Source organism: Lissotriton helveticus, chromosome 4_1 (genome assembly GCF_964261635.1).
Source record: "Lissotriton helveticus chromosome 4_1, aLisHel1.1, whole genome shotgun sequence".
Lineage (NCBI taxonomy): Eukaryota > Metazoa > Chordata > Amphibia > Caudata > Salamandridae > Lissotriton > Lissotriton helveticus.
The window spans coordinates 1,043,053,723-1,043,197,901 of NC_136063.1; positions in this window are offsets into that span (position 1 = coordinate 1,043,053,723).

Genomic DNA, 144,179 nt, shown 5'->3' on the forward strand with positions numbered 1-144,179 from the left:
GTACAGGATCGTACTAGTGTGTTTGTACGGCATGTTTACAAATCGTACGGTAGGATTCCCGATGCTTATTCGTACGGGTCATCGACTGTGGTTCGTACGGTTCGCTGATATTCGTACGGCAATCGAAGGAAATAGATCGGAATTCGCAGGTCGGACGGTAGTTTCCCATTCGTACGGATTCGGCTACGAATACGATTCGTATGGCGGAATATTTTCCCGGATCGGAATCGACGCCATAGGGTAGAAAATAGAAAAACTAAATTTATGTAATAAATAATGTTTTTATTGTTTGAAAATTATTGTTCTTTTATTTAATATAATATTTGCAGGTATTCATCATATGTTTTTAACATTATAATATGTTTTTATTTTTAAAATTCTGAATATTAAATATATTTGTATTTTAATTTTTAACATATTCATACATATTTTATTATTTTGTTTTTTAAATATTTATTTGTTGTTAAGATTTTGTTTGATTTTAATTTTAAACTGACTGGAGTGTGAATATTAATTGTTATCCCGCCACTATCCAACACTTTCCCTACTGCTGCATTCACTGGAGTGGGACTAGTAAATGTTATCCCTCCACTGACCAACACTTTCCCTACTGTTGCACTCACTGGAGTGGGAATAGTAATTTTTACCCCTGTGCTATCCAACACTTTGCCGACTGTAGCACTGACTAGAGTGGGACATTTAAGTTTAAAGATTTTTAAATAGTTCAATGTTTTAATTTATAATAGAATTTTTTTATTAGATTTTATGTTACTGGTATATATATATATATATATATATATATATATATATATATATATATATATATATATATATATATATATATATATTACCTACTGGCGGTCGCCAGTAGGTATATATAGTTAGGATTTTTTCTCTATGGGATTTTTGAAAATTCTATGTCTAATAACTTTGGCGTTTGTGGACGGAATTGGCTGAAATTTTCAGGAAAATGGCACATTTTGTTTCTGAGCAGCCCTTGAAAATTTGGGGGGGGGGTTCGTCAAGGGGGGGCCGAGAAAAAAGGGGGGTCCCAAAACGTGTTTTTAACATTGAGTTTTCCATAGGGCGGTTGGCCTCACTTTTAGCCCGAACGGCTGAATGGATTTGCACGAAACTTGGCAAAATTGTAGGGACTGGTAGCCCGATGTGCCTTTTGTAGGTTTCAATATATGTGCTCCAGTGGATTTTGAGAAATTAACGTTTAAAAAAAGATATATATCTGTAACAGCGGACCGGGCAGCGGCCCAGGACGCGTACTTTTCGCGCAACGGAGCTTTGTGAAGCGAAGCTGATTGGTTCTCTGGCGTCTGTCAACATTCCAAACAGTCCGTAGCGGCCGCCATCTTGTCTCTCGGTAGGATCGAGAGACAAGAGGAGGCCAAAGCGAAGGGGCAAATGACCATAAGGGGGCATAGTAGATCCTCGCTGACCCCCTAGGTTTGATGTGGAGGTTTTAAAAGGGCCCGCGGGGCAAAAAAAAAAAATAATAATAATAATCGAACGGCTGAATGGATTTGCACGAAACTTGGTAAAATATTAGGGACTGGTAGCCCGATGTGCCTTTGCTAGGTCTCAATATATGTGCTCCAGTGGATTTTGAGAAATTAACGTTCAAAAAAAGATATATATCTGTAACAGCGCTCCGCTTCGCGTACTTTTCGCGTTACGGAGCTTTGCGAAGCTGATTGGTTCTCCGGCGTCTGTCAACATTCCAAACAGTCCGTAGCGGCCGCCATCTTGTCTCTCGGTAGGATTGAGAGACAAGAGGAGGTCAAAGCGAAGGGGGAAATGACCATAAGGGGGCATAGTAGATCCTTCCTGACCTCTTAGGTTTGATGTACCATTTTGCCAAGTTTGGTGTAATTCCGTTCAGCCATTCAGGCTGTAGACGTATGTAAATGTCCTATGGAAAATTGCATGGGGAAAACACATTTGAAAGTGTTGAAATTTAGAACCAATTAAAATGTTACTTTGGTTTGTATTTGTGTGTGATGAAAGTTAATTGGTTATGTATATATGTCAAATGAGAGGAAACCACAGCCATTTTGTGATACTACTGTCTGAGGTACATTTGTGAGGAATTTTTGGTGGTGAATTTCTGGTGTTTGATTTACACAGTACTAACACTTTTCCTACTTTTAAAAAGGTGAGTTGTTAATTTGTAAGGGGAACTATGTTGTACACTTGAAGATAATTTGAAAAATGTTTTCTGTTATTTATTTGCAGTCCTTCTGTTATACTAAATACTTGATAACGTTAGTTTTATATTATGTATTACTAAAAACGATAAATGAAAGTGATTATTTTTTTCTGCAATTTACAGCAAGCAATTTCAAAATAAAATGGCTCACAATGAAGAGACCGTGGCAATTTCTTTTGAATTGTCCACTACATTGATTGAAATTGAGAGCACCAATAATGAAATATTGTCACAAGGAGGACATGACTTGTATGATTCCATTAGATTGATTGAAATGGACAGCACCAAGAATGAAATATTGTCACAAGGAGATGACTTGAATGATTCCACTACGTTGATTGAAATTGAGAGCAGCAATAATGAAATATTGTCACAAGGAGGAGATGACTTGTATGATTCCATTAGATTGATTGAAATGGACAGCACCAATAATGAAATATTGTCACAAGGAGGAGATGACTTGAATGATTCCACTACATTGATTGAAATTGAGAGCACCAATAATGAAATATTGTCACGAGGAGATGACTTGAATGATTCCACTACATTGATTGAAATTGACAGCACCAATAATGAAATATTGTCAGAAGGAGGAGATGACTTGAATGATTTTTTTGATCAATCTCTTGATGGCGAATTTATCGAGTGTTTGGAGACCATAGAGTTACAAGAATCATTATTGGAGACTTTTCATGAGGACATTGCTGATGAGGACATGTTACTAGTTCTTTCAAATTTAGAAAATTCTGAAGAATAAATGTATATTTAGAAATCAAAAATTGTTTGAGACATTATTCATTTTTATTTTTAATTTATGAGGTTGTAGCGAAGTGATTGTAGTATAAAATGAGACTTATAGTATAGAGTGCAACATTTTTATGTTACATGGTAAGTTTACTCATATTTACTTCCCTTCTGCCACTATATTATCTCCAATGTGTATTTGACATCTCTTCTTCATCTCCGGCCTCCTTTCTCTCACTGTGTGTCTCCGATGCATCTTATCGCTGCTATTTTGTGTAATTACAGAAGAGAGTAAAATAAAATAGTTCGGAACGTGAAAAGGGGGCAAAGTAGAGTACTCCTCACCCCCTAGGCCTTTTTAGGCGGTCCCAAAAGGATCAGTTTCTGCTTTCCTGAGAGATTATGGTATGAGTTCCATATACCACAATAACTTGCATTACAACATGCAAGATATCTATCTCCTATTACCAACTTTTGGAGATATTCGCGCTAAGCGCGAATATCTCCAAAAAGTAACACCTGCCCTGAGCAGTTCTTAGCCATGTTATCCAATGGGACGTGGATAACATGGCTAAGAGCATTAGCTCGGTAATGTATGAATATCGCTGAGTTTTTAGCGATATTCATGCATTGCGGCCGTTTATTATCGCATTTGTGATAAACCTTGATAATAGCAAGGTTTATCTTCGATAATTTCTGATGATGCTTAGCGGTAAAAAATTCGTTGGTAAGCATCGTTAGCGATAAATATCGCTTAACTTTGGTAATATGCCCCAACGTCTGTTAACGTTCGATTCGAAGGAAATGAGGAAGTGTTGAAAAACATTGTCTGCGCCATCTTGCCTTTTTTGAAATGCCACACTTTTGTCGTGCACGGCAGCCATTTTAGATGTCTTGACCAGACCCACTCTCTGCACGCTGTCGATTCGTAGCATGGCTCCTCACCCTCGCAAGCATCTTCCCCAGGCACTGGTCACCCCCGCTCTCTGTCTTATGCATGGGCAATAAACCTCCCCCCATCTGCGCTGCTCTTCCCTGAGAATCACACTGTGCCCGCCCGACACCTCCCTTTCGCCCTATTCACTACCGCACCCTCTGACACTCCTCTTCCTCTGTGTCCGATTGTCCAGGCTATCAGCTAGCCCTGCAGATGTAGTTTATGGCCCCAGCTGTAAAGAATCACCCCTCTTCAAAGGAGTTATAGTAGATCAAGGCCCACACCCGATGAGATCCGTCACACCACACGTGTTCCTACTATCTGAAAACTATCCTGTATTGTGATTGGGGAGGGGGCAGAGCCTGAAGCGGAAGATTCCAGGAATGACTCTTTGTACATCAAAGTTTTTACAATTATGTGTCACATTAAAAATATATAGCACTCCAACAAAGTAGTAGGAATATAAAACTTTAATAACATATAAATATATACAACAAAACAAAAACAGTAAAAACATTTAAACAACGAAGAGACCGTGGCAATTTCTTTTGAATTATCCAATAGATTTATTGAAATTGACAGCACCAATAATGAAATATTGTTGTCAGTAGCGGTCTGTTGTGCGAATAGTTCCAAGGCAGCAGAACGCGCTGAAATCTAGATGGCACGAAAGTGATGTCTAGCAAGTTGCCGCCCAGCAAATAACGGCGTGGGGCGCCGCGGGGGTGAGTGAGTCCAGTAGGCACCACAGCTATTCTTAGCGGCATTGCAGAATTACTGCTGGGGACAATGCCTGTGCTGTAGCAGGGTCACAGCAGAAACAAAAAGGATTCTGTTGAAGATGTTGTTGGTTTTCAATTTGAAAACAGTTCTGGTGTCAACTGCTATGCTATTGTAGTGGTTAATGTTTTGTTTTCTCTAGAAAATGTAAAAGAGGGGGAGGCAGTCCAAAGTTCCGTTAAAAGGGCAAAGGAAAGGATCGGTGGTTTGAACTATCAGTCAAAAAGGGGAGGGGGTGCAACAATTTTTCCTACCGGGTCACACTGTGCTTTCACCGGAAGTGAGGTCTGCAGGATTCTAGTAATTCAAAGTGAGGCTGGCGCCGACGTCCCGCGGATACAGTTTCGTCACTCCACGGGTGATCATGGCAGTCATTCCCCATCGGGGGTCGGAGACTCCCGCGGCTCCTCTAGAATCTTCAAGGTCGTGGAGGACTACGGTGGTGGAGTCAACCAGTGACCGGGCCATTTCTTTATGCTGGGCCCGCTCTTGCCAGGTCGACCGCCATTTTGAGAGTTCGGTAGCTACTGGCGATCGCGGGGTCAAATGAGCGGAGGGCTCCACCCTGCCGGGCGAGACGTTGCAGCATAGCCACAGTGGAAGAACCCTTTTCCGGGCGCCTGGAGCGCTGAGGGTGCAGCTGGGAAGCCTCCACCTGGGGAGGCGGGAGAGGCCTGTTCGCACCGTCTCTCCCTCCCAGTGCACCCCACGGCGTCTCGCTTGAGATTTGTTATGGCCGGACCAGGCGATGAGGACGAGGGGGGGGGGTCGGAGGCATGTGCAAGACATCCCCCCCCCAGTGTTGTCGCAGCCATTTTTCAAGAAAGAAGAAGTGTCCCGTCCGTCTTCGGGCCGGGCTTCCGGTAGATGTCGGCCGGACGCCCCTGGCTCTGGCCCCATTAACGGGTTTCTTGGTTTATTGGCTGCAGCCGGATCCCGTCGGCCTCGGCCCCCCGACCGTTGGTGGCCGGACCGGAAGAGCATGTGGCGGGACTACCTGCAACTCTCAAGGGCCACCGCGGCCGGACTGGGAGAGAGAGGGGAGGGTCGAGGAGACATTCCCCCCCCCCTGCAACTGTTCAGCGTTGTAAAGGCAATCCCCTGGCCGGGTCCCGCTGGTCTCGGCCTCTCCTCCGGCTACACCCTACGTTAGGATCTCCTGGCCGAGGCGTGGCAGCAGGACCTGCTTTATATGGGCTGCTCCCGGCTGGGCGTAGCCGGAACCCTGCCCCACCTTGGAAGTTTCCAGAGTGGGGGCGGATGTTCTACTGACTTGCATTTTCCCTAGTCTATCGATTTTTTGGGCGTGGCAGGCGGTGGGACAGCGAGGGGTGATTTGGTTTCTCTTACTGTTTTTCTGGTCTCTCACCACTGGCATATTTCTAACGTTTTCTTGTTTCTAGGACATTAATAGGTTTTATCATTACGTTATGTTATCGTTTCTTTGTTCGTTGTTTAATAAAAGTTCATGTTCATCAGTGGCCTACTGATTTTCGATTTCCTATTCTTTTCTTTCCAGGTTGTTTCATGCTAAAGTTTCTGTTAACAGGATACAGTGATCACTTCGTTATTATTGCATATGTCTTTTTCACTAGGGGTGCTCTCTGGTCGGGCCAGATGACGTATGTCTAGTAAATGGTCCGGGTGAAACAGGTGCATCAATCAGTGGGGAGTAGATAGGCATGACAGATTACAACGGGGGAGAAAGGTCCGCATTACGTACCCTTTCACTACTTGCAAAGATTTTCCTACGTTTATTTGCAAACAGGGAATACCTCCAAAAAGAACTAATTCCCAAACAGTCAATGTTCGGACAATCAATCAATCAATGAGGAATGAAATAGGTACGACGTGTTAAAGGCTTGCGTTACCTACCCTTCACTATCTGCAAAGGGAGAGAGAATATTCCTATTCTTCCTCGTTTGCAGGCAGAGAAGATCCTTAAGAGAACCAACTTCGAACAATTCAATGCTCGATTCAAACAATCAACAAGGGGTACTGTGAACACAAATGAACGCCGCTTATGTACATACGCATTGCTATTTTCAACAGGTTGTTCCTAATGTTTCTATTTTAGCGAGGTCAAAAAGAGATCCCATTAGTGGCCTACTGATTTTGCTCGATTCCTTTTGTTTTTTTACACGGTTTTTCGCTATCTGCAAAGACTAAACAGAGTATTTTGACTCTGTGCTTGTTTGTAAATAGAGAATGAACCAAAGAGAACAATCAATCAAATGGAGAGAGAAGCAGGCACGACGGATTACAAAGGGGGCAAAGGGCTGCGTTAACTACCCTTCACTATCTGCAAAGAGAGAGTACTCCTAATAGAAATGAGGGGTGGGGGGTAGCATTCAAAGCAGATCAGTGTGCATAAACACGAAAATGTTTTTACTTACCACGTACTTGACATTCGACAGCTTATGATATTTGCTATTAAAAAACCATTGAAATTCACTGAAAAAACCATAGGTTATAGACCATATATAGTTAGGAATTAGCATTTACAAAACCTTGAAAATTCACTGAAAAAACCATAGGTTATAGACCATATATAGTTAGGAATTAGCATTTAAAAAACCTTATTTTACTCACACAAAACCATTGAAATTCCATATATAGTTAGTTGCACTAACTATATATCGCGCACCCGCAATCCACTGCTGATGATGTCACATATTACATCATTCATGACATGGTCAGTGACATCACTGATGACATCACTGATGACATCTCAAATGACATCACTGATGATATCTCATTTGACATCAATGGTCACATCAATGATGATATCATTAATGTGACAATACAATGCATCTCCTCACACTTTAATATAACCTCTGTTACACCCAGTGTTAAATACAGAGTATAATTTTTGAAACCATTGACACACCAATACTAGTTACTACATACGCACTCACTGATTCCTACGTCTACACACACATTCACTCATTCACCCATACAATCATTCATACATACAATCACTCATCTTTACAACACTATCATATGCACTCATACACCTATACAGACACTCACACTCTGCCACTCATCCATGGAGTTACTCACACACCTAGTCAGTCCTGTAAAGAATCAATCACAGTTCCATTTTCTAATCTACACAGTTAAACATAGAGTACCTTACATTTTAAAACATATACTAACACATACTTACTCTCTTATAGAATCACTGATACAAGTACATATTGATCTGCACAGAGTCACACACCTCCCAGCCAGCCATACACACACTCAGTCTCCCATACAAATACTTGTGCAACCAATCAATAACCCATATAGCTACTTATATAGCTACTGATCAACACATGCAGCAGCTTGCACAACAACAGACATGCTGATGCACACTTTCAGACAGTTTAGTCACTAACCCGTGCATTTAGTAAGACGCATTTAATCACTCACTCATACAGTCAATCACGCACCTACTAAAACCTTCATTCAGACACTTATACATCCACTCATTCTTCAATATGTAAAACATATTTAAACTTTACAGAAACACATAATCACTGGATGTTGTCATCAGTGATGTCATTTGAGATGTCATCAGTGATGTCATCAGTGATGTCATTTGAGATGTCATCAGTGATGTCATCAGTGATGTCACTGACCATGTCATGAATGATGTAATATGTGACATCATCAGCAGTGGATTGCGGGTGCGCGATATATAGTTAGTGCAACTAACTATATATGGAATTTCAATGGTTTTGTGTGAGTAAAATAAGGTTTTTTAAATGCTAATTCCTAACTATATATGGTCTATAACCTATGGTTTTTTCAGTGAATATATATATATATATATATATTCACTGAAAAAACATAGGTTTCACACCAGTTATAGTTAGGAATTAGCATTTAAAAAACCTATTACATTCACTGAAAAAACCATAGGTTTCACACCAGTTATAGTTAGCTGGAAATTTTACTCGCATAAAACCATTGAAATTCCCACGTTATAGTTAGTTGGACTCACTATAACTTGCGCGTGCAATGCACTACTGATGACGTCACATATTACATCACTCATGACATGGTCAGTGACATAACTGGTGTGAAACCTATGGATTTTTCAGTGAATTTAATAGTTTTTTTAAATGCTAATTCCTAACTATAACTGGTGTGAAACCTATGGTTTTTTCAGTGAATTTCAATGGTTTTTTAATAGCAAATCTCTGTAGGTATGAAAAGTAATATTTTTTATAACAAATTTTATATTGTATAATTATGTCATAGTATTTATTTATTTTATTTTTTTGCCCCGGAGTGCTCCCGGGGCGCGTACCGATGCGCTCACCGGTAAGCGCAGTGCTTAGGCGCGCCCCGGGGCGCGTACCGGTGAGCGTCCCGTTAGCGCTATTCCCGCGAACGAAAACAACATTGTGACGTATCGCGTAGCCGCGTGATGCGTCATATGACGCACTACGTAAGCGCACCCGGAAGCACCCGAGCGCATACGATCGCGCAACGTAAGTGCCGCCGGGCGCGCCCCGGGGCACGCACCGGGGCGCGTAGCGTAAGCGCGTCGGGTCATGTGACCTGAAAATAACACTTTTGATTGGTTCAGAACACTTTTGGTTTCCAAATGATGAGAAAGCCCAGGTCATGAGACCTGAAAATAACACTTTTGATTGGTTCACAACAGTTTTGTTTTCCAAATGATGAAAGACCCCACCTTTTTTCCTCATTTTCACTTTGTTGTTTGAGTGAAGAAGACCTGCATTCATTCTGTGAGAAATGGCTTCACTAGTAGCAGCTGCAGGTGCATCTGCACCACCACCACTTCCACCACCACCACAAGGACCACCACAAGACCACATTGGTGGTCACGAAGAAGAGGAGGACGAAGAGGAGGAGGAGGAGAGGGACTTTCTGCCTGAGGACAATCCCCATACAGACCCAAGGAACATTTTATTTGGAACTTTTACAAGATGCCAAGGGGTGCAAAAAAAGTGAATGCAGCTAAGGTGACTTGCCTCATCTGTGGCGAACAACTGTCAAGAGGGAACCCAAAGAAGAAGTATTCTTTTGGGAACCACACTATGATTCGACATATGCAGAGGAAGCACCCGAACAATTATTCGGCAGCAGAGGTCAGGGAACTGACCAAGAACCCTCCCCATCCTTTTTCTTCAAGCGCCTCCAATCAACCCACTCCATCGGGTGCAGAGGCTAGGGAGATGGTCCCTAATGTACAAACCAGGTTTGCAAATTTTAAATTTGTTTGCAAATATTGCAACAAAACAATTTCATATGGTGAGCAAAGCATCACTTTACTCAATCGAGCTGCAGACAACCATCACTGCAGCAAGCAACTTAAATTTTTTTCAATTTTTTTTGCTCCAGTTGAGCTGTTTGCAATTCCCTGTGTTTTGTTTGACCCCCGAAAAACTACAAAGAAATATAAAATTGTTCAAAAAAGCCAAAAAAAGTAAAAAAAATTCAAAAAAACAATAAAAAAATATAAAACAACAAAAAGAATAAAAAAACAGTTCTTTTCAGAACTACCTCCAATTTATATAAAAATGCTACATTTTTAAAAAACTCTGTCTTTCTTTTTTTCTCCAGGGTACGCGTACCGGTACGTGTACCGGGGCGCGCACCCCCAAAAAAAAAAAAATAAATAATGAGTGTGTGTGTGTGGTGTGTGTGTGGGGGGGTGGGTGTGGGGTGTGTGTGTGTGGGGGGTATGTGTGTGGGGTGTGTGTGTAGGATGTGTGGGTGTGTGTGTGGGGTGTGTGTGTGTGTATGGGTGTGTGCGTGTAAGGAGTGTGTGTGTGGGTGTGTGTGTGTGTGAGGTGTGTGTGTGGTGTGTGTGTGTGTGTGGGGGGTGTGTGTCAGAGGTATGTGTGTGTGGGGGGGGTGAGGTGTGTGTGGGGGATGTGTGGGGTATGTCTGTGAGGTGTGTGTGTGTGTGGGGGGGGGAGTGAGGTGTGTGTGTGGGTGGGGGTGTGTGGGGTGTGTGGGTGTAGGTGGGGGTGTGGGTGTGTAAGGTGTGGGTGTGGGTGTGGGTGTGTGGGGTGTTTGGGTGTGGGTGGAGGTGTGGGTGTGTGAGGTATGTGTGGGGGTGTGTGGGTGTGATGGATGGGTATGTGTGTGTGTGTGGGATGTGTGGGTATGTGTGTGTGAGGAGTGTGTGTGTGGGTGTGTGTGGGTGTGATGTGTGTGTGGGGTGTGTGTCAGAGGTGTGTGTGTGGTGGGAGGGGGTGAGGTGTGTGTGTAGGAGTGAAGTAAATGATTAAGGGAAAGAGAATGAGTGAGGGAGCAAAGGAAGGGAACAGAGGGTAAGGGAAGTAAAGAATGGGGACTGAAAGAAGTTGAATGTGGGAGGGGAGTTAGGGAAAGGGGAGTAAACATGGAGGATAAGAATAAGTGAGGGAAGCAGAGTAAAGAAACAGGAGTGAGGTAGGTGGAGAATATAGTAGTGAGGTTAAAGCAAAGGGTGATGACAAACTACATTTTTTTAGTCACACTTACCATATAATTAATGTAGCTTTAATTACATTTTTTTACTACACTTTGTATCTGTGAAAGAGAGAAGAAAAAATAAGTTATAATTAGTAAAATATGTATTTTAAAATAAAAGATACAAATGAAGAGGTTAAAAATCATAACAGTGTATTTAGAAATAAAGTAAGAGTGAAGGACACAGAAAGGGAAATAAAGTAAGGTAGAAGGACAAAAAGAGGGAAAAAGAAATAGAAGGAGAGCAAATTACTAAGAGTAAGGCATATAGATTCACTGACAGAGAGGAAGAGAAGAAGAGAGAAATGAACTGAAGGTAAGAAAGATACTAAAAGAGGCATGAGGGGCATGAGGACAAGAAACTCTTGCAGCGGGGGAAACATGGCGGCCGTACGTTAATGCGGCTCGCACGCCGAGAAGCAGTCTCCTTAGACCTTCATCGCTACCCTGGCGGATGACGGCTGTTGCTGAGCGCGGTTTCTACTTTACACTGGTCGGAGATTGGATGTCGGATTCTCCGTAGTAATCATCGAGGAAACGCCGAAGAACGGTAAAGCTCCCGTGAATGTGCCCGCTGTATACGGTACCGCTCTCTGCCTCTCTCCCGCTTTGGGGGCGGGCAGCCGTGGAGATCAAGCGCGGCCGAGCGGCCGCTGCTCGTAATACGCATACAGCAGCAGCACTTGGTGGGAGGAAAGGAGAGGAATCTTCGAAAGCAGCGCTATCGACTGGCTTCATCATCGAGGAAAAGAATGGCACAACAATAACTGCAGCAGAGAAGGGGAGCGATGAGCTGAGTGACCGGAATTTTTCTCACGATTCAAGTAAGGTCTTTAATTTTTTCAAGAAGGGGGCAGAGGCGGACAGTGAGTTGAGTAAAACCCCACAAACCCCACAAACAAGAATAACCAGGAGTAAGACTAAAAACAAGGGGAAAGAGTTAGGGTCAGAGGGGGACAAACTACTGGTCCCAGAAGGCACTTGGGGAGAGTTTCAAAAGAAGGCCCGGGTAAAAAAGAAGCTAGATACAGTGAAAGAAAAACACACCACCCAAAAACAGCCCCAAAGCAAAAATAAGAATAGAAAAGTAAAAGCCCCAGGGGATATAACTCCGTCTCTGCGAACATACTTTAAAGCTTTGCCACAAGTACTACAGATCACGCAGGACATGGCTGCTGCTCTGGAAAACACTAAACTAATGCAGAGCGAGCAGGAGCATTCGAATAATCAAGTAGCTTTATCTGTCCCGGGTTCAAGCTCACCTTTGGCTACCTCATTAGAAGAGGCATCATTGGAAGCTGCTGAAACCTCCACTATGTCCGATTTGCCTCTAACAGGAATACACACAGCAAGTCCCAGCAACAATTCAGCCCCTGTTCAATTAAAGGAGACCTTAGCAAATGAGGTTTTGAGAACTGAAGTGGGGAAGGAGAAAGTCGTAACTGCTCAAAACTCAGATTTAGCTTTCGGCAACGCGCTTGAGGCAATAGTTTCCTCTATTGCAGCAATGAGGGAGGAGATAAGACAAGATGTTGTGGTTTCCAAAACTAACCAGGCTGAGATAAGGGCAACCTGCGAGGAGCTGGGTCAAAAAGTCGATAGTCTCGGCGGAAGAACGGAAGCACTGGAAAGCTCAGTAAGCGTCCTGACCGCAAATTTGGAGTCAGTTAGCTCTAAAGTACGCACTCTCCAAAGTGAGGGTGAAAATATGAGAGAAAGGATTGAAGTCTTGGAAAATTATTCTAGACGTAACAACATCCGACTCCTAAAAATCCCAGAAGGGAAAGAAGGAAGGGACCTTAAATGCTTTATAGTACAACTATTAAAAAGTTCTCTCACCTTGGAAGAGTCTGCTGAAGAACTCGACAAAGACATTCAGCGAATTCATAGAGATCCATTTCGTCTGAATCCAGCAAGGACCAAACCAAGGAAAGTCCTAGTTAATTTTTTGACCTATACCCTCAAAGAAATTTTTTTAAACCTTGCTTTGAAAGCAGGCACAATGAAGGGCCCTGATTTCTCTTTTGAAATACGTTCAGATCTATCAAAAACCACGCTGGATAGGCAGTGGGAGCTTGGGCAGCGCATGGACTCATTCAGATCATTTGGGGCGACAGTACAGATGAGATTCCCCGCATTTCTCAGAGTCATGTATAATAATAAGATGCACAATGTTCGGTCTATACATGACGCTGACGATCTATTAAGCTCCATTAGAGACCACGCTCAAGCTCAGGCTCAGGCTCACAAATAAACTAATATAGGCACTGTCAAAAGCGAACTGATCTTATCAAAAAAAAAAAAGGAAAGGAGAAAAGAGAAGGTAAAAATAAAAAATAAAAAGAACTTAAGAAAAATAATCAAAGCATTAAATGAATTAAAATATGGATGCACTTTATCCAATTGCACAATAGGGTTATTAAAGGGTTATTAAAGGGTGATATGCATATATTTAAAAAAAAAAAGAGGAATAATCTTTTAGAGGAAGTCTATAAAAATAGGAAAATAGAAAAATAGAAAAAGGGGGGTATCGAAGTAACCTCTAGACTAATTTTCGGTCCAAACCTTACCCTTATTGTTAGAATTACAGCTGTTCAGTTCTTCGCTTTACTTAAGGGAAAGGTAGCGATGGAGGGTTAAAGAAGGCTGCGGAACGGCGTACACCTGGCTTAACACCAAGCCAGAATAAATAAGGTAGGGTTTCCAAGGGGGTGGGTGGGGGGGGTTGGGTGGTAAAAAAAAAGAAAAATCTTCATTTGGAAGTTCACTTTGGTGTTCCAACCTTCAGCTATATTTACAATCAAACATTTGACAGGTTAAAATCAAAAAATAATAATAAAGTCAATAAAGTCAAAGAAATTAGTGGAAGAATAAAGTTACAAGGGGACGAAATTAAAACATGACAACAGTTAATTATATGTCCTGGAATGTAAATGGCCTGCGCGTGAGAGGGAGAAGAGAGCGTATTTTACAATATTTGAAAGACTCACAGGCGCAGATCATTGCATTGCAGGAAACACACCTTCTTAAGTCAGAGGCGATCAATATATTGAAGAAACAAAGGTGGATAGACAAATTCTGTTCCACAGATCACAATGCGAATATAAGAGGGGTAATGTTCATCTTTAAAAAATCGGCAAGAGCGCAAATACAGGAATGTAAGGAAGACAATACAGGGAGGTGGTTAATAGTTAGAGTCTCTCTCGATGGTCAAATGAGGACACTGATAGGATACTATGGCCCCAACTCAGATGATCCATCACACCTGGACGCTGTAAGAGATCAATTAATATCAGTCCAGGATCCAATAATTTGGAAGGGAGATTTTAATATTGTTTTAGATCCTAAATTAGATAAATCAACCAAATCTAGAATTTGCAGTTCCGTTAAATCCAGAGACACCCTTAAAAATATCATGACACATTTGGGCCTGGCAGACTTATGGAGAGAACGAGTCGGCAATAAACCAGGCGTCTCCTTCAGGAACAGTCGATTCAAACATAAATCTAGAATTTACTATGTTTTCTTTAGTTACTGTCTAAAGGACACACTGGTGTCAATCGATTATATACCATCACATCTCTCAGATCACTCTGCAATAAAATTCACTTTAGAATCTAACAACCTGGTTAACCACCCGTCCTGGTCCTTCGACCGGACATTGCTGCTTGAGGAGGAAGAGGTCAATTTTTTGTCAATTGAATCTCTAGCTTTTTTTGATATAAATAGAGATTCTGCAGGTTCAACAGTCGTCTGGGAAGCCTTCAAAGCCTTTCTAAGGGGGCAGATTACTAGCAGAGCCTCTTATAGGCGGAAATTATATACTCAAAAAATAAAAAATCTTGAACAAGATATGAAACTTTTGGAATCTAATATTGACCCGTCTTTAGTAACATCTAGTTATAATGAGAAATTGGCCGAATTAAAATCCCAATTGGAAAATACCTTACAAGAGAGCATAAACAAAAGATGAGAAGTGAGTAAATCCTCTCAATTTGAATTTGTAGAAGCTGCAGGGAAGTTACTTGCGTGGAAAATAAGAGCGGATAAAACCCTCAACTATATCAGGGAAATTAAGATACCTGGAGAGCTAGAAACAAGATCTACTAACTCAGAGATAGGGAGAGCTTTCTTCGACTTTTTTGAGGAAATTTATAAAGAGGACCTCCCCAATGACCAGCAAGCAAGGGACAGTTGGCTGGATGCCATAACCCTTCCAACCTTATCAACAAGTCAGAGCAATCTCTTGGAGGTCGAGATTACTGAAGACGAGGTCAAGAAAGCAATCCGCCAATCAAAAAAAGGAAAGGCGGCTGGTCCGGACGGTCTGCCTGGAGAAATCTATAGATCTCTTGAGGGGATTATTGCCCCCGTGCTTACGATACTCTTTAATGGCATTCTAATACACGGGAACCAGCCCCCAAAAACTTGGGGAGAAGCTACAATCGTGCTTATCCCGAAACCGGGGAAATCTCCATTAGAGTGCGGGTCATACAGACCAATATCATTACTCAACAATGACTGTAAACTTTTTACAACAATTATCTCTACAAGACTGGCTAGTGTCATCGGAAAAATCGTTCACCCCGACCAAAAAGGTTTCTTCAAGGGCAGACAACTAGCGGAGCTAACATATGAAGCTGTAGGGGCTATAGACATCGCTACTGCCTTTTCTTTACCTCTGGCCACTTTGACTCTGGACACAACCAAAGCGTTTGACAGAGTAACTGGCTATACCTTAATGATGTTTTGAAAAATTTTTACTGTGGGGAGAATTTCTGCAGGATTATCACACAGCTATATAGTACTCCCTCAGCTAGGTTATTGGTTAACGGGTCTCTGACTGAAGCGTTTAATATAACCAGAGGCACAAGACAGGGCTGTCCGCTTTCCCCTCTCCTATTTAATTTATACATCGAACCGTTCGCTCAGCTTTTAAGGGACGAGGCTAATATTCCATCTTTTAGCTTTGGAGAGTGGGGAAGGCGGGTAGCAATGTATGCAGATGACATTTTGATCTTTACATCTGACCCAGTAAGAGCGTACCCAGTAATTATCCAACGGGCGGAGGAATTCGGTCGAATATCGGGGTACGATATCAATTCCAGTAAAAGTGAGATAATGGCTTGGAATTTACCAAACATTCAGCTGGGGGCAAAAATATCCTCATCGATGCGCTACTTAGGAATAAGAATAACACAAGAAGTGGCCAGCATTGGGCAAACTAACTTGGATAGGGTACACACTGAGAGCAAAAAACCTTTAAAATCTTGGTCACATCTACCACTTTCAACTATAGGTAGAGTGAATTTAGTCAAAATGTGTATCCTTCCAAAATTCACCTTTGTCTTCAATACTATTCCTACTGCCTTTAACCCGAAAATGATGGAAAAATCTCAAAGAGAAATTAACTCTTTCATATGGAACTATAAAACCACAAGAATTGCGTGGAAAAAGTTAAGAAGAAGAAGAGAGAAAGGGGGCCTTGCATTGCCAGACTTATTGTACTATTCATGGGCCTTCCAGTTGTCACATTCAAGAATGCTCCTAAAGATGCCATCTAATCTTGCAACTGACTCTATGTATAAGGCTATGTTAATGGGGGCTAATCTAGCATTGGATGGCTTCACGTTTAAATTTGGATGTCAGAAATTCTTTAAAAATATTAAACTCAAAATAGCACAATCATGGGCTAAAAATTGGTATAACATCAGAAAAAAACTGGGTCTGTCATATTACTCCAACTAGTCTCCAATCTGGGATTCACCCGGGTTACCACCATGTCTGCGTGACAGTCTCTCCACTATAATAGAACAAGCAGGCATTACAAGATGGGGTCAACTATTCAAAGATGGTAATCTTATAGCATGGGATGAGTTACATGAATTAGTTGGCGCAGGGCTGTCAAGATTTAAATATATTCAACTAAACAGCTGGGTGAGATCTCAGATCCGTACTGACGCCAACTTAGGAAAACAAGCATAACGGAACAAAAGTTGGTGGAAAGAGCTAAGGGAGGGAAGGAGGTAGCTACTTGGTACTGGCAGCTGTTGGAGGAAATTGATGGGGAATTCCAACTCCCAGATGAATTATGGGGAACGGCGACTGGCACCCCATGTGAGGAGAGATGGCAAAAATCTTTCGGTGTATTATATAAAACCGTAAAGCCTTCATGGCTAAGACGAAACCACCTCTTCTCCGCACATCGTGCATATATAACCTCTTTGAAATTATCTAAATTTCTACCAAATAAAAAATGTAACAAATGCAATTTGGTAGGTGCTTGCGACATACATATGTTTTTTGAATGTCCTGACATCCAAAAATTCTGGGTAGATGTGAAGGAAACTCTAAACTCTATTCTAAACACATCCTTAGAAATAACCCTCTCACTTGTCATCTTTGGGTGGGAAGATAACATCAAAGGCAAGGCGAAATCCCTTCTCTTCTACGCAATTTTATTAGCGAGAAGACAAATTTGCATACATTGGGTAGAGAAAACACCCCCATTACATTCTCGGTGGCTTTCCTCCTTATATGAAACGTCTAAAATGGACCTCAAAAGAACAGATAGTAAGCGGAACTTGGCTTTCTGGGACCTCCTAATTAACTGGAGATGAACCCGTTTTTTTTTTCCCCGGATTCAATGATTATGCCTTAATTACTCTTGGACCAGGGTCAGTCAAGTTTCGATAAAGGTCCTACAGGTTGAAATATACCTTGATGGAGCTAAAAGCAACTGTATTTCTTCTTATGGGACATCTCTACTACCAATTTGTCAAATCACGTCTATAAGTCGTGCTAGGTGGTTGGTATGGTCCTTATTGAAGAAAAGGCAAATGAGGACAAAAAAAAAAAAGAAAGATACTAAAAGAATGTGAGTTAGCAAAACTAAATCAGGAAACAGGAGTAAGTAAAAAGATAATGACTGAGAGGGAAAGGAGTCTAATTAAGGATGCATTTAGAAGAATGAGGAATGGAAGATAACTGAGAGTAAGTGAAGGAGAGTCATAGAGTGAAGGAATGAAGGGAGAGAGGATAATATAGAAGGATTGAGGGAAAAGGAGTGAGGAAGTTAGTAGACAGAGAGACTAAGAGAAGGAGTGAGTGAAGTGGAGTACAATGAGTGAGGAAAAGAAATGAGTAAGGGAGCAAAAAAAGGAAAGAGAGGAGAAGAGGACTAAAACAGTGGTACTGAGAGAAAGTGATTCAGTGATGAAAGTAAAGAGAAGGACACTGAAAGATAGGAAATGAGGGGTAGTAATGGAACCAGAGTGAAAGAAATGGGATGAAGAACGATGAGAGAGGAGCAGTGAAGTTGTTGTAAGAGAAATGATAGAAGGTAGATAAACACAAGTGAACATAACACAAGGAGAGTGAGGGACTGAGGACATAGAGGTAGTGAACGGAAAATAGAGAGAAGAGGTCAAAAGAAAGGAGCAAACAAAGATAAGCGAGGGAGAGCGGGTGAGTTATAGTGATAGAGTGCGACAATACTGCTGAGTGAGTAAAGTGGAATTACTAAAAGAGCAAAGGAGGAAAAGACGGAAAAGGGAAGAAAAGCAGAGAGACTGAAAGCTGAAAAGTGGTGCAAGGGAGAGAGGGGATGCAGACAGTTGAAATGAAAATGAGGGGTTGTGAAAGAAGTGCAGTAAACGAATGGGTGTGAAACAGAGTGAGAGAAAGACATTATAAGTGAGTAAAAAGAGCTGAAAGAGGATGCAAAAAGCAAAGTGAGTGTGAGACAATGGGAATACAATTTAAATTACACAATACAAACTATAAAATATCTTGTACAACATGTTACATAGTTTATTTTTGCTGTTCTCAGAATATATTGAATTTCACTTAAAACAGTGAGTTCAAACTACTCATCATATGACAGCGGGAAAAAAAACACAATCAAAAAGATTGTGTTTTTAAAAAAAACATCTAAACTTAAAAATCACAAATGTACACTAATCTTTCATTCACTTACTTTTCCTTTAGGCCAAATAGTACATCATGAAGGTCCTTATCGTTGGAAAGTACTCTGCTGTTCTCTAAAAATTCCATTTCATCGACTTTCTAGAAGAAAAGCTCGAAGAACATCTGAAATATTTTCATTATTTTCATATACTCCTTTTTTTCAGTCATGACTCTTTGCTCATTCCTTCACTTTTCCTTAAGGCCAAATAGTGTCAGCTGTATCAGTATATTTTCAAATTACTTAAAACAAATTCTAAAATTACAGTTTTTCCGACGTTCTGAAAGAAAGGCTCAAACAACATTTTCACAATATTTAAATAATTATAATTCCAGCTCTGGCTCTCTCATGTTGAACATTTCCTATAATACTGATATCACTTAATATGCGATCCACCTACCGTACCTTTATGAGAACTATAATTTTTATATTATCTTCATCACTTTTACTCACAATATCATTTTAAACAGCAAACGGCTACCGTCTTCATAGGGCAATTACCTTTACTTAAATTTTGGTTCTAAAAACACTAGGTATGAATTTTTTAAGTCAAAAGGCAAACGTTGTTTGAAAGTCAAATGAGTGTCATTACAGTGGGTCCAACCTTTACGACATTTTAAATAGCATGTGTAACGCCCTGATGTTGTTGAAGGACCGTCATGATAAATAATAGCTACAGTTGCAAAAGTTCTTCCTGAAATTGATAACTGAGAAGCCACAACATTTTTAATAGAAGTTGACAATTTACTTCCATCAGGTCTACATCGTTGGAACATTAAAATGACATATTTACCATAAGTTTGTAAAAATAATGTGGACAGCATTGCAGACTTACATTGGGTACACACCATATTGTGATCAGCTGCTTTAACTAGATTATTAAAAGACACTGATTTGCAGTCTGGTAAACTCAAATATATAAATCTTTCAGTGTCTATTCTAGTACTACTTGATAAATTACAGTTGTCGCAGTCATGCTGCCATTGATAAGAAAGGCTAAAAAGATTTTTTATATCTACACCTTCATCTTCCAATACATCCAACATATACATTAAAAATTCCTGACAATCCTGCTGAATATTCTGTGAAAATTGATTTTGACCAGAACATATGTCTAGAAGATTTCGAATTTCTGAAACACTTTCTTTTTTTCCTCTATCACTGCTATATTTCTCAAACACGGAATTCAATAAACAGCAGAATGTTTCATCCCGATTTTCAACAATCTGTTCTTGTAAAGTTTGAAGAAAAAAAACAACATTAAGCACTACATTAGCATAGCAGTTGACACCAGAACTGTTTTCAAACTGAAATCTAACAACATCTTCAACAGAATCCTTTTTCTTTCTGCTTACAATTACAGTTGCATCTACTTTTTGTCTTTTTGCTACTACCTCACTGCAATTATTCTCATTTCTTCTTTTCGGCCTACCACACGTTTTTCAAACAGAGGATATTGAGGCAAATGTGGAGCATACTCTCTTCTTAACCTATTGTATTCTTTAACACAATCTAGATCAGCACAAATCTTTGTTTCATCACACTCAATCAAGTACAATCCTGATAAAGTTCTGACTCGTGATAATGCCACATATGCCATACCCTCTTTAAACACAGAACTTCCAATGTTCACCAAAGCACTATCTACACTTAAACCTTGAGATTTATGAATTGTCACCGCATATGCCAAACAAACAGGAAACTGTTTTCGGCGAACATATAAGTCTTTCACAAGCAAAAATCTAGCTGAACAACGACAAATTTGTTCTATTTCGTCAATGCCATCAAATTTAATTTTTAATATTTCAATTCCATCTCTATTTTTGTAATTCACAAAATCAACAACATGACCCATTGCTCCATTTACCAGACCTCTTTCAACATTTAAATTCCTTTTCAAAATGATACGACAATTTAAACACACATTCAGAGTCTTTTCAAAACCAGCAGTTTTAGATATACTCTTCTCTAATGAATCCAATTTTGATTTCAAATTTTCAGACAAAATAATTGTTGCTCCCATATGCTCTATTTTATCTATAGCTTCCAGTTTCACAATCTCTTCATTTTCTAACGTTAACATTTTGTGGTTGAAGATGGAGCATTCTTGCAGAGTTGGCATCAAGCATATCCCAGATTTGTTCTCGTTAATTTTCTTAAAAATATTCTCTGGAAGAATGTTTTCATTTGGATACAAATTTGAAATTAATCGTGCATGTAAAGCTTCTTTCCCATGCTCACTTACTTTTCCGATTCTTACATCTTGTAGAATATTTTTATAATCTTCATCCTTTGCCTGTCGCATATTTTTAAGTAGTTCTGCATATTAGAAATTTAACCATATATTAACGTTTCCAATGCTTCCTAGGCACTTCCTGGTATCTTCATGCGTGACCATTTTAAACACTGGTTGTCCTTTCACTGGAGTCAACTGCAGTAGATCTCTAAAAACAATAATGTGTTTTCCTCCGAATAAGACATCATAGTCTGTTCTAAGAATTTCTTGCATTCTCAAATGCACAAAAGCAAGCATTAGATTTGAGACCATGCTTACCTCATCAATGATAAGAAGTTTCATTTTCTTCAGGACTCTTGAAACTTCAGAAGAAGCATCTCCAGATAGCTTGTGGTATTGTAATTTGTTATCATGCTCAACTGGTAGCATCAGTAAACGAGGTAAAGTAATCCCTTTAATGTTATGTGCGGCAAGCCCAGTTGGAGCAGTAACAACACAAGACAACGCTGATTCAGTCCTTTTCTGCAAATAAGTTGCAATTGCTGTAATCAGAAAACTTTTTCCAGTTCCCGCTTCTCCACTCACATACAGTCGGACAGGCTTAAATGATGTACATGAACACTCTTTTTTCTCATGACTGAATCCATGTTCAACCTGTTCTGTGACTTCGTCATATATCTGTTTCTGCTCAATGTTTAGTTGTTTCACCAAATCTTCTAAGTTAATTACATCCTCTTCAGCTTGTTCCATAGCTCTTTCCACCTCATCCATGGCAGTGGCAGCCTCATTTTGAATAATTGGTCCTCCTAGTGGATCCAGACTCAATGAAGTAGAACTCTGACTGTCTTGAGAACTGTCTCTCGCAATCTCTGCAGCAATTGTTGCTTCTTGCTCTATTTCTTTGTTCAACATTTGCAGATAATTTGGAAAAACAGGACATTCTATGGTATCCTTGGTTGCATTAAAAGAGTCTTCGTACCAGAGAAAATCTCCAAGTAGTTCCTCTTCTGTACGCCATGGTTTAAAGAGTTGCAAAAGAGCCAAATAGTAAAATTCCCTATTGTCTGGATTTTCGCAACTCAATTTTCGATGATTAATCAAATGACCTTTTCTCTGTTTCACTAGACATCCTTCACATCCAATGACAGCATATATTCCATTATTGATATCTTCTCTGATGTTCCTCTTATAAATATATCTTTGCAGAACTTCATAGAGACAAGCGTTCTCAAGGTAAGGACTTCTATTTGGATAGTATGTATCCAACATGTTTGTCTTCAAAATATCTGTACTTTCTGGTTCTTTCTCCGCCAAATACTCTATTTCTTGTACAGATTTCAAAACTTGGTTTCGTGTTGCTGCAAGACCTAGACTCACCCAAATGATGGTTCTAGATTTTGCAGATAGACTTGCTGATGACAATCGATCAGAGCATTCATATGCTCCAATTTCTCGATGTGACAACATCTTCAGACTGTAACTGTATAATTTCTTGCTTAGACTCTTTTCATGTGAAATATCCTCCCACATTTCCTTCAGTTCTGTCTTTTCTTTTTTTGTGATGTAAGACATCACATATCGAGCCACAGCAATAGAGTTATCAGCAACGAACTGAATATCCATGTTAGCATTCCACATGGACAAAATCACTGGGTTGTAGTCGTTGATGTACTTGGACTCTTCGTTTCTTTTTAAATTGTATGTATTTTTGGGTGATTTTCTCGTCACAGTATGTCGCAGAAAAGACATCAAATTATTTACTCTTCCTTTAGAAATCACTGGTCGTGGAAACCCGAAACGACATTTTGTGTAGAACTTGTCCTTGTTTCTGAATTTTCGACGACAATACTTTCCACAACGATGGGATTGAAAGCGTAAAACTTGTTGCCTTAAACTGTTTTCTTCGGTAGTTTTCGGAACAGCACATGTTGAATACTCTTCAATGAAGCTCATCACTGTCTCATTCGAATCTGTTCCAAATTTGGGTGCATCTTTAATCCACAACAACATATGTATGTGAGGTGCACCTCTCGCTTGATACTCCTTTCTCCAAAAGAAATCCAAAATCTCTCCAAGGGGAGGATTTTTTTTGTTGGTAATAAAAGACATCATAGCTTCAAATCTATGATTTAAATATCTGCATACATTCACTGGATCCAAAGAACACAGTTCTCCAGGTGTTTTGAATTCTATATTTTGTATATTTGCATTTGCCTCTCGTAGAAATTGAAGTAAGTCGTCCCATGCATACTCAGCACAGCTAAGACTGAGGAACCATGTAGGAGTTCCTAAGTTTCTTAGCATACATTTCAATACCCCATGACGACGGTGCCAATACTCATTTGTAGCATGCTGATATGCCATGAGATTGATTAGATGAGATTCTAAAATATTATCTTGCAGATTGACTTTCTCCATAAAGTCCCTCGCTGAAACATTTTGCAGATGTGCTCCACTTTTCAGTACATGGTTTACTGCATAAGAAAGCCCAGACAAGTCACTTTCATACAGTAGATGAAACAAATATGGAATGCATTGACGAAACCTTGGATCTTCAGCATACAATCTTAAAGTTCGATATTCAAATGCAGGAATTTGAAGTGGTCGATCGTCATATTGACCACCTCGACCTGTTGGAAATAAATGTGGAAAACAACGAGCTTCCAAACTTTCTTCCCATACACTAATGGGACTTCCTTTTGCTGCTTTCATTTGAAACAAGTCAATTGCATTCCCCATCACTTCTTTGGAATGTTAAGGATGAACAGTATAATGTTCATATATTTCTTCACTTCTAGACACATCAACTTTTTCAATTTGGCCAGCTGAACAATCACTGTCTTCATCTGCGGCTGTTTCCTCTGCTCCAACACATACATGTTTGTAGTACTCATTGTTTTTGACCAAATACAATGTTGCCTTTTTGACTTTCCTAACATTCACTAAATCTTGCCAGATTTTCTTACTCTTTGTCGGAACCCCATTAACTAGAATAACCAGAGGTTCCTCTTTCACTTTCTCTACACCAATTGTATCAATATTTTTCTTGAAATCTAGAGGCAAATAAACAACTCTTCCCTTTAATCCTCTCTGTAAATCTGAAGGAGGCAATTTCCCTATCTTAGGCTCCATGCGAACAATTGCCTGAAAAGGATGGACACATTGAATCAAAATAGACTCATATGTATTTAAATCCATCAATTCAGGAGGAATGTCTACCAACTCCAGATTATTATTAACAGATCTAGCAGGCATTCTGTTTTGATTTAATTTATCATAACAATATTTACAAATACGCTGATCAGAACTCAAATCAAAAGAATTCTCCACCCACAAATAAGTTGCAAAATCCTTCCACTCATAATTATTTATCTTTTCACTTTTTACATATAAATCAACTAATCTAGTTTGATGCTTATAATGAGTTCGTCGACAACACACACAAGTAAAATTCGGCCTTTCACTTGATTTCACCTTAAACCTGGTAATTTCCTGGTCAAACTTTTCTGTACTTGAAATCTGTACATTGTCTTCCACATTACCTTGAATTTCTGTGTCAATTTCTACACTGTCCTCTTTTTCACCAAAATAACAAATCTCAATTTCTTCACAAATCTTCTTCACATCTAATTCAGTTCCATGCAAAAGAGCACTGTTTAATTGTTTAAGCTTAAGTGCTGGACTTTTTGCATAATACAACCTTCTCACTAATTTCCTCATTTTGTTATGATGCACTGCTAACATCCTAAAATGATGAAAAACACTCTGACAGACTTTTCTAGAAAGACAAGCCAGTGAATGCCCTTGCAAACCTGTGTTTTCTCTCACTCCACAAGGATCTAAGTCTTGCAACATCTTCATTTTCTGTTTTAGACTTTTCTCACTATATGTACGTAAGAAATTACAAAACAAATCGATTGATTCCTGTCGCACACTACAAATACTACTACACTTCCAAGTGTACACTGGACCCTTAGTACGTCTCCCTAAAACTTCATCAGTTAACACCTCTTCTGGTTCTCTAGGCACATGTTTCTCTTTTTCAATCGGACAACCGTCTTTCACCTCATATGCTCGACCACTGGTGTCAACTGCATGCACTAAATCATTCTCCTGAAAGTAACTCTCCTCATTAAAAAATGGCTCACAACTTGAACTGTGCATTCATTCTCCAGAAAAAACTTTACAAAAATGAGTCCGATTAATTACTCTTTTCCATTTACTGTTTGATTTGAAAACATCAATTGTCTTGTTAAGTGTCCTAATTCTATTGATTATTAAAATAAATAATTTTTTCTTAACTTCAAAAGCCTGATCAACAATCTTCTCTACACTTTTCTTTTTCTTATAAAAATCAGATCTCTGTTTACCTTTTTAAATATTTTTTAACAAATTTAAAACCACCCTATTGTGAAACATTCGTTTACGAATGTCCCTAAATTGATTTTGCCTTCTATTCCTATACATACTATTGTCTCCTGCTGCAGTAGTAACATTTTTGGGGGATCTCTCCTTCCTCTTCAAATTTGCTCTCTCCTTCTCTTTTTCTACATTCTGTCCAACATTTTTTTTTTATCTACATATGTTCCGTAAGAAAGACTTAGTTGTCTTACCAGGAGCTTTTTTCCTGTTTTTTGAAGTATTTGTTGTAGAGGAGTACTGTAATTCCATTGCTGTTTTTGATTTTTTCCGCTTGGCATCTTTTCTTCTCCTCTGCCTTGAGGGCATATTTCCTTACTATTGAAATCTTGATTTCAATCTGTGGTAAAGAAAAAAATAACACATTATAGACCACTATTACCAAACAACAAAGCAATGACAATAAGCAAACAGTCTATTCAGGGTTGCAGATGAGGTGAGGGTTGTCCAGGGGTGCAGAGGAGGTGAGGCCTGTGTTGAAGACTGTAGTGGAAGAGACGTCTGTCCAGATGTACAAAGGAGGTGAGGACTGTGTCTAAGAGTGCAGTGGGGGATAGGCTTCATGAAGTCTAGTCCACTGCACTCTTAGACACAGGCCTCACAACCTATGCTCCCCAGGAAAGGCCTCTCTCCCCCTACAGTCTTGAACACAGGCCTCACCTCCTCTGTACCTCTGGACATGCCTCACCTCATCTGCACAATCTATTTCCTAATCTGAGGTAACACAGGTGACATCATTGTGAAAGGTTGAAATATATTTATTTAATTATGCAGACACTATTTATTCCTTCTCAAAAATCTAAAAGTCATTGATTTGCCCCAAAATCGTTTTTAAAATAACATTTTAGACACAGAGCGCAGGTCCTATGTACAAGCATTCAGTGTCCATGAGTACAGTGGAGAGGACTGACCTCCTCTGACCCTTGGATAAGCCTTACCTCATCTGTGTCCTCTGGACAGGCCTCAATGTATTTGGTATAATTGATGGTAACTGGGTGCAGATGAGGTGACGCATGTCCAGGGGTGTAAATAAGCTGAGGCCTGTTTAAGGATGCAGATGAGTTGAGGTCTATTCAGGGTTGCAGATGAGGTGAGGATTGTCCAGGGGTGCAGAGAAGGTGAGGCCTGTATTGAAGAGTTTAGTGGAAGAGAAGTCTGTCCAGGGGTACAAGGGAGGTGAGGCCTGTGTCTAAGAGTGCAGTGAGGGATAGGCTTCATGAAGTCTAGTCCATTGCACTCTTAGACACAGGCCTCACCACCTATGCTCCCCAGGAAAGGCCTCTCTCCCACTACAGTCTTGAACACAGGCCTCACCTCCTCTGTACCTCTGGACATGCCTCACCTCATCTGCACAATCTACTTCCTAATCTGAGGTAACATAGGTGACATCATTGTGAAAGGTTGAAATATATTTATTTAATCATGCAGACACTATTTATTCCTTCTCAAAAATCTAAAAGTCATTAATTTGCCCCAAAATCGTTTTTTAAATAACATTTTAGACACAGAGCGCAGGTCCTATGTACAAGCATTCAGTGTCCATGAGTACAGTGGAGAGGACTGACCTCCTCTGACCCTTGGACAAGCCTTACCTCATCTGTGTCCTCTGGACAGGCCTCAATGTATTGGGTATAATTTGATGGTAACTGGGTGCAGATGAGGTGACGCATGTCCAGGGGTGTAAATAAGCTGAGGCCTGTCTAAGGATGCAGATGAGTTGAGGTCTATTCAGGGTTGCAGATGAGGTGAGGATTGTCCAGGGGTGCAGAGAAGGTGAGGCCTGTATTGAAGAATGTAGTGGAAGAGAGGTCCGTCCAGGGGTACAAAGAACGTGAGGCCTGTGTCTAAGAGTGCAGTGGGGGATAGGCTTCATGAAGTCTAGTCCACTGCCCTCTTAGACACAGGCCTCACCATCTATGCGCCCCAGGAAAGGCCTCTCTCCCACTACAGTCTTGAACACAGGCCTCACCTCCTCTGTACCTCTGGACATGCCTCACCTCATCTGCACAATCTACTTCCTAATCTGAGGTAACACAGGTGACATCATTCTGAAAGGTTCAAATATATTTATTTAATCATGCAGACACTATTTATTCCTTCTCGAAAATCTAAAAGCCATTGATTTTCCTCAAAATCGTTTTTCACATCACATTTAAGAAACACAGCACAGGTCCTATGTACAAGCATTCAATTTCACTACTAAAACCTCACTATTTCACAAAATACACATCCTCTATCTTGCAAATGTTGATACCAAGCATTATCAAAAACCATGACTCAAACCAACAGCAAAGAAGCTCAATGTGCTTCCTAGTATGGGGTAACATAGGTGACATCATTGTAAAAGGTTCACATTTATTTCTTTAATCATGCAGACACTATTTATTCCTTCTCAAAAATCTAAAAGCCATTGATTTTCCTCAAAATCGTTTTTCACATCACATTTAAGAAACACAGCACAGGTCCTATGTACAAGCATTCAATTTCACTACTGAAACCTCACTATTTCACAAAATACAAATTATCTATCTTGCAAATGTTGATACCAAGCATTATCAAAAAACATGACACAAACCAACAGCAAAGAAGCTCAATGTGCTTCCTAGTATGAGGTAACACATGTGACATCATTGTAAAAGGTTCAAATGTATTTCTTTAATCATGCAGACACTATTTATTCCTTCTCAAAAATGTAAAAGCCATTCATTTTCCCCAAAATCGTTTTTCACGTCACATTTAAGAAACACAGCACAGGTTCTATGTACAAGCATTCAATTCAACTACTGAAACCTCACTATTTCACAAAATACAAATCCTCTATCTTGCAAATGTTAATACCAAGCATTATCAAAAAACATGACACAAACCAATAGCAAAGAAGCTCAATGTGCTTCCTAGTATGAGGTAACACAGGTGACATCATTGTAAAAGGTTCAAATGTATTTCTTTAACCATGCAGACATTATTTATTCCTTCTCAAAAATGCAAAAGCCATTCATTTTCCCCAAAATCGTTTTTCACATCACATTTAAGAAACACAGCACAGGTCCTATGTACAAGCATTCAATTTCACTACTGAAATTCAACCAGTATCAAAAAACATGACACAAACCAACAGCAAAGAAACTCAATGTGCTTCCTACTCTGAGTTAACACAGGTAACATCATTGTGAAAGGGTCACATTTATTTCTTTAAGCATGCAGACACTATTTATTCCTTCTCAAAAATGTAAAAGCCATTCATTTTCCCCAAAATCGTTTTTCACGTCACATTTAAGAAACACAGCACAGGTCCTATGTACAAGCATTCCATATCACTACTGAAACCTCACTATTTCACAAAATACAAATCCTCTATGCAGTAAAAACTTTTTACCAAGCATTATCAAAAAACATGACACAAAGCAACATTAAAAAAACACAATTTGCTTCCAAATCTTCTCCATAGAGTATACAAGTCTCTATCTATATTAAATGAATCATTACTCACCTTTACAAATGCTTTAGGAGATTGAGAACAGTGTCAGACACACACACCAATATTTCTTTAGCAGAGCAAAAGGTATGTACTCCAGGCACTGCAACCATGAATGACACAGAGAACCTCTAATTCTACACACATATTCCTCATGGTAACCAATCAAAACTCTTCTCTCTCTATTTTCAAACCAACACCCTTCCCCCCCTCAGCCCTTTCTACCTGTTACCATAGCAACTCCCTCCTCACTGAGCTCTCAGGTTTAAAAGTTTATTCTACTATGTTGCAATTGAACTTAGCAAGGATGTTTGACCTCTTAATACACCAGCTTATCCATTGCAATGTTTCTTTAAATGACTTTTTCTTAACCATTCAAATTGCTTCTTTCACAAAACAGAACCATGCACCCTAACTTTCAGTTTTCAACTATCTGAATCCACCAATCATTGCTTGTGATTCAAGAGCACTGAAACTCCACAGTTATTTTTTTTGCAAACTCCTACTGTTCCAACTGCCATTTCATTCCCACACTTCATCTGACTGCACCAGAACCTCCTCTTACCATGTATTCTGTCTGGATTATTGGACATAGCTACATCCACTGGGCTCAAAGGAATGCAGCTACCAGAAATTTTCAAAACCTTGATTTACCAAATGTGAACATCAAATGGATTGGCCAGAGAGGATTGAGATGTCATCAATTGATACCATTGGTGAAAACCTTTTTGCATCTGCCACACCCTCACCTCTGCACTGTGGTGGAAATGACTTAGGCACTTTGACTGGGGTAGGTCTGGAAATGCTTTTAAAGGACACCTTTGAGCAATTGATGACACTTTTTCCTCAAACTGCCTTGGTATATTCCAATATATGCCAAAGACAGAAATGGAAGTGGTCCAACCAATTTTGTCCACAATTTGAGAAAGCACGGAAACATGTGAATATATCTGTTTCTGCTTACATGAGAGACTATGGAATGGGTTCAATATACAACAATAACTTGCGTTACAACATGCAAGATATCTACAGAGGAGATGGTGTGCACTTCTCAGATGAGGGGAATAGAATATTCCTCCTGAATATAAGACTGTGCATCGGAACCTACTTGTAGGTACCTAAATCAGCCACAGAACCCAAAAGCTCTTTTCAGGGCTACCCTACCTCTGATCACTCAAAATGATTATTTTTCTCTACTTTTTTTCACTGTTTTTCACCAAAGTACGCTCCCCGGTACGCTCCCCGGTACGCGTACCGGGCGCTCCCCCGCGAAAAATATATATATTTTTTTTATTCGCCTATATGGGCCTCCTAAGCCCCCCTCAGAAAACCTAGGGGGTCAGGGGGTGTCTACCGTGCCCCCTTTTACCCATTCCCAACGTTGTTTGTCCTCCATCTTGTGTCTCAAATCTACCGAAACACAAGATGGAGGACTCCCGTTGCGCTGCCGGGACGCGTACCGGGGCGCGCATCGGTAAGCGCTCCCCAAAAATGTTAAAAGTTAATTTACATAAAAACCACTGGAGACACTTTCACCAAATATAGAATAGGCCCTACTACATACCAGTCCCTACCATTTTCCCAAATTTGGTGGAATTCCATTGAGGCATTTGAGCTGTAGCACTGTCTAAATATCCTGAGGTAAATTACATGACAAAAACACATATGAAGTGTTAGAATTTACAACCAATTAAAATGTTACTTTCATTTTCTACTTTTTTTTTCTGACATTTGATTGGTTATGTACATGAATATAAATGAAAAATGAGAGGGAAACACGGCCATTTTGACTACAACTACCTGAGGTACATCTTGAAAGGATTTTCACATTTTTTCTTCTTCACCTCTCTGTAAAGTAAGGTGTTAATTTGTAAGGGGCACTTTAAGTTAATTTGTAAAAACATTTTCTGATAGTTATTTACTGTCCCTCTGCTATAGTTATAGATAGAGATAGGCTCCTCTGTTATATTTATGGATTGACTTAGGCTTCTCTGCTATAATTATGAATTTACTTACGCTTCTTCACAGGCACTTTTTTATATTTCTACTTCCTGCCTGATACCATACACTGCCCAAAGTTAACTTCACTGTTAAAACATCAGAACCACCTGTCTGAACTTAAACCCAACAGTGCCCTAACTCTACTGATATAGTTATTTTTTATGCAATTTACAGCAAGAAAATGGAAGGGGAACAAGAAAACATCAATGTTTCTTTCGAGATTACAAATGAGGAGATTCTTAATGAAGATTTTGTTGAAGAGGATTTTATGGATCAGTCTTTGGATCAACAATTTATTGAATGTTTACAAGATATTGAAACATGCATTTTTGAGGAGATTCCAGATGATCTAATGCTGGAAGTTTTAATAAACTATGAAAATTCTAACCAATACATTTTTATTTAATAATTAAAAATTGTTTGAGACATTATTCATTGTTATATCTAATTCATGAAGTACTACCAAAATGATTATGTTTATATTATAGTATAAAGTGAAACTTACAGTATACTGTGCAATTTTAAAACATCATAAGGGAGCAGTGTAGACTACCCATGATCCCCTAGGTCTTCTCAGGGAGTGCTTAAAGGATCTGTTTCTGCTTTCCTGACAGACTATAGTATGGATTCCATATACCACAATAACTTCTGTAACAACATGCAAGATATCTACAGAAAAAAAGGTGTGCATTGAATTTAGGACTCTGCATTGGTACCTATCAATCAATCAATCATAACACTTGTATAGCGCGCTACTCACCCGGAAGGGTCTCAAGGCGCTTGAGGGAAGGGGGTCGCTACTGCTCGAACAGCCAGGTCTTGAGTTGTCTCCTGAAGGCGAGGTGGTCCTGGGTCAGCCGAAGGTGGATGGGGAGGGAGTTCCATGTCTTGGCCGCCAGGTAGGAGAAGGATCTGCCTCCGGCGGTGGCTCTTCGGATGCGTGGAACGGCGGCGAGGGCGAGGCTGGCGGACCGTAGTTGGCGGGCGGGCGTGTGGAAGGTCAGGCGGTCGTTGAGGTACTTGGGGCCCAGGTTGTGGAGAGACTTGTGTGCGTGGGTGAGGAGCCTGAACGTGATCCTCTTGTTGACGGGGAGCCAGTGCAGGTTCCTCAGGTGGCCGGAGATGTGGCTGCGTCGAGGGATGTCCAGGATGAGTCGGGCGGAGGTGCTCTGGATGCGTTGTAGTCTTTTCTGTATCTTGGATGTGGTTCCGACGTAGAGGGTGTTTCCGTAGTCCAGCGGGCTGGTGACGAGGGCCTGGGTGACCGTCTTCCTGGTTTCGATTGGGATCCATCGGAAGATCTTGCAGAGCATGCGGAGGGTGTGAAAGCATGAAGAGGAGACGGCGTTGACTTGTCTGGTCATCGAGAGGGAGGAATCCAGGATGAAGCCCAGGTTGCGTGCGTGGTCTGTCGGCTTGGGGGCGGTGCCCAGGGCTGGGGGCCACCAGGAGTCATCCCAGGCGGAGGGTGATGGTCCAAGGATGAGGACTTCCGTCTTGTCTGAGTTCAGTTTCAGGCGGCTGTTCTTCATCCACTCGGCGACGTCTTTCATCCCTTCGTGGAGGCTGGTTTTGGCGGTGTTGGGGTCTCTGGTGAGGGAGAGGATCAGCTGGGTGTCGTCGGTGTAGGAGATGATGTTGAGGTTGTGTTGGCGTGCGATGGCTGCGAGAGGTCTCATGTAGACGTTGAAGAGGGTGAGGCTGAGTGATGACCCTTGCGGGACACCGCAGATGACTTCGGTGGCCTCGGAGCGAAACGGGGGGAGGCGGACTCTCTGTGTTCTTCCAGCGAGGAACGAGATGATCCACTTCAATGCCTTCTCTTGGATGCCGGTGTTGCTGAGGCATTGGACTAGGGTGCGGTGGCAGACAGTGTCGAACGCGGTGGAGAGGTCCAGGAGGATGAGTGCCGCTGTTTCACCGTTGTCGAGAAGGGCTCGGATGTCGTCGGTGGCTGCGATGAGGGCGGTCTCGGTGCTGTGGTTGGCTCTAAAGCCGGACTGCGAGGGGTCGAGGGATCCATTCGTCTCGAGGAAGGCGGCAAGCTGTCTGTTGGCGATCTTCTCGATGACTTTGGCAGGAAAAGGGAGGAGCAAGATGGGGCGGAAGTTTTTGAGGTCGGTGGGGTCCGCTGTTGGTTTCTTCAGTAGGGCGCTGAGCTCCGCATGCTTCCAGCTTTCCGGGAAGGTGGCGGTGTCGAAGGAGGTGTTGATGACGTCTCGGAGTTGGGGTGCGATGGTGGAGTCGGCCTTGTTGAAGACGTGGTGGGGGGAGGGGTCAGTCGGAGATCCGGAGTGGATGGTGTTCATCGTGCGGGCTTTGTCTTCGGTGGTCACTGCGGTCCAGGTGCGGAGGGTGGCTGTGGGGTGCGTTGGTTCGACGGTTTGGTGCGAGGATGGTTCGCCGAAGCTGTTGTGGATGTCGGCAATCTTGCGGTGGAAGAACGTGGTGAGGGAGTCGCAGAGATCTTGTGAAGGGGTGATGTCGTTGTTGCCGGTGCTGGGGTTGGAGAACTCCTTGACGATGCTGAAGAGTTCCTTGCTGTCGTGGGTGTTGTTGTCCAATCGATCCTTCAGAGATTTCTTCTTGGTGGTGCGGATGAGCTGGTGGTGCTTGCGGGTCGCGTGTTTGAGGTCGGTCATGTTGTCAGTGGTCTGGTCGAGGCGCCAGGCTTTCTCAAGGGTGCGGTAGGTCTTCTTTGAGTCCTTGAGTTCTTCGGTGAACCAGGGGGCCTTCTTGCTTCTGGGTCTGCTGGGAGGGTTCTTTAGTAGTGCGAGGTTGTCGGCGCAGGAGGTCAGCCATTGCGTGAAGTTGCGGGCTGCTTCGTTGGGGTCCGTTGTGTTGGCGGGTGGGTTCTGGCTGAGGGAGTTGGTGAGCTGATCGGGGGTGATCTTGCTCCAGCTTCTGTGAGGAACCTGTTGCGGGTGGTGGTGGGTAGTGGTTTTTCTGAAGCTGAAGTGGACGCAGCTGTGGTCGGTCCAGTGAAGTCCGGTTGAGTGGCTGAAGGCGATGTGCTTGCTGGATGAGAAGACGGGGTACTTAAATCACCCACACAACACAACAACTCTATTCAAAGCTACCCTACCTCTAAGCACTTTAAATTATTATTTTACTGTTTCACTGGGTTTTCCCTTTGGTACGCTCCCTGGTACGCTCCCCGGTGCGCGTACCGGGCGCTTCCCCCGCGAAAATCGAAAAAAAATTATTTTATTTTTTGCTCCGTGGGGACCTTTTATGGCCCCCACATCAAACCTAGGGGGTCAGGGGGGTCTACCCTGCCCCCTTATGGTCATTTCCCCCTTTGTTTTTGCCACCTCTTGTGTCTCGATCCTACTGAGACACAAGATGGCAGCCGCTCCGGACTGTTTGGAATGTTGACAGACACCCGAGAGCCAATCAGCTTTCCGCTCGCGTACTCGCGTAGCGCGCCCGGTGCGCGTACCGGGGCGGGCTTGTAGATATATATATTTTTTTTAACTTAAATTACTCAAAATCCTCTGGAGCACATATCTTGAGACATAGCAAAGGCACATCGGGCTACCAGTCCCTACAATTTTGCCAAGTTTCGTGTGAATCCATTCAGCCGTTCGGGCTAAAAGTGAGTCCAACCGCTCTATGGAAATTAACATAGGGAAAACACGTTCTGGGACCCCCCTTTTATCTCAGCCCCCGCTTGACGAATCCCCCCCAAACTTTCAGGAAAGGAGCGGAGCGCAGCGAGGCAAATTTGAGGAAAATAACAGGCAAATCCCTCAATCTGCGCCAAAGTTATTCCCAATAGAATGTTGCGGATTTCCTATGAAAAACAATCCTAACTATAACTACCTACTGGCGACCGCCAGTAGGTAATATATATATATATATATATATATCCTACTGGCTGCCGCCAGTAGGTAGTTATAGTTAGGACCTACTTTCCATAGGAAATCCACAACATTCGATTTGGAATAACTTTGGCGTTGGTGGACGAATCTTCGTGAATTTCTCCAAGAAAATGGCCTGTTTGGTTCCCCTCCATCCCTGAAAGTTTGGGGTTGATTCGTCAAGTGGGGGCTGAGAAAAAAGTGGGGTTCCAAAACATGTTTTCCCCATGCAACTTTCCATGGGGACCTTTAGCCAGGGCTACAGCCCGAACGGCTTAACGGAATTACACCAAATTTGGCAGAGAGGTAGAGTTCGGTTTGCAGATTCTGATTTTTGTTAAATGGTGTAAATCCATTCAGTAGTTTCTGAGAAAATTACAAGTAAAATCATAGCGATATCTAGAGACAGAGTTCTACACGCGGACGGAGATCCATTCAATTACGAGCGCGAGCTGCATGCTGATTGGTTGTGAACTGTCTGTCAACACTCGAAACCAGGAAGTGTTGGCGGCCATATTGTGCCTCGGTAGAACCGAGTCACAAGTAAGCATGGGCGGAAAATCCGTTCCGCTCGCGGATTTTGCGGACTTTCGGTAAATTCGCAATCCGCGAACTTTCGCGAATTTACAGAAAATCCGCAAATTCGCACGCAGCGGATTTTTTTGCTTGGTGATACAATATTGCGGCGTGCGGCGTTCACTTACCATCATTCAGCGTTTGCCGAGTTGTTTCTCTCGATATTTTGCGAGTGCTGCGCCATTTTGGATCTTGCTGTGGGACCCCGCGGGAGTTTGGCGACGCATCGCGAGAGTTATCAATTGCGAACATGTAGATGCGGCGGGCAGCAACAATCTCGCACTCGGGAAATTACAAAATTTGCAATTCTGCACAAGAAATCCACCAGCAAGCAGCATAAACCTTCTGAAAATGATGATTTTGATCAGAATAACTCCTCAGGTTGACATTTGCCTGCACTTTTTTGGATTTGAGGCCTTTTTGACTTTCTTTGGATCACTTTTGGATTAGAAATCAACTTTCACAAGTAAGTTTGTTTGGGGCATTACAGTTGCTGTTCTGCAGAAAAACGAGTTTTGCAAAACTGAAAGCACTCAGCAGGTGCAAAAGTTCAAACTCATCATTAGTAACCATTCCCTGTAGTGCTTCCTGAGGGGCCCCTCCAGAGTTCAGTTGCCTACTTGCAACTATTTTATGACCCTGCTCTGACCCTCACAGCAGGCTCATAGAATAGCTACAAGTAGGCCACAAAGGTCCTGGGAAAAAAATTTGCACTGTAACAGAAAGCAAATTACAGATAAGGAAGCAGGTGCCAGACAGGAAGGTTAAATTCAGTGACACATTATTCAACCCCAAATTAATTCATGTCAGTTGAAGCAGGGCAGGTGTGCTTGCTTTTCCCCCCCATAATCTACAGTGATGAACCAGAAATTAATTCATGTCAGTTGAAGCAGGGCAGGTGTGCTTGCTTTCCCCCCCCATAATCTACAGTGATGAATCAGAGGGTGGCAAGAGGGTGGCATGGGTGAATCAGAGGGTGGCAGTGGTGAAACAGAGGGTGCTGTGAACCTGTGATGATGAACCAGACATAGAAACAACAAAGTCGCGACCGTTGCGAGCCAACAAGTAAGTTCGCAATTGCGAACTGGTACAAAACCCTCGCGAACTGGCAGAAACCCTTGCGAACACAAAAAAAATAAAAAATCCACAAATTTGCGAGAGTTCGCGGATTTTTGCGGATTGTGAGTTCGCAAATACGCAAATTCGCGAACGCCAGATTCGCAAAATTCGCCCATGCTTAGTCACAAGAAAACAGTAAAACAAAGTTGAGAAATAAGCGAAGGGGGCAGGCTAGAAACATTCTGATCCTTTACGCTTGCTCAGGGGGTCGTACATTGATGTTTAGGCTGTTTTTTATTTTTTTTTAAGTAAAAGAAAAATCTAGGCGTACGCGTATGGAAATAAGTACAATTACGAGCAGGAGCTGCATGCTGATTGGCTGTCAATACTCCAAACCAGGAAATGTTGGCAGCCATCTTGTTTGTTGCGAGAGCCGAGTGAGAAGATTGTTGCGAGAGCCAAGTAAGAAGAAAACAGTAAAACAAAGTTGAGAAATAAGGAAAGGGGGCAGGGTAGAAACATTCTGACCCTATAGTCTTGCTCAGGGGGTGGTACATGGATCTTTAGGCTCAATTTTTATCTTTTTAAATATAAAAAATAGCGGGGTACTCGTGTAGTACTTGTACGCGGTGGAAAAGGTGAAAAAAACTAGAAGTCCGTTTTATTCATTAGGTCCCGGGGGGGCAAATTATGGGGGCAATTTTTTTGCATAATGGGGGCTTGTAAGGTGCCCCGAGCACTGGGGAACGGCACTCCTCTGGTTTTATTTTGAAGTATGCGGGGGGGTTATGGTCCTACTCCCCGCAGTCTCAGGGAGCGGCACCCCTCGGGTCTTTTAAAAAAAAAAAAATTTTGAGCTCTCCCTCTCTCTCTCCCCATACACGTCGCGGGGAACGCCACCTTTCTAGGGTAGTACTATGTAAAATGACCTTCCAGCTCCAGGTACCTACATTGTCTGGGGTTTTTTATTAATGTTGGGAGGGTGGGCTTGATAATACGTTCTTGTTAATTCCCATAGAAGCCTATGTTCTGGTGTTAACATGGGCTTCTATGGGAAATAACAAGGCCAGATTATCAAGCTCATTATCGCCGTCTTATCGGCAGTTTCTTGCCAATAAAACGGCGATAAGTTTTAACACCGGTCCTTGATAATATGCACCTAAGTTTACTGGTCAACAAAAAGAACAATGGGCCATATTTTCAACAAAAGGCGATACATTATCGCAGCTTTTCTCGGCAGGAAACTGCCTATAAAGCGGCGATAATGGGCTTGATAATAGGCCCTTGTGAATTCCCATAGCAGCCCAGGTTAACACCAGAACCTGGGCTGTAATTTGAACACCGGTCCTTGATAATATGTCCCTGTTTGTATTGTGAATATATTCCGGACATTTCAGTGATTATAAAAACGTTACTGCTATTGGGAAAAAAAATTAAATATGTAAATTAATACATTATATAGGAGTGCGTTCGTCTAAAATATTAAGTCGCATTTTTGTATGTAGTCAGCTACAACCCTTTGACTCCTTCTGATGCATACTCAAGTGTCACTGCTCACCTTTTGTGGAAACGAGTTTCTTCATGATGTAGTCACAATCTCCAACAAAGAAGTCTCATACGTGTTGCCGAGTCTTGATACCTCTATGGCTCATGACATACTCGTGCTCCCATCACCATCATCATCGCAGATTCTTCACCGGCTCAGTGCTTCGGGCACTACTAACTCAGTGACCAAAGAGGCCACTCATGTAGTAGTGGGCCCTTTGGTCAGTGCTTTGGGAACAACTCTAAAATGGCGTACAACACGTGCGCTCCGTCTTTTTTATAGATAGGGTCACGTGTGTGTGTTGATCTGACAACTACACCTGCAACTAAGAAATAACTACAATTGAAGTATGGGCCTTGTACTTTTGCTGTGTTTTCCTGGTAGCGTAAGAGTGGCCTTCTTTTTTCTATGTGACGTTATAGAGTCACCATTTATGTAACCTATTTTGTGATGCATTTTATTGTACAATGCGTTTGAAAAACTAGTTGTGGTAGGGTGTTTTTAATAATTAAACTGTGAACTCTGGTTACGAGTTTGTTGAGTGTAGAAGTAAATATATATTTTTTCTATTTTGTATTCTATCATAATTGTGCTGACTTTTCTGCTTTAGCGTGCAGTATTATATTATTTTATAAAATGTATAACAAACTGTTGAAATCATGTTTGAAATTAGAATGGAAGCATGTAAGCTGCTCTCTGTGAGGAATAGCAACGCCGGCTCCCGCAGGAAGTGGGGAGCCGGCTGGGATCGTGGAGGCCTTGCGGCTGTTCCCACGGTCAGCAGCGTTAGATTTGAGCCCCGGGGGATGGGGTCCTCGGGAATTATAGAAAATTAGTGATAACAGCTATTTTCTTCATGGTAGATTTATCGTACGCGTACCAACCATGTATGGACGACGTACAGCTGGAATATTGGAAGTCGTCCTGTAAGCGTACCTAAGCAAGAAAAATAAAAAATAATTTTAGATATTTATGAAATGTATTTGTTTATGTGTTGTGTGGCTCTAAAAAGAGCTGTTGTGTTTATTGAGAGATTTTAGTACCTACAAGTAAGTACCGATGCAGAGTCTTAAGTTTATGAGGAAGACTCTGTTCCCCTCATCTGTAAAATGTACACTGTCTCTCCTATAGATGTCATTCATATTATAACGCAGATTGTTGTAGTAAATGGACCTCATTCGATAGTCTCGGAGAAAGGCAGAAACAGATTTATTCACATGTTTCCTAGCTTTTTCAATCCGTTGACAATAGTGGTTGGACCAGTTCCATTTCTGCCTTTGGCATATATTAGAATATACAAAGGCAGTTTGGGGGAACAGTGTCATCAATTGTGCAAAGGTGTCCTTCATAAGCATTTCCAGACCTACCCCTGTCAAAGTGCCTAGGTCATTGCCACCACAGTGCACAATTATGAGGTCAGGGTTTTGGAGATGCAAAAAGGATTTCACCAATGGAATCAATTGGTGCAACTTTAACCCTCTCTGTCCAATCCATGTAATGTCTACATTTGGTAAACATAGGTCTTTGTGAATTCCTTTCCGTTCTGCGTACCTTTGACTCCAGAAAATATAGCTGTGTCCCACAATCCACACTGTAAGCATCTTGAAGAGAGGTCTGGATGCACTCTGAAGGTCTCTGTAAATGAAGTGGCAGTTTGAAAAGTGAGATTTCTTCTAAAATGGTGGACAACATGCAGTTTTGAAAAAAGAAAAAGGATTGATTAGTTGTTCGAGAGGATTCTGCACTAAGCTACGATGAATGTTTCTGTGTTTTAAAAGGCTGATTTGTATTGGTTAAGAATAAGTGTTAGCAAAGAACGTTACATAAGATAAGCTGGTATATTCTCAAGTGAAGCATACTTGCTGTTTTAATTTGCAACAATGTATGATGAACTTTTCAACTGTGTGCTGAGTTAGGTGTTCCCTGAAGTGTTTATATGGTAACTGGCAGATTGTGGAATGGAGGAAGGGTTGAAAGTTTTGTCAGTTGGAAAGGGTGCAAAAGTTCAAGCAATATAAATGTGTGTTTCGTTTTGAATTTAATGTGGTAATAAATGTGATTTTTTATTTATTTGTATATGTGTGTAGATTGAGTGTGTAGATTGATCGGAAAAGTTTGCTATTTTTCATAGGACTGCGTGATCCCGTATGACTGCTTATGGGGATTTACAATTATGTCCAAGTTCAAAATCCTTGATGGCCTTTGTTGAGCCTTTGATTGCCCTGGGGAGCACCGTCTCCGAGGGTCGGCTCTTGTAGTGTTATAGGGTGCCTATCGTGGGAGTCTGTTGTTTGCTATGGTTGGGCGAGAGTTCTCTTTGAAGTCCGAAAGCAGATTGTTTTTCATCTGAGAGAGCAGTATGTAAGGTAGTTTCTCTGACCAAAAGCAATTCCGGCTCCCGAATGATGCAGGGAGCCGGCTGGTACCATGGTGGATTTGGGGCTCTATCTACAGTCTTGAACATTATATTTGAGGCTTGGTGGATGGGGTGTCCGGTGATTGTAAAAAATGAGTGATGTATGCTATTATTTTTTTACGGTATATTTATTGTGCGCATACAGTGCAAATTTTGAAAGTTGTTCCATAGGCGTACGTAAGCAAGAAAAATTAATTAAAAATAAATCTTTTACAGATATTTATCAAGTTTATGTGTTTATATCTTTGTGCTTGTAATGAGACCTTTTTTCTTTATTGGTACTTATAAGTAAGTGCTTATGCATAGTCTAAATTTGTTGAGGAGCAGTGTTTTATACAGTGCTGAACTTTTGACCTCTGTTTACAGTTGACTTTTACATGATCTGTTGGGGGTAGGGTGGAAAGTTATGTCAGTTGGAAAGGTTTGGAACATTAAACCAATATAAATGTGTGTTCTGTTTTGAATTAATGTGTACAGGATTTGAATTGGTTATTTATATGTATGTATGTGTAAAATGAGAGAGAGAATGTGCCATTTGACAGTTCTGCTGCAAACACGGAACTAGAGAGATTCTGTATAAGAATATCCACTGTGTGAGTGTTATTCTTCTTAATCTACAAATCAATTTGAAAGGTGAGTTGATAAGTTGTGTGGGAGTGTGTGCCGTGCATCTTTGTACATTAAGGAATTATGGGGTATATCAAGACAGGCGATAATATTATTGCCGCTTTATGGGTAGAAAGCGGCGATAATGTTATCGCCTGTCTTGATAATATGTCCATTATTAGTCCTTTGTTAAATGTTTTATAGTAGTAAATGTGTTTCTCTATAATGCATGTTGTTATGTTTTTTTGTTTAATATCAGTTTGTGTGTCTCTGTACATTAAGGTATTATGGGCCATATTATCAATAAAGGGCGATACATTATCGCCGGTTTTATCGGCAGGAAACTGCCGGTAAAGCGGTGATAATGGTCTTGATAATATATCCTTGTGAATTCCCATAGAAGCTCAGGTTATGGTGTTAACCTGGGCTTCTATGGGAATTCACAAGGATATATTATCAAGACCATTATCGCCGCTTTAGCGGTAGTTTCCTGCCGATAAAAGCGGCGATACTGTATCGCCCTTTACTGATAATATCGCACTGACGGGAATATTATCAAGGACCGATGTTAAAATTATCGACTTTTTATAGGCAGGAAACTGCCGATAAAACGGCGAAAATGGGCTTGATAATACGCCCTTTGTTAATTCTCATCGAAGCCCATGTTCTGGAGTTAACATAGGCTTCTATGGGAATTAACAAGGGCGTATTATCAAGCCCAGATGCGGCCCGTGGAGGGAGTTGCGTTGAGACAGGCGGGGCGGGGGAGGGGCAGGGTGGGGGTGATAAACAACGGAATCCGGATGATTACAGGTAAGTAAACAATTAAATTAATAAAACGAAGGGCCATATTATCAACAAAAGGCGATAGATTATCGCCGCTTTTATCGGCAGGAAACTGCCGATAAACCGGAGATAATGGGCTTGATAATAAGCCCTTGTGAATTCCCATAGCAGCACAGGTTAACACCAGAACCTGTGCTGCTATGGGAATTTACTAGGGCCTATTATGAAGCCCATTAGCGCCGCTTAATTGGTATTTTCCTGCCGATAAAAGCGGCGATAATGTATCGCCTTGTGTTGATAATATGCTCCTTCATTCCGTGCCCTGCATCGCATTTTGCGATGCAGGGAGCTACGAAATTCTGGGCATATTATCAAGGACCGGTGTTAAAATTATCGCCGTTTTATCGGCAGGAAACTGCCGATAAAACGGCGATAGTGGGCTTGATAATACGCCCTTGTTAATTCCCATAGAAGCGCATGTTCTCTCCAGAATAGGGGCTTCTATGGGAATTAACAAGGGCGTATGATGAAGCCCATTATCGCCGTTTTATTGGCAGTTTCCTGCCGATGAAACGGTGATAATTTTAACACCGGTCCTTGATAATATGCCCTTTCGTTTTATTAATTTAATTGTTTACTTACCTGCAATCATACAGATTCTGTTGTTTATCACCCCCCAACCTGCCCCTCCCCCGCCTTGCCTGCCTGCCCCATCGCAACTCCCTCCACGGTCTGCGGCTAATGAAGCCCATTATCGCTGTTTTATCAGCATTTTCCTGTCGATAAAACGGCGATCCATGATAATATGCCCCTATATTTGTCCCTTTTTTTAATAATTTGTAGCCACTGTTTTTTGATACTCCCTGTTCTGTCTTCTTTCTCGTTTCTCCCCCTCTGTATATAGTCTGGGCATATTTAGAAGCTACTTGTGCGTCTTTGTTGTTTTATTGTGTTAGTTGTTTTGATGTAATAGTGGCAGAAATAATGTAGTAAAATGCATATGTATTTGGAAAATGAGTCAGTGTTGTTCACTGATATGTAGTAATTATGTATATGGAATATGTATAGTCCGTTAAACGTTTTTTAGTAGTAAATGGTAAAATATATGGTCTGATTTTTTGTGTGTAATATCACACTGTGCATGTGTGTACATTAAGGATTTATGGGCCATATTATCAAGGACCGGTGTTAAAATTATCGTTGTTTTATCGGCAGGAAACTGCCGAAAAAAAAGCGACAATGGGTTTGATAATACGCCCTTGTTAATTCCCATCAAGCCCATTATCGATGTTTTATCTGTAGTTTCCTTCCGATAAAATGGCGATAATTTTAACACCGGTTCTTGATAATATGCCCCTATGGGGCATATCATCAAGTCTGGGCGTTAAAATTATCGCCAGTTTATCGACAGGACACTAGATGAAGTTGCGATAATGGGCTTTATATTATGCTCTCTGGAATTCCAATGGAAGCTCATGTTAGATGTTCTTTCCTGTCGATAAAGTTGCGATAATTGTATCACCCAGGCTTGATAATATGCTCCTATATTCGCTCCTTATTGCATATTTTGTATGCTCTGGGTCATATTATCAAGGCCTGGTGTTAAAATGATCGCCGTTTTATTGGAAAGAAACTTCCGATAAAACGGCGATAATGGTCTTGATAATACGCCCTTGTTAAATCCCATAGAAGCCCATGTTATGGTGTTAACATGGGCTCCTACGGGAATAAACAAGGGCGTATTATCAAGCCCATTATCGTCGTTTTATCGGCAGTTTCCTGCCAATAAAACGGAGATAATTTTAACATTGGGCCTTGATAATAGGGACCTCTGTTGTCATACTCCCTCCTCTCTTGTCTTACTCCTTCCTCTCTCATTATACTATCTTCTTTTTCTTATATTCTGTTCTCTTTTTATACTTTTTTTCATACCTGCTCCTATTTTTGCATGTTTTTCCTACTGTTTATATCGTCTTTTTTCTTTATATTCACCACTGTCGTCACAGGTGTTACTGTCTTCTCGTAGTACTCCCTCTCTGCTTATACGGTCAGTCTTCCTTTATATTTGTCTTTTCTCTATATTTTTGTCTCTGTGTCTTTTTACATTCCTTCGTCTTTCTTCATATATACTCTTCTGTTGTTATATTCTATATTTCTTCTTATCCTTTCTGTTCTTTGCAGGCATTTCCAATTGTTTTCTCATACTTTTCTTTTTCTTCTAATACTCTTGTGTCTGTTCTCACATTTCTTCTGTCTTTTCTTATACTTTGCAGTCTCTACTAATATTGTTGTCTTTTCTTATTGTGACATTTCTCTCCTTATTTTACCCCCTGTTGTTATACTGCTCCCTGTTTTCATATTCTCCTCTCTCTTCTCTTACTTCTTAATGTGTCCTCTTACTAGTGAGTTTTTCTTATATTGGCTTTTGTCCTATATTCCTTCTGTCTGTGTTCACATTTTCCACTGTTTCTTCAAATTTCTTTTCTATTTTTATTTTCTGTCCTCTCTGTTTATACTACTTAAATCTGTTCATATTGTTTGCTCACATCTGTTACTGCTCCTTAATTCACTGTATACACTCTGCAGCACTTTCCTCATATTCTCTGTCTTTTCATACTGACCTCTCTCTTTATATTTGTTTGTCCTTTCATACTGTTGCCTCTTTCGTTATACATTTTTCAGTCTTTATAATCCTCCATCTGTTTATACTCCTTCTTTTCACTTCAGACTGTATCCTCTGTTCTTCTTTACCCCTTTTTTCCTTTTGCTCCACTTTTCCTGACATTGTTCGTGCTTTCTTCTGGTACTGTTCTCTCTGTCCTTATACATAGTGTCCTTTGCTAGTATTACTTTTTCTGTGCTTATAGTTGCGGTTCTTTTCTTTAGAGTCTTTCTCTTCTTATAGTGTCCCCTCTGTCCTCTTACTCTCTTTTTTTCTTCTTATACTCTTTGTTCTTATATTTCCACCTTTCTCTTCATACTCTCCCTTACCTATTCATACTTTCCAGTTTATCCATACTTCCTTTATTCTGTTATATTGCAGTGTCTATGTATACTCTCTTTTTTATTATATTTTCCCTTGTTTCATACTCTTTCTTCTTTTGTTGTAAGTCCTTTTATTTTTATAGTCCAAGGTTTGTCCTCATAATCCTCCCTCTGTTCTTGTAAGTAATATAATAGAATATTTGATATATTTATTTTTGTAATGTTATATATATATTTTTGTTATAGATTCTGTTTATCGATACTGAAAAACTATACGATGCCTACTAAGGTTGAAAAGCGGAAACAACGAAAGAAACGTGTGTATTTGAAGAGAAGTAATCAACAAGATTTGCATAAACAGGAATATGTTAACAAAGAGAAAGAAAGTCCTGGTAAGACAAGGGACACTTTTTTGAGGAAAATATTAAAGACTAAGAGTACTGTGCACAAACAGAACAATTTTACTAGTATATCAGCAACGAAAAAGAAAAATACAAATAAAGAGAACAACCATGGACAATCAAGTGCAGAGAAAACTGTGTATAGTAAAAGGAGGAAAAATCAATTTATGGAAATTTGGAGAAAAAAAATTCTATAATAGATTTCTCTCAAATGTAATTAAAGAAATTAAGGTATGTAAGAAAAAAGCAGTATTTTATAAGAAGAAGAAAGGAATTGAAAATGTACTTCAGAAAGCTTTGGAATTAAAAAGAAAAATATTTATTTTAGTAATCAATATAATTATATCACTAGATAAGCCAATCCATTTAATGAAGGCCAAAAGTAAGTGGAGAAGAGTAATTAACAGAAGTGATTTTTGTGAGTTTTTTTTGGGTGAATGGAAACATAGTTCAAGTTCTGAACCTTTTTTTAATTAAGAAAGTTATCTTAAGAATAATGATTTGTTGCATGCAGACTAGTGGTCGTGCTTATGAGGTTAGAAATGATTGCCCTATTGAGAAAGAGAAAATAGTTCCTAGAAATGCAGAAAAGGTGTTAGCTGGTGAAGTTTTAGGGAGACGTTCTAAAGCTCCAATGTTCACTTGGAATCGTAGTAGTATTTGCAGTGTGTGGCAATAATCTATTGATTTTTTACGCAATTTCTTACGTACCTATACTAAGAAAAGTGTTAAACAAAAGATTAAGGTGTTGCAAGGACTAGACCCTTGCAGAGTGAGAGAAAATACTGGTTTGCAAGGTCATTAACTGGCTTGTGTTTCTAAAAAAGTATGTTGAAGTGTTTTTCACCATTTCAGGATGTTAGCAGTACATCATTCTGAAATGTGGAACTTAGTGAGAACATTGTATTATGCAAAAAGTCCAGCACTAATGTTAAAAAAGTTGAACAGTGCTCTTTGGCGTGGATCTGTATCAGATGTAACAAATGTTTGTGATGAAATTCAGATTAGTTACTTTGGTCCTCAGGAAGACAGTGCAGAAACTGAGACATTAATAGAAGAAAATGTGGAAGAGAATGTAGAAATTGCAGTGTAGAAAATTTTGAGCACGAAATCATAAAGTTTAAGGTAATTTCAGGTGAAAGGCCAAATTATTCTTGTATCTGTTGTCGACGAATTCATTATAAAAATCAGACCAGGAGTGTTGATTTGTATTTAGAAAGTGAAAAGGAAAATAATAATGAGTGGAAGGATTTTGCAACTTATTTGTTGGTTGAGAATTGTTTTGATTTGGGTTCTGATCAGCGTATTTGTAAATATTGTTATAACAAATTAGATGAGAACAAAATGCCTGCTAGAGCTGTGCATAATAATCTTGATTTGGTAAACATTCCTTCTGAACTGATGGATTTAAATACCTATGAGTCTATTCTTATTCAATGTGTGCATTCATTTTAGGCTATTGTTCGTATGGAACCTAAGACTGGAAAATTGCCTCCTTCAGAATTACAGAGAGGATTAAAGGGAAGAGTTGTATATTTGCCTCTAGATTTAAAGAAAAATATTGAAACTATTGGTGTAGAAAATGTAGAGGATGAACCTCTATTTATTCTTGTTAATGGCGTTCCTTCTAAGAGTAAGAAAATCTGGCAAGAATTAGAGGATGTTAGGAAAGTGAAAAAAGCAACGTTGTATCTGGTAAAAAATAATCAATATTGCAAAAATATGTCTGTGGGAGAAGAAGAAATAACTGTACAAGAAGATAGTGACTTGCCATCTGGACAAATTGAAAAAGTGGATGTGTCCAGATCTGAAGAAATCTACGAACATTACAGTGTTCATCCATTGCATTCCAAAGAAATGATGGGGAAGGCTATAGAGTTATTCCAAATGAAAGAAGCAGAAGGAAGTCCCATTAGTGTATGGGAAAAAAAGCTTGGAAGCTCGTTGTTTCCCTCAGTTGTTTCCTACAGGAAAAGGAGGACAATATGATGAACGACCTGTGCAGATTCCTGCATCTGAATACCGGACATCAAGAATATATGCAGAAGATCCAGGATTTCGACAATGTATTCCGTATTTGTTTCATCTTTTGTTTGAGAGTGATTTGTCTGGACTTTCTTATGCATTAACCATATATTGAAAACAGGTGTACATCTGCAAAATAATCCAGCAAAGGAATTTATCGATAAAGTACAGCAGAAAGATAATGTTTTGGAATCTCAGCTGATTAATCTGATGGCATGTCAGCGTGGTACTAATGAGTAATGGTACCGTCGTCACGGAGAACTCAAATGTATGCTAAGGAACTTAGGAATTCCTACATGGTTCCTTACTCTAAGCTGTGCTGAATATGCTTGGGATGATTTACTTCAATTTCTTCGAGAGGCAAATCCAAATATACTAAATATCGAATACAAGACACCTGGAGAATTGTGCTCTTTGCAGACCCTCCAGCATTTTGCGATTTTGCGATTCACGAAAAAATCGCGAAATCGGCAGATTAGTGCAATGGCCGCGATATTTGCTGATTCGGGCGCTAAAAAGGGTCTCCCTGAAAAAAGGAAAAAATGAAGGCTTTTTATTGGTTGCAAGTGACACACACATCACTAGGTGTCGCCGTGTAGCCATACAATAGCTGCTTCCTATGCATAACTCGGTGTAAAGCTGTGGTCGTAATTTTAGAGCTCTAGGAATGGGGCAGATCTTTACTCACTGTACGGAAACTGAAAATATAAAAGCGCTGGTTTTCACTGCCTCGGAGTACTTGCTGCCTCTGAGAAGTAGCAGTATTATTCTTTTAAAAGTGCTACATTCCGGTCGAGGTTCTAAGTCACGGTGGCTAGGCCTTGGCACTGCCCGGGCGAGGCCTCCCATGGTTTGGAGGCAGCAGCAGTGAATGGAACTGAGCCATGCTGTTCCATGCCTTAGTGAAGGCTGTTCCACGCCATTTTATAGCAACCCGTGCCATGTCACTGTTTATCCTGTATGATGTGAGTGAATATAACTTGACGAAGATTGTGCATGTTGTGCCACGTCACTGTCCTCATGTGTGATATGTTTTTTTATACTTTGACAAAGCTGTGCGCGCCGTTCCATCTCACTGCTTATTGTGTGCGATACGAATATATATATATCTTGCCGAAAATATGCACGCTGTTATAGTGCTATATAGAATATATTATTATTATCACCTCGGGAAAGAAAAAAATAAAGTCTAAAAATTAAGTCCATTGTTCCTCCTGCAAGAATAGATTTCCTTAAAAACCGAGCACACTAAAACATTATCAATATGCTTTTCGACCCCCGAAGAAAAGTATTTCTGATGTTAAAAAATCTAGTGACTGAGCATTTTCATACACTTATAGAGTGCACAGTGCTTCTATCTCTAGGTGTTATTTAGCTATGGTGGAACTGAAGAAAAATATCTAATATAATGAAAGCCAATGAGGTATCAAGTTTATTCCAAGGGAATGAGAATTAGAGGATGTTCTTAGGGGCAGGTTGTTTTCAAATAGAGAGAGTCCTCGGTCCATAGGTACATGCAGGGTACAAGTTGGTTAATTTTCTATTCATGATATTCTGGTCCTACAGCACGTAGAATTGTATGGGTAAGCAGATAACATTGCTATGATCGCTGTATAATGGTGAGTTTGCTTAATGACTGCCTGAATAGTGAGACTTTTTCAAATTCCCTTTGTTCTCCGTATGTTTAATAGTAGAAATGGTAGTGTTTGGGGACACATAGGACTGTGGATTGAATCCACAGAATCCACGGATTGAGCCAGGCATACTACCACAAAAGAGTTTCCTGAAGTTAAAAGTATTTTCATTTGACACAGATTCACCCTTGTGTGACATTGATTGAGTAAAATCAATTTTTAAAACTCCGATTTGCCATCAAAGCCCTTGCTTTGCAGGAACCCAGGAACTAGGACAAGCAGTGTACTTTTAAAATGACTGTGATATCAGAATATGCAAATCAGCCACAACATCTGACCCCTATACTTTTCATGCACAAGATGTAATTTGTTTTAAGCTGTACAGGTTTTTATACTAGGCAGTTTTAACAAATGTTTTATGAAGATTTTAATAACGGATTGATCTTATTGATAAAACCTTTTGCCTTTTCTACTTATGCAACCACAATATAATGGTGTGTAGTGTATGTTTGCATGCTTTATGGAACAATCTTCCGAAAATAAACAAATTGAATTGAATTGAGCAATCTTTTCAAACTGATCAAGTTACCCTTGAAAATTCAGGGGCATATTCTCAAGCCCCCATCGCCACCACAACGTCACTTTCAGTGACGTTGTTGTGACGATAGGGGCTTAGCCCTATTCACAAGGCAGCGTTAAGCCACGTTAAGTGGCCCAACGTGACCTAACTCTGCCTTTAGAATAGGACCCCTTCATGCTGTATTTAGCCGGAAAGGGGCGTGTGGTGGGTGTTGCGGTGGGCGTTCCACCGCAACACCCATTAAGTTTGGCGATACCTCCTTTTCACAAGGGCAGCGTAAATAGGAGGTAGTGCTAATCTTAAGACTAGGAAAAATCTGGTCTTAAGGTAGCGAAATGAGGAGAAAAGCTTTATTTCTCCTCGTTTTTGCTTTTTCCATGTGTGCTGCCTTGTGTGGCACACATGGAAAATGCAAAATGCCATTGTTTGTTTACGTACAGGAAGGTGTCCCTTCCTGTACATAAACAAACCTTTTCAAAAAAAGCCATTTTGTAATTTACATGTGTGCTGCATGCAGCAGCACACTTGTAAGTTACAAACTGGCATTTAAGGTTTGCTTATGTGCAGGAAGAGACACCTTCCTAAACATAAACAAACGCCGGAGAGGAAGGAGGAGGTTCACGCCAGGGCCTTCTCTAGGATCCCAGCGTCGTGGAGGCGTGTTCGTAGTGTGCGGTGGCAGACCGTGTCGAAGGCGGCTGACAGGTCCAGGAGGATGAGGGCCGTTGTCTAGTAGGGTCCTGATGTCATCGGTGGCAGCGATGAGGGCATTTTCGGTGCTGTGGTTGCTGTGGAACCCAGACTGGGAAGGGTACAGGATGCTGTTCTCCTCGAGGTAGCAGGTCAGTTGTTTGTTGACTGTCTTCTTGATGACCTTCACTGGGAACGGGAGCAGGGAGATGGGCCGGAAGTTCTTGAGGTCCTTGGGGTCCGCCTTGGGTTTCTTGAGTAAGGCGTTGATCTCGGCGTGCTTCCAGCTCTCCCGGAAGGTTGCTGTCTCGTAGGAGATGTTGATGACTTTCCGGAGATGGGGTGTGATGGCTGTGCTGGCTTTCTTGAAGATGTGGTGTGGGCATGGGTCTGACGGAGATCCGGAGTGGATGGTGTTCATGATCGTGATGGTGTTGTCGTCGTTGATGTTGGTCCAGGAGAGTATGCGGTTGGTGCTGGTGGTGGTCGTGGGGACAGAGGTCTCAGTGTTTGTTGGGGCGGTCGTGGCATTGAAGCTGCTGTGGATGTCTGCGATCTTTTGCTTTTTGAGGGAAACACGGTGTCTACATTGTAAATACACCAAATATACATAGCTTCATGTTGTTAAATAACTAAAAAAACTAAGATATCTGTGTTTGTTTTAGGAAAAATGGCCAAATAAAATGCCGCAAAATCGCCGCTAAATTTCCATATTTGTGCCGCTAAATTTTCATTTTTGTGCCGCTAAATGTGGTAATCCATGCCGCTATATCCTGGGGGGTCTGATCCTGTTAATGTATGCAGGTATTTCAATCATAGATTCGAAGCTATGATGTCTTTTATCACCAATAAAAAAAAACTCTTGGAGAGGTTCTGGATTTCTTTTGGAGAAAGGAGTATCAAGCGAGAGGTGCTCCTCACGTACATATGCTATTATGGAACAAAGATGCTCCCAAATTTTGAACAGACTCAGATGATACTGTGTTGTCTTTTATTGAAGAATATGCTAAATGTGAAGTACCCAAAAGTACACAAGATAAGGACTTAAGACAACAAGTCTTACGATTCCAAAGCCATCGTTGTGGGAAATACTGTCGTCGAAAGTACAAATCTAAGGACAAATTCTACACCAAATGCTGTTTTGCATTTCCACGACCTGTAATATCGAAAGGAAGAGTGAACAGTTTTATGTCATCTTTGCGACATACTATCACAAGAAAGTCTCCAAAAAATACCTACAACTTCAGAAGAAATGAAGAGTCAAAATACATAAATGACTATAACTCAGTCATTTTGTCCATGTGGAATGCTAATATGGATATTCAATATGTTGCAGACAATTCCATTGCTGTTGCTCGATATGTGACATCGTACATAACAAAGTCAGAAAAGACGGAATTGAAGGAAATGTGGGAATAGATTTCCCATGAGAAGAGTCTAAGTAAGAAATTATACAGTTACAGTTTGAAGATGTTATCTCATCGAGAAATTGGAGCGTATGAATGCTCGAATCACTTATCATCTGCAAGTCTATACTCCAAATCTAGAAGAATCTTTTGGGTGAGTCTAGGTCTTGCTGCAACACGAAACCGAGTACTTAAATCTGTACAAGAAATTGAATATTTAGCTGAAAAAGAACCAGAAAGTACAGATATTGTGAAAACAAATATGTTGGATACATATTATCCAAATAGAAGTCATCATCTTGAGAACATTTGTCTCTATGAAGTGCTGCAAAACTATATTTTTAAACCGAATATTACAGAAAACATCAATATTGGTATATATGCTGTGATTGGTTCTGAAGGATGTCTGGTGAAAGAAAGAAAAGGACATTTGATTAATCACCGTAAACTGAGTTGCGAAACACCTGGCAAAAGGGAATTTTACTATTTAGCTCTTTTGCAACTTTTCAAGCCATGGCGTTCAGAATTGGAATTACTTGTAGATTTCGAGAGCTATGAAGATTCCTTCAATGCAACTAAAGATACTATAGAATGTCATGCTTTTGCTAATTATGTGAAAATGTTGAACAACGAAATTGAGCAAGAAGCTACAATTGCAGCTGAGATTGCTAGAGATAGTTCTCAAGACAGTCAAAGTTCTGCTCCGTTGAGTCAAGACCTACTAGGAGAACCAATTGTTCAAAATGAAGCAGCAACTGCTATGGAAGAGGTGGAAACAGCAATGTATCAAGCTCAAAAAGATGTAACAAACTTAGGAAACTTAGAAGAACAACTAAATCTTGTGCAGAAAGAAATATATGAGTAAGTGAGAGAACAGATTCAGCATGGATTACTTCATGAGAAGGAAGAGTGCTCTTGCTCAGCATTTTAACCTATCCGAATGTACGTGAGTGGACAAGCTGGAACAGGCAGAAGTTTTTTAATTAAAGTAATCACAACTTTTCTACAGAAAACAACTGAGTCGCATTTGTCTTGTGTTGTCACTGCTCCAACTGGATTAGCAGCACACAATATTAAAGGAATTACTTTACATCGTTTATTAATGCTACCAGTAGAGCATGAAAACAAATTAGAATACCACAAGCTATCTGGAGAAGCTTCTTGTGAAGTTTCAAGACTGTTGAGGAAAATGAAACTTCTCATTATTGATGAGGAAAGCATGGTATCTAACTTAATGCTTGCCTTTGTGCATTTAAGAATGCAACACATTCTTAAAACAGAGTATGACGTATTATTCGGAGGAAAACACGTCATAGTTTTTGGAGATCTTCTACAACTTACTCCTGTTAAAGAACAACCAGTGTTTAAAACACTGTTGCATGAAGATACTAGAAAGTCTTTGGGGAGCATTGGAAATGTAAACATTTGGTCATATTTTCAGTATAAGGAACTTATTACAAATATGCGACAGGCAAATGATGCTGATTACGTAACTATTCTTCAAGCTATAAGAATTAGAAAATTGAGCGAACATGGCAAGCAAGCTTTACAGAGACGATTACTTTCCAATTTGTTTCCAAATGAAAATATTGTCCCAGAGAAAATATACATGAGAATTGCAGAAAACAAATCTGTAATCTGCTTAATGCCAACACTGCGTGAATGTGGTATATTCAATGAAGAAATGTTAAATTTGGAAAATGAAGAAAGTATAAAATTGGAAGCAATTGATAAAATAGAAACTTATGGAATCACTATTGTTTTCAGTGAAAAGTTGAAGAGGAAATTGGATTTTTTATAGAAATCGATAAGTAAAAGTGCTGGTTTAGAAAATAATTAATATGCATGTGTAAACTGTAGGGTAATTTTACGATGTAATTTGAATGTGGAAAAAGGTTTAGTAAATGTAGCAATGGGTAAAATTGTTGATTTTGTTAATTATGTAAATAGAGGTGGGATTGAATTTTTGAAAATCAAATTTGATGAAATTGCTGAAGTAGAACAACTTAGTCGTTCTGCAGCTCGATGTCTGCTTGTAAAAGATTTGTATGTCTCCAGAAAACAGTTTCCTGTTTCTTTGACATATGCGGTGACCATTCATAAATCTCAAGGTTTAAGTGTAGATAGTGTTTTAGTGAATATTGGAAGTACCGTGTTTAAAGAGGGAATGGCATATGTTGCTTTGTCTCGAGTCAGAACTTTATCTGGATTGTACTTGATTGATTTTGATGAGACAAAGGTTTGTGCAGATGCAAATTGTGTGAAAGAGTATAATAGGTTAAGAAGAGAATATGCAACCAATTTAGGTCAATATCCAGTATTTGAAAAGCGTGTGGTATGTAGAAGAAGAAGATTTGAGAATATCTGTAGTGAAACTGTAGAGAAAGAAAAAAAACATGATGAAGTTGCGCCTGCAAGCAAAAAGAGAAAGGAAAGAGTTGAAGAGAATTTTGGTTATCGGTTTGAAAATAGTTGTGGTGTCAACTGCTTTCCTAATGTAGTTGTTAATGTTGTTTTTTTTCTTGAAAGTTTGCAACAGCAAATTGTAGAAAATCGGGACAAAAGATTCTATTCATTGTTGAATTCTGTTTATGAGAAATGTAGTAGTGATAAAAGTAAAATACAAAGTGTTTCTGATATTCGAAATGTTTTGGACATATGTTCTGGTTCTACTCAGTTTACGCAGAATATTCAGCAAGATTGTCAGGAATTTTTAATGTTTATGCTTGGTGTACTGGAAGATGAAGGTATAGATGTTGAAAACCTTTTTGGCCTTTCTTATAAATGGCAACATGACTGTCAAAATTGTTTGTTTACATGTAGCACTAACATAGACACTGAACGATTCATATATTTGACTTTACCTGACTGTGAATCAGTGCCTTTTAACAATCTAATTAGAGGAGCAAGTCAAAACATGGAGTGTAGCCAATGTAAATCAGAAATGTCATCAACATTACTTATACAAAGATATGGACAGTATTTTATTTTAATGCTGCAACGTGGTAGAGCTGATGGAAGAAAATTGGATACTTTAAAAATGTTGTAGCTGGTCAATGTTCAATATCAGGAAGAACTTTTGTAGCTGTTGCAATTATTTTTCATGATGGACCTTCTACCACATCTGGACATTACATTGTTTATTTAAAATGTGTGAAAGGTTGGATACATTGTAATGATAGTCAACTAGTTTTTAGGCAACGTTTGCCCAAAGAGTTACGAAATTCTTACCTAATATTTTAAAAGGCAACATTTTAAGATCAAAATTTGCCCGTTAGGATTACTGCTGTTAAGGTAGATTAGTCTGGTGTTGTAGAGTATTTTGTAAGTGAGGGTGAGGAGCTTGAAGGTGATCCTCTTGTTGATATTGAGGCAGTGTAGGTGTATCAGGTGGTGAGTGATGTGGCTGCAGTAGACATTCATAATCACTCAGGTGGAGGTCTTTTGGATTTGTTGTAGTTGTTGTAGGTGTTTGACTGGAATTCCTGTGTAGAGTGTTTTGCCACAGTGTAGTCTGCTGCTGATGAGGGCATGTGTCACTGTTTTTCTTCTTTTGGGTAGGATCTACTTGTAAATGTTGTGGAGCATGTGGAGGGTGTTATAGCAGTACGGGGAGACGTGTAGACTTAGTTACACATGGAGAGGGAGGAGTTGAGGTTGAATCCTAGGTTGTGGATATAGTTGGTAGGTGTTGGTACTGTTCACAGTGTAGTCAGGTAGTAGGAGTTGTCCGAGGCTGTGTGGGTGGGTCTGAGGATGAGTACCTTGATGTTATGTGAGTTTATGTTTACAATGCTGCTCTTTATGTAGTTGGTGACGTCTTTCATTGTGTCGTGGAGGTTGCTTTTGGTGGTATGTGGCTTCTTGGTGAAGAAGAGGATGAGCTTGGTGTTGTTGATGTAGGAGATGATGTTGAGGTTGTGATGGTGAGCTACTTGTGTGAGGGTGGCTATGTAGATGTCGAACAGTGTCGGACTGATGGATGAGTCCTGGAGAACCCGTAGATGATGTCGGTGGTTTTGGATTAGAAGGCTGGGAGGCGGACGTTCAGGATTACTATTGAACAACTTCCAAACAAAGGATTTAATGCATACTATTTGGCCGTGTGGAATAGTGTGTGAAACCATTAAGGACTTTTTGTTGTGTATTTGGTCAGCATATATTTGTAAGTAACATTATTTACAGTGTAAGAAAATTAATCATAATGTTTTGTTATTTTATGATTGTTTGAGATGTGTCATATTTATGTAAGAAATTGCTCTTAGAAAAAAACATTTAAGATATGTTTTATTTCTATTTTTTAAATTGTTATTGAGAATGTTGAATGTTTTTTTTAAGATAATCTTATTGATTGTCTATTTTCTGCCGCTGTTATGTGATGGGTACTATTGAACTCACTGTTTCTAGTGAAATTCAATATATTCTGAGAACAGCAAAAAAAGGCAAATGAAATGGTTTACAAATTATTTTGTGTTGTAAAATATATATTGTAACTGTATATTTTTGTGTCTTCCACAGGTGATAAGTTTATAATATATAATTTTTTTATTATTTATTATGCTTAAGGTAAGTACAAGTAACTGTAAGCTGCGGCCCGTGGAGGGAGTTGCGGTGGGGCAGGCAGGCGGGATGGGGAGGGGCAGGGTGGGGGATGATAAGCAGCGGAATCTGGATGATTGCAGGTAAGTAAACAATTAAATTAATAAAATGAATTTTGTACCGCGTCCTGCATTGCAAAATGCGATGCAGGGCACGGAACGAAGGGGCATATTATCAAGAAAAGGCGATACATTATCGCCGCTTTTATTGGCAGGGAACTGCCGATAACGTGGCAATATTGGGCTTGATAACAGGCCCATGTAAATTCTCATAGCAGCCCAGGTTCTGGTGTTAACCTGGGCTGCTATGGGAATTCACAAGGGCATATTATCAAGCCCATTATTGCCGCTTTATCGGCAGTTTCCTGCCGATAAAAGCGACGATAATCTATCGCCTTTTGTTGATAATATGGCCCGAAATTCGTTTTATTAATTTAGTTGTTTACTTACCTGCAATCATCCAGATTCCGTTGTTTATCACCCCTCACCCTGCCCCTCCCCTGACCCGCCTGCCTGTCCCACCGCAAGTCCCTCCACGGGCCGTGGCTGAAAGACGCAGTAGCGATCAAGTCATTTACCACAGAGTTGTGGGGAATCCTTGGTGAGGCGTGCGCTCACTAGCGAGTGCGCACTTCACCGAAGACGATCTAGAGTTCAGACCCGTTTTCAATTGCTCCTTCGACATTCCTGAAGAGAAAGTGGAAATATTTCTGTGAGAGTTAAAGAACATTGTATGACAAGTTAGTGAGTAAGTAAACTGACCTGCCATTATAGACAATATTGAATGTACTCAGTCGATGTATTTTCTCTAACTTGAAACAAGAAACTATAAAAATCGTGTTAAGCAAGGTTTTAAGGGAAAAGAACACATTGAGTAAAGAATACAACTAGAAAGACTTTTGAATTAAGAAGGAACATTAGTGAAAAACATAAAATATTCAAGGATTGACAGAATAGGTAACAAGCAACTGCATAAAGAAAGGTTAGTAGAGGAACACAAGGAAATTAATAATATAAAAATTAGACAATAAACTGAGAGGCCTAAAGTTACATTTCATATTTTTAATGTAAAATATTAACAAAAGTAAAGTCAAAAACAATGCACTGCTAGTGAAACTACCTGGGTGAATTTGTAAGTGTTTGTTCGGGGCAGATTTACAACACTCTTGTGCCTCTTTTACACCGCCGTTGCATCACTTTTCTGATGAAGCGATGTTGCAAAAGATGCGCCATGGTATGTGGTATTTAGAATGTGATGTCTCTGGTGCGTCACATTGTAAATCCCTGTACCAGAAGAAGACATTCTGGTACAGTGAAAGTGAGAACAAATTTCACTGCTCTGTTTATAAATGCAAACTAAGTTTGCTATGGGAGGGCGGGAGCCGCAAGACTTCCGCCTTCTCATAGCAAACAGCAGTGTCCCGGGGGTAGGCACCCCGGGACACTGCAGGTGCCGGGTCTGGGCGTGGCGGTCTCCAGGGTTCTAGGCCACCAGGCAGAGGGCCATGCAGCCCCCTTCAAATATAGAATCTCCAGGGGGTGGTTGTTCCCAGGGTTTGAGGGGTGCCATTGAGGCCCACACACTTTTAATTTTGTAGGGGAACCTTAAACGCGAAAGTGGCACAAGGGGGTTGTAAATCTGGTACACAGTGTTTTGTTTTACTTTGCTTTCCTTTCTATCTTGTAGAGGATCGAGGGTAAATATAATGGTTTTTGTACAGCCTGTAACTTTCAACCCTACCTCCAAACGGCTTTCTGCCTGTTACCATAGTACTTCAAATTATAAATATTATTTCTATTGGGGACCGCTACCCCCACAAAAAAAAGACGAATATACTTTTTCTTTAATTAACTTTTATTAAAAGAACAATAAATTACTGGAAACGAAATTTAAAGAAAACAATACAATAAAAAACTAGAAACATAACTTTAATAAAACAATATAATAAACAAAATGTTATGTGGACTCCAATAGACGTTAGGTAGGTAATCTGCAAAACCAAAAAGAAAATTAGTGTTGAAAATTAGATCGATGTGACTAAATGAGGTCAAACATTACAAGTCAAGGTAACACTAGGATTTTACGTGTGCAGTGTGCCTGGTACATTTATCTTGTGTTATAGGCCTGCGTTGAAGCGGTGTCTGTATGGAGGTACCTACTGTGTTAGTGATACAAAAGTGGCGCTACGGGAATGTAAATAAGTTCTTTTATTTCTAATGCATTTAATCGGAGGCATTGTATATTTAGGCCGCTCTGCTTACCTTGTGGAAACACTGTGACCAGCAGAATTCACAACTTCAACTTAGCTTTGGTTCTAAACCTCAGAGTAGACAGCAGCGTCCATAACTTTAAAAGAGGAAGAGAAATGATGTGAGAGAGAGTGAGAGAGAGAAAGAGAGAGAAAAAGACATTAAAACTGTGAGAGAAAGTCATAGATGGAGCAGTTAATACTCATAGCTCACCTTTTGCCTCCGTTGTGTGGCCACGGATGTGCTGCTTCAGAGTGCACCCTCCAGTTTAGTGATCTGAAAGATAGTATAAAGAGTTAGTAATAGCATTGTCCATACAACTGCACACGTATATTTTTGCTTTATTTTTTTGTACACTCAGGATACTATATTACAACAAGTTCCACTGTAAGGAGGTGTCTGTTCGCTGTTTTTCTTCCAACGTAGTATACCCCATGCACTCCCACTGCATAGCGGTGAATTCTCAATATTGCGTACCTAGACTGTTGCACCCCATTGACTCGCAGAGTCTGGAGGTGAGTGTTTGTCTTGAGAAGTCAGAGGCAGATTTACAAGCTCCTTGCACCACTTTTTCCATGATAAAAGGGTCACAAAAGTGGCACAAGAAGCTTGTAGATCTGTTCCTCAGATTGTTGTAACCTAGCTATACTCACTGCTCGGAGGTAATTGTATATTTCAACGCAGTCAACCTGATGCACACTACCCACTCTCTCCTTTCACAGATAACTTGTTGTTGTTTCGGAAACAAGTTTCTTTGCTCACCTAGTGCCATTGGCGTGATTCAAAGAGGGTGCTCTACGTGTCGAAGCAGGCTTCACCGTGGCCAACGGAGTTCACTACTTGAACTCAGCTAAGGTTGTACACGGCAGAGTGGACAGCAGCATCCATAACTTTAAAGGAGAAAGAGAAACGATGTGAGAGAGAGTGAGAAAGAGAAAGAGAGACAAAACGACATTAAAACGTGGGAGAGAGAAAGTTATAGATGGAGCAGTTAATCCTGGAGAAAATACTCAAAGCTCAACGTTTGCCTCCGTTGTGTGTCCATGGATGTGCTGCTTCAGAGTGCACCCTCCAGTTTAGTGATCTGAAAGATAGTATAAAGAGTTAGTAATAGCACAGTCCATATAACTGCACAAGAATATTTTTGCTTTATTTTTTTGCACACTCAGGATACTATATTACAACAAGTTTCACTGTAAGGAGGTGTCTGTGCGCTATTTTTCTTCCAACGTAGTATATCCCATGCACTCCCACTGCATAGCGGTGAGTTCTTACTCCCGAAGGGAAGGGGTTAAAAGAGAAAGAGAAACAATGTGAGAGAGATTGAGAAAGAGAAAGAGAGAAAAAACAACATTAAAGCGTGGGAGAGAGAAAGTTATGGATGGAGCCGTTAATAGTGGTGAAAATACACGTAGCTCACCTTTTGCCTACGTTGTGTGTCCAAACACGTGCAATTCATTCCAAAAAACTTTTACACGTTATCATACTAATATAGCTCTATTTTTGAGCAGTAAAGTTAGTTCCTAAAATAACTTTTTTGTGTCTTTTTTGTAGTTTTTGATTTTTTGGGGATTTTTTGAACAGTTTTAAATTGTTTTAGTTTTTTTTCAAAGGAAAAAAAGGAACTGCGCAAACAAAACAGTCTGCAACGGGAACAAATAAACAAAAAAAAGTAACGATGGGAGCATTGGTGCTCCTGTTTGCACCTGCAAATCAAATTAATAGACTGTTCGCCATAACCTAATGCCTGTTTACAACATTTGCAAAGAATGATAAGGTCTCCAAAATCGGTCCGGATGGCCGGATGCGGACTAGATGTGGAAGTGCTGGCTACAGCTGGTGGAGGGTCTTCCCGCAGCCTGTCACATGCAGCTCCCGCATAATTGCCGGGATGAAGATTCTTTACATGTCGTACCATGCTGGCGGTTTCAAATGAATATTTTTTATTTGGATCACCTCTAGAAAGTGTGGTCCCACACACCTTGGAGGTGACCTTAGCTGCATTGACTTTCTTTACTCCATCTGGAATTGTAAAAAATTTCCAAACCAGAGCTTCCTTCCTTTTTGGCTGTGCATCCTCAGCAAGAAATTCTTCTTCTGATGAGTGTTCAGAAGTATCTTCCTACTGGCGTGCAGCCATATTAAAGATGTCTTCCAAAAAAACACAGGAACTTCAGAAAAGAGATGGTTCTTCAGTGAAAGTCAAAGAAGAATGATTAAAATGGGTGGGGTCCTTCAACAGTTAGAATAGGAAGTATTATGAACCAATCAAATCTCTTGTTTTGAAGTCACATGTGGTGCGCGTACAGTGCTCTTACGGTGTGCATTCGTACGACGTATACCGCGATATGCGTAATTACTTTTAAAAGTAATATAAGCTTATTAAAAGTAAATAAATACTATTTTCATGATTATCTCAGATAATGTCTTGCCTTAAGATTTACATTAAATACATAGATATAGCTTTTAAAACATTAAGAAACTTTTGCGGAGTACGCGTACGGTGTGCCGCACAAACGTACTTGACGTCACGTGGACACGCCTATGCAACGCGGAACGTCAAAACGTATTCGTAACGTATGCATGGGTACGCATACAGTACGATTACAGATACAAAGGATGGTGCGAGGAAGGTACGCATACGGTACGTTTACCACAAAAAATGCAAAATAAATATATATAAAAATTAATTTTCATATATTGAAGAATTTTTTATAATAAAAATATATATTTTTGAATTTTGTTTTTTTATTATTTTACATACAAAATATTTAATGTAATTTCAAAAATAAAATAACTACAAATAATTATTATAAAAAATGTAGGAAATTAGTGTAAAAAATATAAATATAACAATTAATACATTAAAAAATTGGCATTTACAAAACCTATGAAATTCACTAAAAAAAACATAGGTTTTAGGCACGTTATAGTTAGGAATTAGCATTTAAAAAACCTTCAAATTCACTGAAAAAAACCATAGGTTTCAGCCACGTTATAGTTTGTAATTAGCATTTAAATAACCTTAGAAATTTACTGAAAAAACCATATGTTTCACACATGTTATAGTTTGCTGGACATTTCACTCATACAAAACCATTGAAATTCTCCTGTTACAGTTAGTTCAGCTAACTATAACTCACGCGCCCACTATGCACTGCTGATGACGTCACATATTACATCACTCATCACATGGTCAATGACATCACTGATTACATCTCATCTTGGTCAGCAAGGCTTGGTGATCCCGGTTTTGACGGGGGGAGGTTTTCTGAATCCTGGATGAGGAGGCCGTGGTAGCTTGGTAGCGGAGAGGTCGGAAAGTAAACGCCGATCGAAGGACCTGCCTTCTGAGTTACAAGCTGCGAGGAGACCCGCGCGAATCAGCGGGAAAAAAAATCCGAAGCGGAGGTCAAGCAGGCTCCGGGTCCGGTAGCAGACACCCTGGTGGGAAGACGTGTTTCTCCTTTAGCTGTCTGCCCCTCCTCTCCACTGTACGGGAGAACAACAATTTCCCTTTCAGCCTGAGGCAACTCAAGCTTCCTGTGTGTGGCCAGTGTCCTTTCTCTGGCTGCCTACTACTGCAAGTACTTGGAGCTGTATGTGGGGATTGCTACGAGGGGAAACTTACCCACCGCAAGTTTGCCGCTATGTTGGTGGGTCATTCCGCTGCTTTTGTCTCCTGCTGGGGCCACCTGCCCGCTGTCACCCCCACCGCTGCTGCCTACAAACATCCCAGGCGCGGCCGCTATGTGGGGAGACCACATTGCCCAGAAGCCCCTGCAGTAACGCCGAGGAACACGCCCCCTTCGCGCCCGGTGGCGCTAAAATCACAGCCCAATCTCCCGCGTCGCGGGACGCGCGCGGGTGGCGCCGGCAGGGCCACCCCCCTGAGATTGTATGCAATTATTTTGAGAACTGGTGACATTATTCCTGGCCCAGAAGTAAAGGTACTGTTGTCCAGCTTGGTACATTAATGACGTTAAAGCTCCAGCCCTCATTCATTGCTGTGGGCTAAGTTTTCTATTGATTAACTGGATTAACTGGTGTCATCTTTCTGTCTTATTACTGTCTGACACTCAGCGACAAGGTCTTTTATAGGATGGGTAAGCGCAAAGTTATGGAGGAGGGCAACGTGGGGGCTGAGTCTGGATCTTCATTGAAGTCACGAAAGGGTATAAAGGCGAAGAGGGTGGCTAGGTTTGCAGCTGTTAATTGTGTCATCGACCGGATTGATAATTTGGTAGAAGCTTGTGAGGTTATTTTAGGCATTGACGGCAGCACACAAGTAACTGGTACTGTCCAGCAATTAGTTAGAGGGGAATGGGGGCTAGCAAAAGGGGACAGTGTTTTGCCTGTCCTCCCTGCTATGTTTCTCACGAAAAGCAAGGGTCCACCTGAGTGTGATTCTGGGACAAAAGGGGCTCTAGTCGTATCTACTGACAAAACTATTGAGGTCGATACCCACAATGTAAACATGATGGCTAATTGTCAGCCCTCTGTAATTACCCAGCCAGTTTTTTGTTCCAATAGGTTTTCTGTGTTTGCTAATATACATGATGATAGTTCAAGGACTGGTTCACCTCTTCTAGCTGTCACTGATCCAGTTATCCCCAACCAAGCTGTATACAAGCCCTACCATGACCGAGTGCAAGAAACTACACCAGTTCAATCTGGTCTGAATGGCAACAATGTACTACAAGACCTTTGTGCTCTGACAAATTTAGTTTCCCTTTTAAGAGATGAAATCGAGTCCGTGAAAGTTCGAATCCTAAATTTGACCGCTATGGTGGGACCCCAGATAAGTGCAAGGGCACGCTCGATATTAATTCCTAGTTCGACTAATGGTAATGCATTTCCTTTGAAAATTAACAATACTAGTCGTCTGCCCCAAGTTGAGGGCAACGCAACTAGGGATGGTAACGCAAGACAAAGCACTGTTGTAGACAAGGCTGGGGCATGTAGGCCAACTAACGACCGGGAATTGCCAAAACAAATTGAAAAAATCACTGGAGTTTAAGCTGTTACACCGATTGAAGAAACCAGTAAGGGACCACACCACACCCACTAATGGAAGGGGTTTAACTGACATGTCATACCTTAGAGGCAAACCTCTAACGAGGCGAGAGGGAACTGTATCCAGTAGACCCCATAGTACAAATAAAATCTATATGACTAATGTACCCAAGTTAGGTCCTGGTGACCCTGCCAATGGAAGATCGGAAATAAATTTGGTTGACATTGTAAGCGGCCCGAGGCTTGGTAATGGCACTGTGGCAAAAACTGGTAACGTCAGCACAGCCGATAAATCTATCAAGGTAGTAAATCTTGAAAGGTCTGGTATCCTCCCTGGTGTTTGTCCAACCATTAGGGCCGAATGTCCACAGCAAGTTGTTATGTGCCGGGATGGGGTTATCACTCCAGCCACCCGGCCTATTACATTACTTGCTGCAGGGCCCGATAGGGGCTCTAGGGACCATTGTGCGAGTGAGGTTAACATTCCGCCACTTGTGAATGGTGGTCCTAAGGGGGGGACATTAGTTTCCTGGAACATAGCAGGTCTGGGTACTAAAATATCATCACCAGAATGGTTAGCGTTCATTGGTGATTATGACGTCTGCCTTCTCCAGGAGACTTGGCTATCCCAGCCGCATTTCTTTTCTGGGTATCTAAAATATTTTGTTCCCGCGACAAAAGGAGCCAAGGGGCGTCCAATGGGGGGTTTAACTGCATGGGTGCCGCAGGATCTTCCTGTAATTGTCAAAGAATTACCGTCTGGGAGTAAGGACATCCAAGCATTAAGACTAGATTTGGGTTCTTTGGGACGCTAGGACATCTACAATGTCTATGTGAGGGGGGTTCGCGGGGGTAGATCACAGGTTATAGCGGCCTTGGACTCTCTCATCGAGCTTCACTCACAAGACACTAATGTGATTGTTGCTGGAGATCTAAACACCACCTTCGAGCCCCTAGTAGTTACTGAGTGGGATTCTACAGACGGTGATGAAGATAGTCAATGGAGGGTACCAAAAGTTGAGCTTGAACCTGTTAAAAAGTGGACAGAGGTAGTGTTACAGATTAATACACTCTGTTCTGAAAGGGGGCTTAGAGCACTTAATGGCAGGACTTCGAAGGATAGGAATGGGGTTGTAACATTTAATAATGGGCGAAGCAAGAGTCAAATTGATTATGTTCTCTGTAGCTTGAATTTCTGGCGCACGATTATAGACATGGAGGTTAAAGACCGTATGGAAAGTGATCATAACCCCCTGTGTGTCACACATGGATGGTGGGATCGGGATTTACCTCATCAAGAAAGGGCTGAGCTCTGCCCCCCAGCCATTGTGTCAACTAATGATATGAGGCGTCTCAACTGGGCAAAAGTGGTCTCTAACATAGAGGTTCTGAATAAAATCGCACAGGAGGTCAACAGCGCTTTATTGAAATTAGAAGATGGTATTGACCATTCTGACTTGGGCTGTGTTACTTCTATCCATGATAGCCTGTTTAAGTCAAATAGTGGCCATTTTTTAGCTTCTGGTAATACCAAGCAAAAAGGTACCCCAAAAACTCTAAGGTGGTACAACGAAGATTGCAGAAAAGCCAGAGTAGATCTGGGTAGGGCCATAAAGGGTGGCAATCTGGATGCAGTCCGTTGTGGCAGACAGACCTATAAAAGAGCCATTCTCAAGACCAAAAGACTTTGGGATGAGCGTCAATGGCAGGAGCTTAAGGAAGCAAGCGAGAAAAATAATTCCAGATTATTCTGGAATCTTATTAAGTGGGGTAGAGGGGGGAGGCTGACCAACCTAGAACTACGTCACTCAAGAAGGCTGAATTGATTATTTTAAACCACAGTATGCGTCCAACTATGTAGGAGCCCAAGTGGAGGATATAAGTTTTGTATTTTTTAAAGACTTTGCTTTTAACAGTAATGATGTTTTAATATAGCCTTATAGCCCGCCGTAGAGGGGTATACCGGCTATTAAAGGCCCTCTCCAGCGTTAAAGGCCCCGAGCCGAAGGGAGAGGGACTTTAATAGCGGTATAGCCCATCTACGAAGGGCTATAAGGCTATTTCAACATTCTGTCACTAGAGGACAGAATGTTCTAACAAAAAAAACAAAGCCTTTTGGGAGCGTGAGGGGATTGGAATCCCCTCAGGTTCCCTGAAGCCTTTGTTCACAGCCAGAGCTGTGAACAAAGAAACATTGGAATGTTGGTGCTCCAGGCTTATACCAGCCATTATAAGCCCATGCCACTCCATTGTTTTCAATTGAGCTCCCAACATTCCAATGTTCTAATTGCTCTTAATGTTGTGTCAAGAGGTAGTGCTCCAGGGTTCGATGGTGTCCCTGCAGATGTCTTTCTGAATGACAAGGCTCGCTAGGGTAAATATATCTTGCTACTGGCAAATGCTATAGCCAAAGGTGCCCCGGTCCCGGTTTCTTGGAAAGGAGCAATAATAATCCCTGTTTATAAAAAGGGCGACAAGACCCAACCCGGAAATTATAGACCTATCAGTCTGATTGATACCATCCAAATAACAATTGGGAGGATGATTTTAAATAAATTATAGACTGGATCAAAGAAAACAATGCATTGTCCCCCTTTCAGCCGGGTTTTAGATCATATACCAGCACAATCGATCAAGTCTTTCGATTTACTCTCCTCCATTGGAAGACTGTGATTCTGGGTAAAGGCAGCCTTTATGCTGCCTTTGTCGACCTGCGTGCAGCTTTCGACCTAGTCCCTCGTCCACAGTTGTGGATGAAACTACAGCAACTAGGTCTCCCTGCAGAGATTTTAACTATGGTGATGCGGCTGCACAAGGCAAACTATGCTAAAGGTTAATGGGGAGGTTACGGCAGGGTCACTACTCAATTTCTGGTTGAGCGTAGAGTGAGGCAAGGTTGCTCTATGGCTCCAACTCTGTTTTCCTTGTATATTAATGGTATAGTGGATTGTTTGGCACCTGTAAACAAAAACGCTCCCTCACTAGCTGGTATTAAGGTTCCGATTTTAATGTTTGCGGATGAGATGCTAATTATATCTAAAACTCCTAGTGGCCTGCAGCGTGCTTTAGACATTTTTGAAAAGTTTTGTTTCATGAAGGGCCTAGAAATTAACGTGGCTAAAACTGAAATGATGATTTTTAATCCGCATCGTACTTTTAGGGGGAATGTTTTTATGAATGGGAAGCCACTTGAATTGGTCAAGGCTTTTACTTATTTGGGTGCCCATTTGGGCAAGGACCTCAAATCAGAGCATCATATAAATTTGGCAGCTATTAAACATCGCCAAATTGCAGGTGCTCTCTCTTTGGAACATAAAAAGTTGTTGTCCAAACCAATCCTGAATGTACTAGAAGTTTATGAATGTAAAGCAGTTAGCTCTGTCCTCTACGGTGCTGACCTTTGGGGCTTTGAGAAGTTAACACCATTGGCCCTTTCCGAAAACAAGTTTTTTCGTAACATCATTAGCCTCCCGCAGAGTTCACCTTTAGTACCACTAAGATATGATCTGGGAAGGAAAGCTATTGTTGATAGTGCCAGGTTACGCCTTATTCTATACTGGCGTAGGCTTTGGACGACACCTGAGCTTTCCACATACGCTGCAGGGTTTTTAGATGTCATGAAATCTGATTCATTCCATAAGATTCGTTGGCTTGCCCACTTAAGAAACAGCTTGGCAGCTCTGGGCATGCAAACTCTTTGGGATAGCCCTACGGAAGCTGCATTCCCTTCGAAAACAATTTTAAAGGAAAGATACTGGGAGCAGATTGCGTATCAGACATGGAGTGGTGCTGATTCTTCCACCATGGCGGGGGTCTTCATAGGGGCAAAAGTATTGCCCAAATTTGAACCTTATTGGGACATTATTACTAAGCCTGGAGACAGGAAGCTCTATTTTCAGCTCAGAGCCGGTTCTTTACCCCTGAAGGTTTTAACCTCTAGATGGTCTGCTGTAAATACCACTAATATTTGCTGGTATGTAAGAACTCCGTAGAAACTCTTGCATATTTTCTTTTTGCCTGCCCATTGTATGCAACCCCGAGGCGTGTTTGGTCACACCAATGTGTAAGCAACTGGGTACCAACAAAAGCTCTGTTGCTGAGAGATTGATATGCACTTGCACCACGCTGTTTATCTCAATAGCTGTATGTAACTTTAACACCGCTTAAGACTTCAGATATGAGCAAGCGAGCGCCGCGTCCAGAGACAGCTAAATCAGCCAAAACAAATTGTCACAAGGTAGAAAATGCAAAGCGCTTTTCCCGAGGAAGGATGGCGCAGAGCTCCACAGATTAACAATCAGCCCAAAAAAAAAATGTATGTCTTTGAAAGCAGTGCTATCAACAGAAGCTAGACATAATATCCAAGCGTACCACATAGAGCATTAAATTCGCTCAATAAACAGTGGTTTAAAGGATATACAAAAAAAAAATTACAAGCTGTCATGAAAGTAGTTCCTTAATTCAGGCAAGGCTGATTCTGTCAAAAGATTGACGATATTTGTTTGAAAGTTTAAAAGTAATAAAAGTAATAAGATGACAGTACCTTTTGTAAATTTTCAAAATAAAGTAAAAGGAGGTATCCTTGTTGAGATCCTTTCTTCATAAATCCCATCCTCGTCGCCAATGTAAAGAAGTTAAAAGGTAAGTTGAAGGTAAAATAAGTATTTATTGTAGAATAGGATCCCATCCACAGGATAGCTGTCACCAGTAGAAAGGTCCAGGTTTAACTGCTTACATACTCTAAACCAAACAATGTCAGAACCTGTACAGAGCATTCTAATGCATGTGGCAACCTGGCAACAAGCAGCAATAGCAGGATGCCACATTGTAGCCAAATACTTGGGATGGGCATGGGTTTTACGGCAGAATTTTATTCGAGGTCAATTGACTCTTTCGAAATAATGTGTGATTTTCTTTGACCATGTATTGACTCTTTTTTAATCGATTTTATTATTCTCTTGCAAGTTCACATCAAATGTTTTTATCTATTCTACTTTATGAAATATGCTGCTTATGTCCTCCTCTAGGGAATAGTGTATGTAAATATCTTTCTATTTGGTGTTCCAATAATGCTGTTTTAAATTTAGTTTTATGTAATCCTGTATGAACCATGGATACATTTTTCTTGGCTAGCTTTTATGAGTTTTATCTCAAATAAAGCAAATTTGACTGACTGACTGACTGTAAGTTAGTTAGAAACTTGCGTGCCCGCAATCCACTGCTGATGACATCACATATTACATCACTCATGACATGGTCAGTGACATCACTTATGCCATCACTGATGACATCTCAAATGACATCACTGATGACATCACTGGTGACATCATCCTTGTGAAAGACTGACAGACCTCCTTTCACCCTAATATAACCTTTGATACACACATTGAAAAATAGAAACTAAAATGTTCAAAACAATTGAGATACCAATACCAGTTAGAACAACCTATTCAGTAATTCCAAAATCTACATACATATCACCTCATTCACCAACACTTCTATATAGTCACTCATATATATGCTCACTCATCATATGTACTCATACACCTATACATCCTGTTACACACCTACACTCATACAAAGAGTTACTCACACACATACTCATACATGCAAATAAACTATCAAACATCCATTTACTTGCATATACAGCTATACACACACCACTACACTTACTTCTACAGAAACGTACACATACTTACTCTCTTAAACAATCACTTATAGAAACACATACTTATTTAAACAGGATCTCTTCAAACCTCTCACTCTCATATATACTCAGTTATATACATCAATACTCACATATACTAGTTTAAAACATATGTACTTACTCATAAAGACACTACTGAGACAGTCATTCACTCACTAACACACCTATACACACACTCATCCACCCATACAGTCTTGCACACATGCTGTCTTCAACACTCACTCACAGTGACTCACTCATTCATGCATCTATGCACTAAGTAATATCCCCCACTGAACCATACAGACACTCATACTGATACTCAAAAAAACAAGTAATAACTCATATAGACACTCATGTAGCTACTCACCAACCCATGCAGTCACATATACACAAAGTGAGAGACTGATACTGATATTTACATATTTAAACATTACTCACTAACCCATGTATTCACTAAGATACACTTAATCAGTCCATTATCCAATCAATTTTACAAACAACATTCTTCCATTTAGACACTCATATTCCCATTTATTCTTCCATCGACCTTGAAATATACATATATAAAACATATTTAATTTTCAGAAAAAAACACATTCACTGGATGATGTCATCAGTGATGTCATCAGTGATTTCATTTGAGATGTCATCAGTCACCGCCGGCCTGGCAGGGGCAATCTGCCCGCCATCCCTGTAGAAAAGACCCCCTGCTTATTATAATGGCTGGGGGGTCCACGGCAGACGGAAAGACCGTCCGCCGCTTTTCCGCCCAGTCGACATGTCGTGTCTTTCAGACACCGCCAGCCATAATAGAATGTGCCTTTGTGAAAGCCTTTTTGAGGCGGCATTGCTGAAATGGAAAGGCATGCGGAGTCTGCTTGGGGGGGCACGTTGCAGGCCCCCATGGACGCAGGGGGGGTGGGGAGTGCACAATGGGGGTACCTATGGTACCCCCCTGCCTTTCAAAGGACAACGTGGCAGGCACCGCGAGGTGCCTGTCACGTTGTGCTTTGAAACTCACAGCATGTATTATTAGCGTTGAGGCGGGCGGTGCTTTCAGCACTGCCCACCGCAATGTTTAAAATACGGGATGCGGCCGCCACTGTGCCAGGCGCATCCTAATTGCCCCCGCCCTTATGGCGGGCGGTCCCTTTTACTGTGAGGATGGGCATCATTAGGATGGCGGGCGGAGATGCCCCTGATATTTTTTTTATATGTGTATATATATATATATATGAGCAGAATCCTCTCTGAAGCAAAGAAGGAGAGAGACCACACAGGGGAGTCTGCGGAGGATGATCTTTATTTGCCAAATTAAACCAAATGTCAGGGCGGATGCATTTCGGCATGGGTTTGCCTTCGTCAGCGCCAAATGGTTTCACAGGAGGCAGACAGTGTGAACGGTTTAAATACCTTTCCTCCTCCTGCTCGATGAAACGGTAGCTCCGCCCCCCCTGCAGCATGTGTTCTTGATTGTTGGTCGGGTCTCGCTGTAGGACGCCCAGTGCGTCAGAACTACAGAGTCCAGAATGCTGTAGGCTGATCTTATATTGCAATGGGGGTAAGTAAAGTCATGCGGGCCCTTTTCAAATATAATGTTCATGGCTGTAACCTCCTCAGCTCCCCGTACTGTGCACATTGCAAAGTCCCAGCAACACATTAGGCAGGGGTAGGACTGAAATTTCAGTTCACCCGACGTGGGGCACAGTGGCTCGCAGCACTGCCAATTTTTCTTGCCGGTTCTTTGTATGGGAACCAGACCATCCCAGTACCCTGGAAAACGAAATTTCTCCACAAACGCGGAAAAGCCAGTTCGGTCCGGTCCACTCGAGGCACAGGGATCTCTCAGAGCGCGTTACTGGAACCCGCGCTTGTAATATGAGCAGAATCCTCTCTGAAGCAAAGAAGGAGAGAGACCACACAGGGGAGTCTGCGGAGGATGATCTTTATTTGCCAAATTAAACCAAATGTCAGGGCGGATGCATTTCGGCATGGGTTTGCCTTCGTCAGCGCCAAATGGTTTCACAGGAGGCAGACAGTGTGAACGGTTTAAATACCTTTCCTCCTCCTGCTCGATGAAAAGGTAGCTCCGCCCCCCCTGCAACATGTGTTCTTGATTGTTGGTCGGGTCTCGCTGTAGGACGCCCAGTGCGTCAGAACTACAGAGTCCAGAATGCTGTAGGCTGATCTTATATTGCAATGGGGGTAAGTAAAGTCATGCGGGCCCTTTTCAAATATAATGTTCATGGCTGTAACCTCCTCAGCTCCCCGTACTGTGCACATTGCAAAGTCCCAGCAACACACTAGGCAGGGGTAGGACTGAAATTTCAGTTCACCCGACGTGGGGCACAGTGGCTCGCAGCACTGCCAATTTTTCTTGCCGGTTCTTTGTATGGGAACCAGACCATCCCAGTACCCTGGAAAACGAAATTTCTCCACAAACGCGGAAAAGCCAGCTCGGTCCGGTCCACTCGAGGCACAGGGATCTCTCAGAGCGCGTTACTGGAACCCGCGCTTGTAATATGAGCAGAATCCTCTCTGAAGCAAAGAAGGAGAGAGACCACACAGGGGAGTCTGCGGAGGATGATCTTTATTTGCCAAATTAAACCAAATGTCAGGGCGGATGCATTTCGGCATGGGTTTGCCTTCGTCAGCGCCAAATGGTTTCACAGGAGGCAGACAGTGTGAACCGTTTAAATACCTTTCCTCCTTCTGCTCGATGAAAAGGTAGCTCCGCCCCCCCTGCAGCATGTGTTCTTGATTGTTGGTCGGGTCTCGCTGTAGGACGCCCAGTGCGTCAGAACTACAGAGTCCAGAATGCTGTAGGCTGATCTTATATTGCAATGGGGGTAAGTAAAGTCATGCGGGCCCTTTTCAAATATAATGTTCATGGCTGTAACCTCCTCAGCTCCCCGTACTGTGCACATTGCAAAGTCCCAGCAACACATTAGGCAGGGGTAGGACTGAAATTTCAGTTCACCCGACGTGGGGCACAGTGGCTCGCAGCACTGCCAATTTTTCTTGCCGGTTCTTTGTATGGGAACCAGACCATCCCAGTACCCTGGAAAACGAAATTTCTCCACAAACGCGGAAAAGCCAGCTCGGTCCGGTCCACTCGAGGCACAGGGATCTCTCAGAGCGCGTTACTGGAACCCGCGCTTGTAATATGAGCAGAATCCTCTCTGAAGCAAAGAAGGAGAGTAAATAGACATCCAATTCGACGAATTGGATGTCTATTTACTTACTCCTTTCAGAATAGATTTACGTTCGGTTGGGATTGAGGAAACGGAACCGATCTTGAAATTTACGTGCTACATGATTTGTTACTTACACTATTGGATAATTACCAGCTTCTTGCAACATTGGATTTAACGTGCCCTGAAGAAGTCTATATGTCACAGACTCACTAGACGAAACACGTGTTGGCTGTTATTGTTTAATTCATTGGATGAAGAAATCGAATGACGATAAGAAGAGATTAAAATATGAACATTGGACTCATTGAATTATTTGAAAGCGGAGTGCTTGGTGGATAATTGTTTATGTTTAGTCACTTGTTGACTTCAATTGTAGTAGTGGTAACCTACTCTTTCCACTTAGAGCACCAACTGGACTTCAACTGGTATATACACTGTCTTACACACGCAATGCGCTCCTGTATAACTGTTACCCCTGTCATTTGAGATGTCATCAGTGATGTCACTGACCATGTCATGAATGATGTAATATGTGACATCATCAGCAGTGGATTGCGGGCGCGCGAGTTATAGTGAGTCCAACAAACTATAACGTGGGAATTTCAATGGTTTTGTATGAGTAAAATGTTCAGCTAACTATAACTGGTGTGAAACCTATGGTTTTTTCAGTGAATTTCAAAGGTTTTTTAAATGCTAATTCCTAACTATAACGATTGTGAAACCTATGTTTTTTTTAGTGAATTTCAAAGGTTTTTTAAATGCTAATTCCTAACTATAACGATTGTGAAACCTATGGTTTTCCAGTGAATTTCAAAGGTTTTTTAAAAACGAATTCCTTTATATATCGAGTTTGTAACCTATGATTTTTAAACTGGTTTTTTTTATGAGCTGTTTTTTATAACTATTAATTATTATTAATATTATTTTTTTTTCAATGTATTTTTCATGTTTTTTTTTAATCATTTTGTCCTGGGGCGCTCAGGGTGCGCACACCGGTAAGCTTACCCGTATCATTTTAGTCTTGGAGCACTCAAGGTGCGCGCACCGGTAAGCTCTCCCGAGAGCGCAGCGAGAGCGCTATTTCTGCGTTCGTAAAAAAAAATATGTATGAAAACTAAATAATAATGCAAGACATTCAGTACCATACTTATAAAAGTAGTATTTTTGATTTTCTGAATGAAAATGATTTTGCATTTCCGTAAAGCTACCAAAACGTCATTCAGGCGCGCCGCGTAAGCGCCCCAGGAAGCGCCTACGTTCGCGCCACGTGAGCGCCCCCGGAAGCGCTCCGGTGTGCGCAGCGTAAGCGCCTCAAGTCATGTGACCTTAAAATAACTCTTTTCATTGGTTGTTAACAGTTTTTATTACAACTAATGAAAACCCCACCCATTTCCTTCACTTCTTCTTTCACTTTGGAGACAGCAAGACCTCTTTTTTTCTGTCCTACCATTTTGTGTAAAGAATGGCTGCCAGAGCACCCAGCAGCAGTGAGGAGTCAGATGGCTTCATTGATGAAGAGCCTCCTCAGATCAAGGTCAAGGAGCATTTTATTTGGAAGTTTTTTTCAATACCTGAAGGATTAAAAAAGGTGAATGCTCCCAAAGTAGAATGCAAAATCTGCAAAACTGTGCTTTCCCGAGGAGACCCAAGAAGGAAGTACAGTTTTGGAAATTCTACAATGATTCGCCACGTCCAACGGAGGCACCCCCAGACCTATGCCCGGGAGAGTGTTTGAGACCTGGCACGTAATCCCCCAAGGGATGGTACCTCTACATCTACAGGAGGAGCCAGAACATCAGGGAGAGGACGTGCAGCGGAATTGGAGATGATTCTGAACATTCAACCTGTTTTTACAGACATTACTATCAAGTTCAAGCAATGCAATGAAATGCTTTGCTATGGTGAGCAGAGCATCAAGCTCATTGCACGCAGGAGGCAAGAACACCGCTGCCCTCCCCAGCCCTAATTTTTCCCCTTTTTTTTGCTCCTGTTGAGCAGTTTTGCATTCCCTGTTTTTGTTTTTGTTCACAAAAAACCAAAAACAGAAGAAAAAAAACAGTTCTTTTTAGAAGTACCTCCAATTCTCAAAAAAGAGCTGTATTCTTAACAAATTCAAAAGGAGTAACTGAAGTTGAGTGCAGTGAGAGAGGAAAGGAAAATGAGTGAGAAAGCAAAGAAAGGGACGAGAGGGGAAGGGAAGTGAAGTAGGGGGACTGAAAGAAGGTGAGTGTGGGAGGTGAGTGAGGAGAAGGGGAGTGAACAAGGGGAATAAGGATAAGTGAAGAAAATGTACTAAAGGAACGGGGGGTGGAAAGGTAAGAAAAGAGCAGTGATGTTGAGGAAAGAGTGGTGATACAGACTGGATAAAGGCAAGTGAGTGTGAGACAAGGGGAGTAAGGGAATGAAGAGACAGAGAAAGTGAAGGGAAAAGTGAGAGTAGAGGACTGAGTGAGGGAGGAAAGAAACATAAGTGAGGGAGTGTGGCTGAGCTATAGGGAGTGAGCGTGATAGAAGAGGAGTGACAGACTAAGGGGTCGGAGAGAATGAGGCTAACAGAGAAAGAATGAGGGAAGGGGAGTGTAGAAGTAAGATGACAGAGGGAGTAAGAGAAGGAGTTAGTGAAGTGGAGTAAGGAGAGTAAGGGAAGAGAAAAGAGTGAAGGAGCAAAAGAAGGAAAGAGATAGGAAGGAAAGTAAAGGAAAAGGTTTGAAAGAAGGTGAGTGTGGGAGTATGGCTGAGTTAAACGGAGTGAGCGTGATAGAAGAGGAGTGAGAGACTAAAGGGACGGAGAGAATGAGGCTAACAGAGAGAGAATGAGGGAAGGGGAGTGTAGAAGTAAGAGGACAGAGGGATTAAGAGAAGGAGTTAATGAAGTGGAGTAAGCAGAGTAAGGGAAGGGAAAAGAGTGAAGGAGCAAAAGAAGGGAAGAGACAGGAAGGAAAATAAAGGAGAAGGTTTGAAAGAAGGTGAGTGTGGGAGTATGGCTATGTTATAGGGAGTGAGCGTGATAGAAGAGGAGTCAGAGATTAAAGGGACAGAGAGAATGAGGCTAACAGAGAGAGAATGAGGGAAGGAAAGTGTAGAACTAACAGGACAGAGGGAGTAAGAGAAGGAGTTAGTGAAGGGGAGTAAAGAGAGTAAGGGATGGGAAAAGTGTGAAGGAGCGAAAGAAGGGAAGAGACAGGAAGGAAGGTAAAGGAGAAGGTTTGAAAGAAGGTGTGTGTTGGATTGTAGCTGAGTTATAGGGAGTGAGCGTGATAGAAGAGGAGTGACAGACTAAGGGATCGGAGAGAATGAGGCTAACAGAGAGAGAATGAGGGAAGAAGAATGTAGATGAAAGAGGATACAGGGAGTTTGAGAAAGAGTTAGTAAAGTGGAGTAAGGAGAGTAAGGAAAGGGAAAAGAGTGAAAGAGCGAAACAAGGGAAGAGAGAGGAAGGAAAGTAAAGGAGAAGGTCTGTAAGAAGGTGAGTGTGGGAGAATTGCTGTGTTACAGGGAGTGAGCTTGATAGAAGAAGAGTGAGAGACTAAAGGGATGGAGAGAATGAGGGTAACAGAGAGAGAATGAGGGAAGGGGAGTGTAGAAGTAAGAGGACATAGGGAGTAAGAGAAGGAGTTAGTGAAGTGGAGTAAAGAGAGTAAGGGAAGGGAAAAGAGTGAAAGAGCTAAACAAGGGAAGAGAGAGGAAGGAAAGTAAAGGAGAAGGTATGTAAGAAGGTGAGTGTGGAAGTATTGCTGTGTTATAGGGAGTGAGTGTGACAGAAGAGGAGTGAGAGACTAAGGGGACGGAGAAAATGAGGCTAACAGAGAGAGAATGAAGGAAGGGGAGTGTAGAACTAAGAGGACAGAGTGAGTAAGAGAAGGAGTTAGTGAAGTGGAGTAAGGAGAGTAAGGGAAGGGAAAAGTGAGAAGGAGCGAAAGAAGGGAAGAGACACGAAAGAAAGTAAAGGAGAAGGTTTGAAAGAAGGTGAGTGTGGGAGTGTAGCTGAGTTATAGGGAGTGACTGTGACAGAAGAGGTGTGAGAGACCAAGGGAATGGAGAGAATGAGGCTAACAGAGAGAGAATGAGGGAAGAAGAATGTAGATGAAAGAGGATACAGGGAGTTTGAGAAGGAGTTAGTGAAGTGCAGTAAGGAGAGTAAGGGAAGGGAAAAGAGTAAATGAATGAAGTAAGAGAAGAGAGAGGAAGGAAAGTAAAGGATAAGGTCTGACAGGAGGTGAGTGTGGGAGTATGTCTGAGTTATAGGGAGTGAGCGTGACAGAAGAGGAGTGAGAGACTAAGGGGACGGAGAGAATGAGGCTAACAGAGAGAAAATGAGGGAAGGGGAGTGTAGAAGTAAGAGGACAGAGGGAGTAAGAGAAGGAATTAGTGAAGTGGAGTAAGGAGAGTAAGGGAAGGGAAAACAGTGAAGGAGTGAAGGAAGGGAAGAGAGAGCAAGGAAAGTAAAGGAGAAAGTCTGAAAGAAGGTGAGTGTGGGAGTGTGGCTGAGTTATAGGGAGTGAGTGTAACAGAAGAGGAGTGAGAGACTAAGGGGACGGAGAGAATGAGGCTAACAGAGAGAGAATGAGGGAAGAGGAGTGTAGAACTAAGAGGACAGATGGACTAAGTGAAGGAGTAAGTGGAGTGAGAAGAGTAAGGGAAGGGAAAAAAGTGAAGGAGTGAAGGAAGGGAAGAGAGAGGAAGGAAAGTAAAGGAGAAGGTCTGAAAGAAGGTGAGTGTGAGAAAAGAGTGAGGAAAAGGGGAGTAAATGTGGGGATTCAGAAAAAGTGAGGCAAGCGCAATAAGGGAACAGGGGTGTGGCAGAATGAGAGAAGAGTAGTAAGGTTAAGGAAAAGAGTATAGAGAAAGTTAATTTTCTACATCAAACTTACCTTATAAGTAATGTAAACTTAATTACATATTTACAGTAAATTTAATATCTGTGAAAGAGAAAAAAAAAAAATTAGAGTATTTATAATATATATTTTACAATAAAAGAGACAAAGTAGCAGATTAAAAGTTATAAAAGGTTAGTAAGAGATAAAGTAGAAGTGAAGGACTCAGAAAGAAAAACAAAGGAATGGTGAAGGACAGAGACAGTTAGAAGAAATAGAGAGAAAGCAAATTACTAAAAGGATAATAACATGGATACATTCAGTGACAGTGAACAAGAGCAGGAGAGAGAAATGAAGTGAAGGTGAGTAAAATACTAAAGAAATGTGTATTAGGAAAACTAAAGGAAGAAAGGGGAGCAAAGAAAGGGGAGTGAGTGACAAAGAAGCAGGAGTGAATAACGGTGGATTATTGACAATGAGGCATGGAAGGTGACTGAGGGTGAATGTAGGGTTGTAAGACAGTGAGGACACAATGGGAGTGAAGGTAACAGAGAGGGAGTGAGGGAAGTAAGGTAATTTAGGGAAAGAGAATGACTGAGACAGCAACGGAAGGAAAGAAAGGGAAGAAAAGTGAAGCAAAGGGACTGGGAAAAGGTGAATGCGTAAGGAGAGAAAGAGGAAGGGGAGTTAAGGAAGATGAATATGAATAACTGACGGAGCTGGAGTAAGGGAACAAGGGTGAGGGAGGGTGAGTGAAGGGCAGTGAGATTGAGGAAAAAGGAAAGATAGGGAGAGGATAAAGGCAAGTGAGCATGAGACAACGGAAGTGAAGGAGTGAGAACATAGAGGTAGTGAAGGAAAGAGTGGCAGAAAAGAACTGAGTGAGAGAGCAAAGAAAGGTAAGTAAGGGAGAGTGGGTGAGTTTTAGGGAGTAAGCGTGATGGAAGAGGAGTGAGAGAGTGAGAGGATCGAGAGAGTGAGGCTAAGAGAGATGGAGTGAGGAAAGGGGAGTGAGGATGTGAGAGGATAGAGGAAGTGAGGGAAGGAGTGAGTGAAGTGGAGTTAGGTGTGTGAGAAAAGGGAAATTATTGAGGGAATAAAGAAAGGAAAGAAGAGTAAGGTAAGTGAATTAGAGTGACTGATAGCTGGAAAATGGTAGATGGGAGAGAGGGAAAGGGTTGTGAAGGAGTGGAGGTTGAGGATAAGTGAGTAAAGTGGAATAGGAGAAGGGAGGTGAAGGAGAGTGAGAAAAGGCCAGTGAGGGTGAGTTAAGAGGAGTGATAGAGGGTGGAAATAGGAGAGTGAGCATAAGAGAAGGGGAAAATAATATATATTAAATAATACAAAATACAAAATAATTTGTTCAACATGTTATATAGTTTATTTTTGCTGTTCTCAGAATATATTGAATTTCACTTTAAACAGTGACTTCAATATTACTCATCATATAACAGCGGGCAAAAAAAAATACAATCAAAATGAATGTGTTTAAAAAACCCATAGAACGTTTGAATAAATAATATAATATTTCGAAAAAACATATCTTAACTCACTTTTGATCCATCTACTTTTCCACGAGGCCAAATAGTATATGAAAAGTCCTTTTCTTTGGAAATTAGTCAAGAGTATTCTTTATCTCAGATTTACCCGAGTTTCTGAAAGAAAAGCTCCAACATCTTTTACATTATGAAACAATAGTTTTATTTCCACCTCTAGCTTAGTTTTTAGTAATATTTTCTATAATACTCACAGCACACACTATGTGAAATTCATATACTACCTCTATCAGAACTACATGTTTTTGATTATCTTCATCACTATCACTCAGAAAGTAATTTTGAACAGCAAACTAAATTTTAATAACTGCTGCAATCTTAATAGGCTAATTACCTTCCCTAAAATTTCGGTTGTAAGAACACTAGGTAAGAATTTTGTTAGTCAGAAGGCGAACGTTGTTTGAAAGTCAATTGAGTATCATTACCGTGATTCCATCCTTTATGACATTTTAAATAAGCTGTGTAATGTCCTGATGTTGTTGAAGGACCATCATGGTAAATAATTGCTGCAGTTGTAAAGGTTCTTCCTGAAATTGATAATTGAGAAGCCACAACATTTTTAATTAATGTTGTCAATTTAGTTCCATCAGGTCTACATCGTTGGAACATTAAAATTACATACTGTCCATATCTTTGAATACATAATGTTGATAGCATTGCAGATTTACATCGAGTACAGACCATGCTTTGATTTGCTTCTCTAACTAGATTATTAAATGACACTGATTTGCAGTCTAGTAAAGTCAAATATATAAATCTTTCAGTTTCTATTGTAGTACTACTTCAAGTCAAGTCAAGTCAAAAACCACTTTATTCGATTTAGTTAAAAATCATAAAAGCATACTACATTCATATAGAAGCAACAGTATTACAGCTTGAGAAAATACAAATTCATTGAGTCAGTACTATATACAAAATCACACTGTTAAAAAGTTAAAAAGCATCAGTTAAAAACATATGAATCGTAAGTTAAAAATACAGCTAGAAATAGGAGTGCAATATTACGCTTTTAGCAGATTACAAATACACAGAACTTTATCAAATTTTGCCTTCCACGCAAAAACCCAAGTATTAAATTTTAAGTCTTTTCCTCCTGATCCTGACTGCAGCAACAAGGTAATTGGCCACGCTAAACATAGCCAAGGCAGAATCCAAAAGTTGAAGATACAGGAGTGCTGGTTTAGCCTGTTGGAAGGCTTTGTCCTTCAATAGTGGAACCAAATATTTCTGTCTGGGCACAGTAAAAAAATGACAGAACAACATAAAGTGCATATTGTCTTGTGCTGAAAAGTTATCACAATTACAGACCGGGGCGTCCTCCTCCCTATACCAGCATTGACTATCACAGAGCACCATATAAATCTGATTAAACCGAAGTTTAACCAGAAGCCACCTGTGAAAGGGGATGTTAACAGTAGTAAGGTATGGTTGTATAGAGAGGGAAGTAATGGTCAGATAATGAGCTCTGACCATAGTTTTGGTCAGTTGTCGTTCCTCCCTCTCCATATTTTTGATTTTAATAAAGTTAAGCTTAACCCAATCCAAATCAGATTTCCTTAGGTCTTGGGGGGCCGTAAAAATAACGGGACGTCCAAGAACCAAAGAACATTTCTGAATATAAGAAAGCCAAGCTATTTTATTAAAATTATCCAGTTTTAGAGAGTCCACCAAAATTTTATGGTTCAGGCCTAGATTGGTGTTAATCCAGGTCCTTATCCATAACAAAATTGGGGCCATAAGAAGGGTATCAGAAATGTACCCTAGACCGAGTTCCTGGTGGACTGAAAACGTGGCTGTGGACTGTGGTAACCCTAATATTGATCGAAGGAACTTATTTTCTTCCCTCTGGATCAACTCACCATTCACATACCCCCACAGACCTGAACCATACCTGGCTATTGCCACAGATTTCGCCCTGTAGATGTTTAATAAAGCACCAGTTGGTTTTCCGCCCAGTCTCCTGGAAAAGCTTAAAATGGCGTTAGCCGAACTCCTAACTGCTTTAGTTTTAGCTGTAATTTGGGGAACCCAGCTTCCTCTGGAGTCAAAAATCACACCCAAATAAGTAAAAGATTTGACGTTAGTGATCACGTCGCCATTACAATAGAACTGTTTAGAGTTATTTTTAACAGTCCCAAAAGTCATGACGTGCGATTTAGAGTTATTTATCACTAAGTCCAGTGAAAACATAAAATCATTAAAACCATTTAAAAGTCTTTGTAAGCCAATGGGCGTGCGCGCTATCAAGGCTGCGTCGTCCGCGTACAGTAGAACGGGAATTCTAGTCTCCCCTGCACGCGGAATGTCCAAGGTGGCATTTAAAAGGGTTTCCTCAAGTGAATTTATATAAAGGGTGAACAGCATGGGAGCAAGAATGCAGCCCTGCCGCACCCCCCTGCTTGATTTGAACCAGGCTGTACAATTCCCCTTTTGGTCCATCCTAATAGAGGCTTTTAGATCCTTATGTAATTCAGCCAAAAAATATACAAGGGGTGGATCCAGACCCAGTTTTAATAACATGGTCCACAGCCGGGCTCTATTGACTAAATCAAAGGCTGTGGACAGGTCCATAAACGCGACAAAAATTGATCCCTTCTTAGCAATAGTGTATTTCGAGATTATCAGATGAAGATTGAGGCATTGATCCTCTGTCCCTCTACCTGTCCGAAACCCATACTGGGTTTCTGCAAGGATGTCATTTTCTAGGGACCAGGTATTAATTCTCGCTAAGAGGACCTTGCCCAATATCTTCATTGAAGAGTCCAATAAAGAAATTGGTCGAAAACACTTGGGGTCACTTCTTTGGCCCTTTTTAAAAATGGGTACTATAGTTGCACATGCCCAAGTTTTTGGGAAGCCCCCCTCATGTACACAATTGAAAACATTAGCCAGGATCTCAGCCCACAACTCAGGTTTGCTTCTGTAGAGGTCCAGTGGAACCCCATCCGGTCCCGGAGCCTTGTTGGCAGCAGAGCCCAAAATTGCCAACTCTACTTCTGCTTTACTAAAGGTTAGCTTGGTGGGGTAGGATAAGGAGTAAGGTATTGCAAAAACCTCCACTGTATCATCTGAGCCATATATATGGGAGAAGTGTTTTATCCAGACTGCTTCCGGGATATTTATATCAAGGTCCGAGTTATTGGTGTTAGCAAACAAGGGATTATTAATAATGGCCCAGAATTTGGAGCTTTGATTGAGAGTTGTAGAATCCATTAAAGAATCCCAGGCTTCATCTTTAATGGCTTTTTTCCGTGATTTAACCGCCAAAGCATATTCTCTTCTCAGCTGTGCCACCAGAGGCCTATTTCTGGGCAATTGTTTAAGTGCCCTCAGCAGAGCCGAGTGAGCCTTTGAACAAGTGTGGTCGAACCACCTAAACACTGGGGCTGGGCCCCTCCTAGGTCTTTCTGTAAGCTCTTTATCTATTCTTGTACAGATAGCTTCAAAGGCACCAACAACATCCCCCCCCCTACTCACTCCATCCCGACATTTCTCGATTTCTACTGCCATATGTTGTTCAATTTGGCCATGAAAGTCCTTCGGACATACCTTGCACCATTTCAGGCGCCTTCCCTGGTCACTACTCCTTACATCCCTAGCAGAGCTAGACATTTGTTCCCCTTTACGTAAACCAGAAAGAGTATCCAAAACCAGCAGCACCGGATTATGGTCACTGAACCCACTTACAAAAGCATTGTAAAACACAACATAGCGTAAGAGCCCCGGGGACATAAAAAAATAATCAATGATTGTTTCGCTACCCCTTGCGTTATACGTGGGAACTCGAGTTGTATGGTCTTCAAACCCTGGCTCATATAAATCGTTGGATGATAACAGAGTTTCCATTGCCATGCCCTTAGGGCTATGTTCAAAATGAGGCAATGACGTGTGATCTGGGCCGGTATCATCTACAATGTGGCAATGAAACTTACATAAGTGTACATTAAAATCACCCATCATAATTAACTGAACAAAAGTGGTTTGATTTGACATGTAATTCGTTAAAAAGGCCGATAGGCCATCTAAGACAGTATTGGGGGCCCCCCCTTGGGTTGCGTTATAACAATTTATGAACAAAATCTTGTTCTTGTCTAACAGACAAATTTCCACCAACTGGAAGGAAGGAGATGAACTGGGTATTTCTCTAACCTTCCCTGCCAATTTAATTGAGACAAGCAATAACAGGCCCCCTCTGTCCCTTCCCACCACGGAGCTCTGGGCATCAACAAAAAAAGATCTATAACCATCTAGCCAGAACCCCTTTCCTTGCGACCAAGTTTCTTGCAAGGCAACTATGTCATTTTCCTTCAATTGTTGTATCCAGATAGGATCATCCTGCTTTGCCCGTAGGCCCGCAATATTCCAAGATAATAACCTGATATGCCCTTCGCCCACTAATAGTGGGGCATCTGTAACACTTGTGGCCATGTCCTCTGGTGTGTTGGCCTCTGCAGGACCTAAACATGGGGCAGTCAGGTTTTCATGTACGGGCACTAGTCATTCAGTATCCATACTATCAGTGAGGGCCGCAAACCTATTTGATAACAATAAATCGTTTGTGGGGAAGCTCCTCTCAGCATTAGGTAACCCAATCCCCTTAGTTGGCTTAGTAACCCAATCATTAGCTACCGCTGATGAAATAAGTTTGTCCTCCGCCCAGGATTTTTCAATAGGGTATGTCGTATTATTTTCTACACCTCTCAAACTATGAGCTCGGGGATAAAAAAAGCCAAGAGGCATAGCCCGGACACCTTTGCTTACAGGGTCCAAATGGGAGTCATCCCAAAAGAGTCGACAAGCGACGTTTCTGGATTTGAAATTAACAATGACACAGTCTCCCAATGCCTTTTTCTTACTTGTGCCCACCCAGTTAACCCTTCTGCTTGACAGAATATTGTCAGCAATATTGCTTTCACCTGTGCAATTAGCATTACACCATTTTTTTACATGCCTAAGAAGGGTATCATGTTGTTCCACCTGCCCCTCTTTGGGTTTTGGCACGTTTACAAGGATTGCGACAAAGGGTGTTGCCTCTGGCGGTAAATTTACTGGGGGTACCCTTTTTGCCACAGCCTCCTGGTGGCTTCTTTGGATTGCGGGGGAAATTACTTGGCGGGCAACCTCCATTGAGGGAATGTATATTCCCTTATCCACTATCCCTTTTTTGTGAACAGGATTATCAATATTAACTATTGGGGGGCTAGCCAACCTAGTTATGGGTTGACCCCCACCCTTAGGGGCAGACACCTGCACAGCTACTGGGAGAGATGGTGGGGATGTACAAAGGGGTGGGGCCCGTGAAATGAGAGCATCGTTAATACGATCACATTTAGCCATGAGATTCTTAACACAGTCCTTCAAAGTCTCGTTAATGTCAGAGGCAATCTGGACCAAGGCAGATTCCAGTCTTTCTGTGAACAGTTTTTCTAGGAGGGCTGCGATACAATCCTCAGTTACATAAGTTGGCTGTTGAAGACCAGACTGACTAACTGGCGGCCGTTCGACACCCCCCGTGCTCGATGGAAAAGTTGGTATCACAGTTTCGGGCAAAGCCGGGAACGGAAGAACTGTGGCAGATTGAGGCAAAGTAGGTCTACATGACTCAATAATGACCCGTGGCTCCAACGGGATACAGTTTAATGTAGAGGCTGATACATTAGATGAATTGGCAGCCCCAGGCCTGGGAACAAGCCCCAGCTCACGCTCGGACTCAGCGATCTGCGTAGACAATTCTCCCACCTTAGATGTTAAATAAGTGATGATGCTGGTGGTGTATTTAGGTACCTTCGCATTACCCTCACCTGCCGCGGCTGTAACAATTTTCCGCTTACCCATGATGAAAGAGACGTTGCCCGTCCCATCCCTGGTCGTCCTTGGACGGCCTTAGACGGCCCGCCCTCTGCCCGGGCTCCGCCCGGCGCCGCCCGCGCGCGTCCCGCGAGGCGGGAGGAGAGGCTCGCTCTTATGCGCCTCCGGGCGTGGGAGTGTTACGCTGCTGCCGGTGTCCCCGTGTGAGAGCAGGGGACGCTGGGTGATGTAGTCTCGACGCTCCCCCCTCTCGGCGGCCGCGGTGCTGGAGCGGCGGCGGGGGAGAGCGGAGCAAGTCTGCAGGGTAGCTGAAAATGCGGAGCAGGTAGGACTTGAACAAACAATGCCCCCAAGCTGGCTGACACCCCCGCTCGCCCGCAGGAGAGGCTCGCTCTTATGCGCCTCCGGGCGCAGGAGTGTTACGCTGCTGCCGGTGTCCCCGTGTGAGAGCAGGGGACGCTGGGTGATGTAGTCTCGACGCTCCCCCCTCTCGGCGGCCGCGGTGCTGGAGCGGCGGCGGGGGAGAGCGGAGCAAGTCTGCAGGGTAGCTGAAAATGCGGAGCAGGTAGGACTTGAACAAACAATGCCCCCAAGCTGGCTGACACCCCCGCTCGCCCGCAGGAGAGGCTCGCTCTTATGCGCCTCCGGGCGCGGGAGTGTTACGCTGCTGCCGGTGTCCCCGTGTGAGAGCAGGGGACGCTGGGTGATGTAGTCTCGACGCTCCCCCCTCTCGGCGGCCGCGGTGCTGGAGCGGCGGCGGGGGAGAGCGGAGCAAGTCTGCAGGGTAGCTGAAAATGCGGAGCAGGTAGGACTTGAACAAACAATGCCCCCAAGCTGGCTGACACTACTTGAAAAGGAGCAATTGTCGCAGTCATGCTGCTATTTATAAGAAAGGCCAAAAAGATTTTCTACATCTACACCTTCATCTTGTAAAACAACAAGCATATACATTAGAAATTCCTGACAATCTTGCTGAATATTCTGAGAAAATTGTTTTTGACCTGAACATATGTCTAAAACATTTCGAATTTCAGAAACACTTTGTATTTTTGTTCTATCACTGCTACATTTGTCAAACACAGAATTTAATAAACAACAAAATGTTTGATCACGATTTTCAGCAATCTGTTCTTGTACAATTTTGAGAAAAAAACAACGTTAACCACTACATTAGCATAGCAGTTGACACCAGAACTGTTTTCTAACTAAAATCCAACAACATCTTTACCTGAATCCTTTTCCTTTCTGCTTTCAATTACTGGTTCATCTACTTTTTTTCTTTTTGCTACAACTTCACTACAATTTTTCTCATTTCTTCTTTTTTGGCCTATCAAACGCTTTTCAAATAAAGGATATTGAGATAAATTTGGAGCATACTCTCTTCTTAACCTATTATATTCTTTTACACAATTTAGATCTGCATTTATCTTTGTCTCATCAAAATCAATCAAGTACAATCTAGATAAAGTTCTGACTCGAGATAAAGCAACATATGCCATACCCTCCTTGAACACAGAACTTCCAATATTCACCAAAGCAGTGTCCACACTTAAACCTTGAGATTTATGAAGAGTCACTGCATATGCCAAAGAAACAGGAAACTGTTTTCGGCGGACATATAAAGCAAAAATCGTGCAGAACAACGACTGATTTGTTGTACTTCTTCAATATCATCAAATTTAATATTTATAAATTCAATTCCATCTCTATTTCGGTAATTCACAAAATCAACAACATGACCCATTGCTCCATTTACTAAACCTCTTTCCACATGTAAATTACGTCGTAAAATTATACGACAATTTAAAGATGCATATAGAGTCTTTTCCAAACCAGCAGTTTTAGATATTGTCTTCTCTAAAGAATCGATTTCAACTTTTCAGACAAAACAATAGTTGCTCCTTCATGTTCTATTTTATCAATAGCTTCCAGTTTTTCAATCTCTTGGTTTTCCAACTTTAACATTTTGTTGTTGAAGATTGAACATTCTTTTAGAGTTTGCATCAAGCAAATAACAGATTTGTTTTCAGGAATTTTCATAAAAAATAGTCTCTGGGAGAATGTTTTCTTTTGGAAACAAATTTGAAGATAATCGTCCATGTAAAGCTTCTTTGCCATGCTCAGTTAGTTTTCCAATTCTAACATCTTGTAGAATATTTTTATAATCTTCATCCTTTGCCTGTCGCATATTTTGAAGCAGTTCTGCATATTTGAAATTTAACCATATGTTAACATTTCCAATGCTTCCTAGGCCCTCCTAGGCACTTCCTGGTATCTTCATGTGTAAGCATTTTAAACACTGGCTGTCCTTTCACTTGAGTTAGTTGCAGTAGATCTCCAAAAACGATGATGTGTTTGCCTCCAAATAACACATCATACTCTGTTTTAAGAATTTCTTGCATTCTTAAATGCACAAAAGCAAGCATTACGTTTGATACCATGCTTACTTCATCAATGATAAGAAGTTTCATTTTTTTTAGGACTCTTGAAAATTCCCAACAAGCTTCTCCAGATAGCTTGTGGTATTGTAATTTATTATGCTCTACTGGCAGCATCAACAAGCGATGTAAAGTAATCCCTTTAATGTTATGTGCTGCCAACCCAGTTGGAGCGGTAACAACACAAGACAGCGATGACTCCGTTCTTATCTGCAGATACGTTGAAATTGCTTTAATCAGGAAACTTTTTCCAGTTCCTGCTTCTCCACTCACGTACAGTCGGACAGGTATAAATGATGTACATGAGCACTCTTTTTTCTCATGAGATAAACCATGTTCAATGTGTTCTGTGACTTCATCATATATTTGCCTCTGCTCAACGTTTAGTTCTTTTTCCAGATCTTCTAAGTTAACTACATCCTCCTGAGCTTGTTCCATGGCTCTTTCCACTTCATCCATGGCAGTGGCAGCTTCATTTTGTATAATTGGTCCTCCTAGTGGATCCTGACTCAATGAAGCAGAACTCTGACTGTCTTGAGAACTGTCTCTAGCAATCCCTGCTGCAATTGTAGCTTCTTGCTGTATTTCCTCGTTCAACATTTGCAGATAATTTGAAAAATCAGGACATTCTATGGTATCCTTGGTTGCATTAAACGAATCTTCATAAGTAAGAAAATCTCCAAGTAGTTCCTGTTCTTTACGCCAAGGCTTAAAGGGTTGCAAAAGACCAAAGTAATAAAATTCCCTTTTGTTTGGAGATTCTTAACTCAATTTTCGAAGATTAATCAAATGGCCTTTTCTTTGTTTCACTAGACAGCCTTCACATCCAATTACAGCATATACACCTTTATTGATGTCTTCTGTGACGTTCCTCTTAAAAGTATAGGTTTGCAGAACTTCATAGAGACAAACGTTCTCCAGATGACTACTTCTATTTGGATAGTATGTATCCAACATGTTTGTCTTCAAAATATCTGTAGTGTCTGGTTCTTTCTCCGCCAAATACTCTATTTCTTGTACAGATTTCAAAACTCGGTTTCATGTTGCAGCAAGACCTAGACTCACCCAAATGATGGTTCTAGATTTGGCATATAGACTTGATGATGATAACGATCAGAACATTCGTATGCTCTAATTTCTCGATGCGACAACATCTTCAGACTGTAACTGTATAATTTCTTGCTTAGACTCTTTTAATGTGAAATTTCCTCCCACATTTCCTTCAGTTCCGTCTTTTCTGATTTTGTGATGTAAGACGTCACATATCGAGCCACAGCAATAGAGTTATCAGCAACATATTGAATATCCATGTTAGCATTCCACATGGACAAAATGACTGGGTTGTAGTCATTTAAGTATTTTGACTCCTCATTCCTTCTTAGGTTGTATGTATTTTTGGGTGATTTTCTTGTCACAGTATGTCGTAGAGAAGACATACAATTATTCACTCTTCCTTTCGATGTTACTGGACGTGGAAATGCAAAACGACATTTCGTGTAGAACTTGTCCTTGGATTTGTATTTTCGACGACAGTATTTCCCACAACGATGGGTTTGAAAGCGTAAAACTTGATGTCTTAAATTGTTTTCTTCTGTACTTTTCGGAACAGCACATGTAGAATACTGCTCAATGAAACTCATCACTTTCTCATCTGAATCTGTTCCAAATTTTGGTGCATCTTCAATCCATAGCAACATATGTATGTGAGGAGCACCTCTTGCTTGATACTCCTTTCTCCAAAAGAAATCCAACACCTCTCCAAGCGGAGGATTTTTTTTGTTTGTAATAAAAGACATCATAGCTTCAAACCTATGATTGAAATACCTGCATACATTAACTGGATCCTAAGAGCACAGTTCTCCAGGTGTCTTGTATTCAATATTTTCAATGTTTTTATTTGCCTCTCATAGAAATTAAAGTAAGTCTTCACAAGCATACTCAGCACAGCTAAGAGTGAGGAACCATGTAGGAGTTCCTAAGTTTCTTAGCATACATTTCAATTCCCCATGACGATGGTACCAATACTCGTTAGTACCACGCTGACATGCCATGAGATTTATTAGCTGAGATTCCAAAACACTGTCTTGCAGTTTCACTTTATCCATAAAGTCCCTTGCCGAAACATTTTGTAGATGTGCTCCACTTTTCAGTATATGTTTCACTGCATAAGAAAGTCCAGACAAGTCACTCTGAAACAGTAGATGGAACAAATATGGAATGCATTGACGAAACCTTGGATCTTCTGCATATAATCTTGAAGTCCGGTATTCAGATGCAGTAATTTGAACAGGTCGGTCGTCATATCGTCCACCTTCACCTGTTGGATATAACTGTGGAAAACAACAAGCTTCCAAACTTTCTTCCCATACACTAACGGGACTTCCTTTGGCTTCTTTCATTTGAAACAAGTCAATAGCATTCCCCATTACTTCTTTGGAATGCAATGGATGAACACTATAATGTTCATACATTTCTTCACTTCTAGAGACACCAACTTTTTCAATTTGCCCAGCTGAGAAATCAGTGTCGTCTTCTACAGTTGTTTCCTCTTCTTCCACATACACATTTTTATAGTACTGATTATTTTTTACCATATACAACGTTGCCTTCTTGACTTTCCTAACATCCACTAATTCTTGCCAGATTTTCTTACTCTTTGTCGGTACACCATTAACTAGAATAACCAGAGTTTCCCCTTCTACTTTTTCGACACCAATTGTATCAATATTTTTCTTAAAATCTAGAGGCAAATAAACAACTCTTCCCTTTAATCCTCTCTGTAAATCTGAAGGAGGCAATTTCCCTGTCTTAGGCTCCATGCGAACAATAGCCTGAAAAGGATGCACACATTGAATCAGAATAGACTCATACGTATTTAAATCCATCAATTCAGAAGGAATGTCTACCAACTCCAGATTATTATGAACAGCTCTAGCAGGCATTCTGTTTTCATTTAATTTATTATAACAATATTTACAAATACGTTGATCAGAACCCAAATCAAAACAATTTTCTACCAACAAATAAGTTGCAAAATCCTTCCGCTCATTATTATTTATCTTTTCTCTTTTTACATATAAATCAACTAATCTAGTTTGATGCTTATAATGAGTTCGTCGACAACACACACAAGTAAAATTAGGCCTTTCACTTGAATTGACCTTAAACTTTGTAATTTCATGTTCAATTTTTTCTGTACTTGAAATGTCTACATTCTCTTCTACATTACCTTCTATTACTGTATCAATGTCTGTACTGACCTCTTTTTCACCAAAGTAACAAAACTCAATTTCTTCACAAATGTTTTTCACATCTAATTCAGTTCCATGCAAAAGAGCAGTGTTTAACTGTTTTAGTTTAAGTGCTGGACTTTTTGCATAATACAACCTTCTCACTAATTTCCTCACTTTATTATGATGTACTGCTAACATCCTAAAATGATGAAAAACACTCTGACATACTTTTCTTGAAAGACAAGCCAGTGAAACCTGTTTTTTCTCTCACTCTACAAGGATCTAACTCTTGCAAAATTTTCAATTTTTGCTTTAGACTTTTCTTAGTATAAGTCCGTAAGAAACTGCGAAACAAATCAATTGATTCCTTTCGCACACTACAAATACTACTACAATTCCAAGTATACACTGCAGCCTTAGGACATCTCCCTAAAACTTCATAATCTAACACCTCTTCTGTATTTTTAGGCACAATCTTTTCTTTTTCAACAGGACAACCGTCCTTCACCTCATATGCTCGACCACTGGTGTCAACTGCATGCACCAAATCATTATCCTGAAAGTAACTTTCTTCATTAAAAAATGGCTCACAACTTGAACTATGCTTCCATTCTCCAGAGAAAACATCACAAAAATGAGTCTGATTAATTACTCTCTTCCACTTAGATTTTGATTTGAACACATTGATTACTTTATCTAGTGTACGAATTCTATTCATTACTAATCCATATAACTTATTTTTCACTTTAAATGCTTCATCCACAATCTTAACTATGTTTTTTTTTCTTGTAAAAAGCGTTTTTTTTATTCCTTTTTACATTGTTTAATAAATTAGATATAATTCTGTTATAAAACATTCGTCTACGAATTTCAATAAATTGATTTCTCCGTCAATTGTCATAGACAATATCATCTCCTTCTAGAGATCTAACATTTTTAGAGGGACATACTTTCTTCTTTGTAATTAAAGGTGTCTTACTTTTCTTTGAAGTCACATTTTTTTTTGACATTTCAATAAGTTCCTGAGAAAATGTTTAGTTTGCTTACCAGGAGCCTTATTTTTTTTCACTGAAGATTTTGTTTTAGATGAGTCTTGTATTTTTCTTTCCTCAGACCCTAAATTCTTTTTGTAATCCTTTTCACGTCTTTGTTTAGACGGCATATTACCTTTCCTTAGTAGAGAGGATTATAATCTGTGGTAGAGAAAAAATAACATATTATAGACCACTACAAACATATTACATAGCAATTTCAATAAGTAAACGATATAAACAGTAGTTTACAACATGAGGCTGATTTACATTACATGTGCTATGCTTTGTGTCAAAAACTATTTACTATGTAAAATGTTTTCTGGTAAAATGTCTGGCTTTAACATTTTTGTCAAAGATCACACTAAGTTTCTGTGTGAAATAAGGAATTACATTTTCACATTTTTCAATAATATCACCTGTGCCTTCGAACAGTGTGTCTCTTTTAGCTTCAAAGGTACTCTGTGTCTATATCTCATGTCACTATGCACAGACAAACATGGTACATTATATGTAATATTCTGATCATGTGCCTAAGATCACACTGTGAGTGAAGCTTGATTCACCCATCAGTGTGATCTTAGGCAGAGACACACATACTGTTGGCAGAGACAGACATGGTACATTATATGTAACATTCTGATCATGTGCCTAAGATCACACTGTGAGTGAAGCTTGATTCACCCATCAGTGTGATCTTAGGCAGAGACACACATACTTTTGGCAGAGACAGACATGGTACATTATATGTAACATTCTGATCATGTGCCTAAGATCACACTGTGAGTGAAGCTTGATTCACCCATCAGTGTGATCTTAGGCAGAGACACACATACTGTTGGTAGAGACAGACATGGTACATCATATCTAACTTTCTGATCATGTGCCTAAGATCACACTCTGAGTGAAGCTTGATTCACCCATCAGTGTGATCTTAGGCAGATATAATCCCAAGAGAGGGGCTTGTTGTTACCCAAAGGGAAATCGACCACCAGGATACTGTCAAGTAAAGAAAATGTTTTCCCTGAGGGAGATAAAATTATCTCTGATTCAAACTGAATTCAGAGACCTATCACACTCCATCTGCATCACTCACTCAACTCTCAATATGTCACTAGGGGAACACTCACCAGAAGGAAAAACAATATTTATGTAAAAATGTACATTTTATTTCAATAAAAAAACATATGAGTTATTATACAGTTTCTAATTAAAAAACACATATACTATACAAATACAAATAAAAACCACCTAATGTGCAAATGGAGAAAGAATGGGACAAGACAATAGTATTTGTCTTAATCTTATCAATTCGAACCCCCTGTTTGACAACACTGGGAAGGATTTTCTTTCCTTATAACCAATATGTTTGTTGGCAACTCCGAATTTCACTCTTTGTAAATGCGTCGATGCGTTTCAGAAGCCTTGAATGATTATGGCCCCCTTCCTCAGGACAGTATCTATGATTTTCTCTACAAACTGTATATCACCAGTGCAATTGTATCTAGATGAGTTGTATTGAATATTTTTCTCTCTGGGATCGTTATTTGAAATTTCACGATTTCCCAAACTCCTCAATATTAAAAGAGCCAATGCAAAATCTCAATTCTGGTCTTGTTCAAATTATATGCACTCGATTTCGGTTTTCCAATTGGAATCCTATTTAAAAACTCAAGGTATTCTTGTATGACAACGATTTCTGTCTTTATTTTAAAAATGCGAATTTCCTTCCTGCCTCTGATTCCGTTTTCGAGGGGAGGCTTGTGTATATTGGTTGTCTTGGTGCACCCGGGTAGTTTTTGCTCGTAGCTTATTTTAACGGACGGGACGTATTCCCGGAGTACTTTGTGGGCGTCTGTAAGATCACCGTTTGAAATCGAGTAAAGCCATTACTTTTACTCGATTTCAAATGGTGATCTTAGGCAGAGACACACATATGTAAATGTAATGTAAATTGATACTTGTATAGCGCACTACTCACCCGCAAGGGTCTCAAGGCGCTTGTATGAATACCGCTGTGGAACCTATCCTGACTTTCCCTGTGAGGTGTCCACTCCTGGGCACCCTCAAGGTGGAGGCCAGGCATCCTTAGCATTGTGGAGATTAAGCAAGCTATTGCCCAGAGTTGCAGAGTGGGACTCCATGATTGGAATGGGCACCGAGGCGAGAATTATCAGGTCCGTGGAATTTTTGAGCCCAAGACCAGCCGAGGCGGGGATTTGAACCCTGGTCCCGGGCTAGACCTCTGCATCAGGGTCTGCCTCTCTAACCATTTAGCCACACTTCTCCACTTAGGCAGAGACACAAATACTGTTGGCAGAGACAGACATGGTACATATATGTAACATTCTGATCATGTGCCTAAGATCACACTGTGAGTGAAGCTTGATTCACCCATCAGTGTGATCTTAGGCAGAGACACACATACTGTTGGCAGAGACAGACATGGTACATTATATGTAACATTCTGATCGTGTGCCTAAGATCACACTGTGAGTGAAGCTTGATTCACCCATCAGTGTGATCTTAGGCAGAGACACACATACTGTTGGCAGAGACAGACATGGTACATTATATCTAACTTTCTGATCATGTGCCTAAGATCACACTGTGAGTGAAGCTTGATTCACCCATCAGTGTGATCTTAGGCAGAGACACACATACTCTTGGCAGAGACAGACATGGTACATTATATGTAACATTCTGATCATGTGCCTAAGATCACACTGTGAGTGAAGCTTGATTCACCCATCAGTTTGATCTTAGGCAGAGACACACATACTGTTGGCAGAGACAGACATGGTACATTATATCTAACATTCTGATCATGTGCCTAAGATCACACTGTGAGTGAAGCTTGATTCACCCATCTGTGTGATCTTAGGCAGAGACAGACATACTGTTGGCAGAGACAGACATGGTACATTATATCTAACTTTCTGATCATGTGCCTAAGATCACACTGTGAGTGAAGCTTGATTCACCTATCAGTGTGATCTTAGACAGAGGCACACATACTGTTGGCAGAGACAGACATGGTACATTATATCTAACATTCTGATCATGTGCCTAAGATCACACTGTGAGTGAAGCTTGATTCACCCATCAGTGTGATCTTAGGCAGAGACACACATACTGTTGGCAGAGACAGACATGGTACATTATATCTACCTTTCTGATCATGTGCCTAAGATAACACTGTGAGTGAAGCTTGATTCACCCATCAGTGTGATCTTAGGCAGAGACACACATACTGTTGGCAGAGACAGACATGGTATATTATATGTAACATTCTGATCATGTGCCTAAGATCACATTGTGAGTGAAGCTTGATTCACCCATCAGTGTGATCCTAGGCAGAGACACACATACTGATGGCAGAGACAGACATGGTACATTATATCTAACATTCTGATCATGTGCCTAAGATCACACTGTGAGTGAAGCTTGATTCCCCCATCAGTGTGATCTTAGGCAGAGACACACATACTGTTGGCTGAGACAGACATGGTACATTATATCTAACATTCTGATGATGTGCCTAAGATCACACTGTGAGTGAAGCTTGAAGTACCCATCAGTGTGATCTTAGGCAGAGACACACATACTGTTGGCAGAGACAGACATGGTACATTATATCTAACTTTCTGATCATGTGCCTAAGATCACACTGTGAGTGAAGCTTGATTCACCCATCAGTGTGATCTTAGACAGAGACACACATACTGTTGGCAGAGACAGACATGGTACATTATATCTAACATTCTGATCATGTGCCTAAGATCACACTGTGAGTGAAGCTTGATTCACCCATCAGTGTGATCTTAGGAAGAGACACACATACTGTTGGCAGAGACTGACATGGTACATTATATCTAACATTCTCATCATGTGCCAAAGATCACACTGTGAGTGAAGCTTGATTCACCCATCAGTGTGATCTTAGGCCGAGACACTCATACTGTTGGCAGAGACAGACATGGTACATTATATCTAACTTTCTGATCATGTGCCGAAGATCACACTGTGAGTGAAGCTTGATTCACCCATCAGTGTGATCTTAGGCAGAGACACACATACTGTTGACAGAGACAGACATGGTACATTATATCTAACATTCTGAGCATGTGCCTAAGATCAATCTGTGAGTGAAGCTTGATTCACCCATCAGTGTGATCTTAGGCAGAGACACACAAACTGTTGGCAGATACAGACATGGTACATTATATCTAACATTCTGATCATGTGCCTAAGATCACACTGTGAGTGAAGCTTGATTCACACATCAGTGTGATCTTAGGCAGAGACACACATACTGTTGGCAGAGACAGACATGGTACATTATATCTAACATTCTGATCATGTGCCGAAGATCACACTGTGAGTGAAGCTTGATTCACCCATCAGTGTGATCTTAGGCAGAGACACACATACTGTTGGCAGATACAGACATGGTACATTATATGTAACATTCTGATCATGTGCTAAGATCACACTGTGAGTGAAGCTTGATTCACCCATCAGTGTGATCTTAGGCAGAGACACACATACTGTTGGCAGAGACAGACATGGTACATTATATCTAACTTTCTGATCATGTGCCTAAGATCACACTGTGAGTGAAGCTTGATTCACCCATCAGTGTGATATTAGGCAGAGACACACATACTGTTGGCAGAGACAGACATGGTACATTATATGTAACATTCTGATCATGTGCCTAAGATTACACTGTGAGTGAAGCTTGATTCACCCATCAGTGTGATCTTAGGCAGAGACACACATACTGTTGGCAGAGACAGACATGGCACATTATATCTAACATTCTGATCATGTGCCTAAGATCACACTGTGAGTGAAGCTTGATTCACCCATCAGTGTGATCTTAGGCAGAGACACACATACTGTTGGCAGAGACAGACATGGCAAATAATATCTAACATTCTGATCATGTGCCTAAGATCACACTGTGAGTGAAGCTTGATTCACCCATCAGTGTGATCTTAGGCAGAGACACACATACTGAGACAGACATGCTACATTATATGTAACATTCTGATCATGTGCCTAAGAACACACTGTGAGTGAAGCTTGATTCACCCATCAGTGTGATCTTAGGCAGAGACACACATACTGTTGGCAGAGACAGACATGGTACATTATATGTAACATTCTGATCGTGTGCATAAGATCACACTGTGAGTGAAGCTTGATTCACCCATCAGTGTGATCTTAGGCAGAGACACACATACTGTTGGCAGAGACAGACATGGTACATTATATCTAACATTCTGATCATGTGCCTAAGATCACACTGTGAGTGAAGCTTGATTCACCCATCAGTGTGATATTAGGCAGAGACACACATACTGTTGGCAGAGACAGACATGGTACATTATATGTAACATTCTGATCATGTGCCTAAGATTACACTGTGAGTGAAGCTTGATTCACCCATCAGTGTGATCTTAGGCAGAGACACACATACTGTTGGCAGAGACAGACATGGCACATTATATCTAACATTCTGATCATGTGCCTAAGATCACACTGTGAGTGAAGCTTGATTCACCCATCAGTGTGATCTTAGGCAGAGACACACATACTGTTGGCAGAGACAGACATGGCAAATAATATCTAACATTCTGATCATGTGCCTAAGATCACACTGTGAGTGAAGCTTGATTCACCCATCAGTGTGATCTTAGGCAGAGACACACATACTGTTGGCAGAGACAGACATGGTACATTATATGTAACATTCTGATCGTGTGCCTAAGATCACACTGTGAGTGAAGCTTGATTCACCCATCAGTGTGATCTTAGGCAGAGACACACATACTGTTGGCAGAAACAGACATGGTACATTATATCTAACATTCTGATCATGTGCCTAAGATCACACTGTGAGTGAAGCGTGATTCATTCATCAGTGTGATCTTAGGCACATCACCAGGATGTTACATGTAATATACCATGTCTTTAAAAAACATGTACTTCCATATTTTTAAAGACATCAACTACCTTAAAATACCTTTTTACCAGAAAACATTTTCTAAAGTAAATTGTTTTTCACACAAATCACAGCCCTTTTAAATGACCACTACAAAGCAAAGCAGAAACCTAACTCATTTCCAAAATACATTTCCAATATGCAGTATACAATTTTTAAACAGCATTACACACAATACAAGAATAAAGAAGCACAATATGCTTCTTAATCTTCCCTATACTGCATACAGCAGTGTATCTTCATTAAATGAATCATATATCAGATAACACACAGGCACAGAGTAAAGTGAGACACACGCAAAGAATACTCTTTAAGCTGATTGAGGCAAACTGTTACAAGGCACAGGTGACATTATTGAAAAATTTGAAGATGTTTTTGCTTATTTCAAACAGAAAGTCAGTGTGATACTTCACCAAAATTTAAAAAGCAGACTTTTTTTCCAGAAAATATTTTCCATACTAAATCGTTTTTGACACAAAGCACAGCACATTTAAATGACCACTACAGAAACAAAGCAGAAACCTAACTCATTTCCAAAATACATTTCCAATATGCACCATTCTATTTTTAAACAACATTACAAAAAACATGACACAAAATGCAAGAATAAAGAAGCACAATATGCTTCCTATACTTCCCCATAGTGCATACAGCACTCTATCTTTTTTAAAAGAATCATTACTCACCTTTAAAAATGCTTTGGAAGATATAGAACAGTGTCAGTCACACTCAACAGATTTTCTTAAGCAGAATCTCTGAATAATGCTTCTTTCACTTGAGCCTCAGAATAATGGCACAGATTCTTTCTCATTTCAGACCAATATTCTTGTACATAACCAATGAAAATTCTTCCCACACAAATTCAAAACCAAACTGCACATTTTAATTGGTTGTACATTTGAACACTTTGAAACTCACATAACATTCACCCATTCCCCCAGTGCTCATTCCCCTGTAACCATGGTAACTCCCTCCTAACCAAGCACACAGTTCAGAAGTTCATCATACTATGTTGCAAAAGAATCCATCAAGGGTGTTTGACCTCTCAATGTACTAGCTAATCAAATGCAATGTATCTTTAAATGACTTTTTCTCAACCATTGAAATGACTTCTTTCCAAAGAAAAAGCATGCACCCTAATTTTCAGTGGAGATTTTTAAGAAAGCACCAATCATTTCTGGTTTTTCAAGTGCACTGAATCTCAACCACTTTTTATCATAATCATACTTCCATTTCATTTCCACAACTCATCTGAATACAAGCACATCTACCTTCAAGATGCCAAAAGCAAGCAACAGAGGAATTTACAACCTTGATTTACCAAATGTGGACATTGTGGGTATTGGACAGAGAGGATTAAGATGCCACCAATTGATACCATTGATAAAATCCTTTATGCATCTTCCACACCCTGACCTTATAATTGTGCACTGTGGTGGAAATGACCTACTCACTTTGACTGGGGTAGGTCTGGAAATGCTTCTAAAGGACATCTTTGGGCAATTGATGTCACTTTTTCCAAAAACTGCCTTGGTATTTTCTAATATATGCCAAAGGCAAAAATGGAACTGGTCCAACCAATTTTGTCCACAGATTGAGAAAGTAAGGAAACATGTAAATAAATCTGTTTCTGCTTTCCTCAGAGACTATGGTATGGGTTCCATTTACCACAACAACTTGCGTTACAACATGCAAGGCATCTATAGGAGAGATGGTGTACATTTTACAGATGAGGGGAATAGAGTTTTCCTCTTGAATATGAGAATCTGCATCGGTACCTACTTGTAGGTACATAAAACACCCACATAACACAACAGCTCTTTTCAGAGCTACCCTACTTCTAAGCACTCAAAATTATTTTTACTCTATTTTCTTGCACTATTTTTCCCCGTGGTGCACTCAGGGTGCGCGTACCGGAGAGCGCACCTGGGATCGCACCCAGCGCTTACCCCGCGAAAAAAAAAAAATAGTTTTTTTGCCCTTCAGGGTCCTTCTAGGCCCCCCTCAGAAAACCTAGGGGGTCAAGCGGTGTCTACCCTGCCCCCTTTTAATTATTTCCCCCTTTTTTTTCACCTCTTGTGTCTCGATTCTACCGAGACACAAGATGGGGGACTCTCCGGACTGTTTAGAATGTTGACAGACATCCGACAGCCAATCAGCTTTCCGCTCGCGCACTTCCGTAGCACGTCGGGTGCGCTCCCCGGTACGCGTACCGGTGAGCGCTCGTAGCGCACCTATAGATATATGTGTTTTTGAAGTTAATTTTCAAAAAAACCACTGGAGCAATTTTCACCAAATATAGCAAAGGCACATCTGCGTACCAGTCCCTACAATTTTGCCAAATTTCTCGTAATTCCGTTCAGCCGTTCGGGCTGTAGACTTGTCAGACCGTCCTACGGAAATTAACATGGGGAAAACACGTTTTGGGACCCCCCTTTTTTCTCAGCCCCCACTTCACGAATCCCCCCAAAACTTTCAGGTAAGGAGCAGAGCGGAGCTGGCCAAAATTGTGGAAAATTACACGCAAATTCCTCAACCGGCGCCAAAGTTATTCCCAATAGAATGTTGAGGATTTTCTATGGTAGCTAGGTCCTAACTATAACTACCTACTGGCGATCGCCAGTAGGTAATAAATATATATGTATATATATATACATTGATATTTTGTACAACTATATTTTTGACATACATTTTTTTAAATATTTTGTACTTACCTGTTTAAATATAGGGAGTCGATGTTTTTGCATTCTATATTTTTACCTTTGTTTAATGACACCATCCAGTGAATGTGTGTCTTTTAAAAAAAAAAAATATGTGTTATATATGTATATGTAAAAGTTGATGGAAGAATAAATGTTTAAATAAGTGTTTACATGGATGTTTTTTTTTTTTAATTGATTGGTTAACTCGCTTATTAAGTGTATCTTAGTGAATACATATATTAGCGAGTAATGTTTAAATATTTAAATATATGGATTAGTGTTTCACTTTCTGTATAAGTGGCTGCATGGGTTGGTGAGTAGCTACATGTGTATGTATATGGGTTATTAGATGTTTGTTTTAGTATCAGTATGAGTGTTGTATGGTTTGGTGGGGGTATTACTTAGCACATAGATGCATGAATAACTGACTCTCTGTATGTGTTTTGAAGACAGCATATGTGCAGGACTGTATGGGTGGATGAGTGTATATATGTGTGTGTTAGTGACTGAATGACTGTCTCACTAGTGTCTTTATCAGTAACTACATATGTTTTAATCTAGTATATGTGAATATTGATGTATATAAGTGAGTATATGTGAGAGTGAGGGATTGTAGGAGTTCCTGTTTAAATTAGTATGTGTTTCTATAAGTAATTGTTTAAGAGAGTAAGTATGTGTAAGTTTCCTTAGAAGTAAAGTGGTAGTGTGTGTATAGCTGTATATGCAAATAAATGGATGTTCAATAGTTTATTTACATGTGTGAGTATGTGTGAGAGTATGTTTTAGATGACTGTCGATGTGTAAGAGGATGTATAGGTGTATCACTACATATGATGAGTGAGTATATGTATGAGTGACTATATAGAACTGTTGGTGAATGAGTGGATGTGTATATAGATGGTGGAATTATTGAATTGGTTGTTGTAACTGGTATGGGTATCTCCATTCTTTTGAAAATTGTAGTTTCTGTTTTTGAATATGTGTTTCAAGGGTTACATTACAGTGAAAGGAGGTCTGTCACTCTGTCACAAGGATGGTGTCATCAGTGATGTCATGAGTGATGTCACTGACCATGTCATGAGTGATGTAATATGTGACGTCATCAGCAGTGCATTGCACGCGCAAGTTATAGTGAGTCCAACTAACTATAACGTGGGAATTTCAATGGTTTTATGCGAGTAAAATTTCCAGCTAACTATAACTGGTGTGAAACCTATGGTTTTTTCAGTGAATTTAATAGGTTTTTTAAATGCTAATTCCTAACTATAACTGGTTTGAAACCTATGGTTTTTTCAGTGAATTTCAAAGGTTTTTTAATAGCTAATCTCTATAGGTATGACATTTAATATTTTTTGTAATGAATTTTATAATGTATAATTATGTAATAATATATTTTTTTATGTTTATTTATTTATTTATTTTTTGTTTTTTTTGCCCCGGAGCGCTCCCGGGGCGCGTACCGATGCGCTCACCGGTGAGCGCAGTGCTTCGGCGCGCCCCGGGGCGCGTACCGGTGAGCGTCCCGTTAGCACTATAGCCGCGAACGTAAACAATATTGTGACGTTTCGCGTAGCCGCGTGATGCGTCTTATGACGCATGGCGTAAATGCACCTGGAAGTGCCCGGACGTATACGATCGCGCAACGTCCTGACGCGCTTCCGCTACGCGCCCCCGGGAGCGCTCCGGGGCGCGTAGCGTAAGCGCGTCGGGTCATGTGACCTGAAAATAACACTTATCATTGGTTGAGATCAGTTTTGGTTTCCAAATGATGAAGGCCCGAGTCATGTGACCTGAAAGTAACACTTTTCATTGGTTCAGGATAGTTTTGTTTTCCAAATGATGAAAGCCCCCACCTATTTTCCTCATTCTCACTTTGTACTTTGAGTGAGGAAGACCTATTCAAAGACCTCTCTGTACCTATTTGTCTGAAAAATGGCTACAGTAGCAGCAGCTGCAGGAGCATCTGCTCCACCTCCACCACCACCACCACCACAAGGACCACCCCAACACCACAGTGGTGGAGACCAAGAAGAGGAGGACGAGGAGGAGCAAGAGGAGGGGGGATTCCTACCAGAAGATAATACCCCATATAAGCTAAAGGAGCACTTTATCTGGCAGTTTTTTTCTATCCCAAAGGACAAGAAGAAAGTTAATGCGCCAAAGGCGACTTGTTTAATTTGTGGTTTTGAACTTTCAAGGGGGAACCCTAACAAAAAATACTCTTTTGGCAACAACACCATGATTCGGCACATGCAACGCCGGCACCCTAATAACTATGCTAGGGCAGAGGTCAGGGAACTTGCCAGAAACCCTGCCCAATCTTCTGCCAGCACCTCCCAAAGTAATCAACCCACCCCATCGGGTCCAGAAGCGAGGGAGATGAGCACAACTATTCAAACCAAGTTTTCCAATTTCAAAATCGTTTGTATATTTTGTGGAGCGACAATATGCTATGGTGAACAAAGCATTACACTTATCACCCGTGCTTGGGATCACCACAAGTGCCCGAAGAAACATACATTTTTTCTTGTTTTTTTTTTTGCTCCAGTTGAGCCATTTACAATTACCTGTTTTTTGTTTCTCCCCATAAAAAATACAAAAAAAATATAAAACTGTTCAGAAAAGCCAAAAAAAGTTAAAAAAAATTCAAAAAACAATAAAAAAATATAAAACAACGAAAAGAATTAAAAAAACAGTTCTTTTTAGAACTACCTCTAATTTATAAAAAAAAAGCTACATTTTTTGGAAACTCTGTCATTCTTTTTTCTCCAGGGTACCCGTATCGGTACGCTCCCCGGTACGCGTACCGGGGAGCGCACCCAAAAAAAATAAATAAATAAATAAAGGAGTGAGCATGAGGGAAAGACACAGAGAGAGTGATGTTAAGAGAAAGAGAGCTAGAGTGAGCTACACAGAGGAACTGTGTATTAGATAGTAAGACAGAGAGAAGGTGTAATAGGGTGTAAGTGAGAAAATGAAAATGAAAATGAATAAGGGAGCGAAAGAAGGGAAGAGAGAGGAAGAAGACTAAAACAGAGGAACTGGAAGAATGTGAGTGGGTGTTGAAAGTAAAAGGAAGGACAGTAAAGGATGGGGTATGAGGGGTTATGACGGAACTGGAGTAAATGAACAACGGTGAGGGAGGGTGAGAAAAGAGCAGTGAGTATAAGTAAAGAGGGGTGAAAGAGGGTGGATGAAAGTGAATAAGGGTAAGACATGGGGAGTGACAGAGAGAAAGGACAGAGAGAGTAAAGGAAGGAGTAACTGAAAGGGTCTGAGTGAAGCAGCAAAGAAAGGTAAGTAAGTGAGTGTGGGTGAGTTGTAGGGAGTGAGCATGAGAAAAGAGTAGTGACAGACTAAGGGGACAGACACAGTGACGGTAAGAGAGACAGAGTGAGGGAACGGAAGTGAGAAACTGTGAGGACAGACGGACTGAGAGAAGGACTGACAGGAGTGATGTAAATGATTAAGGGAAAGGGAATGAGTGAGGGAGCAAAGGAAGGGAACAGAGGGTAAGGAAAGTAAAGCAGGGGGACTGAAAGAAATTGAATGCGGTAGGGGAGTAAGGGAAAGGGGAGTAAACATGGAGGATAAGAATAAGTGAGGGAAGCAGAGTAAGGAAACAGGAGTGAGATAGGGTGAGAAAATAGTAGTGAGGTTAAAGCAAAGGGTGATGACAAACTACATTTTTTTAGTCACACTTACCATATAATTAATGTAAATTTAATTACATGTTTTTACTACACTTTGTATCTGTGAAAGAGAGAAAAAAATAAGTTATAATTAGTAAATATATTATTTTACAAAAGAAGAGACAAGTCAACAGGTTAACAATCATAAAAGTGTACTAAGAAATAAAGTAAGAGAGAAGGACACAGAAAGGGAAATAAAGTAATGTAGAAGGACAAAAAGAGGGAAAAAGAAATAGAAGGAGAGCAAATTACTAAGAGTAAGGCAGATACATTCAGTGACAGAGAGGAAGAGAAGAAGAGAGAAATGAACTGAAGGTAAGAAACATACTAAAACAATGTGAGTTAGCAAAACTAAATCAGGAAACAGGAGTAAGTAAAAAGGGAATGACTGAGAAGGAAAGTGGTCTGTTTGAGGATACATTTACAAGATTGAGGAATGGAAGATGACTGAGAATGAGTGAACGGGAGTCACAGAGTGAAGGGATGAAGGGAGAGATGATAATATAGAAGGATTGAGGGAAAATGAGAGAGGAAGTTATTAGACAGAGGGACTAAGAGAAGGACTGAGTGAAGTGGAATACAATGAGTGAGGAAAGGAAAATGACTAATGGAGCAAAAGAAGGAAAGAGAGGGGAAGAGGACTAAAGCAGTGGAACAGAGAGAATGTGATTCGGTGATGAAACTAAAGAGAAGGACACTGAAAAATAGGAAATGAGAGTTAGTAATGGAACCGGAGTAAAAGAAAAGGGGATGAAGAACGATGAGAGAGGAGCAGTGAAGTTGTTGTAAGAGAAATGATAGAAGGTAGATAAATACAAGTAAGCATAACACAAGGAGAGTGAGGAACTGAGGACATAGAGGTAGTGAACAAAAAACAGAGAGAAGAGGACAAATGAAAGGAGCAAAGAAAGATAAGTCAGGGAGAGTGGGTGAGAAATAGTGACAGACTGCAACAAAAGAGGTGAGTGAGTAAAGAGGAATTACTAAAAGAGCAAAAGAGGAAAAGATGGAAAAGGGAAGTAAAGCAGAGAGACTGAAAGCTGAAAAATGGTGCAACAGAGAGAGGGGATGCAGACAGTTGAAATGGGAATGAGGGGTTGTGAAAGAAGTGGAGTAAAGGAACGGGGGTGAAACAGAGTGAGAGAAAGACAGTGTGAGTGAGTAAAGAGAGCTGAAAGAGGGTGGAAAAGGCCAATTACCTTTACTTAAATTTTGGTTCTAAAAACACTAGGTATGAAATATTTAAGTCAAAAGGCAAACGTTGTTTGAAAGTCAAATGAGTATCATTACAAGTAGTCCAACCGTTTCAACATTTTAAATAGATTGTATAATGCCCTGATGTTGTTGAAGGACCGTCATGATAAATAATAGCTACAGTTGCAAAAGTTCTTCCTGAAATTGATAACTGAGAAGCCACGAAATTTTTAATAGAAGTTGTAAATTTAGTTCCATCAGGTTTACATCGTTGGGACATTAAAATGACATACTGACCATAATTTTGTATAAATAATGTGGACAGCATTGCAGACTTACATTGGGTACACACCATATTGTGATCAGCTGCTTTAACTAGATTATTAAAAGGCACTGATTTGCAGTCTGGTAAAGTCAAATATATAAATCTTTCGGTGTCTATTGTAGTAGTACTTGGTAAACTACAGTTGTTGCAGTCATGCTGCCATTGATAAGAAAGGCTAAAAAGATTTTTTATATATACACCTTCATCTTCCAATACATCAAACATATACATTAAAAATTCCTGACAATCTTGCTGAATATTCTGTGAAAATTGTTTTTGACCAGAACATATGTCTAAAAGAATTTCTGAAACACTTTCTATTTTTGCTCTATCACTGCTACATTTCTCAAACACAGAATTCAACAAACAACAGAATCTTTGATCCCGATTTTCAGCAATCTGTTCTTGTAAACTTTGAAGAAAAAAATCAACATTAACCACTACATTAGCATAGCAGTTGACACCAGAACTGTTTTCAAACTGAAATCCATCAGCATCTTCAACAGAATCCTTTTTCTTTCTGCTTACAATTACAGTTTCATCTACTGTTTGTGTTTTTGCTACTACCTCACTGCAATTATTCTCATTTCTTCTTTTTCGGCCTACCACACGTTTTTCAAACAGAGGATATTGAGGCAAATGTGGAGCATACTCTCTTCTTAACCTATTGTATTCTTTAACACAATCTAGATCTGCACAAATCTTTGTTTCATCACACTCAATCAAGTACAATCCTGATAAAGTTCTGACTCGTGATAATGCCACATATGCCATACCCTCTTTAAACACAGAACTTCCAATGTTCACCAAAGCGCTATCTACACTTAAACCTTGAGATTTATGAATTGTCACCGTATATGCCAAAAAAACAGGAAACTGTTTTCGGCGAACATATAAGTCTTTCACAAGCAAAAATCTAGCTGAACAACGACAGATTTGTTCTATTTCGTCAATGCCATCAAATTTAATTTTTAAAATTTCAATTCCATCTCTATTTTTGTAATTCACAAAATCAACAACATGACCCATTGCTCCATTTACCAGACCTCTTTCAACATTTAAATTCCTTCTCAAAATGATACGACAATTTAAACACACATTCAGAGTCTTTTCAAAACCAGCAGTTTTAGATATAGTCTTCTCTAATGAATTCAATTTTGATTTCAAATTTTCAGACAAAATAATTGTTGCTCCCATATGCTCTATTTTATCTATAGCTTCCAGTTTCACTATCTCTTCATTTTCTAGCTTTAATATTTTGTTGTTGAAGATGGAACATTCTTTCAGAGTTGGCATCAAACATATCCCAGATTTCTTCTCGTTAATTTTCTTAAAAATATTCTCTGGAAGAATGTTTTCATTTGGGTACAAATTTGAAATTAATCGTGCATGTAAAGCTTCTTTCGCATGCGCACTTACTTTTCCGATTCTTACATCTTGTAGAATATTTTTATAATCTTCATCCTTTGCCTGTCGCATATTTTGGAGTAGTTCTGCATATTTGAAATTTAACCATATATTAACGTTTCCAATGCTTCCTAGGCACTTCCTGGTATCTTCATGCGTGACCATTTTAAACACTGGTTGTCCTTTCACTGGAGTCAACTGCAGTAGATCTCCAAAAACAATAATGTGTTTCCCTCCAAATAACACATCATACTCTGTTCTAAGAATTTCTTGCATTCTCAAATGCACAAAAGCAAGCATTAGATTTGAGACCATGCTTACTTCATCAATGATAAGAAGTTTCATTTTCTTCAGGACTCTAGAAACTTCGGAACACGCATCTCCAGATAGTTTTTGGTATTGCAATTTGTTATCATGCTCGACTGGTAGCATCAGTAAACGATGTAAAGTAATCCCTTTAATGTTATGTGCTGCCAGCCCAGTTGGAGCGGTAACAACACAAGATAGCGGTGATTCAGTCGTTTTCTGCAGATAAGTTGCAATTGCTTTAATCAGAATTTTTTTTCCAGTTCCCGCTTCTCCACTCACGTACAGTTGGACAGGCTTAAATAATGTACATGAGCACTCTTTTTTCTCATGACTGAATCCATGTTCAATCTGTTCTGTGACTTCGTCATATATCTGTTTCTGCTCAAGGTTTAGTTGTTTCACCAAATCTTCTAAGTTAACTACATCATCTTGAGCTCGTTCCATAGCTCTTTCCACCTCATCCATGGCAGTGGCAGCTTCATTTTGGATAATTGGTCCTCCTAGTGGATCCTGACTCAATGAAGTAGAACTCTGACTGTCTTGAGAACTGTCTCTAGTAATCTCTACAGCAATTGTGACTTCTTGCTCTATTTCTTCATTCAACATTTGCAGATAATTTGGAAAAACAGGACATTCTATGGTATCCTTGGTTGCATTAAAAGAATCTTCGTAACAGAGAAAATCTCCAAGTAGTTCCTCTTCTGTACGCCATGGCTTAAAGAGTTGCAAAAGAGCTAAATAGTAAAATTCCCTTTTGTCTGGAGATTCGCAACTCAATTTTCGATGATTAATCAAATGGCCTTCTCTCTGCTTCACTAGACAGCCTTCACATCCAATTACAGCATATACACCTTTATTGATGTCTTCTGTGACGTTCTTTTTAAAAATGTAGGTTTGCAGAACTTCATAGAGACAAGCGTTCTCAAGGTGAGTACTTCTATTTGGATAGTATGTATCCAACATGTTTGTCTTCAAAATATCTGTACTATTTGGTTCTTTTTCCGCCAAATACCCAATTTCTTGTTCAGATTTCAAAACTCGGTTTCGTGTTGCAGCAAGACCTAGACTCACCCAAATGATTGTTCTCGATTTGGTATAGAGACTTGCTGATGATAACCGATCAGAACATTCATATGCTCCAATTTCTCGATGCGACAACATCTTCAGACTGAAACTGTATAATTTTTTACTTATACTCTTTTCATGTGAAATGTCCTCCCACATTTCCTTCAGTTCTGTCTTTTCTTTTTTTGTGATGTAAGACGTCACATATCGAGCCACAGCAATAGAGTTGTCAGCAACGAACTGAATATCCATGTTAGCATTCCACATGGACAAAATCACTGGGTTGTAGTCGTTGATGTACTTGGACTCTTCGTTTCTTTTTAAATTGTATGTATTTTTTGGTGATTTCCTCATCACAGTATGTCGCAGAGAAGACATCAAATTATTTACTCTTCCTTTAGAAATCACTGGTCGTGGAAACCCGAAACGACATTTTGTGTAGAACTTGTCCTTGTTTCTGAATTTTCGACGACAGTACTTTCCACAACGATGGGATTGAAAGCGTAAAACTTGTTGCCTTAAACTGTTTTCTTCAGCAGTTTTCGGAACAGCACATGTTGAATACTCTTCAATGAAGCTCATCACTGTCTCATCCGAATCTGTTCCAAATTTGGGTGCATCTTTAATCCACAACAACATATGTATGTGAGGAGCACCTCTCGCTTGATACTCCTTTCTCCAAAAGAAATCCAAAACCTCTCCAAGGGGAGGATTTTTTTTGTTGGTAATAAAAGACATCATAGCTTCAAATCTATGATTGAAATATCTGCATACATTCACTGGATCCAAAGAACACAGTTCTCCAGCAGTTTTGAATTCTATATTTTGCATATTTGCATTTGCCTCTCGTAGAAATTGAAGTAAGTCGTCCCATGCATACTCAGCACAGCTAAGAGTGAGAAACCATGGAGGAGTTCCTAAGTTTCTTAGCATACATTTCAATTCCCCATGACGACGGTACCAATACTCATTTGTACCACGCTGACATGCCATGAGATTGATTAGATGAGATTCCAAAATATTATCTTGCAGATTGACTTTCTCCATAAATTCCCTTGCCGAAACATTTTTCAGATGTGCTCCACTTTTCAGTATATGGTTTACTGCATAAGAAAGCCCAGACAAGTCACTTTCATACAGTAGATGAAACAAATATGGAATGCAATGATGAAACCTTGGATCTTCAGCATATAATCTTAAAGTTCGATATTCAGATGCAGGAATTTGAAGTGGTCGATCGTCATATCATCCACCTCGACCTGTTGGAAATAAATGTGGAAAACAACAAGCTTCCAAACTTTCTTCCCATACACTAATGGGACTTCCTTTTGCTGCTTTCATTTGAAACAAGTCAATTGCATTCCCCATTACTTCTTTGGAATGCAAAGGATGAACAGTATAATGTTCATATATTTCTTCACTTCTAGACACATCAACTTTTTCAATTTGGCCAGCTGAACAATCACTGTCTTCATCTGCAGCTGTTTCCTCTGCTCCAACACATACCTGTTTGTAGTACTCATTGTTTTTGACCAAATACAACGTTGCCTTTTTGACTTTCCTAACATCCACTAAATCTTGCCAGATTTTCTTACTGTTTGTCGGAACACCATTAACTAGAATAAACAGAGGTTCCTCTTCCACTTTCTCTACACCAATTGTATCAATATTTTTCTTGAAATCTAGAGGCAAATAAACAACTCTTCACTTTAATCCTCTCTGTAAATCTGAAGGAGGCAATTTCCCTATCTTAGGCTCCATGCGAACAATTGCCTGAAAAGGATGGACACATTGAATCAAAATAGACTCATATGTATTTAAATCCATCAATTCAGGAGGAATGTCTACCAACTCAAGATTATTATGAACAGCTCTAGCAGGCATTCTGTTTTGATTTAATTTATCATAACAATATTTACAAATACGCTGATCAGAACTCAAATCAAAAGAATTCTCCACCCACAAATAAGTTGCAAAATCCTTCCACTCATAATTATTTATCTTTTCACTTTTTACGTATAAATCAACTAATCTAGTTTGATGCTTATAATGAGTTCGTCGACAACACACACAAGTGAAATTAGGCCTTTCACTTGATTTCACCTTAAACCTGGTAATTTCCTGCTCAGACTTTTCTATACTTGAAATCTGTACATTGTCTTCCACATTACCTTGAATTTCTGTGTCAATTTCTACACTGTCCTCTTTTTCACCAAAATAACAAATCTCAATTTCTTCACAAATCTTCTTCACATCTAATTCAGTTCCATGCAAAAGAGCACTGTTTAATTGTTTAAGCTTAAGTGCTGGACTTTTTGCATAATACAACCTTCTCACTAATTTCCTCATTTTGTTATGATGCACTGCTAACATCCTAAAATGATGAAAAACACTCTGACAGACTTTTCTAGAAAGACAAGCCAGTGAATGCCCTTGCAAACCTGTGTTTTCTCTCACTCTGCAAGGATCTAAGTCTTGCAACATCTTCATTTTCTGTTTAAGACTTTTCTTACTATATGTACGTAAGAAATTACGAAACAAATCGATTGATTCCTGTCGCACACTACAAATACTATTACACTTCCAAGTGTACACTGGACCCTTAGTACGTCTCCCTAAAACTTCATCAGTTAACACCTCTTCTGGTTCTCTAGGCACAAGTTTCTCTTTTTCAATCGGACAACCGTCTTTCACCTCATATGCTCGACCACTGGTGTCAACTGCATGCACTAAATCATTCTCCTGGAAGTAACTCTCCTCATTAAAAAATGGCTCACAACTTGAACTGTGCATCCATTCTCCAGAAAAAACTTTACAAAAATTAGTCCGATTAATTACTCTTTTCCATCTACTGTTTGATTTGAAAACATCAATTGTCTTGTTAAGTGTCCTAATTCTATTGATTATTAAAATAAATAATTTTTTCTTAACTTCAAAAGCCTGATCTACAATCTTCTCTTCACTTTTCTTTTTCTTATAAAAAGCAGCTCTCTGTTTACCTTTCCCAATGTTTTTTAACAAATTTAAAACCACCCTATTGAGAAACATTCGTTTACGAATGTCCCTAAATTGATTCTGCCTTCTATTCCTATACATATTATTTTCTCCTGCTCCAGTAGTAACATTTTGGGGAGGGCCTCTCCTTCCTCTTCAAATTTGCTCTCTCCTTCTCTTTTTCTACATTCTGTCCAACATTTTTTTTTTATCTACATATGTTCCGTAAGAAAGACTTAGTTGTCTTACCAGGAGCTTTTTTCCTGTTTTTTGAAGTATTTGTTGTAGAGGAGTGCTGTAATTCTGTTGCTGTTTTTGATTTTTTCCGCTTGGCATCTTTCCTTCTCCTCTGCCTTGAGGGCATATTTCCTCACTATTGAAATCTTGATTTCAATCTGTGGTAAAGAAAAAAATAGCACATTATAGACCACTATTACCAAACAACAAAGCAATGACAATAAGCAAACGATATAAACACTAGTTTACAACATATCTAAGTTTATATCACAGCAACTATGTAACTAGGAGTAAGACAGAGAAAAAGAGCTAGAGGAACTAACACAAAAAGACAGAGAGACTCAGACAAAGAAACAGGTTGAGGGAGTAAAACATAGAGAAGGAGTAAGATAGAGAGAGTGTATAATATGTTGTAGGACAGAGAAAGAATGTAATAGGGAGAGGGATTAAGTAAAAGAAAGGGATAAAGGGAGTAAGTCAGAAAAAGGGTGTAACAGGGTGGAAGACAGAGAGAGGGTGTAAGAGGATGTAAGACAGAGAGAGGGTATTAGAAGGTGAGAGGATGTAAAAGAGAGTAAAAGAGAAATAGGCTGTAAAAGGGAGAGAGAGAGCATAAGTTTGAGAGAGGGTGTAAGAGGAAGTAAATCAGAGAGAGGATGTAACAAGGAGTATGTCAGACAGAGGGTGTAACACAAACAGAGGAAGAGAATAAAAAAGTCAGAAAGAGGGAGAGAGGGTGTAAAACAGACAAAAGGTGTAATAGGGAGTAACTCTGGGAGAGAATGTTACAAAGAGAAAGGTTGTAAGACGGAGTAAATCAGGAAGAGGATGTAAGAGAAAGTATGACTTACAAATTGCTGTAAAAAAGAGAGAGAGGGAATAAATTAGAGACAGGGTGTAAGAGAAAGTAAGTCAAAGAGAGAGTGTAAAAGAGTGTAACACAGAGTCAGGATGTAAAAAAGAATAAGTCAGAGAGAGGGTGTTAGAAGGGGACAGGTGGAAAAATACAGTAAGTCAGGAAGAGAATATAATAGAGACTAATACATTGTTGATAATCCTTGGTAAAGAAATGTTAGTGCATAAAGGAATTGTATTGTCTAAATGAGTGAGGTTTCAGTAGTGTAATCAAATGCTTATACATATGACCTATGCTCTGTTTTGTAAATGTTATTTAAAAAAAGATTTCAAGCACATGAATTGGTTTTACATTATTGACAAGGATTAGATAGTATCTGCATGATTAAAAAAATATATTAGCACATTTCACAATCATGTTACCTGTGTTTCCTCAGATTAGTAAGCAGATTGTGCAGATGAGGTGAGGCCTGTCCAGGGGTGCAAAGGAGGTGAGAGCTGTGTCCATGAGTGCAGTGGAGAGGACTGACCTCCTCTGACCCTTGGACAAGCCTTACCTCATCTATGTCCTCTGGACAGGCCTCGATGTTTTGGGTATAATTGATGGTAACTGGGTGCAGATGAGGTGAGGCGTGTCCAGAGGTGTAGATAAGCTGAGGCCTGTCTACGGATGCAGATGAGTTGAGGTCTATTCAGGGTTGCAGATCAGGTGAGGATTGTCCAGGGGTGCAGAGGAGGTGAGGTCTGTGTTGAAGAGTGTAGTGGAAGAGAGGTCTGTCCAGGGGTACAAAGGAGGTGAGGCATGTGTGTAAGAGTGCAGTGGGGGATAAGATTCATGAAGTCTAGTCCACTGCACTCTTAGACACAGGCCTCACCACCTATGCTCCCCAGGAAAGGCCTCTCTCCCACTACAGTCTTGAACACAGGCCTCACCTCCTCTGTACCTCTGGACATGCCTCACCTCATCTGCACAATCTACTTCCTAATCTGAGGTAACACAGGTGACATCATTGTGAAAGGTTCAAATATATTTATTTAATCATGCAGACACTATTTATTCCTTCTCAAATATGTAAAAGCCATTGATTTGCCCCAAAATCGTTTTTTTAAATAACATTTTAGAAACAGAGCGCAGGTCCTATGTACAAGCATTCAATTTCACGGCTGAAACCTCACTATTTCACAAAATACAAATCCTCTACCTTGCAAATGTTAATACCAAGCATTATCAAAAAACATGACAGAAACCAACAGCAAACAAGCTCAATGTGCTTCCTAATCTGAGGTAACACAGGTGACATCATTGTGAAAGGTTCAAATATATATTTTTTAATCATGCAGACACTATTTGTTCCTTCTCAAAGATGTAAAGGCCATTGACTTGCCCCAAAATCGTTTTTCAAATAACATTTTAGAAACAGAGCGCAGATCCTATGTACAAGCATTCAATTTTACTACTGAAACCTCACTATTTCACAAAATACAAATCCTCTACCTTGCAAATGTTGATACCAAGCATTATCAAAAAACATGACACAAACCAACAGCAAACAAGCTCAATGTGCTTCCTAATCTGAGGTAACACAGGTGACATCATTGTGAAAGGTTCAAATATATTTTTTTAATCATGCAGACACTATTTATTCCTTCTAAAAAATGTAAAAGTCATTGATTTGCCCCAAAATCGTTTTTTAAATAACATTTTAGAAACAGAGCGCAGGTCCTATGTACAAGCATTCAATTTTACTACTGAAACCTCACTATTTCACAAAATACAAATCCGCTATTTTACAAATGTTAATACCAAGCATTATCAAAAAACATGACACAAACCAACACCAAAGAAGCTCAATGTGCTTCCTAATCTGAGGTAACACAGGTGACATCATTGTGAAAGGTTCAAATATATTTTTTTAATCATGCAGACACTATTTATTCCTTCTCAAAAATGTAAAAGCCATTAATTTGCCCCAAAATTGTTTTTAAAATAACATTTTAGAAACAGAGCAGAGGTCCTATGTACAAGTATTCAATTTCACTACTGAAACCTCACTATTTCACAGAATACAAATCCTCTACCTTGCAAATGTTGATACCAAGCATTATCAAAAAACATGACAGAAACCAACAGCAAACAAGCTCAATGTGCTTCCTAATCTGAGGTAACACAGGTGACATCATTATGAAAGGTTCAAATATATTTTTTTAATCATGCAGACACTATTTATTCCTTCTCAAAAATGTAAAAGCCATTGATTTGCCCCAAAATCGTTTTTCAAATAACATTTTAGAAACAGAGCGCAGGTCCCATGTACAAGCATTCAATTTCACTACTGAAACCTCACTATTTCATAGAATACAAATCCTCTATCTTGCAAATGTTGATACCAAGCATTATCAAAAAACATGACACAAACCAACAGCAAAGAAGCTCAATGTGCTTCCTAATCTGAGGTAACACAGGTGACATCATTGTGAAAAGTTCAAATATATTTCTTTAAGCATGCAGACACTATTTATTCCTCCTCAAAAATGTAAAAGCCATTCATTTTCCCCAAAATCGTTTTTCACATCACATTTAAGAAACACAGCACAGGTCCTATGTACAAGCATTCCATGTCACTAATGAAACTTCACAGTTTTACAAAGTACAATTCCTCTATGCAGTAAAAACTTTTTACCAAGCATTGTCAAAAAACATGACACAAAGCAACATTAAAAAAACACAATTTGCTTCCAAATGTTCTCCATAGAGTATACAAGTCTCTATCTATATTAAATGAATCATTACTCACCTTTACAAACGCTTTGGGAGATTGAGAACAGTGTCAGACACACACACCAATATTTCTTTAGCAGAGCACAAGGTATGTACTCCAAGCACTGCAACCATGAATGGCTCAGAAAACCTCTAATTCTACACACATATTGCTCATGGTAACCAATCAAAACTCTTCCCTCTCTATTTTCAAGCAAACACCCTTCCCCCCCTCAGCCCTTTCTACCTGTTACAATAGCAACTCCCTCCTCACTGAGCTCTCAGGTTTAAAAGTTTATTCTACAATGTTGCAAATGAACTTAGCAAGGATGTTTGACCTCTCAATACACCAGCTCATCCGGTGCAATGTTTCTTTAAATGACTTTTTCTTAACCATTCAAATTACTTCTTTCACAGAACAGAACCATGCACCCTAACTTCCAGTTTTCAACTATCTGAATCCACCAATCATTGCTTGTGATTCAAGAGCACTGAAACTCCACAGGTTTTTTTTTGCAAACTCCTACTGTTCCAACTGCCATTTCATTCCCACACTTCATCTGACTGCACCAGAACCTCCTCTTACCATGTATTCTGTCTGGATTATTGGACATAGCTACATCGACTGGGCTCAAAGGTATGCAGCTATCAGAAATTTTCACAACCTTTATTTACCAAATGTAGACATCAAATGGATTGGCCAAAGAGGATTGAGATGTCATCAATTGATACCATTGGTGAAAACCTTTTTGCATCTGCCACACCCTCACCTCATAATTCTGCACTGTGGCGGAAATGACTTAGGCACTTTGACTGGGGTAGGTCTGGAAATGCTTTTAAAGGGCACCTTTGAGCAATTGATGGCACTTTTTCCTCAAACTGCCTTGGTATTTTCCAATATGTGCCAAAGACAGAAATGGAAGTGGTCCAACCAATTTTGTCCACAATTTGAGAAAGCACTGAAACATGTGAATAAATCTGTTTCTGCTTACATGAGAGACTATGGAATGGGTTCAATATACAACAATAACTTGCGTTACAACATGCAAGATATCTACAGAGGAGATGGTGTGAACTTCTCAGATGAGGGGAATAGAATATTCCTCCTGAATATAAGACTGTGCATTGGAACCTACTTGTAGGTACCTAAATCAGCCACAGAACCCAAAAGCTCTTTTCAGGGCTACCCTACCTCTGATCACTCAAAATGATTATTTTTCTCTAACTTTTTTCACTGTTTTTCACCAAAGTACGCTCCCCGGTACGCTCCCCGGTACGCATACCGGGCGCCTCGCCCGCGAAAATTAAAAAAAAATTGTTTTTTTTGGGCCTATATGGGCCTCCTAAGCCCCCCTCAGAAAACCTAGGGGGTCAGGGAGTGTCTACCGTGCCCCCTTTTACCCATTCCCAACGTTGTTTGTCCTCCATCTTGTGTCTCACATCTACCGAAACACAAGATGGAGGACTCCCGTAGCGCTGCCGGTACGCGTACCGGGACGCGCACCGGTAAGCGCTCCCCAAAAAATTTGGAAGTTAATTTACATAAAAAGCACTGGAGAGACTTTCACCAAATATAGAATAGGCCCTACTACATACGAGTCCCTACCTTTTTCCCAAATTTGGTGGAATTCCATTGAGCCATTTGAGCTGTAGCCCTGTCTAAATATCCTGAGGGAAATTACATGACAAAAACACATATGAAGTGTTAGGATTTACAACCAATTAAAATGTTACTTTCATTTTCTACTTTTTTTTCCTGACATTTGATTGGTTATGTACATGAATATAAATGAAAAATGAGAGGGAAACACTGCCATTTTGACTACACCTACCTGAGGTACATCTTGAAAGAATTTTCTCCATTTATCTTCATTACCTTTTAATAAGGTAACTTGTTAATTTGTAAGGGGCACTTTAAGTTAATTTGTAAAAACGTTTTCTGATAGTTATTTACTGTCCCTCTGTTATAGTTATAGATTGAGATAGGCTTCTCTGTTATAGTTATGGATTGGGTTAGGCTTCTCTGGTATAATTATGAAATTACTTAGGCTTCTTCACATACACTTTTTTGATATTTCTACTTCCTGCTTGATACCATACACTGCCCAAAGATAACTTCACTGTTAAAAACTCAGAAGTACCTGTCTAAACCTAAACCCAACACTGCCCTAACTCTACTGATATATTTATTTTTAATGCAATTTACAGCAAGAAAATGGAAGAAGAAGCAAATATTTCTTTCGAAATAGTTCTTGAAAACAATCCTGAGGAAGACTTTGACTTTATGGATCAGTCTCTAGACGAAGAGTTAGTTAATTGTGTGGAAGAAATGGAATCATGGACTGAAAATGAGGACATTCCTGACGATATAATGTTGGAAGTGTTATTAAATTTTGAAAAATCAGAGCAATACATTTTTATTTAATAATTAAACATTGTTCTAGACATTATTCTTTTTTATATGTAATTCATGAAATAGTACCAAAATGAATATAATATAAAGTGAGACTTATAGTATATTGTGCAACTTTTTTTTGTTACATAGTAATTTTGCTCATAGTTACTTCCTTTCTCCCACTATATTATCTCCAATGTGTATTTGACATCTCTTTTTCATCTCCTGCCTCCATGTTGTTTCTGCTTTCCTGAGAGACTATGGTATAGATTCCATATACCACAATAACTTCTGTAACAACATGCAAGATATCTACAGAGGAGACGGTGTACATTGAATTTAAGACTCTGTATTGGTACCTACATGCTGGTACTTAAATCACCCACACAACACAACAACTCTATGCAAAGCTACCCTACCTCTAAGCACTTTAAATTATTATTTTACTGTTTCACTGGGTTTTTCCCATGGTACGCTCCCCGGTACGCTCCCCGGTGCGTGTACCGGGCGCTCCCCCCGCGAAAATCGTTTTTTGGTTTTTTTTTGCCCCGCCGGGCCCTTTTATTGCCCCCACATCAAACCTAGGGGGTCAGGGGGGTCTACCCTGCCCCCTTATGGTAATTTCCCCCTTTCTTTTTGCCACCTCTTGTGTTTCGATCCTACCGAGACACAAGATGGCGGCCGCTCCGGACTGTTTGGAATGTTGACAGACACCCGAGAGCCAATCAGCTTTCCGCACGCGAACTCTCGTTACGCGCCGGGTGCGCTCCCCGGTACGCGTACCAGGGCGCGCTTATATATATATATTTTTTTTTTAACCTAAATTACTCAAAATCCAATGGAGCACATATCTTGAGACATAGCAAAGGCACATCGGGCTACCAGTCCCTACAATTTTGCCAAGTTTGGTGGAAATCCATTCAGCCGTTCGGGCTAAAAGTGAGTCCAACCGCCCTATGGAAATTAACATGGGGAAAACACGTTTTGGGACCCCCCTTTTATCTCGTCCCCCGCTTGACGAATCCCCCCGAAACTATCAGGAAAGGAGCGGAGCGCAGCGAGGCAAATTTAAGGAAAATTACAGGCAGATCCCTCAATCTGCGCCAAAGTTATTCCCAATAGAATGTTGCGGATTTCCTATGGAAAACAATCCTAACTATAACTACCTACTGGCGACCGCCAGTAGGTAATATATATATATATATATATATATATATATATATATATATATATTTATTTTTTTCACTGAAAAAACCATAGGTTTCACACACGTTATAGTTAGGAATTAGCATTTAAAAAACCTTGCAAATTCATTAAAAAAAACATAGGTATCACACAGTTTATAGTTAGCTGGACATTTCACTCATACAAAACCTTTGAAATTCCCCCGCTATAGTTAGTTCAGCTAACTATAACTCGCGCGCCCGCAATGTACTGCTGATGACGTCACATATTACATCACTCATGACATGGCCAGTGACATCACTCATGACATCACTGATGACATCTCAAATGACATCACTGAAGACATCATCCAGTGAATGTGTGTCTTTCTGAAAATAAATATTTTTTGTATATGTATATCTAAAGGTCGATGGAAGAGTAAATGGGTAAATAAGTGTCTAAGTGGATTTTTTTTGTAAAAATGATTGCATAACTGACTTATTAAATGTATCTTAGTGAATACATGTATTAGCGAGTAATGTTTAAATATGTAAATATCTGTATCAGTGTCTCACTTTGTCTATAAGTGGCTGCATGGGTTGGTGAGTAGCTTTATGAGTGTTTATATGGGTTATTAGTTGTTTTTTTTTAGTATCAGTATGAGTGTCTGTATGGTTCGGTGGGGAGTATTACTTAGCGCATAGATGCATGAATGAGTGACTCACTATATGTGTTTTGAAGACGGCATGTGTGCAGGACTGTATGGGTGGATGAGTATGTGTATGGGTGTGTTAGTTTGTGAATGATTGTCTCAATAGTATCTTTTGAGTAACTACATATATTTTAATCTAGTATATGTGAGTGTTGATGTATATAAGTGATTATATGTGAGAGTGAGAGATTGGAAGAGTTCCTGTATAAATAAGTATGTGTTTCTATAGGTGATTGTTTAAGAGAGTATGTATGTGTATGTTTCTGTAAAAGTAAGTGTAGCGGTGTGTGTATAGCTGTATATGCAAATAAATGGATGTTCAATAGTTTATTTGCATGTGTGAATATGTGTGTGAGTAACTTTTGGATGACTGTCGGTGTGTAACAGGATGTATAGGTGTATCACTACATATGATGAGTGAGTATATTTATGAGTGACTATGTAGAACTGTTTGTGAATAAGTGGATGTGTATATAGATGGTGGAATTACTGAATTGGTTGTTGTAACTGGTATTGGTATCTCCATTTTTTTGAAAATGTTAGTTTCTATTTTTGAATGTGTGTATCAAAGGTTATATTACGCTGAGAGGAGGTCTGACACTCTTTCACAAGGATGATGTCATCAGTGATGTCATTTGAGATGTCATCAGTGTTGTCATGAGTGATGTAACTGACCCTGTCATGAGTGATGTAATATGTGACGTCATCAGCAGTGCACTGCGGGCGCGCGAGCTATAGTTAGCTGAACTAACTATAACGGGGAATTTCAAAGGTTTTGTATGAGTGAAATGTCCAGCTAACTATAACATGTGTGAAACCTATTTTTTTAAATGAATTTGCAAGGTTTTTTAAATGCTAATTCCTAACTATAACGTGTGTGAAACCTATGGTTTTTTCAGTGAATTTCAAAGGTTTTTTAAATGCTAATTCCTAACCATGACGGGTGTGAAACCTATGGTTTTTTCAGTGAATTTCAAAGGTTTTGTAAATGATAAATATTAAATGTATTAATAATTATATTTATTTCTTTTTATAACAATTTCTTACATTTTTTATATAAATATTTATATTTATTTAATTTTTTACATTATATTTCATATTCTTAATGTAAAATAATAACGAAACAAAATTGAAAAATATTTTTTTAATTAATTATTTTTACCCCAAAATATATAAAATTGAATTCTATATAATTCCTTTAACATTGTTTTTTTTTATCATCGTACCATAAGCATACACTAATGTAATTACACCAAATTTGGCAGAGAGATAAAGTTCGGTTTGCAGATTGTGCTTTTTGTTAAATGGAGTAAATCCGTTCAGTAGTTCATGAAAAAACCCCAATAGACTATGCATGAAGTCTTCTATGCACCGGCAAACTTGATTTTTATACCTTCAATTCCCCAATCTGTAGCCTTACACTTCCAGGAAACACTATCACACTTCTGTTTCAGTATTGTACTGACCATACAGCACTATGTGCTTATCTGTACACTACTCGAAAATAATCCATTCACTACATTAAAACACTAATCAGCAGATGTACAATAAGTGGTACATTCCCAGAGATATGACACTTATTGTGTAGTGTGATATCACCTCCTTCTGGTGCAGGGCTTTATATTGTGATGCACCTTCCACACACCATGGCACATCTTTTACACTACCAGTGCATCACAAAAGTGACGTAACGGCTGTGTTAAAAGAAGCACAAAAAGGGTTGTATATCTACCCCTAACACATACAAATTCACCCAGGCAGTTTCACCACCAGTGCAATTTGAAGCATAGACTTGTAAAATATTTATATGGATATGTTACATTCAAGTGCTTCAGAGGTACTACAGTATACTATAGCTAAACACCTTATAGATGTATGCTGTAGCACTTCCTTATAGTTCTGCACTTTCACATTCACCATACACTAGTAATGTTTTCATGAAACACACTCATTCTGACAAACTTTTATACAATAACATAGACATATAGTTCTTTCTTTGACCAGTGAAGGTAGTTTTAAAAAGAACTGTTTGTTTTGTGTTTTTAGTTTTCTATTTTTTTGTGTTTTGTCAACCAGTTTTTTTTAAAACCAAAAAAATGGAACTGGAACCCAAAAAGTGTCCAACTGGAAAAAAAGAATGAAAAAAAATATACGAATGTCGAGGACAGCGATGCTCCTGCATCCTGTGTTTTATCAGATCAATAGACTGTTCCTTTTAACACAAAAGTTTATCGCAATGAATGCATACAATTTTAAATTCAGCAAAATCAGGATCAATTTATTTGTGGGTGTGGACTGCTTGCTGAAAATTCTGCTGTAGTAATTGATGTGCTTGGTGCAGAAACAGGTGGGTTCTCCTGCAACCTCTGTGTTGCAGCTCGAGCAAAGTTATTGGGGTGCAAGTTCTTCACGTGTCGCACCATATTTTCTGTGCCAAAGGAGTATTTTTTAGATGGATAACCTCTTGAAAGACTTATTTGGCAAATTTTACAGGTTACTTTTGGAGCATTAACCTTTTTTTGCACTTCTGGAAAAGTAAAAAATTGCTAAATTAGAGCTTCTTTCCTCTTCTTTGGAGGTTCTTCAGGAATGAAATATTCCTCTGAAGAATGGCTGGAAGATGAGTCCATTGCTATTATTATGGTGATCTTCCTTCTATTTGATAGGATTCTCCGAACAGATACTTCTTCTTAGAAAGACAAAGTAGAATGATTAAAATAGGACGGAACTTTCAACAATTGGAATAGAAACTATTATGAACCAATCAAATCCCATCTTTTAAAGTCATATGGCTTTGCGTCCGCTTACGCTGAGCTTACGGTGCTCTTACAATCCGAGTACACATAATGTTCCACCGCGATTTGTGTAATTACTTTTAAAAGTAATATACTATTGTTTAAAGTTTAAAAAAACAATTTGGGGGGGGGGGCCAAGATGGCGACCTGAGTGGAAGCTGAATTGTGAGGCTCCCCGCTCCAGGCTCCCTGTGACGGCCCTTTTCTCAGCACTTGAAGCCCCTCGCCACTGTGCTCCGAGGCTGCAGGCTGTGGTGAGGTGAGGGCTGTCATCAAAGCGGCTAAGAAGACGAGGCGCCCTTCTGTCGAGGCGCCACACCCCGGGTGGCCCTGTCACATCTTGGTGGCCGAGTGAGCAGCGGGGTTTGCGGCATTTCCCTACCGCCAGCACACCAGCAGAGAGACACCTGGCCGTGAGGCGGCTGCCGGTGGCTGCCCCCGGGGCCCGATGGAGTGAATCAGCGTGGCCGCCCGTAGCAGAGGCAGCGGTCCACGGAGGGAGCGGGCGTTGACGCGCCCGATCTGGGAGGCTCGAAAATTGAGGCCCGGGCGCTGGGGCCTGTGACCCCGCGGCGCCCATCGGCCGCGCGCGACTAGCCCTATGTGACAAGCGGGGCCTGTGCGGCGGCCTAGCTCCCCTGCCCTGAAGGGGATACAACGCGGAGGACCCGGCTGTTGGCCGACGGCGGAGAAGGAGACTGCGGAACGAGGGGACGAGGGTGTGCCCATCACTAAATCATTTCTCGAGACCTTATTCAACTCTCTACGCGAGGACTACAACGCGTTAAAGAAGGAACTGGCGGGAGAACACCGTGAGCTACGGCGCGATGTAGATGGATTGGGTGAGCGTGTGGCGGCGGTGGAGGAGGCGGAACAGACCAGATGCGAAGAGGTGGAACAACTTCAGCAAGAAGTCATTCGCCTCCGGAAACAGCAAGTTGATCTTCAGGCGCACACGGAGGACTTTGAGAACCACTCTAGGTGGAATAACATTAGGGTCCGAGGGGTACCAATCAAAGCGGAAGGGAACAATGTCACCAGCATCCTACAGGGACTGTTTCGGGAGATTCTGGGAGAGGCCGCTGAATTTGAGATTCGCATTGACAGGGCGCACAGGGTCGGCTTGGCGCGCCGAGCACCTGCTCCTCCCCCTGATATCCTGGCCTTCCTGCCTGACTTTCCCTTAAAAGAGAGAATCCTTCGTGAGGGGTGCCAGAAGCAACCTATACAATATCAAGGGCACCAGGTGACGTTGTATCAGGACCTCTCGGCCATCACCTTGCACAAGAGGAAAGCCTTCAAGGTTGCCATGACGTTTCTGCATGAGAAGGGTATCCCCTACTCGTGGGGCCACCCCTTCAGGTTGATCTTCAAGTGGAAAGGGGCCCTGCACCAGCTCAGGTCCCTACGAGATACGTGCGTCCTTCTGGGTATTGATCTTGACGAGGAATTCCTTGCGCAGGAAGCTTTTCCACGGCCCTCACAGAAGGACTCCCCACGGCCCTTGCGGGATGGATTGCAACGAGTGGGTTGCAGACGTTTAACCAAGACTAGCCTGAAACCGGACCCGGACACTATGGCACAGGAACAGGCATCAGCTATCCAGGAGGTGTCCAAGGACACGGCAACACTGAATTAATATCACAGAGCTGGGCTATCGTTGCACCTTGTTTATGCAGGTCCAAGGGGGGAGCGGGCAGGGGGGCCGAACGGGTCACCACAGCCACAAGCTCCTTCACATAACATTTCCACATGCCTGAACTGGGTGTTATTCGGCCTGGGGCTATGAAGCGACAATGGGAGTTTTTGGATGGGGTTAGGAAGGGGAGGGGGGGTTTGGGGTGTTGGGAAGGGGGTTGGGGGTCGGGGTCTTGGGAAGGGTGTTGGCAGGTTGGTGGGTGGAGGGTGATTCTGGGGGAGGCGGTGGGGGTTGGGGCGGAGGGGAGGCTAGGTGTTGGTTCGGGATTGCTGGGAGCGGGGTGGGAGCAGGCATGGGGTGGGGGGCGGCAATGGCACCGGCAGGATACTGTGAAGCCACGGGTACCTGGGGTAAAGCCAGACACAGGCTGATCCCACCCATGGCTGAACAGTCGCTGCAGGTTCTTACCCTAAATGTAAAGGGGCTTAACAACCCCATGAAGCATTGGGTGGTCTTGTCTAACCTGGAGCGCTCTGGGGCAGCCATATGCCTGTTACAAGAGACGCACCTGCTTTTCAAAGATTGTCACCGCATGCGTTCCAGGGTTTTCCCGTTACAATACTTTACCTCCACCACAGAGAAAAAGTCCGGGGTCGCTCTTCTCTTTGCGAAACACTTTAAGGGTCGGGTGGGGGGCAAGATCGCAGAAACCAAGGGAAGGTTCCTAGCATACAATGTCCTCATAGGGGAGGTGTCATTCGCCATTGGGTCGATATACGCCCCTAACTCCAAACAGGAAGCCTTTCTCACAGGGGCTATGGCGGATGTTCTGACGTCCCCCTCGAAACACACACTTGTAGGGAGCGATATCAACTTAGTGATGAACCAAGAAAGAGACAGGTCGGGTCAATGGTTTGGCTCTACAGGGGCGATTTCCAAAGAAGGCGGACAGTGGCTGGCTACTAGAGGGTTTCTGGATCTTTGGAGCGAGGCTCATCCCAACACTGCGGGGTACACATTTTACTCACATGTACACCACACATACGCCCCGATAGATCACTTCTTTGAGTCTACTGATCTGGCCCCCATGGTTAAAGACATTGAGGTTGTCCCTGCGGCACTTTCTGACCATGATGCAATTCAGATTCACCTAGCGGTCCCCCGCATAAAAGCGCATACAGGAAGGTGGCGCCTGCGCAAAACTCTCCTCCAACGCAAAGGGGTTACACAACAGCTCACCACACGCATCAAAGACTATCTGCAGGTTAACGACACCAATGACGTCGCGATGACGGCAATCTGGGGGGCGTTTAAAGCAGTGGTACGCGGGGAACTGATCGCGATAGCCACGGCGGAGGCCAGGGAGTGCTGGGACGGGCGTCAGGTGCTATCGGACCAGGTGCTTGAACTCGAACGGGTCCACAGCAGGACAGGGCCCCCCAGAATATGGCGCAAGCTCAAAGCGGCCAGGGCCCAACTTGCAAGCCTGGACCTAGACCGGGCGGAATACACGGCACTACGCCTTCGCCATACCTACTACGTGGGTGGTGACAGAACCGGGCGCTTATTAGCTAGCAAACTCAGGGTCAGGGTTCTTCGCTCCAAGATCTCTGCTATTCAGGGCAGCGAGATTCAAGAGCTGCAAGAAGACGAGCAAATTGCTGACGCATTTTAGGCATTTTATGCCTCACTTTACGCGGCGGATCCGACCCTTGGCGCAGAGAAGGGGGTGGCTTACCTCGAGGAGGCATCGATAACGGCCCTTAACGAGGCCAATGCGCGATCCCTAGACGCCCCGATACGAATGGAGGAAGTAATCTCGGCGGTAGCACGTCTTAAACCTCTGAAGGCACCAGGCCCCGACGGCCTCTCGGCTGGGTTTTATAAAGCGTTTTGCCCCATACTAGCACCGATACTCGCCAGACTGTTCAATTCTTTTCAGGGACGTGGTTCCATTCCACAAGACATGCTAGAGGCGGATATTATTGTCCTACCCAAACCCGGCAAGGACGTGACACAGTGCGCAGCTTACCGACCCATCTCACTGCTCAACCTAGACCTCAAATTGTTTACTGGAATATTGGCAGTGTGGCTGGGCCCATGCTTACCAGGCATTATAGAGACTGACCAGGCAGGTTTTATACCTAACAGGCAATGTGCAGACAACACTAAGTGCTTACTACACGTCATCGACAAAGCCCACTTTAACAACGCCGACGCGGCCCTTCTGTCGGTCGACGCTGAAAAAGCGTTTGCCCGGGTGGACTGGAGGTATCTAGATAAGACCCTCATGAAGTTTGGCATCGGAGAGAGATTCCACACGTGGGTTGCTAGCTGCTATGCTGCCCCCCGAGCGACAATTCGAGTTAACGAAGTGGGTTCACGGCCCTTCAAAGCACTAGACAGAGGTGCCCACTCTCGCCTCTGTTATTCACCATATACATCGAGCCATTTGCGCAACGCATAAGGGACAACCCAGCCATCACCGGCATCAGCTTTGGGGGGGGGAATAACAGACTATAAGTTTTTACGCAGATGACATTCTGGCAGCCGTGGAAGCACCCGCGAGGTCAATACCGCCGTTCCTGGCGGAAATGGAGACTTTCGGGCGGGTGTCCGGCTTTAAGATGAATGTAGGGCAATCCTTGATCCTGCCCCTGGGGTGTAACACCCGTAAAACCAGCGGGGGCCTGCACCGCCTCGGAGGGTTAGCCTCCTGCATGTCCCTGCCATACTTGGGTATTACCCTGACGCCCAACACTGTCCAAGCGGTTGAGCACAACTACATGGCGCTCTTTACTCAATTGCAGGGGGATCTCAGACGGTGGCGACAACAACCGCTCTCTTGGTTAGGGCGTGTAGCAGCGGTAAAAATGTTCTTATTGCTGAAGGTGTTGTACCTCTTCCAAACCATCCCGGTCACACCGCCTATAGGGATGATTCAGAAAATACAAGACGCAATAGGACAGTTTTTCTGGGATGGACGGCGCCCACGGCTCCGCAGAGACCTGGCTAGACGAACCCCCGCGGAAGGCGGCCTGGGTATACCTGATCTTCAACTTAATTTTCACGCGACGCAGCTTCGGTACCTCCTGGAATGGAACCGCCCAGAAACGGAAAAACTATGGTTATTCCAGGACAGGGCAATGGCCCAAATGTCGCTGTGGGAAGTCCGCTTCCTGAAGCGCCCTGACAGGCCCACTTACATCAAAAGATCGCCTGTCACTCGCACGTTGCTTCAAGTGTGGGATGCGGTGGCTGTCCCCAGAGGTCTCACTACCTTTCCATCACCATTGATACCCCTGTTCGACAATCCAGCTTTTCCACCAGGAATGATCCCTGGATCATTCTCTCAGTGGCGCCCTTCAGAGTGCTGGTCTGCCGGCCATCTCTTTGACTTGGAGGGATTCTTGCAATTAGATGCCCTGCAGGAGATGTACACTGTGGCCCAACCACAGCTGTTCCAATACTTCCAAATTTGTCACTGGCTCACAGACAGGGACATGTTACCGCAGGTAAGTCGACGCCTCAGAGTGTACGAGAAATGGCTTGTCACGAAACGAACGGACAAGCAAGCAATCACAGAGCTGTACAAAATGTTACGCCCCCCCACCTACTACACGCTCTGCGGGTCAGAAGAGATGGGAGAGGGAGTTGGGAGTTGGGACGGTCCTTTACGGATAAGGAGTGGCAGGACATTTACTATAGAGCCCACCACATGGCTAGGAACATGGCAAGCAAGGAGTCGGCCGTAAAGATAGCGTATTATTGGCATCTGAATCTGGCACGGCTCCACCAGAGCAACCCGCGTCTCAGTCCCGCATGCTGGAGGGGGTGTGGCCAGGAGGGAACTATGACACATCTGCTATGTGACTGCACCGCGGTCAAAGAATATTGGGCGGGGGTGCTTACGGACAGACTTGCACTTTGATACGGAGATACCCCACTTTCCAGCCTACACAGTACTGGGCCTCAAGTTCCCACTCAAGTCGCTCAGAGGGAGGCAAATGGGGTTGCCAATAGGGGCAGCATCACAACATATCCTCTCACTATGGGGGACCACAAGGAAGCCCACACACACGGGTTGGTTCCACAGACTTTGGGACATTATGGGCATGGAACGGATACAGGCCTCCCTTACACAATCGACGGAATCCTTTACCAACACATGGCAGCCTCTGGTTTCTCTTCTGGTCGGGGAATTTAATGAGCTCACATGCCCGAAATACCTTAGGGTCCTACGCCTCGCTGATGAATTTACTAGGAACACAGCTGCCCCAGACTCAGGCCCGCAAAATCACGCCTAAACTAGGACATCAAGTGTAGACGATGGACACACCGGAGGGGGGGATCTGGGAGGAGTGGGTAGAGGGCAGGGGGTGGTTACGGGAATCTTGCGTTTTGGGGTTGTTGACTGCATTGTGAAAAGACGACACGCTCTCTCCAGTTCGCACGGACTCATTAAACCACTGCACAGTTGTACAGGAGAGACAGAGAATTGTGCGGGAGGAGGGGGGGGTTCCATGGAGTTCGGGATTGCCCAAATGTAACGTGTACAATGCAGGAGAAAACAATAAAACAAATTTGATCAAAAAAAACATTTTCATAACTATTCTACATAATGTATTCTGTTAGTATGTTCATTAAATACATAAATATATGTTTTTAAACAATTAAAAACATTTGCGCCTTTCGCGTACGGGGTGCCGTACATGACGTTACATGGAAGCTTTGATGCGACGCGTAACGTCGAAGCGTATTCGTAGCGCATGCACGAGTACGCGCTGAGAATGATCAGCAATACAAACTATGGTGCAATCACTCTCGCATAGCAAATCCGAGGACAGGGCGCGCTATGAAAATAGTTACAAGTGATCACTCATTGGAGATCGGATTCTGGGCCTGCCTCTGCGCACATAAACCCCCCCGTCTCTCTCTGTTGCTAATTATTGGTGCACACACTCACACTTGCGCAGTGCATGCCCGCCCACACTTTCCCACATATCGCCACGTACCTTTCTTGCTATTACTAAGCCTGGAACCCAATACATTAGCCAAAGGGAGGTTCTCCAGGTCCTTCATTCTTCTAGATCGCGAAATCGCTACCAATAACGACCCTGGACTTACTTTGGTCAGCCCCCGCGGTTCCCCTATATAACGGATAGTGACCTAACCACGCTCTCTTTTGCCTCCGCTGCGGTGACAGACAGACTCTCATCGTCATCGACTGTACTACGAACTGTTTGCTCGAACGGAGGAGGACTCGTGACACTCGACCTGGTGTCACTGCTGCTGCCTTCCAGCCAGGCCATCATAGCCACAGTGCCGGTGTCGCCCGCGCCCATCCACCCAGGCCCAGCCAAAGCCCCAGCCTTTGAAGACAAGACAAGAGACGACAAAAGCAAAGGTAGGTGAAGCCGCTGTAAATTGTACCTGCATGATAGTAGATATATATATGTATTTTTTTTTTTAACGTCACGTGGCCCTCGAAGCTCTGGTTTGCTTTATTTTTGTGCGACACATACTTTGTACTTCATTGTATTTGCTCCCTCCTAAAACTCCTGTGACTTTTAATATTTATTGCTACCTCAAGTGGCCTTCGAGGGTAAAATACATTTACAATGCAACTTTGTTTCCACATACTTTCCCTCCGCATACCATCACAACAAAACTACCATTACTCTGCAATACTTTTATTATGCATACCATTACATCTTTTATGCTTTTACCATGCATGCTTTTACAACGAAATTTGTTGTAAAAGCATGAATGGTAAAAGTATATGTTTTTAATATTTAGGTTTAAGGTGAGTATATGGGTTTTTTGGGGGGTGTTGGGGTATATGTTTTAGGGGTTTAGGGGTATTTTAAGGGTGGGTTTGGGTTATGGGGTGCACAGTGTATTTTTAGAGAATGGTATTTTTTAATTATAAGGTTGGTTTTGGGGTGCTTGGGTATTTTTAGGGTTAATGTGGTAGGTTTAGGTTTTGGGGTGTAGGGGGGTTTATTAGGGTTCAGGGTTGGTTTTTGGTTATGGGGTTTGGGGTATTTTTAGGGTTCAGGGATAGGTTTGGGTACAGGGGTACAGGGGTACTTTAGGGGTTCAGGGAAAGGATTGGGTTTTTGGGTACAGGGGTATTTTTAGGGATCAGGGAAAGGTTTGGGTTTTGGGGTACAGGGATAATTTAGGGTTTAGGAATCGGTTTGGGTTTTGGGGTACAGGGGTATTTTAAGGGTTCAGGGCTAGGTTTGGGTTGTGGGGTACAGGGGTATTTTTAGGGTTCAGGGCTAGGTTTGGGTTTTGGGGTACAGGAGTATTTTTAGGGTTCAGGGCTAGGTTTGGGTTTTGGGGTACAGGGGTATTTTTAGTGTTCAGGGCTAGGTTTGGGTTTTGGGGTACAGGGGTATTTTTAGGGTTCAGTGCTAGGTTTAGGGGTACATGGGTATTTTTAGGGTTCAGGGCAAGGTTTGCATTTTGGGGTACAGGGGTATTTTTAGGGTTCAGGGCTAGGTTAGGGTTTTGGGGTACAGGGGTATTTTTAGGGTTCAGGGCTAGGTTAGGGTTTTGGGGTACAGGGGTATTTTTAGGGTTCAGGGCTAGGTTTGGGTTTTGGGGTACAGGGGTATTTTAAGGGTTCAAGGCTAGGTTTGGGTTTTGGGGTACAGGGGTATTTTTAGGGTTCAGGGCTATGTTTGGGTTTTGGGGTACAGGGGTATTTTAAGGGTTCAAGGCTAGGTTTGGGTTTTGGGGTACAGGGACATTTTTATGGTTCAGGGCTAGGTTTGGGTTTTTGGGGTATAGGGTGTATTTTTAGGGTCAGGATGGGTTACTGTTTAAGGGTGCTGGGGTATTTTAAGGAGTAAGGGTAGGTTAAGATTATGGGGTGCAGGGGTATTTTAATATTTTAAGGGACCAGAGTGGGATATTTTTTATGGTGTACAGGGTAATTAAAAAAAAATATATATATATCTATATTCACTGAAAAAACCATAGGTTATAGACCATATATAGTTAGGAATTAGCATTTACAAAACCTTGAAAATTCACTGAAAAAACCATAGGTTATAGACCATATATAGTTAGGAATTAGCATTTAAAAAACCTTATTTTACTCACACAAAACCATTGAAATTCCATATATAGTTAGTTGCACTAACTATATATCGCGCACCCGCAATCCACTGCTGATCATGTCACATATTACATCATTCATGACATGGTCAGTGACATCACTGATGACATCACTGATGACATCTCAAATGACATCACTGATGAGATCACTGATGACGTCATCCAGTGACTGTGTGTTTCTGTAAAGTTTAAATATGTTTTACATATTGAAGAATGAGTAGATGTATAAGTGTCTGGACGAAGGATTTAGTAGGTGCATGACTGAATGTATGAGTGAGTGATTAAATGTGTCTCACTGAGTGCATGGGTTAGTGACTAAACTGTCTTAATTTGTGCATCATTATGTCTGTTGTTCTGTAAACTGCTGCATGTGTTGATCATTAGCTATACGAGAGGCTATATGTGTTATTAATTGGTTGCCCAAGTATTTCTATGGCAGATTGAGTTTGTGTGGGGGTGGCTGGAAGGTGTGTGACTCTATGCATAGATGTGTGAGCAGTTTATTCACTAGGTGTATGAGTTCAAGAGTGCATGTGGAAACAGCTACATGGGCAGTTGACTGTGTGCATGAGTGTATTGATGAGTGAATGGATATCTCAATGCTACATGTCATAGTAAGTACATATGTAAAACACAGTACATGTGAGAGTTGGCATATATAAATAACTGTGCATGAGAGCCACTGAATGAGTGAGTGGTTGTATCGATCATTGTGAACTTGTATCAGGGATTGTATAAGAGAGTAAATATGTGTTAGTATATGTTTCAATAAGTAAGGTGTGTTTAACTGTATAGTTGAAGAAATGGAGGTGAGATTGTTTCTTTGCATGACTGACTGGGTGTGTGAGTAACTCCATGGATGAGTGGCAGTGTGTGAGTGTCTGTATACACTGAGTGTATCTAAGGTTATATTAGAGTCTGAAGAGGTTTATCGTATTAGCACAAGAATGATGTCAAATGAGATGTCATCAGTGATGTCATCAGTGTTGTCATTTGAGATGTCATCAGTGATGTCATCAGTGATGTCACTGACCATGTCATGAATGATGTAATATGTGACATGATCAGCAGTGGATTGCGGGTGCGCGATATATAGTTAGTGCAACTAACTATATATGGAATTTCAATAGTTTTGTGTGAGTAAAATAAGGTTTTTTAAATGCTAATTCCTAACTATATATGGTCTATAACCTATGGTTTTTTCAGTGAATTTTCAAGGTTTTGTAAATGCTAATTCCTAACTATATATGGTCTATAACCTATGGTTTTTTCAGTGAATTTCAATGGTTTTTTAATAGCAAATATCATAAGCTGTCGAATGTCAAGTACGTGGTAAGTGAAAACATTTTCGTGTTTATGCACACTGATCTGCTTTGAATGGTGCCCCCCCCCCTCATTTCTATTAGGAGTACTCTCTCTTTGCAGATAGTGAAAGGTAGTTAACGCAGGCCTTTGCCCCCGTTGTAATCCGTCGTGCCTGCTTCTCTCTCCATTTGATTGATTGTTATCCAAGTATTTACTGTTTTAGAATTAGTTCTCTTTGGTTCATTCTCTATTTACAAACAAACACAGAGTCGCAATACTCTGTTTAGTCTTTGCAGATAACGAAAAATCATGTAAAAAAAAAGAAAAGGAATCGAGCAAAATCAGTAGGCCACTAATGGGATCTCTTTTTGACCTCGCTAAAATAGAAACATTAGGAACAACCCCTCATGACAAATACAAAACTAGTGAGATGAACTGAACTCCACACAATGATGGCTGCAAAACAGCTCGGCTCCGCCACCCACCCCGCCCAAAATAACGATAAAGAGCGGCTGCCATGATTGGTTGCGGAATGGCCACAACGGAGCTACGAAATGGTGGTGCTCTCATGCTAACCCCAGCTTCAGTCTGAAACATCCAGAAACACTGTAGACTACCAATTCGATCAGTTCCGGTAGCGCCCCAATGTAACCCGGTAGAGAAGAACTAGCCCTCCCCTCTTTGACTGATGGTTCTTGTTGCCTGTCCCTTCTGTTGTCATTTAACAGAACTATTTAGCCTGCTGAAAGGGGTTATGTTTCGACCGCTGGTTGGTGGAGACATTTTGACTATATTCTGGACCTGCGTTGTCGCGTAATGCGTCATATGACGCGCCGCGTTAGCGCATCCGGAAGTCATCCGGGGCGCGCAGCGCGTAACGTAAGCATAACAAGTCATGTGACTTGTTAATAAAACTTTTCATTGGTTCATTTTACTTTTCTTATTCTAATGATGAAAGCCTTGGTCATATCACCTAAAAATTACGCTTTTAATTACTTCCGAACATTATTTTTTCTTAAATATATGTTATAATGTTCCAGGCTAATGTACTTTCCCGGAAATTTTACAACTGTCCTGCAAGTAAAATATATTCTTTTTTCGAGAAAAAGAGCGTTTCTTCGTCCCATGACGGAGCCGTTGAGCAAAAGAGGGTCGACCTGCTGTCTTAGTCGCCGATACGCCTGAATATGAGATTCTTATCGATCACTTTATGTTGCAGGAATAGAAAACACAACAGCCCTTGACCATTTATCTTTACTGCGTTCCTTCGTATTATACCTTTTACCCTTCATGTAATTGGTCTGCTTTATTTCACTTGCCTTTTAATGATTCTAAAACAGTGACTATTATTAAAAACTTTACCAATGTATATACTACTACCATGTTTTCTTTTAAAAACCTTTATTGTGAAAATTTCATTATACAAATACGAGCCTATAACCACGTGGGCCTGCCACGGAGCAAACTGTAATCGTATATGATGAATAGACATTTACACTGTAGAGGAACGTAACGGGCGGGCCATTAGGTTGCAAGAACTAAGGTGTCTAACAGTTACGGAATCGGTGGACGTACATTTTATAATTAAAATACGACAGGGCCAGTTACAATAAAATTATCTAGATATACATTTGCGGGCAAGTACCATGGGTGACGTTAATTCGAATTTTCAACAGTACAGTAATCAATAACACATCAGAACTTAATATCAATAGGGATGTCGAAATATTCAATCAATTCTCGTCCCCGCCCTCCATGTGCTTCAAAACTGCATACGTATCTCGTGATTTCAGGGTTCTGCAACCAGTACACAACAAGGAGTTACGAGTCCCATTTATTCCGGCGCCATTTTGGGCGAGGACGGGCAGGTCCAGGATATAGTCAAAATGTCTCTACCAACCATCGACTATGATGATGTTCATATGCTGTATTTATTAGAGTAACACTCATCTGTCCACATGAAATTAATTTACCACAATCTAAACATGTCATTTTAATCTTTCCAAAGTTCTTCTAAATATTTGGGACCGTTTCCCTTGCCTCTGAAGCTCTCAGTGCCACTTCTTTGATGAATGTACTAGCAGGTCAGGGGTTCTCCTCCAAATCTCTCTTTTATGCAGCACTATAATTAATTGGTGCCACCTCTCCATATGACGATGCATGGTATAGTTACCACAACTATATTTTTTTTCGGTTCCTCTGGCGAGTTCATCGTGGCAGATGAAGCGTGTAACGTACCGGGCATTTACCTTTTTTTGCATGTACAGGAAAGGAAAAAAAAATCGAGCGTCCGAGTTCTAAGGTGTCCCAGGGCCATTTTAGTGGACCAGGCCCAAATCCAAAGAACAGGCCGCCATTTTGAGAGTCCTCTTGCAGCCGCCTGTCGCTGTAGCATCAAGAGCAGCCGAAACTCAGCTGAATGGCAACTGAAACGGTAAATGGGCGCCCCACTACATTTCAGCATTGTAGGATGACCACACCAGTACAGCAACTTGCTAGACATCACCTCGGTGCCATCCGGATCTCGGCGCCCCACTGCAGATGAAGTGCCTCTCAACTATGAAACCACCACGGTGACATCCGGATCTTGGCGCGTTGTGCTGCCTTCGGCCTATTCGCACATCGGTCCGCTACTGACGCCATCTCACAGGCTAATGGGGTGACCCACGCCGAGTTTCAGCATTGTAGGATGACCACACCAACTTGCTAGACATCACCTCGGTGCCATCCGAATCTTGGCATCTCAACGCCTAGTGGTATCTTCCATACAGAAAATATTGTTACGCTGCCTTTGGCCCCATTCGCACATCAGTCCGCAACTTAGACATCACCTCGGTGCCATCCGGATCTTGGCATCTCAGCGCCTTGTGGTGTCAGTCAGAAAATATTGTTGCGCTGCCTTTGGCCCCATTCGCACATCAGTCCGCTACTGACACCATCTCACAGGCCAATAGGGCGCCCCACGCCGACTTTTACCATTGTACGATGGCCACACCAGTGGCACAACTTGCTAGACATCACCTCGGTGCCATCCGAATCTTGGCATCTCAACGCCTAGTGGTATCTTCCATACAGAAAATCTTGTTACGCTACCTTTGGCCCCATTCGCACATCGGTCCGCAACTTAGACATCACCTCGGTGCCATCCGGATCTTGGCATCTCAGCGCCTTGTGGTGTATTCTCTTCAGAAAATATTGTTGAGCTGCCTTTGGCCCCATTCGCACATCGGTCCGCAACTTAGACATCACCTCGGTGCCATCCGGATCTTGGCATCTCAGCGCCTTGTGGTGTCTTCTACTCCGAAAATATTGTAGAAAATATTGTTGCGCTGCCTTTGGCCCCATTCACACATCAGTCCGCTACTGACACCATCTCACAGGCCAACAGGGCGCCCCACGCCGACTTTTACCATTGTACGATGGCCACACCAGTGCCACAACTTGCTAGACACCACCTCGGTGCCATCCGGATCTTGGCATCTCAGCGCCTTGTGGTGTCTTCAAATCAGAAAATATTGTTGCGCTGCCTTTGGCCCCATTCGCACATCGGTCCGCTACTGACGCCATCTCACAGGCCAACGGGGCACCCCACGCCGACTTTCAACATTGTAGGATGGCCACAGAAGTGCGACAACTTACTAGACACCACCTCGGTGCCATCCGGATCTTGGCGCGTTGTGCTGCCTTCGGCCTATTCGCACATCGGTCCGCTACTGACGCAAACTCACAGGCCAACGGGGCGCCCCACGCCGACTTTCAGCATTGTAGGATGGCCACACCAGTGCGGCAACTTGCTACACACCACCTCGGTGCCATCCGGATCTTGGCATCTCAGCGCCTAGTGGTGTCTTCTATTCCGAAAATATTGTTGCGCTGCCTTCGGCCCCATTCACACATCGGTCCGCTACTGACGCCATCTCACAGTCCAACGGGGCGCCCCACGCCGACTTTCAGCATTGTAGGATGGCCACACCAGTGCGGCAACTTACTAGACACCACCTCGGTGCCATCCGGATCTTGGCGCGTTGTGCTGCCTTCGGCCTATTCGCACATCGGTCCGCTACTGACGCAAACTCACAGGCCAACGGGGCGCCCCACGCCGACTTTCAGCATTGTAGGATGGCCACACCAGTGCGGCAACTTACTAGACACCACCTCGGTGCCATCCGGATCTTGGCGCGTTGTGCTGCCTTCGGCCTATTCGCACATCGGTCCGCTACTGACGCAAACTCACAGGCCAACGGGGCGCCCCACGCCGACTTTCAGCATTGTAGGATGGCCACACCAGTGCTGCAACTTGCTGGACACCACCTCGGTGCCATCCGGATCTTGGCGCGTTGTGTTGCCTTCGGCCTATTCGCACATCGGTCCGCTACTGACGCCGCCTCACGTGCCAACGTATTTTCTCCGCATTTTACACCCTATGCCGCATAACAGGTCATGTGACTTGTTTATAAAACTTTTCATTGGTTCATTTTACTTTTGGTTTCCTAATGATGGAAGGCTTGATCATGTGACCTAAAAACAACACTTTTCATTGGATGAAAACTTTTTTTTTTCCCAAACAATGAAAGCCCCACCTTGTTTCTGGATGTTTCAGACTGAAGCTGGCGTCAGCATGAGAGCACCACCATCTCGTAGCTCAGTCGTGGTCATTCCGCGAGCAATCATGGCAGCCGCTCCCCACCAGAAGCCTGCAGGAGTCGGAGCCCCCAAAACTTTTGATGAATTCTCAAGGCGGAGGGGACGCTTTCGAGAATGGGGTCCAAGACCTAGCAGACAAGCGTCCGATTTCCAAGGTGTCCCAGGGCCATTTCAGTGGACCAGGCCCAAAAAGGAAACAGCCTGCCGCCATTTTGAGAGTCCTGTGACAGCCGCCTATCGCTGCACCGCAAGAGTGGGCGCAACTCAGCTGAATTGCGGCTTTTGACACAGTGGACCAAAAACGGACGGAATGGCAACTGAAACGGTAAAGGGGCGCCCCACTACAACAGATGACACTCCACCTGGAGAGGCCCGTTCACGCCGGCGCCCCACGCCGTTATTCGGAGCAGCATTGTAGGATACCAAAACCAGTGCGGCAACTTACTGGACATCACCTTGGTGCCATCGTTCTGCTGCCTTGGAACTATTCGCGCAACAGTTTGCTACTGATGACCCACCCCCCGCGACGCCCCATGCCGTTATTTGCTGGGTGGCAACTTACTAGACATCACTTTCGTGTCATCTAGATTTCAGCGCGTTCTGCTGCCTTGGAACTATTCGCACAACAGTTTGCTACTGATGACCCACCCCCCGCGACGCCCCATGCCGGAAATCTGGACGTTGTGCTGCGTTGGGACTATTCGCACAGCCGACCGCTACTTCGTTGTTTTTCCCTAAAAATGTTTATATGTTATTACTATTTTTGTTTTCTTGTATATATTTATAAATTATTAAAGTTTTATAATCTTACTACTTTGTCGGAGTGCTATATATTTTTAATGTGACACATAATTGTAAAAACTTTGATGTACAAAGAGTCATCCCTGGAATCTTCCGCTTCAGGCTCGGTCCCCTCCCCAATCACAATACAGGATGGTTTTCAGATAATAGCAACGCTTCTGCTGTGACGGATCTCATCGAGTGTGGGCCTTGATCTACTATAACTCCTTTGAAGAGGGGTGATTCTTTACAGCTGTGGCCATAAACTACATCTGCAGGGCTAGCTGATACCCTAGGACCAGCCTGGACAATCGGACACAGAGGAAAAGGAGTGTCAGAGGGTGCGGTAGTGAATAGGGCGAAAGGGAGGTGTCGGGCGGGCACAGGGTGTGATTCTCAGGGAAGAGCAGCGCAGATGGGGGGAGGTTTATTACCCATGCATAAGACAGAGAGCGGGGGTGACCACTGCCTGGGGGAGATGCTTGCGAGGGTGGGGAGCCATGCTAAGGATCGACAGCGTGCACAGAGTGGGTCTGGTCAAGGCATCTAAAATGGCTGCCGTGCACGACAAAAGTGTGGCATTTGAAAAAAGACAAGATGGCGCAGACAATGTTTTTCAACACTTCCTGATTTCCTTCGAATCGAACGTTAACAGACGTTGGGGCATATTACCAAAGTTAAGCGATATTTATCCCTAACGATGCTTAGCAACGATTTTTTTACCGTCAGAAATTATCGCAGATAAACCTTGCTATTATCAAGGTTTATCGGAAATACGATAAAAAACGACCGCAATGCATTAATATCGCTGAAAACTCAGCGATATTCATGCATTACAGAGCTAATGCTCTTAGCCATGTTATCCACCTCCCATTGGATAACATGGCTAAGAACTACTCAGGGCAGGTGGTAGCTTTTGGAGATATTCGCGCTTATCTCGAATATTTCCAAAAGTTGATAATAGGAGATAGCGATGTTAGCGACTGTTTCCAGTCGCTAACATCTTGGCATGCCCACTTTGCATGTCATTAGTGATAAATATCACTCACATGCAAAGTGGGGCCCAAGATGGTCGCTATCTTCTACTAGCCGTCACTAACTGGTGTTAGCAACAGCTAGGTAATACACATATAATTTTATCTCCGCGAAGCGGAGCGCTGTTACAGATATATATCTTGTTTCTGAACGTTAATTTCTCAAAATGCACTGAAGCACATATATTGAGACCTAGCAAAGGCACATCGGGCTACCAGTCCCTACAATTTTGCCAAGTTTCGTGCAAATCCATTCAGCTGTTCGATCCTACCGAGAGACAAGATGGCGGCCGCTACGGACTGTTTGGAATGTTTACAGACACCGGAGAGCCAATCAGCTTCGCTTCGCAAAGCTCCGTAACGCGAAAAGTACGCGAAGCGGTGCGCTGTTACAGATATATATCTTTTTTTGAACGTTAATTTCTCAAAATCCACTGGAGCACATATATTGAGATCTAGCAAAGGCACATCGGGCTACCAGTCCCTACAATTTTGCCAAGTTTCGTGCAAATCCATTCAGCTGTTCGATTATTATTATTTTTATTTTTTTTTGCCCCGCGGGGCCCTTTTAAAACCTCCACATCAAACCTAGGGGGTCAGCGAGGATCTACTATGCCCCCTTATAGTTATTTCCCCCTTTGTTTTGACCTCCTCTTGTCTCTCGATCCTACCGAGAGACAAGATGGCGGCCGCTACGGACTTTTTGGAATGTTGACAGACGCCGGAGAACCAATCAGCTTCGCTTCACAAAGCTCCGTTGCGCGAAAAGTACGCGTCCTGGGACGCTGCCAGGTCCGCTGTTACAGATATATATCTTTTTTTAAACGTTAATTTCTCAAAATCCACTGGAGCACATATATTGAGACCTACAAACGGCACATCGGGCTACCAGTCCCTACAATTTTGCCAAGTTTCGTGCAAATCCATTCAGCCGTTCGGGCTAAAAGTGAGGCCAACCGCCCTATGGAAAACTCAATGTTAAAAACACGTTTTGGGACCCCCCTTTTTTCTCGGCCCCCCCTTGACAAACCCCCCCCAAATTTTCAAGGGCTGCTCAGAAACAAAATGTGCCATTTTCCTGAAAATTTCAGCCAATTCCGTCCACAAACGCCAAAGTTATTAGACATAGAATTTTCAAAAATCCCATAGAGAAAAAATCCTAACTATATATACCTACTGGCGACCGCCAGTAGGTAATATATATATCTATATATATTATTATATATATAAATGTGTATATATATGTATATATATACATAATATATATATATTTAATATATATATGTATACAAATATAAATATAAATTCAATTTTAATGTAATTTTTTTTTAATTAAGTAAAATATATTTGTATATATATATACATATATATATTACCTACTGGCGGTCGCCAGTAAAATGTTTATCTAAAGTTCATTTGTTTAGTGTATGAGGTACAGTAAAATAAGGCAATCAATAACCAAGATAACGTAAATGATATAGCTGTAAAGAAACAATGACAGAGTAATCATTGAAATACTGATATAAAGTATAACGAGAAAATACTTATGCTAATCAGAATTATTTGAGCAAGGGCAGACTATGTAGGTATAACTACAGGAGGGCCTATAAAGAGTAACACGCTTCACTTAAGGTGAACGGGCCTTTGAACAATCTAGGCAATGAGGTTCTAGACCATATCAGAAAATGACAAACTGCAATGCAAAATATAATTTCTAACAAGTGTGAAGACATAGGAACAAACTTATGTGAAAAATGCAAATGACTTTCAATATTTGCGGAAAGACATGGAAAAATAACATATGCAATGGTGAACTTTATTAAAGCAAAAGTTAGAAATTCAGAAGGTGCAAGATTTTAAGAGGTTCAGATCAATATTTACCTAGAAAGGTGTGGAAACCAAACCCTGGCCACGGGTTAGTTAAGGACAGGAAACCCTCAAGGAAGGATACCCTTCAAAGGACAGCAGGTGCAGAATGGACACCCCGGATAGGACAGGATACCCTCGGATTAGGAATCAGGACAAGACCTCAGGACAGGACAGCAAAACCCTCAGGACAGGACCGCTCAGGACAGGACCGGAACCCACAGTTCGGAAGCAACGCCTGCGCTCCACCCGCTCTGCAGCTATCGATCAAGACCCCGATAGGGTCAGCGAACTCCCAGCAAAGTGCTTCCCCAGCACTTTAAGGTTCAGTAGAACCTTAGTCTATGGTCAAATTCGGACAGAGTGCTCCGCAGCGCTCTGTATCTTCAGTCACCTATTGAGTACGATGGGTCAGTGACAGGTCAGCTAAACCAGACAAGTCGGACGGCTCCCTAGGTGAACCCAGGGTAGATATACAGTTTGGGGACAGTGTACCACCCCCCAATGTTGCAAAGTGTCAGAATCCCTCAATTTCGATTGGTCCTAAGGTAGGATTTGGGTAACACACCAATCACAATACAAGATTTTAAGCCTTCATTAGCATACTTGGGTACCGCCTAGCAGGTTTGGGGTTCCCAGGAGAAACTGTGCAGAAACACAATGACAATTTAACATTGTATCATATGAGGAGCAACATTCGCCGTTCTCGCAGGGCAGAGGTGACTTTCTCAGGAGCATCTCGCCCATCACTGCCAACTGGCTATGTTCCATCAGCCAAGGTTGTCAGGTCCCCGAAAAGTCGCATCTGCGCAGAAGGGACCTCCAAGATGGCTTTCAGTACAGACAGACCCCCATTCCCCGCGGTACATGAAAAGTAAGCGAAAACAAATTAATACATAATAATGTCATCATGAAAACACATCACAAGGTTTGTACTTTCATCATAAAATATTCTTATGCGGTTTAAATGTTAGCTACATTGATACGGGTACAAGAGCAGTGGCACGAGCAGTACCACATGATAAGTACAGCTATGAATTACGCATGCGCATAAATTTCCCTCCACTTCTGCAGACGCGTCAGGACACGTGAGTGTGGCTGACGCATGCGCAGTAACTAAAATACAAGCGGCGGCCATGTTAAAGTACACGGGGTAAGTGTATTAGAAATACACGTAGGCAAGCTTCATAAATTTTGCCTAAACAAAAATAAACGTTAGTAGAACATACTTATGTTACCTTATTACACATAAACGAGGTTCTTGACTTCGGCAAGCCGCAAAATATGCAAAGCTTTGCTTCATCAATCCCCTCTTTGATGATATTTACTATCATCACAAAAATGGAACCAGATGCCAACTTTCTTTCACACTTTATATAGCTCTATCTCTTCCAGCAATCGTTCTAACTTTTCTCTCTCAGTTTTAATAGGGTGAGAAGTCTTCACCTTTTTGTATATCTGATCATTCACTTCCTCCAACTCAATCTCATCCACACTCCGTTTCAACCCTCTTGCATTTACCTCGTGCTTCTTGGTGCGCTTGCGGCATTTACAACAGATAAAAATGAGAAATATAATAAGACCTATAATACCAATTGGCATCAGTATTTTGAACAACAAGCTTTTACCTACACTAGCAAGCCAATGACCTACATTTGAGAGACCATCTACCAGTCTCTTCCAGGCACTATCAACCTCGAGTGGTTTGAGTTCCTTTGTCAAATTAGTAATGTTTTTCACATATCTTTTGATCTGTACACTTTTATCCGGAATATAAGTGCAACAATGTTGCGCCTTCAACATCCGGCAGACTCCGCCCTCTTTCGCTAATAAGGTGTCAAGAGCAAGTCGATTCTGTAAAACCATTGATCTGATCGCAACCATTTCGGTATTGACCAGCAGAAATCCATGAGCTGTTTCAGTAGACAGCACATCTACTATAGTAGACAATTTGCAAATTCTGTGAGTGTTCAGAACCACTCCCACTCCAGGTATCAGGGCACTGAAAATACTACCCATAATTTCACCTATACTTTCTCTTTTACTACGCACTAAGCCATTAGTATCTTCATTGCTTCCAGCTTTTCCATTCACATGGTATATTTTCGGGAAAACAATGCCAAAATAGCAGCTTCCATACCAGTGATCCGGCAATTTGAAATAAGCCTTGTCCCCACAAATATAATAAATTCCAGGAAACACAGGCTCTGACCCATTTTTGAAACCCCAACCTCCAATTACCTTGTAATTATGTTCGCATTCACTGGAACCAATGAAAACATTATTATAATAGCTAGTCTTCTCGCGGTGAAGACATAGCTTGCCTTTCTTTTCAAAATCCAGCAACAGAGCAGGTCCCGCCCCACCATTTGAGGTGCCTTCCATGTTCTCTGCCCACTTTGGCTTTTTCTGACTTTCGTCATTAGCCTTCTTTTGTATTTTAATTCTTCTTTTCTCTGCCATGTTCAGGAACATCTTTTCCTGTTCACGCAAAGAACAAGTCAAGTTATCCCTGTGTGCATCTGCTATGTCAATGTTACCTATGGTCAAGAAGTAGTCTCCCATATATCTTATGGTGTCGCTTTTGGTATGTACAGGATTCAAGTTCCCACGTATAGGAAGTTCAGAAAAGATTACGTCATTATTAGAGTAATAGTACTGTAACGGTCCTCTTTTGTAAAATAAACTAGCTAAAATGCTACAGGAGATTCCATATGTTAATGGCAAGTGATGGTATGTCACACCTTCAGCCACAGAAGTAGGTAGCTTCATGCAGACATAGCAATCTTCAATTTCCATAGTCTCTACATAGTGTATTAACAAGTTTGCAAAAACATTTAAGTGTGTCCTGTTCTTAATTCCATGATAATGTAGTCCTCCCTCATCTGATGCTTCTAAGTCTCGTTTTGTTTGTCTCAGTGCTCTCTCATGTCTTGCTACACTCTGTGTTGTCAACTCCTCACTGTCGGTATTTACAATTTCAGTAGGGACAATGTTAGTATCTTTACTTACAGTGAAGGGTATAAAGATTGTTAGTCCTATCCAAATTACTATCAGTACTACTATACTACATATACACACCTTGCAGCACGTCTTGAAACGACTGCAACTAGGTCTACCATTCACAGTTGAATCAGACATTTCGGCTCAGAAGAAGTTTCTTGACCCCTCTTTGTGTCTTTACACAGCTAGCTTACTTTGTGCAAATTCACGGTGGTTCGTCTTCTTCTTCAGCAGAGTACTCAGGGACGGGCTCTCCGTCGCTTACGTCAGTTATATCAAGATCTTCAAGTTCTTCCAAAACGAGTGTCCATTCAGGAGACTTGTATTTCTTGTTTTGTCTTTTTAATCGTTCACTCCTTCTTTTGGAAGAGTTTTCTTCTTGCTCTGCTATCCGTGCACTTCTCCTTGCTTCTGCACGTTTCTCTTCCACCGTCTTTATCCTTAGCCTTAGTCTCTTTATGAACCTAGGCTCAAGGTTGTTTCTTTTCTTTAGTCTCTTAGTTGGTACTTGGACTTCACTTTCTTCTCTTATCCTCTTATTCTCTTTAGCTTGTGGCAATTCTGCTTCACTTTCTTCTTCTTCTTCCCTTATCTCGCTAGTTCCAGGGCTATCATCAATTTCTTCTGCCTGGTTACTAATCTGGCCTAGTTCAGGAATATTTTGTTTTTGGCTTTCGATTGTCTCTGTTTCTGTTTCT